At 35.9% G+C, this 144,179-nt stretch overlaps 1 protein-coding gene across 1 annotated transcript; it reads left to right on the plus strand.

Annotated features, from left to right (window-relative positions):
* Positions 1–9,566: 9,566 nt before the first annotated feature.
* LOC112053581 (uncharacterized) lies at positions 9,567–104,733 on the plus strand. Its single transcript, XM_024093043.2, has 6 exons — positions 9,567–9,886; positions 73,463–73,629; positions 77,085–77,268; positions 79,148–79,287; positions 93,398–93,617; positions 101,036–104,733. The coding sequence occupies exons 1-6, from the start codon at positions 9,856–9,858 to the stop codon at positions 101,110–101,112; spliced, it is 819 nt and encodes a 272-aa protein (XP_023948811.1). The 5' UTR covers positions 9,567–9,855; the 3' UTR covers positions 101,113–104,733.
* Positions 104,734–144,179: the final 39,446 nt, after the last annotated feature.

The raw sequence follows: 144,179 nt of genomic DNA on the forward strand, positions 1-144,179 counted from the left end.
TACTTTTTTATTTTAATATAAACGAAAGAGAAATCATGTGCAAACTAGCGGACTTGGATTTTGTAAATTGTTTTATACTTTTTGGTTACACAAGCTTTATGTCTAAGTTTCTAGTGTCAAGATTTTTATATCAAACAACTTCTAAATCAACATCTGTTTTTGAAGGTTTTTTTTATTTTTTACAAGTTAGCCCTTGACTACAATCTTACTTGACGGTAAGTGATGATGCAATGTAATAATATACGGCAATAATCAAAAGGGAGGAAATGAAACTTTAGATATTTCAGATTTGAGCCTGGTCACTTTACCATGGATTTGTTAAGGATTATTTGATAATATTTAAAAATTCTAAGGATGTGATTTTCAGCATTGTAAAATCATTAATATATTCTTAATGCATCATCAGTTTTCATTACGTTCATCATCATCATCACCCAAGAATGTACGTCACAGAATGAAAGGAGTTAGGCTTATAGTCCACCACGCTGGCCCAACGCGGACGAGGTTTTTCCTTTACCTGATATGCACATGACTTAAAAGTTGGAACTTACGCCCTCCGGAATCGGAGGCAGATGTTATATTCACTGGACTATCACGACTCTCAATTCATGTCATTACGTTCATTAAATTTTAAAATAGGGCCCATATATTATCAACCTAAATGAATTCGATTTATACCAAATTTCATGTGAAAGCCAAAGGCAAAGGTTAACATACCAACTAAAGGTTCTGTATAAAATAATTCCTGATTTACTGCCATATTTTATTGTAATGCCGGAAATATTATTCGCCAATTTAAAATAACTTAACTCGTACATTTACCGATAATTAGGTATTGAACCATAAAACATTTTCCGCATAAATTTTAAGTCAATTCATTCGAAACAATTGTACCGTATGATATGTAAAAATACATGATGTAATTTAATAATTTCCTTTTAAAAATACTCTGCTGTGTATGTTGTTCTCAGATAAGATTGCGTTTGTGTTTCTCGGTTTTATTTACTAGCTGTACCCGTTCTCTTAGTAATATGGGGATAATATATAGCCTATAGCCTTCCTCAATCAATGGGCTATCTAACACTGAAAGAATTTTTAAAATCGGACCTGTAGTTCCTGAGATTAGCGCGTTCAATCAAAAAAACCAACAAACAAGCTCTTCAGCTTTATAATATTAGTAGTAGTAGTAGTCTATTATTAGCAAGTATAGATGCTTATGAGAAACGCAAAACATTTCTTTCTTCCGAGAAATAAAAATTCACAGCCCGGTGTTAGGGATAGTGTTACACCGTAATTCAGAGTGGTCATAATAATGAATATCTAATGCAGCCGTGATAGCCCAATGGATATGACTCTGTATCAATCCGCATTGGCCCAGCGTGGTAGACTAACCCCTCTCAAGGAGACTCGAGCTCAGCAGTGAGCCGAATATGGGTTGACAATGATGATAAAAAAACAATTCCACGCGGAGCTGCTTGGTAGTATTAGGCATCAAAGAATGATGGAGTGGAAATAGTGGAAATAATGATTGAAGTAATAATAACATCACAGTATTATACACGTAAATCCCCTTCAACTTTTATAGCTAACTAGCGGACACCTGCGACTTCGTCCGCGTGGATTTTTCCGGGATGAAAAGTAGCATAAGTGTTAGTCCAGAGTAAAATCATTTTCCATTTAAAATTTCAACCAAATCGCTTCAGTAGCCGCAGCGTAAAGGACGAATAAACACACACTTACACACACAAACTTTCGCCTTTATAAAATTAGTATTTCAAAATACAAGACAAATGCTACCGTGAAGAAAATGCGTCTAGTAAATTTACTAGCACCCATTACCACTCGGCGTATGTAACTCCCTAGGGTGTTTGTTTTCTCCGGCGCAATATTTTTGTGTTCTGGTCGCTTGTGTTTACGACCGTACGGGTCATTTCTGTCTTGTACGAGTACTCGTATAAGCATCTGTTCATTTGCTGAGGGAGCGTTCGAGTGAGCTGCATAAACCGTGGGGCGATGGGTAGATATTATATCTACTGTAGAGTTATGGCCTTACTTATTTTATATTAGCTGATGTTTAGAGTTTAGTCCGCTTTATATGTGTGTGTTTTTTTATTTATTTATAACATACATACCTATATAAACATTACAGGGTAAACTTGTATGCGTTTATATAATTCTCGTTTTCGATCGAGTATTAGACCTGCATTACTTGATCGTAACTGCTAAAAGTTCTGCGAAATATTATGTGGCTTATACCTACGTATTGATCGAAGAGATTGAGGTTTTAAGTTTTTTAGAAATGTTATCATTGGAAGGAATTATTTAAAGTATATATCGTATCGTATCGATTTTGATTTGATTTGATTTGCATTGATCAGCAGTGGTGACGATAATGAGTCTCGTATTTTAAATTAAGTTTGTATAAATATAATGTTTAAAACTAAGAAGTTTGATTAAAACACTAAAATTGATATTTGAACATAATAAATAAATACAAACTATTAATATAAAAACTATTAATATATAAACTATTAATTGAATTCAACAGTTATTTAATAAGCTTTGCCTTCAGCATATTTCTGCTAGACTTTGAAACAATATCTATTAACAACAATTTTGTATAGAGGATAGAAATGGGGTCTTAATTCATCATACACAAAAGTGACAGTTACAATACTAATACTAATAACATAATTATTTACCTTCCTTTTTAGGGTTCCGAACGTACGTAGTACAAAAACGGAACCCTTATTAAAAATGAATATGGAATATGGACATGAAGAGGTAATATAAGAATGTAGGTATATTTGTAGTGCTGTGAGCTTCACCTTTAGATAGGAACTGACATCCGCTCATCCGTTCGGAAAATTTATAATATTACATTTCCAAAATCAATTTTCTCCGAAAGTGCTAGAGCGGGGCTTCGGAAAAAGCTTGTTCTACGTGAACTTGTATAAAGGTACGATTTTGTTCAATGATTTTACTTTGAAAAGCTGTTTTTTTCATCAAAATGCTCATAATAGTTTATTCGCTATTAAATGGGATGTAATAGAAATAGTCCTGGATGAACTATTACTAAATTATACGACGATATAATACGTTATAATACGACGTTTATAGACGAAATATGTAGATGAAGCTTTGAGATTCAAGTCTTTGATGATACGATGATGGTATTTATTTGTTAGGAAAAATCTTAATAAGTGTTAAATAGTTTTAATAACTGCATTAATTACTTCTTTCTTTAATAATAATTAACAATTCGAAGCTATCGCTTAACTGCTGGACCAAGGGTCGGTTACAGAAGGCAGTTATTCTTTAAACGGCGCATATTGTAAGGAGGTTCCTCACTCTGGAACCTTGACCATCGGTTGCTTGGGCACTCAAATTTTTCGCAGCTGGAGAGTTGATTTTTTTTTTCGCAATTTCTTAGTGTTCTGTATTATAGTAACATTGTTAAAAATTAAAAAAAGGTCAAATATATGAGAGAATACAAAACAATTCTAACTGTCACTTTCATTCCATTAATTATATGAGTACATACTTTAAAATTATTTTACAGGATTTCTTATAAGTATTCATAAATACAAGAAAAACACAATCATATCGAATTTCCGAAGTTTTTGAGTAGATATTTTTGTGAATTTAAATTTATTAGGCCTCTTACGAAACCAAATCTAAAGTTTCAGTCCTATTACAATGGAGGAATATAATCATTACTCACAAGAAAATACCATTTTATCGCATAATAACCGTGAAAATTATAGTATCTCAGCGAGGAGATGATAACGACTTTTGGACCGGTCGAAAAGTGTCATATAATTGGATTGTTTTCTCTACGAGCTGTTTGATGGCCAATAAAAAGGCAATGTATCTTGAGTGATATTGTATATGATATATAATGTAATATGGTTGGAAAAGAGAAGCACAGGAAATAAGGAAGAAAACACAAAATCCGAATTTATTTGTTGTTAGCGGACGCCCGCGTCTTCGTGCGCGTGGAAATCAATGTCAACTTTCAAGCCCTAATTCACCACTTTAAGGGTTGAATTCTAAAAATTTTGTGCTTTTACATATAAGGGGCCCCTGTAGTCCGGGGGCCTTACTTGAAACAAATGAATTTTTACCTTGCCTTTGACTTTGAAAGCTAGGTTTTAATGCAAATGTCGCGTGTATACGTACTACATTTTTAGAATAGGAAGACAAATAAATTAGCATTTCATCCATCCATCCAGCAGTGAGACAAGCTTTGAACAGTGCCCCGGACTTGTGACCAACGGTTGCAGGGTTAAGAAATTCATTTAAAACATGCTAACACCTTCATTCTCTGTTCCTGCTGTACCTTTTGCCCTAGACTATAGCAGCTTTGGGTACGCTTCTATCACAGAAATTGCTGCAGTTTGAGAGATCAAGGTCAACAGAACATAAAGTGCTTAGGTTGAACTTAAAGGTCTTTAAACAGGTTACAGAAATTTTGCTGTCATTCCTCTCTCACCCTCCCTATTCTTACAAAGAATGTAATATATATAGGTAACCATAAAATCAAACCTATCTTTTTCTGGCTAACGCGGCCTGATAAATATTTTGAAATTATCCTAAAGTTTAAGTAATACAACAATACAGTATAAGAATATTTCTACTGTGTAAAATGAACACTACACAGAAACCAATGACTAATTTGAGTACAGTTGAGAGCTAACTACTTGCCGACTACACAGCAAGCCAATGTTAGAAAGTTCGCTACTAAACCTCTACTATTAAGGTACGTGTAAGTTCTTGCTTAATGAATACCTTCACTCAGTGTATGTACTTAAGTCTAGACATCATAATTTATGTGACTAATCTATACTTCTATACTAATATATAAAGCTGAAGAGTTTGTCTGATTGAACGCGCTAATCTCAGGAACTACTGGTCCGATTTGAAAAATTATTTTAGTGTTAGATAGCCCATTTATACAGGAAGGCTATAAGCTATATATTATCTCCGTATTTTTACGGGAACGAGAACCATGCGGGTGGAACCACGCGGCGTCAGCTAGTGATATAATATTAATTTCTGTGACTAATGTTGAGTGAGACTTAAAATAGTTAAAAATATAAGTAATAATTATTACATTGAAACAAGTTTTACTCTACATAAGTTTTTTTAATTGTGTGTTATGAATGTATATAATTTTCCTATTTTTTATAAAAAATTGAGGAATTTGTGCAGCAACGCCTCAATGATTCGACTTAATACTCAATGATTAAATTCAAAGCACTCTGCAATCGGATAGTTTAACAGATGCTCCATCTTGAATATATTTATGAACTTTTTCTGAAATATTTTCTTGTTTCATCCTTTTAAGATCCCTTTTTACGTAGTCGGGTTATAGTTTGTAGTTTAAACTTTATTTTTATTTTGATAACTAAAAGCGAAATATATTATAATTATTACTATCGGGTTTATAAAGAGTTATCTCATCCTGTCCGGCTATCTAAATAGTTTGTCGTTTGCACATCCTGCGTAGGTAACAGATGAAGCTAAAGTGGAAAATAACCCCGGCTGAGTTTGTTGTGGGCTGTTGGAACCCTCATAACTTTAAATTTAAGTTTTCGACTTTACTCATAACATAACCTGAAGTTCCAAAAGTGCTTGTAAACTAAGCTTACCTAAATTGATGAATGGGCTTGACTTCAACTTTGTCAAATTTCAAATTATTATTGGAACTTTTACATACCAAAAAAAAGTCTAATTATTATTGGAATTTTCACATAATTCAAGAACATAATTTATGACAATAATTTTACCTAATAGCTATTTTTATATGATAAGAGTGTTGAAGCAGAATTCTGCCCATAGAGTCGATGGGACAGCGACATTTACTTCTCGAATAGCCAAACGCTGATAAAATAGTAATTATTACGAAATTTTTGTGATCGAAATCGAGAAAATATTCACGTAACTTCTTTTTATAATTCCCAGTTACTAAAAATTACACCGCGAACGAAAAAAGAAAATACACTTACACCAAGAAAACAGGAAAAATAATGCACACAACTTTATCTGCGATCAAAATTTACGTCACGCCTTCGCAAAAAATGTAAACTTCCAAACGGTTATTTTGCACGTCTGACTTTTTGTTAATACACAGGGCGCGGGCGTAGGCAAAGTTTACGAGGGTAGGCAAGTATGACGCATGAGGAATAAATTACTTTTACTCGATTGTCGGTGTTTGTCTCCCTATCAAAGTTCAATGCCCTCGATTGTGTAACTATTGTATCGTTTTTGGGGTGAGTAATATCAACAATAGCGTAAACACGTATGGAATTATAGTTTCACGAAAAATTGCCGCGACAATATGAACGAGTAAAACGGATCTATTTTTATTTTGTCGTCATCAACCCATATTCGGCTCACTACTGAGCTCGAGTCTACTCTCAGAATAAGAGGGGTAATGTTGTTGTTGATGTTTTTCCTTCACCGTTTACGTGACTTCAGACACGTGATATTTAATTTCTTAAAATGCACAAGACTAAAAAGTTGGAGGAAATAAAATCTATATAGCGTAAGACAGATCACACGCCGATCATTTTTGCTTGTAAATGCTGAACCCTTAATATTATGAATAACCCAGACACTACTATAGGTCTTTTATTTTATTATTTACTAGCCCGCGACTTCGTCCGCTTGAAACTCGATGTAAATTTTCTTTGCTATAAACCTCACGGAGCCCGAGACCTCCAACGAATGCAAAACCGTGGAAATCGGTTCGTGCGTTCTGGAGTTATAACGTCAGGAAGGAAAACCCGACTTATTTTTATATAGTAGACAAGTTAACCCTTGACTACAATCTCACCTGATGGTAAGTGATGATGTAATTTTAGATGGAAGCGGGCTAACTTATTAGGAGGAGGATGAAAATCCACACTCCTTTCGGTTTGTACACGACATCGTACCAAAATCGCTTGGCGGTACATCTTCTTGGACGTATTTCAATAGAGAGATACGAGTAAATCTTTAGGGCTCGTCTTCGTTTCTGTATTCCAGACTACTCACTCTGCATGTGAGTGCCCCCTCTATAAATTTTATCTTATTATTCTATGATCACAGAACTGTGTTAGAGGTATTTTGCATAAAAAGTTTTCGCCCTTTTCTGTTGTAAGAAGCATCAAGTACTTTTGTGAGAAGTTGCGATTTATTTGTTGTGTAGTGAGACACGAACGTTTACTTTCTTTCTATATTTATGTAAATGTTTTGTGCTCTTAGATTTTTGTCATTGCCAAAAATACTTCTAGATTCATGGCTTCAATTGATTTTGTGAGCTACGTTTAGTTCATAATTTATATTGCATTTTCTCATCTATACTAATACCATAGATCCGTAATAGCCCAGTGGATATGACATCTGCCTCCGATTCCGGAGGCTGTGGGTTGGAATACGGTCCGGGGCATGCACCTCCAACTTTTCAGTTGTGTGCATTTAAAAAAATTAAATATCACGTGTCTCAAACGGTGAAGGGAAACATCGTGAGGAAACCTGCATACCAGAGAATTTTCTTAATTCTCTGTGTGTGTGAAGTCTGCCAATCCGCATTGGGCCATCGTGGTGGGCTATATTGGCCTAACCCCTCTCATTCTGAGAGGAGACTCGAGCTCAGCAGTGAGCCGAATATGGGTGACATAGTGGCAATAGGCAGGCCACATAGTTCGAAGAGCCGATGGACGTTGAGGTCCCAAGGTGCTGGAATGGCGACCCCGCACCGGAAAGCGCAGTGTTGGTCGACCCCCACTAGGTGGACCGAAGACATCAAGCGGGTTGCAGGGAGCTGCTGGATGCTGGCGGCTCGAGACCATTTTGTTTGGAAGTCCATGCAAGAAGCCTATGTCCAGCAGGACGTCCATCGGCTGATAATGATGACGATGAAATTAGGTTGACGATGATGACTGATAACGGAGAACGTTGTAAGTACCAAACTTGGTTCAATTTTCACATTTTTGATTACGTTGGTATAATATATTTACTGGAACCGTCACAGGCAGTCTTCGGAAGCGACGCCTATTTTGTTAGAAAGCTTTATCAGCTACCGGATGCAGCCTCTACTGCGCAAACTAATTAATGTTCTCTATTCACTTACTCGTATAAGGCCTAAGTGTGTCACTGACGCCAGACTCTATTTTAGAAATGCAGTCTTTTGTATATCAAAATTTCGGTTGACTCCAAAGCGAAATGTATTTTGCGAATACCTATGCAGTTCTATGTGAAATGTAATGTTTCAGATGAACACTTTTAAGAAAAAAAATCGATTGTCTGTAAAGTCGGTTTACTGACGATAGTTAAACGTGACAACGTCATAAGAAAATACTGATTGAATGGTCGCATTTTTCAAAAGAGTTTGTTCGTTTTCTAAAATACTATTTAATAATTTTCATGGACCAGAATATACTTATTTCTTGTTAAAAAAGTTGGCAACCCTAGACTAGAGCGAGGGAATGTTTCATCGAATTATAAGACGTTGTCACGTCAAAAAAAAATGGGTCTTTGACTCAATCATTATCGTTATTAGATATTAATTGTAACTTTTCTTCAGTCGAGTTCTTCCGACTTCCTTCGTCAGGTTCCTTCAACATTGACATAGTAAAATTAGAATTAGTTTTTTATAGCAACTTTACAATCAGATGGCTAAACTCATGTTAAAGGCATTATTATCTCCCTATTTAAATGGGTCACTACAGGTTCTAGCCTACTTACCTTTGAGCTTAAATCCACTATGCTATTCCAATGCGGATATTATTTGATTGTTGTCAATGAAAATGAGCAACAGTTTAACGTGCTCTCTAAGGCACGGAATACCATACAATTTTTGGCGAGGACTGACAATTTATTATAAGAAAAAAAGCTTAACGGCCTCCGTGGCGCAATGGTATGCGCGGTGGATTTACAAATCGGAGGTCCTGGGTTCGATGCCCGGCTGGGCAGATTGGGATTTTCTTAATTGGTCCAGGTCTGGCTGGTGGGAGGCTTCGGCCGTGGTTAGTTACCACCCTACCGGTAAAGACGTATCGCCAAGCGATTTAGTTCCAATACGATGCCGTGTAGAAACCGAAAGGGGTGTGGATTTTCATCCTCCTCCTAACAAGTTAGCCCAATTCCATCTAAGACTACATGATCACTTACCATCAGGTGAGATTGTAGTCAAGGGCTAACTTGAATAGAATAAAAAAATAATAATAATAATTTAATGCGAAATAAACCCAGAACCTCGTCATCCGAAGCGACATCGGCAACCACTGGATCAACAAGGTAATTTATAGTACCTACATACGAAGTATACACATAAGAGTAGTAACATATTCAATATTATGTACAAAAATACGATAAATATTGAAACAAATAATAGAATAACCCGCATGTAAAAAATGGTTCACTTGCAACTTTTTGCTCACTGATCCTGTCTACTCGATTTCGTTTTATCAATTGTCAAAGTTTAAAAAACTTAATCCACTTAAGGACCCTTTTCGGAAGTCGTGCATTGCGCATGACGCTACCCTAGCGGGAAAACCAAGGACATTCAGAGACGAAGGCCGGCGCGGCTCGCACGCTCCGTACCAACATTCGATAATGGAATACGGACTCGAACGGTGACTTGTAAACAAAGTGACTGTCAACATTCGGTCGAAATTCGAACGAAAAGTTCGTAAAGTGAACGAAAAATTTGTGTTTATTAAAAAAGTTTTTTTTTTTTGCGTGTCAACGATGAAAATAAGAAAAAGACAAACAGTGATCTTACGTTTGTGACTGTTTTGTTAACTGAAGTGCTTGTGAAGTTGTAAACTATATTATGTAATGAGATAAGTGTTCCAAGACTTGACAATGAAGATTTTAACGCTGATAGCGTTGTGTGGTAAGTAATTGATGTAATATGCAGATGTAGGCAGCAGTGAGCTCTTAGTTAAATTAGAAATTCACGTTGGCGCCTGTAGTACAATATACTTATAATAAATCTGTAGAGAGGTCAGTCCTGTACATTAAATATATTTCCAAAATAACTATCAGTGGGTAATTAGTGATCGAAACTAATGCCAAAAATGTAATCAGTAAAATTATTGTCTGTCTGTATGTATGTAAACTTGGTACAAATTATTCTTCATACTCCTGGGCAGTTTCAAGTATACTTTTCATCAGGCTACGATCAATAGGAGCAGAGTAGCGAAGGGAAAGTTAAGAAAACGGGAGAAGTTACTCCATTTTACAGAGATATGTAAGGGCTGGATTAAAGAGGTCTAAGGGCGGTTGTATGGTTGATATGTTAATTGATGTATCTAAGTAAAAATAGTATTAATAGTAAACTGTAAAATAACTATAAAAGTATTGAATATTAAGCATAAAGTGTGTTGTAATAAACCTACATGTTATGTAATATTCAAATTAGGTAAAAATATAATTATTATGTTATTAAATATCCTGATACGATTTTGTCAGTAGTTAATATTACGACAGGAGCTGTAGTAACGATACAAAAGCTATATAACTGATTATCTGTATCAGAAACACAAAAATATTAATTTACTTTATTAGTAATATTGGCTGTTTTTGACGCATTTGTCTAAAATGTCATATTAGGGAAAACAGGCAAGGATGCAAATTCATATTCAGAAAGTGTTTTCACAGTGTGTTATAAAACGTCGTTGACATACGTGCGCTTTGATAATTACAGCCTCTGCTTCCTTACTATTGCTCTCACCTTTGGCTTGAGCAGCAAAATCGCCTCGGCTGTAATTTTCAACTTACCGCACTTATATCATAATGTACTATCCACCTGTCAGTCAATTCTCAGGAATAAGTAGGAATCAAGTTGACGTTAATGACCTACAAAAGTCTGTAATCCGTTGGAGCTGTGAATGAACCATATTGAATGAAAACTTCAAAGTCAAGCTGTTAAAAAAAATAGAGAAGAATGTGGCTGATTTTTCGAATTTAATAGAGGAATCAAAACGCCGGGTAACGAGTGCTTCCCATTCAACAAGATAATATCGATACACAATAGATATCGTCTATCACAAGTAAAACATGATATTCCGAAAAAAAAGTACATAAAACGAATATTTTTCGCTCTCATATACTTTATATTGGAAGACTATTAAACAATACCAATAAACTTTTATTCGTCAGGTGTTAGCAGAGCGGTTATTCGTTTGTGGAAATACGTCACCGCCAGATAAAACAATATTAAAGGCATTTATCGGCTTGAGATCGGCTTTTATTTGCGCCAGTGGATTCCTTAACCTGTACTTTCGTCGTTATCAACCCATATACGGCTCACTGCTGAGCTCGAGTCTCCTCTCAGAATGAGAGGGGTTAAGCCATTAGTCCACCACGCTGGCCCAATGCGGATTGGCAGACTTCACACACGCAGAGAATTAAGAAATTCTCTGGTATGCAGGTTTCCTCACGATGTTTTTCGTCACCGATTGAGACACGTGATATAAATTTTTCTTAAAATGCACACAACTGAAAAGTTGGAGGTGCATGCCCCGGACCGGATTCGAACCCACACCCTCCGGAATCGGAGGCAGAGGTCATATCCACTGGGCTATCACGGCTCGTTAACCTGTACTTTAATAATCAATATTATTCTATAACGATAAACTTGAAATGTCCTAACGAACGAAACGAAACGATAAACGAAAAAAAATGCTGTTTGTTGTAGGCTCTGTTCTCGGACCACGGCCCGTTTGGAACCCGTATTAGTTTAATTTTAAGTGTTCGAATAAATAACACCATTATTTAATAACTATACTTTTAAAACGTTATGTAATAGGTAATAGCCTGACGTTCCAAAGTGCTTGTAAACTAAGCCCAATTGAAATAGATAAATTTCGACTTTTGACTTTGACTTTGATGCTTATAAACTCGGCAGTGTGAACTTCGATTGTGTCTATCGCTCTCTATCTATTGTATAATGTTAGACCAAGAAAGATATTTACACGAAACTCATATTGTCGAGTTATAAAAAAAACATCGTTACAGAATTACGCTTCAGTTAATTGTTCTAGACTGTGTTAATTTTGTCCCTCAAACCAATTATATATTTATTAAATGTATTCATTACAATAATGTTTAGTATTTTCGTAGTATATGAAACCTTTTTTCATATTAATAAATTAATTATTTTTAAAGTAACCAACGAGAACAAGAACCATCGAATCGTATGCCCGGTTTATTTAGTTAAATTTCTCTAATAAACTTTTCATTTTCTATTCAACTAAAAGAAAAACTTTTCCTTTAGGTTAAATGAACAGGAATCAAACACACGTTCACTAGGATCTCAGCTCTGCTGAACCATTGAGTTATTATAGCTTTTAATTAAGACAAAATCACTGACGATGTTTTATTAACACCTTGTTCGTTTTTGATGTGCAAATCCCAAAATCCTCGTTTCATATACCGCTTCTCATCGCTATATAAAAAAGGCCTTTCACATTTAAATGTCAAACGTCCAACTTCCTTTTATATTGGACGGAGAGTCTACAATAGTCAGACATACCTATTTCATTTAATGAAGACTGAAGGTTTATTGGCCTATGCTCCTATCATAGCTAAGTACGGTAGCCAATTATTATGGAGTTTGGACCTTGATGTATTTGGAAGGTAGTAGTAGTAGTAGTACTAAAGGTACAGACCCGCCTAAGTATAAAGAGTATTTTTTTTAATATTCCCCGGCATTGTATGATAAATTATATCCCCAGTCATTTATAATTTTTTTAAAAAGAACTTTAAAGGTCTCCAGCCAAAGGTTACTACGAAGCTAACTGAGATACTGAATCATATAATACAAGTCTACGATATTCAAAATTCCCATGTTAATGTCCGACTCGGAAGTCAATTCAAACTGTCCAGTTAATTATTCTAAGGTCGCCATTATTACGATTTTTTATTACATGAACAACCTGCTTACTAAATTGCCTATACATCACACTATGAGTCCGTGGACTAAAGATGTAATTTCTCATGATATCCTGTAAAACATAACATAAAATTAAACCGGTCCAATCTCCATAATAGAACTACTGTATTTCCCAATGCTAGGAGCATACATACTTTACTTACCTATCTGTGCTAGGAGCATGGGCTTTCAAACTTTCTTTTATAAAATGAGGTAAGTATGACCATCGCAAGTATCGTTCTTTATAGAAAAAACGTTTACCGCAACGGCGACGCGTCGGAAAAACTCAATTTCGGTCGGTCCTGTTTTCATGTATTTATTTCCCACGCAGAGATTTGGCTACACGGTTTTTTCGATAGATAAATCAATTTTGCTTCAGTTTAGTAGGTATAGTACGCTTACGAGATAAAGAAACTTAATGATGTGTGAACATTGAGTACGACAGTATGTAAAAGTTTTCCCTTAGAATATTGCACAGGGAAAAGTTCGTGTAGGCTTGAAATATTGTTATGATTACCCAGTCCGGGTTTTCTCGAGTTGTGATTTCTCGATAGTGTGGACTTTAGACCACACTAAGAAAAAAATCCTGGATCGCCATACTTAAAAATACGTAGCAAACCCGACAAACCCTATTTACGCGTGTAGTGCTGTGTACCATGGTGTATACATTCTCCATATGTAACACTAGGACATGCCCCACGGTTTTGCCTGCGTAGTTCCCGTTCCCCTAATAATACAGGGATAAAATAACCTTTGACACTCACAAATAACGTGACTTTCTAGTGGTACAAGAATTTTTATAATAGTTTCAGTAGATCCAGAGAGATATTATAAAGAGGTACTTAGTACTTATATTAGTATAGATGATGTTACTTTTAAACGACACAGTAATTTGCACATTAACTAAGTATACGGCATCTATTTACGTATGCCGCACCAGTAGTAGGTAGTTAATTTAAAGTTATTGATAGCCTGTAAGTAGCTCATATAAAGTGTTTTTCAGATAGCATGGTGATATACGTGACAGTTCGTTTCACTCTTGTAAGTTTGCTGCAATTCACGATAATAGAACGTCACAAGGCAATTGTCACCGTGCCCATGTTATCTGAAAAACACTTTAATCAGCTTACTTTTCTCCAGAGTATATTTTGAAATTAGTACCTAGTAGTAGATTTATTCGTGGCAGAGACTAATTTACTCAATACTTATTTCTGCTATCAAGCATTATTGTGTTCCCGTCTGAAGAATATCCGATCGAGTTACCGCTGCAACAGACGCATGTGGCAAAAGTGTTATGTTGTTGTTAGTTATCACTTTAGCCGCTCATTCATATTTTTTACTCTCATTGATCTTTCTTTGACGCTGACATTTGCACGCAGTTGATTCATCAAAACCTCGTGCATATTAACAGGAAATCTTTAAAATTAAAATAAAAATAAATAAATTAATTAAACAAATAAAAAAACCCGACTGCATAAAGTATAAAAAAAATAAAAAGAAAAAAGCAAGCTCAGTCCAGAAGTGTAGAAAGCAATTAGAAAATAGTCGGGTAGTCGGGTAGAAGCAAATAGTCGGGACCTATTAAATAATGTAGAAGAAAATCATCCTCTCCAATATCTAAGGTCCCGACTGTTTTCTAATTGCTTTCTACACTTCTGGACTGAGCTTGTTTTTTTTCTTTTTAGTTTTTTTATACTTTATGCAGTCGGGTTTTTTTATTTGTTTAATTAATTAAATAAATTAATTTCACACTTTTTAGTTACGATAGATGGTTAATTTCGGATTTATTTATTACGTTTATTACAAAGTACGATAATTTATACGTCCAACCGAGGTTAAGCAAATATTCAAAAAAATCTACGGAACGCTCGGTGGGCGAATCCGACTCGCACTTAGCCGATTTTTATAATCAAAATATATAATTTAGTCTATTTTATAAATTCACTTCACAAACCTGCTCGCACCTATAGTCACCCTCCGCGTGTATTTTGTATAGACAACTAATAAATAACGTTTTTCTAATTGTAGTTTTTTTTAACATGGCCATGATATACCATTTTAGAATCGTCACAAAAAGCTCTTAAATTTGACACCCATATTGCAATATTAGAAAAAAAAGTTTTTTTTTCACCTCGAGTCTATAGCGTCTCACAGTCGTCTTGTTATTTTTTTTTAGTTTCACCTATCTAAGAACACTTGGGTTATTGAGACAAATATAACGATATCCTAATTACGTAAATCCGTTCAGTGGTTTGGAAGATATGTGGTAATAAAGAATATTACATACATACATACAAACATACATACAAACATACATACAAGATACGCGCGAAAAACATAACCCTTCTTGTAGTCGGGTAAAAATACTATAGGGTTGATGTTATGTTTACCAAAACAAAGTTTATTTGCCAATATTCGCTTATTGAGATATTTCAGTGAACTCGACTCTCTATCAACCGCATAAAAGAGTAGGTATGCCCATTTTTTGCATAGCGCCGCCGCCGATAGCTTGTTAAAGCGCTGTCAACAATACGTAACATGTCAAAAGTTATCGCTGCAACGATATTTCGATATATAAACTGGTACAAGAGCGGTGGAGTGTCAATAAATTGTATGGGGCTGTGTCAACAAAGCTTTTCCAGAGTGGAAAAATTATAAATATTGGTTTAGTTTTATTCAAATCTGTATACTATATTATATTTGTTTGTACTTGAATGTTTTTAGAGTTTACTTCATAAGAATCGATTTTTTAACCGACTTCCAAAAAGGAGGAGGTTCTACGTTCGGCTGTATGTATGTTTTTTTTTTTTTTTTTTATGTATGTCCAGCGATAATTCCGTCATTTGTGAACCGATTTTGAAAATTCTTTTTTTGTTTTGAAGGGTTCTATTCCAGGGTGGTCCCATTTTTTTCATGTCAGGATCTGATGCTGGCATCCTGGAGAAATCGAGGGGAACTTTCGAAAATTATAGGGACGGCAAGTGCGTTTGTTAGTGTTTCCATAAGGTATTTTAAACCACTACACTTTTATGAAGGTCTGGAGTTGGTCTGATGATGGAGCCGAAACACAGACGATGGAACTCGTCAACGATTTACAGCAGGTACCTTTTGTTTGGGCTTGATTTATTTGTATTGATGAGAACTTTCCACCTAGATGGGTTGTGGCTGTATTAAGGGTCTGATGATGAAGACGAAGGATAGTTAAGGGAACTCCTCAACGGTTCACAGTAGCTACCTTGTGTTTTGACTTGATAATTTTGTATTGATGAGAACTTTCCACCTAGATGGTTGTGACTGTATTAGGGGTCTGGTGACGAAGATTAAGGAGAGTTAAGGGAACTCATCGACGGTTCACAGTAGCTACCTTGTGTTTGGACTTGATAAATTTTATATTGATGAGAATGTGACTGCATAGGGGGTCTGGTGATGAAGACGGAGGACAGTCACCTTTCACGATTTTATGAATATTCATATTACGTGTGGATAAAGGGGGAGTGAAATTTTGTATATGAGTTAAGGTAGTATTTTTAAAATTGGGATTGTAGGACTTAGATACTTATCATAAGAAAATAACGTTTCAACTAATTGCTTATTAATTTTTGTTCACACTCAGTGGGTGTGCTAACACTAAAAATTAAAAAATAAAAATTTTAATAAAAAAAATGCAACCGACTTCCAACTAAAAAATTAACCTAAACTAAAAAGCAAAAAATAACATCTTACTTATGTGCTACCTTCTGATCAGTTTGAAGGCGGTGCCAATCCAGTGTCATGTTTTAATTAAAGCCGTTTCTGAAAGAACCACAGAAATTTTGTAATTTAAACGGCTTAAATTAAAACATCACTGGCTTGGCACCGCCTTCAAACTGATCAGAAGGTAGCACATAAGTAAGATGTTATTTTTTGCTTTTTAGTTTAGGTTAATTTTTTAGTTGGAAGTCGGTTGCATTTTTTTTATTAAAATTTTTATCATATATAGCCCCCGGTATAAAAAAAATAATAATGAGCCGTGATTGCCCAGTGGATATGACCTCTGCCTTCGATTCCGGAGGGTGTGGGTTCGAATCCGGTCCGGGGCATGCACCTCCAACTTTTTAGTTGTGTGCATTTTAGGAAATTAAATATATTTGTGCGGAACCTATTCTGCGCACCTTTCAACCTGCGAACTGAGCGCGCACGCCGCGGCCTGCTGCTCCTCGGTTGCGCATCTTTCATTTTTCAGGCGGAGACGTACATAGTGTACGGTACGGGGCAACATACACATATTTAGACAGTCGATCTGAAAGAGTAAACTCCATTCTTGCGTCGGAGCTAACACACGCTTTTTTTTCAAATTATTGCAATCACACACTGACACTATCTGCCTATTTTAACAAGGTTGTAACATCATTAATATAACATTCTTCTTATAATATGACTTTCATCATGAGTATTCTCTTTCATATCTACGAGTCTAGCATCAATACGTCAATCGTTGAGGCTTATGAATTGGTACGTCGGTATACTTAAACTATTAACTATAGTACGTAATATCTATACTAATATTATAAAGCTCAAGAGTTTGTTTGGTTCAACGCGCTAATCTCAGGAACTACTGGTCTGATTTTAAAAATTCTTTCAGTGTTAGATAGCTTATTTATCGAGAAATGCTATGGCTATATATTATTTCCGTATTCCTATGGAAACGGGAACCACGCGGGTAAAACCGTACGGCGTCAGCTAGTGAAACATAATATTGATTAAGGTATTACCAAGTTAGCCCCAACATAATGCGGTTTAATGATTCGTAACAGTAGATCCGCGCCGCTGACTTTGCAAACAGGAAATTTTCGTTATCCGTAAGGATGCTTTGAACACGATCCTATATTTCTATTACCGAATGTAATATCTATAATCATCATCATCAGTATATTTTTAATGGTCCACTATCAATTTTCCTTTAACAGGGGGGTCCAATTCCTACTACACCTACCTATCAGGGCGAAGATTTTTTAGTACTTAGAAGAACCAAAGTCGCCGACATAGGTCAACGAGTTGCGAAGCGGTAAGACCCCACACTAGTAAGCGCAGTGCTGGTCGACCCCCACCAAGTGGACTGATGACATCAAGCGAGTCGCAGGGATTCGCTGGATGACATGTTTGGAAGTCCCTAAAAAGGCCTATGTCCTGCAGCGGATGTCCATCGGCTGATATGATGATGATTTATGTAAAAGCGAAAACCGCTTTATACGTCTAAGATGAAATTTGGCAGGCAGTTCATAGTTAGTAGACGTCCACTAAGAATGTATTTTGTGACAGGGCTGGATTAACGAAGTCTAAGGGTGGACGAAGTCGCCTAGTGTTACTATGGATGTCACGGTATGTCGAAGTCGAATGCTTCTCAAATTTTTAAATATACGAGTATGTACCTATTTTGGTCCTTTGAAGTTTTTGTTCATTAAAAGTTACGTCTGGTTTTTTCAGTTAAATATGAGAACCGCAAATTACGTCGTAGTAGCGTAATGGTTTGTAATTTCTGTCCAAAGATAAAAGGAAATCCCTGCGTAAATATTATTTTTGAATTAGCTATAAATCTAAACGGGGCCGCGTTTTTAAATCTTGGTATTGCGAAAATCTCCCTCAATTCCTTTTTATGAATACGAAAATAGAATATTCCGTTAATGATTATTTCGGAATATACAATATATTGCCTGTTATATTTATCCAGTGGTTAGTTAGGATTGTGAAATACCTATTGAGCTTTTTTCCATTTACTGAGCATTATGAGGTGACAACGTCTTATAATTTGATGAAGCTAGATGCGAACTCGAAAAATGATGACGTCATGCGTCGTTCCCTCGCTCTGGGGTTGCCAACTTTTTTTACAAGAAATAAGTATATTCTGGTCTATGAAGATTATTAAACAGTATTTTAGAAAAACGAACGAGCTCTTCTGAAAAATGCGACCATTCCATGAGTATTTTCTTAAGACGTTGTCACGTTCAACTATCGTCAGTAAACCAATTTTTTTTTTATTTTGCTTAAAAGTGTGCATCTGAAACATTACAATTCACATAGAACTGCATAGGTATTCGTAATAAAAATTTGTTCAAAAATCCTAAAAAAAATACGAAATATAATGGGATAAAAAAAAATTAAAATAACTCAAAAGTGGTGAAATAGGGCTTGAAAGTTTACATTGATTTCTACGCGGTCGAAGTCGCGGGCGTCCGCTAGTAAATATAAGCTTTTGCGATAAAAAGTATTCGATTGAAAGTAAATACGCAAAGTTTTTACTCTAGGAAGCAGTAGGAAAGACTAACTTGCATTCGATTACCAAACGGAAAGAGAACTGCTTTTGTAACAGTTTGCCAGAAAGTTTCTTGTTGATTTTATTAAATGAGCTGAATTCATTTCGCTGGTCGAGAGAAATTTGAGTTTTATTGCAAACTTTTTACCGGATTAAACACAGAAAGACAAACACTAGTTTTGATTTTAGTTATCTACATAAATCATGGATTTAAAATATTATTATTAAGTTGTGGTAATATGTTTGGATGGTCTAATTCCAAATTCGGGATTTACTCTGTAAAAGGAATTTAAATATACTGATCCTAACTTTTTTAATTTCCGATACGGCTTAGTCTATTTAACGGAGTAAGAGATTTTAAACAATTCAAAATTATTTCATATAAAAAAACTCCCCATTCGGTATGAAATTTCGTGGACCCCCGCCCAGACGTCAACGTAGATCCCTGCCGAGTCTTTCTTGGGCCCCTGGAGGTCCACCTGGACTATTTTGGAAATTAATGCTCTATTCCATGGTGTGAGGTATCGTTATCGGTATTTTTGTGCATTACATAAGGGATTTAAACTTAACTACGGAACCGTACATTGCGCGGCCCGACACTCACTTGGCCGGATTTATTTAACAGACTTTTATGCAATTTTTCATAAGTAAACTTAGCAAAGTGCAACATATTATTATTATAGACTTTGTTCCATCAAGATCAGATTTAAGTAATCCGTAAAAGTAAAAAAGAATTTAAAGTGGACAGAGTCGGGGTTTTCCAATAGGGCCATTATTTACAATTAGGCTTTGTTAAGGTTTAATAAAACCTTATTATTTCTATTTATTATCCTTATTTCCTATTCATGGTTCAAAATGTTTGAAATTGTTTTTGCGTTTTGCGTGCAAATACATTTTACAAGGGTCACCTGTTCCATTAACTATTAGGGGCAGATTAAGCAGATGTTTCAAAGGGTGCCTACCCATTTTGTTCAATTATAAAGCGTATTCGATATAATTTTTAAAAGGTGGGAGTAAAATTATAAGTATTACTACGATTATAATAAAACTTATTATTATAAGTACTAGTTTTATACGTACGTATTAGTATTATACGTACGTAGCTATAATTGAAAAAAATGAGGACGACGGTACATAATTTTTTTTTGTTGTTTAGGAACTTGTCTTTAGGTCTAGACCGTAAATCTTGTCTTTTAAGGTCTGAGACTAGGGTTAATTAGACGCCTCTTACTGAAACGTTAACATATTTGTTTTAAACAGCTGTGCAGTATAATCAGCTGCTTACATCACTCCTAAAGATTTGACATTTCGAAAGTTCGAGTATTGAAGTCAAGACAGAAGTAAAGTGAACTGAACTTTATTTTACACTAAAAGACACTACAGGACTCCATCCGTGAAGTTTCCGAAAGAACTTGGCTTTCTATTTGTAAAATCAGTTTCAAAATCGGTTCAGTAGATCCAGAGGTAACCAACACCCCTACAGCCTAACAAACACACAGTTTTACCTCTTTATAAAATTCTGAGAGGACACTCGTGCTCTACAGTGAGCCGACTCATCATCATCATCATTATCAGCCGATGGACGTCCACTGCCTCTTGCATGAACCTCCAAACAAAGCGATCTCGAGCCGCCAGCGCACCGCATCCAGCGGGTCCCTGCAACCTGCTTGATGTCTTCGGTCCACCTACTGTGGGTTGACCAACACTGCGCTTTCCGGTGCGGGTCGCCATTCCAGCACCGACTGACTGATTGAGTGAGCCGACTATTGTTCATTAATATTGGTAAAGATAATATTATTCATGATATTTTACATTCAGTCCGTATGTTGTGATAAATACTCTTTCTTGAAGGCAATCAACTAAGTACACGTCTACTTAATATTCACTTTCACTACTCGCTATAAACATCTGAGTAGTATTAAATATTTATGTAAGAGGGTTACAGTAAATGTAATTAGAGAGGCGGCCATTTTAATCCCGTCAAAGCCCGGAATTTGAAACAACATTCGGGGAGAGTTTGTTAACGTCTTTAAATTAATTTTCGCGAAATTCGTCAATTGGGATGAAACAGGGCACCGTCTTTAGTACATACCTCTTTGGCAAAAGGCCAGTGTGTTTCCATTTATTCTATAATAATTTATTATTAATAACCGGAGCATCCTCAGGAGATGTTGACTCTACAACGTGCAATTGCAAAAAAAATGCACGTTGTAGAGTCAACATCTCCTGAGGATGCTCCGGTTTCGGGGTGAAACGTACGTAGAGAGTATTTTGTCGAACCTGGGTTACGTTGTATTTTCAAATAGTTTTAAGGGCAGCACAAGGGTGTTTGAATAGCAACCCGCACTGGAAAGCACATTCTTTGTTAACCTCTCATCAGGTGTGATGGTATGCTGATATGATGATGATGATTCTCAAGGGCTGTGGCTATACAATCTATAAGGCTCGTGACATATTCATTAAATGTGGCTTCTAAATTCAAAATTCATAATTCGTTTATTTCAAGTAGGCTAAGTTTACAAGCACTTTTGATACGTCAGTTGACTATTTGTAAAGATTCTACCACCGGTTGGGAAGGCACATTCTGCTGAAAAGATACCGGCAAAAAACTCAACAGTTGTTCTTTAAAAAAAAATAGCTTCACAAAAATCGTCAGGTTAATTTTATTTAATTACTTCTAAGCTCACAGATTAGGATTTCTTTGAATCGGGGGCCCGTGGTATTTTCCCAGGACTCTATAGGAGACTTCATAAGCCTGTTTTTAACGGCAGAGGCTATCTCCAACATCTTCATCATTATCAGCCGATGGACGTCCACTGCTGGACATAGGCCTCTTGCATGGACTTCCAAACAAAACGGTTGTTTTTGGCTGTAAAAGGTTGGTGCCCAAAGAATGACCACGCTGGGCATGCGGGTCTGTCATTCGCAGTTCTAGACTTCTCGCACCGGTGTCGCTGCTGCCCGACACCAGTCTGTCATATTTATGAAGTCTAGCTGAATTGAAATGGTTATACCGCCATTTATCGGTCGCTAGAGCCTCGTTGTTCCATCTGCAGGGTGCACCACGAGCAGGTGGCAGTTTGGGAGGCTGACTGGTACTAGCCTCGCTTTACACCCCACTAGCCTCCCCCTTACACCCATTAGAGGCTATCTCCGTTTTAATCTAATCATGAGATGTGATGAGTTTAGACTTTCTGCGCTGCTCCAATTCGAATGGGTTGGCTAGATAAAACCGGTGACATGATTTTATAGCAAGCGAAGTACGACTTTTCTTGGTCTTGTTGTTCTGTTCTCGGAGATACTAAAGTGCGTAAATAGGTGCACACAAAACATTGCATGCATGCTCTCGCAATCTCTTATTCCGATGAGACGGTAGTCCGATAAGACCGAAAGAGATCAGGCGCAGATCCAACGGCTTTACGTGCACTCTGAGGTGCGGGGTTGTACTAATACCGCCCTTAAGTAAGCTTCCCGTTTTCAGGCATCTTTTGAGATTTTTTTCTAAGAGCAGACATTCCAATCCATATTAATATTATAAATACGAAGTCTGTTTGTCAGTTTCTTACCTTTTCAGTTTCAAAACAAAGAACTGTTTTGGTTAAATTTGGTGTAGACATAAATCTTGGAGCAAAGCATACTTGTAATATTTTAGGGGATTTGTAATAAACAGAATTTAATACGAATGGTGTCGCTGGCGTCCGCTAGTATAGATATATCAATAGATTATACTTTATTTGAAATAAGTACAGAAAAGACGTTTATTTTAAAGTGGTGCCACACATCACAAGGTCTTAAACTAATTGTATTGTCTGATGCCTTAACCACCTGGACATGTCAAGACCATACTGACGCAGTGAAAGCATTAAACACCACTTTGTTATGTTTATCATAACCTTGAAAAAGGTTGTAAAAGGTGAGCTCAGCATTATGCTGCATGACGAAGCAAACAGATATATTTGCACACCACAATGACAAAAACAAGAGAAATTAAAACATATTAAGAAGAAGTATATTATATTTTAGTAGGCCTTACCAGAGACTCGAATCATATACCTTATCTACAGTTCGTCATCAACCCATATTCGGCTCACTGCTGAGTTCGAGTCTCCTCTCAGAATGAGAGGGGTAAGGCCAATAGTCCACCACGCTGGCCCAATGCGGATTGGCAGACTTCACACACGCAGAAAATTAAGATAATTTCTGGTATGCAGGTTTCCTCACGATGTTTTTCCTTCACCGATTAAGACACGGGATATTTAATTTCTTAAAATACAGTTAAGGTATATGATTAACTAGCGGACGCCCACGTCGCCTGTGTTCAAATCTATCTAAACTTTCAACCCCTATTTCACCACTATAGGGGATGAATTTTAAAAATTTTTGAATCACATTTTAATTTGAATTTTTTTATAATTTATGTTTTTATTTGTATTTTTTATGATATTTATGACAGACTGAGAGTCAGACAAAAAATCGAAAAAAAATGTTTTTAGCTTCAGTATCGATTATGTAATGCCCCCCAGCAAATTTTTTAAAAATATCTTCATTGTAAAGAATGTACAAAATATACTGAATTCGCTTTAGTGGTATAGATTCTAGATGGCGCTAGTAGTACTCTAAGCCACGGTGACGTTTGTTGTTACAAATGGTCTAAGTAAAATCTCAAATTTCGAATTAATATATGAAATTCGACCAGCTTTATTATAAGTATAGACTACAAGACTAGCTAATCACAGAACAAACGAAAGTTATTTAATGTAGGTTTGTCTTAGCAGAGAAAATGTGTGCCGTCGTAAGAAAACGCAATTAGGTACTGCGCGGTACGACAATGGTTAACATCGCTCCACATTATAGGATTAAAAAACACAATGAACACTTACTAGACGTTACATAGCGTCTCTTGTGGAACTAATTCCACTTGCTGGGAAACGTAGTGCGGACTTGAAATTTCGTGCGGTCGTATTTCTAGAGTAATCTTTTTAACTTCAGATTTTATACATGTGATTTACATACCTACTTCAAGACCTCGAGTTGTTCAAATCGTTTCGTTAATAAAATTTAGTAATTAGTCATTATCAACCCATATTCGGCTCACTGCTGAGCTCGAGTCTCCTCTCAGAATGAGGGGTTAGCCCAATAGTCCAGCTAATCCACATTTGGCCAGCAATCGCTGGCCCATACGAGTAGTGGGTACGTCGATGGACCAAAGAGGACTATCGAAGCATCACCCCTCAGTGATGAGTCTGACCGCTTTTACCGTTGAATTATTGAGGCTATAAATCTTTGGATCTACTGATCCCGATTTTGAAAACTCTTTCACCACTGGATATTTAATATAGATATTTGTGTGATAGGTTATATTTTTTCTTTGTATACTCACAAGAACAGAAACTACACAGATAAAACCGCGAGGCATCGGCTAGTTATAAAATAAAACTGATTGAATAACAATATCGAAATTAATTTAACATCGGTGGAAAATATTATTTCTCAATGCTTTATTCGAACATATTGCAACAAATTTAACAATAGCATAATTGTTTCAGTAACACAATACATGTCGGTAAGACGTTATAGTAGGGGAGCCGAAGAGGGGATTTTTGCAGTTACTCGAGCGCGGCAGATGAACATAAGGGACCTTTACCTTGCACGTTGTTCAGTACATCCACCAATTATAAACCCTTATTATGACCAATACGTTTAGGGCAATCAAAAAAAAACTTAATACTCAACCAGCACTTCAGATTAAGATAAGGTAGGTAAGTTAATAGCTAAAAGGTGTACATTTCAAAAATCTGACGATTTCAGCGTAATGTAATGGAATGGGATGGTTCCAAAATAAAACCCTTATATTTCTGTTATCGTGTCACGAGCGAGGTTATTTTTTTTAGATATTTTGAATAAAATAATCTTCTGTATAATTGCTTATATTAATAATTGTTCTCTGATGATTTCAGTAAGACAAAGTAATAAAAATTTTCCTTTAAAGTCTGTAGTTCTTTTTCGTTGAAAGCGAAAAAAATATATAACCATTTATTCTTTCTATCATCTATTTATTTATTTGTAGAAAAGCACGCCAACAATACCCATATTAAACATTAAAAAATAAAATAAAATATGTCACATGTAATAATTCTGATATCTATATAAACAATAGGCGCACATAACATTTATATAATTATATGTCAACACTTAACCAATTATATGTAACACTTGTTTTAGGGCTTTTATTAGAGCGATAACTTGATTTACAGATTTAATCTACCAAATCTAATCGATTCACATGACGCTTTGGTGACTACAAATTTAGCATCCCGGGCTCCCCTACTATTATTGGTAACTCAAGGCGCTGAAAGTTATACCGGTAATTCTATTGCACTGTTACACAGGGACATAGGGAGAACGTTAGAGCTGCCAAGGCTTGGCAGCCGGCCAGACGACGATTGTGCTTTACTGTACCGATTATTTTCACTGAATGGTTCAAAATGCTCGCGTATCCCACGTTTGAGTAGACATGAAAGAATATTCGTGTGCACAGACCGACTGTAACGGCTAACATTTAATAACTATCGGTGCTCTGTGTAGATTCCGTTTTTGGTTCCAGGAAATAAGTATGTAAGAATTTCAGACGATATGCTATTATTAAAATATCATAGTTTGGCAAGGTGCAAAACTTAGAGGGTTATGTTCATATCAGCCGATGGACGTCCACTGTAGGACATAGGTCTTTTGTAGGGACTTCCAAACATCACGATATTGAGCCACCTTCATCCAGCGAACCCCTGCAACTCGCTTGATGTCGTCAGTCCACCTGTTAGGGGGTCGACTAATACTGCGCTATCTGGTGCGGAGTCGCCAGTACTTTGGGACCCCAACGTCCATCGGCTCTTCGAATTATGTGACCCGCCCATTGCCACTTCAGCTTCGCAACTCGTTGAGCTATGTCAGCTTGAGCTTACACTATACCTATACTATATTAAAAAGGCAAGTTAGATATAATCACCACCTAAGTAATCTCCTGAAGCTACTTAAAACTACTTACTTAGAAATACGTGGCCATGCATATTTGCCGTAGGCCGTTGACGATGTTCTCTCGGGTGAATGTCGTCGCCAAGTATCGTCTAAGATTCTGACGTACGTACGACGACCTTTCCTCATTGAGTTTCTAATAAATAAGTTAACAATCTATACTAATATTATAAAGTTGAAGAGTTAGTTTGGTTTGTTTGATTGCTTGAACACGCTAATCTCAGGAACTACTGGTTCGATTTGAAAAATTCTTTCAGTGTTAGATAGCCCATTTATCGAGGAAGGCTATAAGCTAAATATTATACCCGTATACGTATACCGTATACACCGATACTGACTCTGATTGGTACACAAATAATGAAAAAAAAATATGATTCTTTTCTACGTATTTGTCAAATCAAAAAATATAATTCAGGTAACAAAACAGAAATAAATGGTTTTAAACTCGGTATTCAATGTAGAAAATAATAACTCCAATATCAATTTACGTTCCCGTAAGTAATTTATTGCCTGAAATCTCAACCACGGAAACTCTATATAAGGCTACGAGACTTACAGGAAAGCCAATATTGGGTGCCATAATTTTCAACTCAAACATAAATTTAACTCAACTCAATTATTAATTTCATTAAAGTGACTATTTACCTTACAAAACAAGTGATGTTAACTTTGTATGAGAGATTTAGTGTAATATCTACTTAAGAAATAATATATTAGGCCCTTACAAAATGAAATTGGCGTTTTGTAAGTGAGAAACGTAATTTTTTTTTTAATATTATATATTCATTAAATCAAAGTAAATATTATCGCTATCTTTGCACTTTTGCCATCATATAGGTTTGTTTATGCACACCAATGTTACTAATAATTTATAGACGCGAAAGTTTGTATAGATGTTTGGATGTATGTTTGTTTGGATGTTTGTTTGGATGTTTGTTACTCTTTAACGCCGCTACTACTGAAGAGATTTGGCTGAAATTTGGAATGGAAATAGATTTTACTCTGGAGTAACACAAAGGCTACTTTTTTGAATCTTTTGTCAGATTAGAACTATCTTAAATAGTTTTTGAGTTATAATTCGAAACCGAACCCCTTCTTTTATTTTTAGTTAATTATTTATAACGTGTGCAATTTTTGCGAGCGGTACTCCAATTTTTTCAAAAACTATCTACATTTAATTCCGAATTTAATGACACCTCAGCCATTTTTATTAGAGACGGAGAACTTTTTTTGACCTAAATGGCACATGTGAACGAGACTATGTTATGTATGTTATCATAATATATTCGACGTTTGTTCAAAATTATTTGTAAGTGGGTAGCTTTGTAGTAAATTGCTACAAAATTTTTTTGTTAAATTTAAAAATTTGACCGGTGCCCCGGTCCTTATTATATTATATACATATTTATTGAAATTATAAGGAATTGAATGCTTATGTTACGTGAACATTACTAGTACGAGTGGTGCATAATCAAACAAAAAGATAAGCAAACAAAGTATGTTTTGTTGTATATTTTTTATAATTTACCTTGCTTTCGAAAATCAATTTATTATGTAGATACGTATTATAAACATGAAGTTACTTATAGATATGAAAAATGTTGCAATAGAAAAGAACAGGTTTCGATTGCAAAACGGAAAACTAATTAGGTAACTGTCGGCAGCAAAGTTTACTGTTGATTTCATAAAATGAGATGCTTAATTAATTCCACTGCAAATTTAAACATTTTTCAACTTAACTCTACTGTATTTTTTCACGCTTTGCAGTTGAGAGCTTTTAGCGTTTTATAGATACTTATGAAATTATAATAATAGTTATAGATATTATTAATATTATATTTTGACGGCCTCCGTGGTGCAGTGGTTTGCGCGGTGGATTTACATAATGGAGGTTCTAGGTTCGTTCCCCGGCTGGGCAGATTGAGATTCTTAATTGGTCCAGGTCTGGCTGGTGGGAGGCTTCGGCCGTAGCTAGTTACCACCCTACCTTACCGAGGGCTAACTTGTACAGAATTCAATAAAAAGTTAGATCAGGGTTCCTTAAAATTTTGACTACCCCCATAAAATATAGGCTATAAGCCGTTCTCGATAATAGGGCTATCTAACACTAAAACAATTTTTTAAATCGGACCAGCAGTTCTAGATTATTAGCGCATTCAAGGAAACAAACAAACAAACTCTTCAGCTCTTTAATATTACTATAGATACGCGTCACACAAATAGAGTTCTGTGCAACTGCTTATAAGATAAAGGTGTATTTGTTTTTCATAAGCAAGATGTGAAAAAGTTAGTCACGTTAGGAGCTACAATTTTAAAACACTCGAGATTCCACATGAATATTCACTACTTGCATAAATGTGTACACTTCTTTACGATAGCATAGCATACAGATAGCAATTATTCAGGGTTTCTAAAACTTTTGCCTACCCCATAAAACTTTTTAGATGATAGTGCGGTTTCACCCGCGCGGTTCCTGTTCCCGTAGGAATATACCCCATAGCCTTTCTCGATAAATGGGCTATCTAACACTGAAAGATTTTATTTAATCGGACCAGTAGTTCTTGAGATTAGTGCGTTCAAGGAAACAAACAAACAAACTCTTCAGCTCTAGATACCCGTCACACAAATAGAGTTATGTGCAACTGCTTATAAGATAAAGGTGTATTTGTTTTTCATAAGCAAGATGTGAAAAAGTTAGTCACGTTAGGAGCTACAATTTTAAAACACTCGAGATTCCACATGAATATTCACTACTTGCATAAATGTGTACACTTCTTTACGATAGCATAGCATACAGATAGCAATTATTCAGGGTTTCTAAAACTTTTGCCTACCCCATAAAACTTTTTAGATGATAGTGCGGTTTCACCCGCGCGGTTCCTGTTCCCGTAGGAATATACCCCATAGCCTTTCTCGATAAATGGGCTATCTTTATTTAATCGGACCAGTAGTTCTTGAGATTAGTGCGTTCAAGGAAACAAACAAACAAACTCTTCAGCTCTAGATACCCGTCACACAAATAGAGTTATGTGCAACTGCTTATAAGATAAAGGTGTATTTGTTTTTCATAAGCAAGATGTGAAAAAGTTAGTCACGTTAGGAGCTACAATTTTAAAACACTCGAGATTCCACATGAATATTCACTACTTGCATAAATGTGCACGCTTCTTTACGATAGTAATAAAAATGCTAATGATTCTCCTTTTGCCACACCGACCGGCAGCGTATGCCCGTGCACTGTGTAATATTCGCTGGAATGAGATTTGAAGATTTCCTACGGTATCTCGCAAGGTTTCTTTACGTATCATAAAAGGAATTTTCTGCGTTTTTTCATCGCAATCGTCAATATCAGCTTTTTTGAAACTGTGCAAGTACCTTTTTTTTATTCTTTACAAGTTAGCCCTTAATTGCAATCTCACCTGATGATAAGTGACGATGCAATCTAAGATAGAAGCGGGCTAACTTGTTAAGAGGAGGATGAAAATCCACATACCTTTCGGTTTCTACATGACATCGTACCGGTATGCTAAATTGCTTGGCGGTATGTCTTTGTCGGATTGTTGAATTAAGAAAACCTCACCTTAGTCGTGTGGCATTTCGATTATCTTTCTACAAACGCTTACATTTCGAAAACCAACAAAATGTATGGAAATGACAGATACGATCAACAACTTGATCACGTGACCTGTCGATAATGAACGTCATTCCCATACATTTTTTTTAAAATTTTCAAAGCTTCCTTCTTACAGTTATAGAGCTTAGATGCACGACGCTACGCCAATGTGGGACGGCGGGCTTAGGATGATATTTTATATTTTTTTTTAATTGTTCATTAAAATTACTATGTGGCCTGCCCATTGCCACTTCAGCTTCGCGACTCGCTGAGCTATATCAGTGACATTAGTTCATCTGCGGATCTCCTCATTTCTGATTCGATCGCGCAGAGAAACCCTAATATTATAACTTTCAAAAGTTTATTTCTATGTGACATAAACTTTCACGTTGTTAGTATTATTATTTTTTTCTGATTGATTTAGTGCCGTAGGCTCCATATGGAACCTCAGCAGCGTCACCGGGCCCGAAGTCAGAAACAGAGTAGATGGGCGGAACGACTCTCTAAGGGCGTCTCCTCTGAGACTCGGACCTCGGCTTAGAAGGCCGTTCGGGAAGGGTGTTTTGGCCTGAGTGTATCAGTCCGGGCGCCCCTGAGATCGTGAGTTAAAAAGCCAGGGTGACGTCAGATATCGGGGACCTCGTCTTGTTAGTATTAAACTGATGAGCATATTTCTTGGTAGAGGTAAGTAAATAACTTATTAACCAGAAAGAGAACTGTCTCTGAAGAATATGCTACCCTCGAGAAGCTGCAGACAAAAGCTGGTTTGTAATAAAAGCTAAACGAAAATCATGGAAGATTTATTAGCTTTTCACGGAAAACCTCTTACTGCGTTACTTCTACAACAAATCCGTTACATTCATACAATATTCATTACACAATCACTGAAAGTGTAAATTGTAGCGTTCGATCCAAGAAGTGCTACGTTCTACGTCGTAGGCGTTTCTACTAAAATTTTATCATATATATATCAGCATAGAGTTGTATGTAACAACTCTATGCTGTTGTTTGTTTGAAAAATTTTACTACATAAACGAAAATATGTAAAAAAAAGCTAAACATAATGCCTAGAATGGTGACTAATTGGTTTACCTACAGCTATTATATTAACTACATAATATTATAAAAATATAAAAGGAATTATACTAAATTTAAACTTTATCTAAAGATTCAGGCGTCGTCCAATTCGTACTTTTACCTAAAAAAGTAATCTATTTGCAGACCAGGCGATTTTTTTTCAAATTTTAATAAACGATTTTTGATTCAATCACTGAACAGTGAACATGAACCCAGCATCCTTTTTGTTAGAACTCATTAAAACTTTTGATTACGATTCTGAGCTAAACAAATAAATCACAAATGTTTGAAATATACGCAAATTCATTCAATTTTGAGACATATCGTTTTATACATACGTTTTTTTTTTTAAATAACATTAGTCATAATATTTTTAATATGACCAATCCAAACTCTTACGAATGGTCGTAGTCACAGGAGTGGGTACGAGAATAGTCCAAATAGTCCAAATAGTGGGGATATAGTTTAGTATTTATTAATTTATAAATACATACTTTATATTTAAATGCTACTATGACCTTGTCTGTTGTTAAAATTAATTACCTATAGAAAGCTATATTATCAGCGACTATCAAAAGTGATGACGTGTACATGGGTAAATACTACGCGAGTAAAACTGCGAGCGGTAGCTAGTTTACTATAGAAAAAACCAATAGTTTTATCTCTGCGACTCGCTTGATGTCGTCAGTCCACCTGGTGGGGGGTCTACCAACACTGCGTTTTGTAGTGCGGGGTCGCCATTCCAGCACCTTGGGACCCCAACGCCCATCGGCTCTTCGGACTATGTGTCTCGCCCATTGCCACTTCACCTTCGCGTCTCGTTGAGCTATGTCGGTGACTTTGGTTCTTCTGCGGATCTCCTCCTTCTGATTCGATAACGCAGAGATACTCCGCGCATAGCTCGTTCCATCGCCCGCTGTGTGACTCTGAGTTTTCTTATGAGGCCTATAGTTAGCGACCAAGTCTTGGAACCATAGGTCATCACTGGCAACACGCAAGTCTTCGAACAGTGCGTGTTGTCACTGATAGTTGAAAAATAATACCTATTTATTATTGCAATCGGATATAAACGATACAATGGCAATTGATAAAATTCTATTGCGCCATAACGCATACGGAACCATGTTTGAGATGGCCTGGCTTGGCGTTGAGCCAGGCGACGATTGTACTTTACTGTGGCGATTATTTCCACAGAACGGTTCATACCCCAGAATCTACCATCTGAGTACACATGAAAGAATTTTAGTTTGCACGGACCGACTGGAACGACTCCCGTTTAAATTCCACAAGAATGCAATACGGTTGCAAAGAAAGTCCTGTATTTAAGCGTGGGCTTTGGAAAATGGTGCTTAAGTTCCCACTTATCTGAAATTTCCTTATAGTAAACATTGTTATTAATAAAAGAAAACCGAAAAATATTTGTTATCAAACCTTGATCCATAGAAACAGAAGGTACTACTAACAGAAGGTACTGCTGGACCAATTGAGACGTTCTTAATTGGTCCAATTCTGGCTGGTGGAATTCTTCAGCCGTGGCTAATTACCACCCTACCGGCAAAAACGTACCGCCAAGCTATTTAGCGTTCCGGTACGATGGCGTGTAGAAACCGAAAGGGGTGGATTTTCATCCCAATCCTGACAAGTTAACCCGCTTCTTAGATTGCATCATCACTTACCATCAGGTGAGATTGTAGTCAAGTGCTAACTTAAAGTAAAGGATAAAAAAATAAAAATATTTTAGTCTTCTAACAACTCGGAAGTTAATGGTGAATTATAACCGTGTGGGATCACCATTGACAAGAGCATGTTGGCAATCGGTATCGGTTATTGCCATCAACACAGTGTTCGTTTCAAATAAAAAAAAATCAAATAAACAATATTTTTTATTTTTTAGAACAGAGAAAAACTCAGTATATTTTACAGCACAACTCGAGTCCTGGACTCCATACCGAAACCCAATACTCCTTAATATTTTGCAATATGCACGCCTGCTATAGGCAAAAACATTATTCATATCATGTTTAAATATTGTCACTTTTATTCAAATAAATGGTTAATTGGATACTCAACGACAATTTATTATACTACAAAAATTAAATGCACCTAAACGAATAAACCATTTTCAACGTGCAGTGAAAAAAATATATAATTTTATTTGCATATAAAAAAACCTACTATCAGCGCAGTTAAACAACTTCGTTATTCCAACGTTGATTCCATTTTAATTGTCACACGTCAGAAAAGTGAAATTTTTGATACAAAAAAAAATATATATGAGCGTGGAGATTTTTCGCGTCCCGTTTTAATACAGGGTAAGCCGGTACTATGGGAAGCACGCACTAACGCGTATGTACAATATACAGTCATCCATCGTTCCACTTTCGTTGTGTAATATGAAACTTTCGCTCTATATGGGCGAAGTTATTTGTAGTGGAAGTGTAATGTAAATGTCTGCTTTGAATTACAATTCATCCGATCCATTACTTTTAAGGCTCTCAGACTATATCACACACAAAGAGCTTTACTACCGCTGGAGCATTGTAGTGTTCGAATTCTTTTAATATAGATATCCTTTTGAAACCGAAGAACGTATTTCAAATAAATATTGGTTAAGTTAGGTATTTTGAAATGAAATCGGCCTACTTATACCAGAAAAATACCTGATAGTTAGATAACGAAATCGTCTGTAATAGGTAAAAGGTTTAGCAGCCTTTTATGTTTCACCTAAACTTTTTCTCTGCTAAAAGTGTCACATATTATCTGCGTATTTCGAAAACAATACTAATATAATGTTCTACCCTCTATCCATTATGCCTACATGCCTTATTATGACGAGGTAAAGTTTGTGATGTTGTCCCTACAACAAAAATCGAAATTAAAATCGACGCAGTAGATACAAAATTTACCCCTCTTTGTATCTGAATCTTGTATCTTTGTATCTGACTGAATCGATTTTGAAAATTCTCTTACCACTAGAAAGCCACGTTCTTTGTGAATGTCATAGCCTAAATTTTATCCCCGTATTCTTACGAGAACGGGAACTACGCGGGTAAAATCGCGGGTCGTCTACTAGTAACAATAATAAAGGGGGTAACTTAATTTTGAATCGATTTTGAAAATTCTTTTACACTAGAAAGACACGTTATTTGTGAATGTCATAGGCTAAATTATATCCCCATATTCTCACGGGAACGGGAACTACATGGGTGAAACCGCGGGACGTCCACTAGTTACAATACTAAAGAGGATACCTTAATTTTCGTATGTCACGTAATATACTCATTAATTAACCCTCAATTATTACCAAACATATCGAACCACTGGAAACGTTGTATGTGGGTACTTACCGTAACATTAGGGGAAATTGACGATTCCTATACGACTCGGTGACCTCAATGAACGTAACAGACGTTCAAAGGCAGTTTGATAATGTAACCGATAGTGTAAAATGTGTTCGAGACTGCACATTCTAGTATTATGTTCGGTGCTATGTTCTATCTAAAATGTAGAAGTGAAGCTAGTTTTTATATTTATTTAGAGGACGGCCGCGACGCGTGAAACTCGATGTAAACACTCACTACCCTACCCTTACCATACCCTACTTCTACCTTATCCCTACCCTACCCCTAGCCTAGCCCTACCCTACTCTACCCCTACCCTAACTTTTCTGGTTGATTTTTTACACCTTGTGTCCGAAAAACCGATATATATTACGGAACCCTTTTTTTCCAAAATAAAATTTAGCCTATGTTACATGTGTATAATGTAGCTTTCGTATGGTGAAAGAATTTTTAAAATAGGTCCAGACGTTTTTGTGCCTACTCATTACAAACAAACAAACAAACAAACATATAAACAAAATTGTCCTCTTTATAATAATATATAGTACAGACTACCGGACGCCCGCGACTTCACCCGTTCTTAGACCTCTTTAATCCAGCCCTTACAGTAGTATCGTTGTAAAAATTTAGTAACTTCTCCCTTTTTTCAAACATTTCCCTTGCTCTGCTCCTATTGATCGTAGCATTATGAAGAGTAAATACTTCATCCTACCAAGGAGTTGCACCAACAATTGCATCAAGTTTTATTTAAATCCGTCGAATAGTTTTTGTTTCTATAACATACAGACAGACAAAAATTTTACTGATTGCATTTTTGGCATTCGTATCGATCACTAATCACCTGATGTTTGGTACTTATTTATGAATATATTAGTTGTTTTGGAAATATTATATTTCACGGAACGGTGAAGAAAAACATCGTGAGGAAACCTGCATACCAGAGAATTATCTTAATTCTCTGCGTGTGTGAAGTCTGCCAATCCGCATTGGGCCAGTGTGGTGGACTATTGGCCTAACCCCTCTCATTCTGAGAGGAGACTCGAGCTCAGCAGTGAGCCGAATATGGGTTGATGACGTATATTTCACGTACAGAATTGACTTCTTTACAAATTTATTAACTCCACTTAACGTGTGAAACATTATTACAATTTTTTTTATTTGAATTTATAATGATTATACTTTGTAATGTTTAATTTTCATTACGTGAGTATGTTACGAGGTCATAAATACATATAATTTTAATAATGTTCGGTGTCGTTGTGTCATAACTTACAAAACAAAGCCCCCAGACGCTTAACCTATTTCACGCTAATACCGGATATGTAGTATCAATTACATGTTAATTATTTTTACGTAAAATAGTACTTAAATCATATGATATTATAGAGTTAAGGATAAAACCTTAATTAATTAAAAATCATGTATTTTTAAAATTTTCCAAACGTCAAAACGCTGTCGTCCGTTTTGTGACGTCATTATGTTACTTGATGTAGATACTAAACGTCAAAATAATTGTTATTTTACTAGTGAAATGTCATTTTAGTGACAGTTGCATTTGTTATTTTACTGACTGGAATTAATCCTATCCTACATCCTACTAATATTATAAACGGGAAAGTTTGTTTTGGATGTTTGGATGTTTGTTACTCTTTAACGCTGCAACTTCTGAACCGATTTGGCTGAAATTTGGAATGAAAATAGATTTTACTCTGAATTAATACATAGGCTACTTTTTATCCCAAAAAAATGCACGGATTCCCGAGATTTGCCAAACCTGATAATTTTGATGGTATGAATGTTTGTTACTCTTTCACGCTTCAGCTACTAAACCGAATCACCTAAATTTTTAAGTAGAGATAGAATATAGTCTGAATTAACACATGGGCTACTTTTTACCCCGGAAAAATCCATGGTTCCCGAGGGATTGTGAATAACTAAATTACACGCGGACGAAGTCGCGGGCGTCCGCTAGTACCAAAATTTTTTTTTCAAACGCTCCGTTTGGTAAGAATCTGTGGGATCTACTTATATCTTATTATATTCCAAGATACTCGTAATCATTGTTTGTAATTAATCTGCTGATTCAGAAGATAGTTCCATAAGCAATAAATTAATTCAGAATATAGGTATACACTAAATCAAATTGACTTATCCATTAATTTACTGTGTACTTGTCTATAAATCCACGCATAATGCACGTATTCTGTAGCTTAGTCTAGGCACAGTATTAGAACGCGAGATTTACCTGGTTGGGTTATAATGTCCCATTAACGTGCGGGAAGGGTTAATTGGTACTATTAAACCCCAAAATTAATGTGGGTGTCATGTTTTGTTGAAAGTTATAATATGAGTAAATGTCATTTTAACTTTAAGGCTTCATGTTTTGTGTTCAAAGCGCCGAAATTCGGGTACAAAGGTAATATAACTTGTTTACGAAGACAAATAGTAAGTATAATGAAATTATTAATTGACTTGTGCTAGATTTATGTTTGAGTTATAAATTATGGCGCAGCATATTAGCTTTCTTGTAACTCTCGTGTCTCGTAGTCATTGTGTACTATATAATTTAGGTCGCAGAGATTTTGTGCCATAAATTATTTCGCAAGACGTAATTTGATATGATTTATTGTGTAGGTAAAAGAAGATCGGTTATTTTATTATGATGGCGGTAGTAAAGGGGCGCGGATTCATCCCTGAATGACGAAAATATGCAATAATGTTTTTATGCGAATATTCATCTAGATAACAAATACGACTGTTTATTTTTCTTGAAAACTAAAGAACACTAAACAATATTTACCTACCAAGCGATTTTAGAATTAATGTAAGCGTTTTTTGCTTTTGTTTTAAAAAATATTGTTTTTTTTTTATTTTAAAAATGTTTTCATAGACGATGTCTTAGTCAAAACCCATTACCATATAATACAAGTTCAACGCATATTTAGACATTCTACGACAATAAAGCTGAAAACAATGTTTGGATTGACAAGTTTTGGAAATATAAATTCCACCAATTTTAGCATCAAAACTTGTCAATCCCTGCATTTATTTTTATACATAATTCCAATGATGTTAAATGTTAACTGTTAGATGTGTTACTAGGTCATGAAAAATGAAGCGCTCAAAATAGAAAATTTCCACATCTCGTTAGTTGTAGTCAACAAAGAACGTTATTTAAACAAATAATACCTGAATATCATCTACAATGTCGAGTTCTGTGTTCAAGAAGTGTAAAAACTATATATAAGTTACGCTCAAAGATCGAAAACGCTCAATGAGCGGAAAAAGATTTTCAAAAGACGCAAAAATGTCGCTAAAAGACACCCCGCGGTTTCACCCACATAGTTCCTGTTTCTGAAAGAAAACAGAGTAAAAAAGTTGCCTATGACACTCGCAAATAACGTAGTTTTCTATCGGTGAAAGAAATTTCAAAATAAACTTCACCTCTTACAATATAAATAATAATTATATAAAATTCAAAGTAGACTGACTGACATAGTGATCTATCAACGCACAGCCTAAACCACGGATCGGATCGTGATTCAAGAATTTATAATATTCAACCCCTAAATTGGTGAAATAGGGCTTGAAAGTTTACATTTATTTCCACGCGGACAAAGTCGCGGGCGTCCGCTAGTATAGAATATAACTAACGAATAAAATTCTGAATACTCACGACAAAACAATATTACTTGCGAACGGTTCAAACAATGGGATGTGAAAAATACGTACAACCTGCGAGTAGTGACGCTGGCCCGATGCCAGCAGTGGCGACGATTTCACCTTTTTGCTGTTGACAACGCTTCGCGACGGAAAATATTTTTGTATTACAAGCTTTATTTCGAAAGTTAATGGTTTCAATTACGCAAAGAGCATCCGGCTTTTTCTGGGGCCGCTTTACTCCACTTTTAATCCATACAAATTGTTGTTGAGTGAATTTTTAGTTTTATTTAAATGCGCAATTAATTAAATGGGAGTTTTATTATGAGTGAAAAAGGGGAAGGTTTTAATGGTAATAATTGACGGTATAAACTAATGTTTTACGATGTTAAATAAGCATAACCTATAACGTAATCCAGGAGAGAAGAATTTGATCACTGGCAAAGTGGAAGGAAAGAGACTTCGAGGTCGTAACCTTTTGCAAAGTTTTGACAACACGCGATCCCTACAATAGTCAAAGCTTTTCGGCCATTGACTGAACAGAACAATAACGGTTGACTCAAATTACCACGTATTATTGCTGACTGGGGTAAAACATTTTCATCAAAGCCTCCAATTGGGCGATTATTCTTCGCTAACCACTCACTACATTACGGTTAACCAGTACGGTTTTCACTCAGCAGCTAAAATTAAAGCAATAACTTTCATAATAATAATATTTTGCGATCGTTAATCATACTGTATTTAAAACCAAAGCGTTCCACATGTTACTGCCACATTCAAAATAATATATAGGAGCCATGCAATGCATGTAAATGTTCTTCATTTCCTTCGAGACGCGGTTTTGTAAGATTTGAATTATCATATTCAACAAATTTGTTGTATTTTCAGTGGAAATTACTGAAACCATTGAACTGCAGCAGTTGTTACCTTGATTTAAAGCAGCAAACTAATTTTAGCCCTATCAGGGTAAAACAAATCTATAAACTCAATTCCAATATTTGACCTTGTAAGTTGAAGTTAAAATTTCAAAAATTCCCAAACAGTGGTGAAATTCTTTCCATCGTAACAAAAAAAGCCGATATTTTCATATTGGTTTATCTGATCTTTATTATTAAGGAATCATTCATTATCGGTCTATTCATTTAAAAGTTTCGAGGCCACAGACATACACAGAATATAAAGACATATAAGCTTAACTTATAACTCTTTATAACGTCAGAGGTAGTAAATTAAGTAATTAATAAAAATGAAACTTCATTTATATTTAATTTAAATATATTTCTTGTTGAACCTAGTTACCTTAATAAAATATATTGTTTAATGACAAATATAAATTAGACTTATCTGCATATTAAACTGCATAAGCAAGTAATCAATTATTACCGAGATTCGAAATCCAAGGTGAACAATCTATTACATGGCACAATATGACACAAGTGCTATAAATTAATCAAACGTCTAAGATATAAGTTATGACTATGTTCAAGACTATTTGAATCACAGAATATACAAAACGCTAAAGCTCCCTCGGATAGAAATAAAGTTAGTAGGAAACGTCATAAGGATATTCAAAATCGTTTCAGCCAAATCATTGTAAAATTTTGTCGGCCGAGAATTTTTAACTAACCTATTAGATGCAACTTTAGTTTAAGCTAATTTGTTGTAATTCATATTAATTCATATGCCATAAAAACAACACTTGTAAAATGTAGCACCTCTCGCAATCAGTTATTCTACCGCAAAAAGTTGTGAGATCCATGTAATACCAAGTCAATTACTTTATTCTGTACGTAATTAGGGGATCTTCTGTTTTTTAAATTATTACATAATTAGCTAACCTATCAACATCTTATAGTGATCATATCGATATTAAAAATCTTTTATATTTTAAATAAATAGATTGACTTGGCAAGCGCTATTGAATATAATAATAATAATTGTAACATACGACTATATTGTGTATTCATGCGATGGCCACCATTATATCATAATTATATATACAGAAAAACTTATTCGTCAAATGCAAACATAACTTTGTAATCCTATATATTTATATTGGATTACAAAGTTATTTATGCAGTTGCAGTTTTTTTTTTTTGCTCGACTTGCGGGGGCACTGCCGTGCCCCCAGATAACACCCAGCAGAGTAGAGTAGTAGTAGTAGGTTATAAAGCAATAATAAAATTTATGGGTTCAAAGATATTTTACTGTAGGACGTATTCTGTTTCATTCGGATACACCAATAGTACTTTATTATGTAAGTTGTTGCATTTTTCTAAACCTTATTTCTGTCCATAATGTCAAAAGTTTAATAGAATTATTTACAGAATATTCAAAGAATAATTTATTCAAACGGAATTTCCAGTCCATTTAGTCTACTCTAGCACTTTGGTTCGGTGGAGGGAAAGAAATGCTTTTAATAAAAGTAATTTCGGAACAAATTTACTCGATTTGCCCTGGATAAAGGTTGAATAATAATTATGGAGGGTTGCCAGAGTAATTTGTTTAAGTTTCTTCCTGACGATAAACCGGCACACCCCTAATGTATTCAAATATTTGGATGTCTACCATTATTTCATATTCATTGATATAATTGTTTTCTTTTTTTGTCGATCTTATATTTTTTGTTCACCAGCTTTAGAGACATTAAGGGATAGCAACGTTGGAACAGAATGTTAATGGTTAGTAGACGCTAGTACCGGGCCGGATTATGGAGGTTTAAGGGCGGTCGAAGTCTTGAGCGTCTGCTAGTTTACAATAATAGTTATTATCTTAAGTAGATAGATAACATCCGTATAGTGTATTGCGTCCCCTCTGCGCAATACCGATTATTGTATGTCTATTTAACTAACGCCTTGATAGGAATCAAGGAGGAGTTCTAGCTAATAAGCACTTCACCAGGTGCCTTGCATGAAATGGTGTGGTACACTCTCAAAATATACTTTTGTTGTCTGAGTATTCTGACATTTGCCTCCCTGTGGTGCGGTAGAAAGATTAATACTTCAATATTTTAAAAATCGTGATTAACTGCCGATAATTCGATATTTTTTATGAATTTGTTATTTTTTAATAATTGTCAGTGGTGTGCACACTGCACATCTAGGGTAGGCACTATACGTAAAATTTGTACAAAATAGAAAAATCTTCTCCAGTACAGGTATGTAATGATAAGTCCAGACAAGCAGTGTATGTTTGCACCTATGAAGTGCTCGTCACTGGTAATACGAAGTTCACTGGGTTAGCAGCTGGGTTAGTTGTAAATAAAATGCCACTGTCGCCATTGTGACATGAGCGCTAGTTTGTCCCATGAGGCACAATAGACACACGTCACGAGTGTTATAATGGCTAATTTCGTGCAGTGTATAACACACTGTATAAAATTAGCAAGGTCGCCGCGTTGCAACGACTTGCGGTACGGACGGCTTCAGTGTGCTCGTGGCGTTCGAGCCATCTACATCTTTTGTTGTGTAATTCTTTATGGGTTACTTGGGATAGGCGGGGAGAGTGACTTGAGTGGAAAAGGGGAGTGTTAGATATCTGTAAAAGGCGCCTTTAACCCTATACACTTCGTTCACAAGTGCGTGACTTCACTCAAGGTCATTTCCTGCCATTCTAGGGTCTTATATTGGTTACAGTTTGATTTGTTAATTAAGTTGTCCTGACAAATGTTGTGAAACCTTTGTTCGACATTAGTTTTCTTAATTTTGTAATCTTTTCTGAGTCAGCTAAAAGTGGCATACAATATTATTTTACAACGAATTATGTAGGTAAATAAGACTTCAAACGTAATACAGTTATATTTTTCTGTCTTGAACAAAGGCCAATTTTTTCCAACATTTTAATCATATTTACAAGTTCATTAAATGTTAATTTTGTTTCAAGTTAATTACCAAGCAATTGGACGAAAATTAGGAAAGATATAATGAAGTTTCACAAGAAAGAAAATGAATAAGTAATTGGATGTTAATTACAAATGAGAACGCAGAAAAAACACTGTCGAGGCTTGTAAATGCTCCATCACAATTTATGGCCTTGTAAAATTTTACTTTATTACTAACATAAAACAGGAACAACTTAATGGCATCAATTATGGTAAATGTATTCAGTTCGATTTTTTTTTATTTAGTATTAGCCTTCGCTTTGTGGGTAATGATACAATTTAAACAAGGCAAACGCACTATTTATTAATTTCTTGGACGGCCTCCGTGGCGCAGTGGTATGCGCGAAGGATTTTACAAAACGGAGGTCCTGGGTTCGATCCCCGGCTGGGCCGATTGAGATTTTTTTAATTGGTCCAGGTCTGGCTGGTGGGAGGCTTTTGCCGTGGCTAGTTATCACCTTATCGGCAAAGACGTACCGCCAAGCGACTTAGCGTTCCGGTACGATGTCGTGTAGAAATAAAAAGGGGTGTGGATTTTCATCCTCCTCCTAACAAGTTAGTCCGCTTCCATCTTAGACTACATTATCACTTACAATCAGGTGAAATTCTTTCCATCGTAACAAATTGTGGTCAAGTTCTACCTTGTATGGAATTAAAAAAAAAATTAAAGTGCAAGGATAGTTTATTATTATTGAACGAACGAATTAATCTTCGTTTATTTATTTGTCTAATAAAATTTACGCCACAAATATAGAAAAAAACTTAATATTAAATACAATAATTTTGGTATATCAAAAATAAAGAAAAAGTCATCTAACCAATTATTATGACATAGACTAAAAATTAAAACACGATGCTTTGATTCAAACTAACTAGGATTTTTGAAAACTAACTAGGACTTTCCTTTTGCTCTATTAGAAAGTCTGTTTTAAAGTTAAAAGGGTCAGAACTCGGAAGTTTCCACGCGGATAAAGATGCGAGCATCTGCTATTTATTAATATTAAACATTTCGTAGTAATATGATTCATATTTCAAAGAAATGTAAGCACATACCCATTGCTCGTAAAACCAATTTCATTTAGTGCTTTCGCTGTGGACTTAATACAGTATAAACTGTATACCTATACCTTTGCCACGGTTTTCAAGTATAACTAAAGGTGTGTCCATTTTCCCAAAGGGAAAACTAATACTTAATTTGTTAGCGTTTGCCTGAAATGTCACCTCATTCATTGTCATGGCAGTTTAGGTACTATATTACTGCCTCGTAGGTCCAACGGTTACTCCAATCTTAATTAACTTAGGCTTAAGTTAAGCTTAAGTTAATTATTTGATCCACCATACCACACACAGATCCACATATTGCAACGCCATCAAACTTTTCTGTTATGACAGACATAATTTCTGGCAAAAAAGTTATTCTAGTTAATATCATGATAGTCCAGGATCCTTGAAACATTTTTACAATTGATTACTATCAAGTTAATTTTTCGTGAGTAGCTTCATCTTGATGAGGCGCTCAACATTTTATTTACGAAAATTCTTGATTCTGGTAGCTAACTGGGTAATCAGGATATCAGGTAGTGTACCACGCAATTTGTTGGACATTGTGGCTGTTAAGTTATATAACTATTAATTAAGCAACAAACATCTTGGTTAGTAGCAACTTTTTTTAAACTCCCCTCCTCCCAACATGTTTCAATAACGAGGTATGACCTTCGAAGGGTTTTCATACGTTAACATATAATTACGTCACGGCTGCTAACTTCAATAAAACAGGGCCATTAAAACAAATCTGACGTCGATGGGGAAGTGAAGTTCCCTTCTAAACTTTTCTATTATATTTTGTACCTGCTTAATGTTGTCGACAGGAGTTTTAGTTAACTTTAACACTTTCCGACAGTAAATTACTGTAATATAAAGTTTGTTTTACTCCCGCCCGAGTTCCTTTTGAATTATAAAGTCCGTAGGTACATTGATATCGCTATTTGAACGGTCGAATTGTTTAAGAAGTTCCGCCTGATAGTACTAATTTATGTTTCTTTGGAAACTCTACTATATAATGAAGGCCATTATGACTAATGTTAGAGTATCTTAATAGTTATATTTTTTTTAACTATAAAATTAAACCGACTTCAAACTACCTACTACCTTCTGATCACTTTGGAGGCGATGTTAAGACAGTGACGTATTAATTAAAGCCGACGACGTTTTGCAATGCATTAGTCGATTTGACGTTTGCAGTCAATTATTGTCATGTCACAATTGCTTTATGGGCGCCATCTTGTTAGTACTCAAAAACTTGGGTTTTAATTTTATTTATATCTTTTTATTTCGTTAGATTTATTCACTTATTTAGGTTTTATTAAAGTTCTTGTTTTTTTTTAATTTTAATTAAACAGTGTACAAGAGTGGACCTGAAATGGACCATCTCCTTTACATCGTCAATTTGGACTCAATTACTATTATATTGTACGAGTACGTTCATTAATCATTTTGAAGTCAAGATTTCCAGATATAGCTAAGTTTTATTTAAGTAAAAAAGTCCAAGAAAATTAGCAAAGAAAGTAAAAAGGAGCTTTTAATTAATTAATGGATTGTTGATATTCGTAGAATCAACTCGAGCAAATGGTAATATTTTATCCTTCGGGTTATCAATGACGTACATTACTTTCTTTAAAAAAAAACTACTTCAGTATAACTAACGTATTTGCGCTATGCTCTTTCTAGAGTTATTTACATTTTACAGAAGGGTTATGCACACACACTCGCTGTTTTCTCTAAAAGGAAACTGTTAGGAAGGAAATTGTGTAACTTGATTTATTTTTATTTTATAACTGTTTCACTCGAGCCACATGCAAAATAAAAACATTTGAACAAATAGACGCTTTGCGTTGGGACTTAATTAATTTTTAAACAGTCATAGTAAGGCTAAAAATAGGGAACTGGCACTGCGTTGATAAATCTAGCTGTCAGTAGGTCAGTACAATTTATTATCATCATCATATTTTCATTATCCCATTTACGTCATCATCATCATCATAAGCAACCCATATTCGGCTCACTGTTGAGTCTTCTCTCAGAATTAGAGGGGTTAGATCTTAGTCCACCACACTGACCCAATGCGGATTGGCAGACCTCAGACGCGTAGAGAATTAAGAAAATTCTCAGGTACTCATGCAGGTTTCCACAAGACGTATTTCCTTCACCGTTTGAGACACATAATATTTAATTTCTTAATTAAAATACACATACTTTACTGAAAGTTGGCGTTGCATGCCCCAGACTGGATTCCTGCGACCTCCAAATCGAAGGCAGGGGTCATATCGACTGGGCTATCATAATGTTTACCACTTAGTGAAGTCAGCAAATTAACACACAAACCTTTCTTATTTGGCTTTCCTCTCCTGCTTCCACTAACAATTTCAATGAGTCTGATATCATAACTTTCATCCCTTCCCATCATAATTATATCCATAACTTATGTATCCTCTCTTACACACTCCAATCTTTCTTCTCTTTCCTCCTCCTTTTTTCTCCTTCCGCTAACAATTTCAACATTAGTTTGATAATATGACTTTTATCCCTTCCCATCATAATTATATTTATATCAAACTGACTTTTACCTACTCCTTAAAGGTTAAGTCTGAAATTGGGCTCACTTTACAGAATGATACAGAAATGAAAAATGTACTAAAAACCTTGTATTTATTACACCATTAGAATCTTAGCCGAAATGATAATCGCCAACAGGGAAAATAAACTGTTTTAATTATTTTCACACCGATCGCAGTGCTATAAATATCCTCTTTGATGCGTATTTCAATTCAATTCAATTTTTGATTTTATGGCGATGCGTATTTCACTGATTGACAGTTGTCTTGGCAAACGCGGGCTGTCAATGTCAAAGTCAATCAATGAAGTAGATGTCATTGTCAAATATCATTGTTTTATCATAGTTTGATTGAATGTGTAAAGATGTGCTCAACCCCATTCAGGTGATTCATGCCCTGTTACACAGGCTGAATCTACTTGTTTATATTGTTCTGGCAAACACTTTGCCACAGACAAGGACTGCCCTGAATTCTCTCGTCAGCAGTCCATAAAACTGGTAATGTCACAAAATAATATATCTTACATGGAAGCAGCGTCTCAGTTCCCCCCTGTGCGTACCTCGTATGCAGAGGTAGCAAAAGAAATGCCTTCCTCTTCCCCTAGGACTCCCTCCAGATCTCAACATCCCTCAACAACTTCATATCGCCAGACAATATTCCGCTCCCCTCGACCCCGTGCACCTCTGGGGAAAGGGTATGACAAAAGAGCTCATCAGAATATTGTTGGTGAATGTTCCTCATTCCAACCAAATGGTTGCGCTCTCAACAATAATAATGTTGATGTCCCTTCTCAGGGTCGAATTTTAGAAATATTATCAGAATTTTTAGTCAATATTATAGCTCCTTGTAGCGAAATCCCCCTACCGCCCAACGTTGCCCATAACTTATCCCAACTTTTCAAAATTCTCAATAATGGACCCAATAACCCTACTTCAATGGAACTGTAGAAGCCTACGTTCCAAAAAACACGAATTAATTTCCATCATAAATCTGCACAAACCTGTCATTGTTGCCGTCTCGGAAACATGGCTGATTCCAGGTTCTCGTATTCGGGTTCCAGGTTTCTCCTGCTTGCGGGACGACAGGGATGACGGTTGTGCTGGTAGTGCCATCCTTCTGAGGCACTCCCTTCCTTATTCCCAAATACCTCTCCCTCCGCACAGCCAACAGTTTAATGCTGTGGCTGTTCGTTCTTTAGATATTTCTTTTGTGTCTCTGTATATTCCTCACCCTTCTTCTTCTGTTTTTCCTGAAATCCAATCTATCCTATCTTCTCTTCCCAGTCCGGTCATAGTCATGGGTGACTTCAACACTCACCACACTATGTGGGGGTGTCATGCCACTGATGGGTTTGGTCCTCTACTTATAGATATACTGGACGATGTTAACCTTTGCATCCTCAATGATGGTTCTCCTACACGTCGAGTATATCCTGGTCAAAATCCAAAATCTGCAGTGGACCTTTCCCTCTGCTCCTCAAACCTGGCTTCCCAAATGAACTGGAGGGTGCTGCCGTCCACCCATGGCAGTGACCATTTTCCTATCATAATCTCATTAAATAATAGATCCCTTCCTATCCCCAACTATGACCCTCTTTTAAAATATAAACTTAAAAAAGCCAATTGGGCAGCATATGCCCAATCGGTTGACTGTACGATTGATTCCCTGCCAAGTCTTGAGGTGGATGAAAATACTTTGATTTGTTATGAATCTTTTCTAAATTGTCTTAAACGTTCGGCTGATTCACATATCCCAAGAAAACATCCTCCCAAAAAACACATGCTTTCACCTCCCTGGTGGGATGATGAATGCAGTGATTTATTTAGGGAAAGAACCTCTGCAGAGGAGGCATACTCGTCTTGTATGTCCCTAAGAAATTTTTTAGTCTACCAAAAACTCGATGCTAAAGCCAAAAGGGTTGTATCAAAAAAGAAAAAGTTAGGCTGGATGGGTTTCTGTGAATCCCTTAGTCCTCGTTCTCCTTCCTCTATTGTTTGGACAAATATTAGAAGATTCCGCCGTTCCCTTAACCACGTTGACCTAACTTCTAATAATCCCTCCGATTGGCTTGACAACTTTGCAAACAAACTGGCTCCACCCTCTGTCCCCAATGAGGACTTATTTCTGACTTCTACGCCAGCTCCAACCTCTGATGAAATGGATGCCCCCTTTTCACTCTCTGAGCTTCAAGTGGCTCTCAGTGGTCTAAAAGACACAACACCAGGGGAAGATGGCGTGCCTTACTCTTTCCTAACTAATCTAAATGACAAAGCTAAATCCTATTTTCTTAATATTATTAATAATTGTTTTGAATCTGGCTCTATCCCTGATTCCTGGAAATCCCAAATTGTTATTCCCTTACTCAAACCCGGTAAAGATCCTCTAAATTCAAATTCCTACAGACCCATAGCTTTGTCATCTACATTAGCTAAGGTGACAGAACACCTGCTTAAAAATAGATTGGAGTGGATAGTGGAAAGCAGAAATATTCTACCCTCTTCGCAGTTTGGATTTCGGAAGGGTATGAGTACTACAGACAGCCTCAGCATATTGACAACAGACATCCGTTTAGCCTTTACAAAAGGAGAGTACCTAGTGGGTGTCTTCCTTGATATTGCTTCTGCCTATGATAATGTCCTTCTTCCGGTACTCAGGCATAAACTGCTCAAGCTGAGTATTCCTCCGAGGATAGTACATCTCATATGTAATCTGCTATTTGGCAGATCCATTCTGGTTAAACACCAGTCTTCCTCTCTTCCCCCCCGGCTAGTCTGGAAAGGTCTTCCTCAAGGCTCTGTTCTCAGCCCTCTGCTATATAGCATATATACTCATGATCTGGAATTGTCTGTTAACAGTTTTTGTAACATTTTGCAATATGCTGACGATATAGTCCTCTATTACAGCTCAGGCAGTATAGAAGAAGTATCCTGTCGATTAAATTCTGCTTTGTATTATCTAAACCAGTGGCTGTCTGACCATGGTCTGTCTCTTTCAGTAGACAAATGTCAGGCAGTGAAATTTACCCGGAAAAGATCCCTCCCTGACTTCCAAATTTGTATTGAGGATCAACCAATCAACCTTAAAGATAATGTCAAATTCCTGGGCATTTATTTAGATAATCGACTGAACGGATTGGCTCATTGTGAATATGTGGTTAAAAAATGTGAAAAGGGCATTAATGTTTTAAGGGCAGTTGCCGGGGTCTGGTGGGGTGCTCACCCATATTCACTTAAATTATTATACAATGCCCTAGTTAGAAGTCATATGGATTACTGTTTGTTTGTTATGGATCCTTTTAACAAAGCAGGTAGCGAAAAATTAAATAAAATTCAATTTAAATGCCTTAGAATTATTCTAGGAGCAATGAAATCTTCCCCCACTAATGCCTTGCAGGTAGAATGTGTTGATCCTCCTCTATCTATCCGTCGCCAATATCTTTGTGACCGGTATGTTGGCAAAGTGTTACAGTTATCATCACATCCTCTTTGGGCCAAATTAACTCAATTGTCCCGCACTCCCCACTGTCGTTACTCCTCTTCCTATTTGCTAGATAGCTTCTTGAAATTTAATAGCCTCCCTCATCCTATATCAAAATTCCAATGTAACCCACTTTTTTCCACCTCATATAAAGCTCTATTATATAACCCTCCTATCATCACAGATCTTGGCCTAGTTAAAGGAGCCCCAGATACTAGCATTAAATTTCAAGCCTTTATTAATCAAAATTGGTCAAATCATCTGCATATTTATACTGATGCATCAAAGTTATCCCCAGATGGATGCGTTGGTGCTGCCTGCTGGGTTCCCAGGTATAAGATAATATTGAAATTCAAATGTCCTCCCGAGTCTTCTGTGTTCACAGGAGAAGCCACTGCTATATTGGAAGCAGTCCTGTTTGCACAGTCCCATAACATTCAACAGACGGTTATTTTTACAGACTCTTTAAGTTGTTTATTGTCCATTAAAGAAAACCCATTCAAAAGCAAATCAAGATTTCACATTATCTTAAAGATCAGGCAAGCTCTGCTGTCAAGTTATCAAAGAGGATTATCCATCTTGCTTGTTTGGATCCCAAGTCACTCCGGAATCCCTGGAAATGAGACTGCTGATTCATGTGCTAAAGCTGCTGTGCTAACTGGCTCCCTTGAACATTTTGAAAATTCTTCACAAGACTTGACTGCCCTTGCAAAAACTTATCTGGATAGATCCTGGGAGTCCTTCTGGAATGAATCAAAATTGGTGAAAGGCAAACATTATTCATCTATCCAGCCAAATATACCAAGACGTCCCTGGTTTTTCTTTCAAAAAATGACTGAACGTTGGGTTCTAACAACTATTTCCCGTTTGCGTCTTGGTCACTCATGTACACCTGTGCATCTAAACAAGCTCCGGATTAGGGATAACTCTATCTGTGAGTGTGGTTTGGATGAAGGCACTGTCACTCATCTCCTTTTTAACTGTCCCAGACTTCTTCATCCTCTCTATGACGTTCTTCCCCCAAAAGTTCCTCGTCCTTTAAGTGTTAAATGTTTGTTAATGTTTGTGTTTAGTCCATATTGTAGATTTTTATGTAAATATGTAGAATGTAATAAGATCAAATTGTAATATTGTTTATATATTTTGTTTATTAATATATGTTATTTGTGTTGTTTTAGGTTAAGAACTAACAAAATAATATCATTTAATATTAACTATTTAGTAGATTCTCAAAATTAAACTTGTCAGTCTTCACCGAACAATCTCCATCGTGCCTCCTCCATCTACTCGACACTGGCGAGATAAACAGTGCCCAGTTGGCACAAATGAAAGCCATGAAGAAGAATTGAATTGAAAGTAAATGTCAAATCCTTATTAAAACTGTCATCTGTCATTTAGATACAAATAATGCTATGAATTTTATGTCAAAGAGATTCGAATTATTGCCCACCTTTAACAGGCACCTGTAATAGGCAAATATTAATTTATTTCAAAATTTGCATCAGGAGTCCTTAAATTTCCTAATTCATGGCCAATTTTGAGCTCTATATCATTTGTATAATTAGGGGAGACTGGGTTTTTATTTTTGACACTATTTTCAGAGTTTTCTTTATTCATCTATTCCTTACTTTATCCACACTAATCACACCACACATCTATCACAACAAACGCATTCGTTCACATGCATCAACAATTAATAGCCTGCGAATGTTTTTAATGGTTTTCCAACAAAGATTGCAATAGCATGTGACAAACAAGGGCTGACTTCACTTATGTATATGTAGGGCACGAGTCTCATATTCCACAAAAAGTGGAGCGACGTATGAGGGCATATTGTGCATATTGTTCAGCCGCGTTAGCGAGTGCTTACAGTCTTACTTTGCGTTAAATGTACCTACCGACTGCAACAATAAAGCGATATGGAATATCTGTGTTACGACAATCGTTCTTTTTACCCGACTGCAAGAAGGGTTATGTTTTTCGCGCGTATCTTGTATGTATGTATGTAATATTCTTTATTATTACCCGACTGCAAGAAGGGTTATGTTTTTCGCGCGTATCTTGTATGTATGTATGTAATATTTTTTATTACCTCATATCTTCCAAACCACTAAACAGATTTACGTAATTAGGGTAACGTTAGATTTGTCTCAATAACCCAAGTGTTCTTAGATAGGTGGAACTAAAAAAAATGACAAGACGACTGTGAGACGCTATAGACTCGATGTGAAAAAAAAATATTTTTTTCTAATATTGCAATATGGGTATCAAATTCAAGAACTTTTTGTGAGAATTCTAAAATGGTATATCATGTCCATGTTTAAAAAAAACTACAATTAAAAAAACGTTATTTATTATACAAAATACGCGAGGCGGATGACTAGGTGCGAGCAGGTTTGTGAAGTAAAGTTATAAAATAGACTAAATTAAGGTCCCGACTGTTTTCTAATTGCTTTCTACGCTTCTGGACTGAGCTTGTTTTTTTTCTTTTCATTTTTTTTATACTTTATGCAGTCGGGTTTTTATATTTGTTTAATTAATTTATTTATTTATTCACTTTACTACCGAACGCCCGCGACTTCATCCGGCCTTCATCATCATCATTAAATTAAAAGCTCTTGGGTCTGTTAAAACTAGAAATATGAAATTTGGTATGGTTATGTATATTAATTACGTCTTTAAAGTAGTAAAAAGAAAATGAAAAAAAAAAATGGGGTTTCTTGCTCTACATGTAAATTAAGCGTGAATTTTTATCGTCTATCCCATGGTATCATTCGGAATTTTTGTGCATTACATAAGGGATTAAAGTGCTAACTTAATCTACGGAACTAGGCCGATTTTTCGGAAGTCATTAATTTCTTATAAAAGATATTAAAGTTTTTAAAAACGGGGCGTGGGGATTTAAGGGTAAAAAATACAAAACCTACTCAATAAACAAAAAAAAAATTGGTTGCCTGTAAAGTCGGTATACGGGCGAAAGTTTTACGTGACAACGACTTTGAGTGGTAAAATAATTTTAATGTGAATATTCATTCGTATAGTAGGAAGAAGGATGATATAATAGTAACAATTTAAAACATTAATTTATACAAAGAATCTCGCACTGAATTTCATATTAACAAAATTTTATTCACTCGCTCTCATTGTGAGCGCATAACGTGTGCGGAGCGTAACGCAGTTTCTTGAAGTGTCACCCGGCAAACCAATTTATAAGACGTTGTCACGTCAAAAACATTTTTTTTTTAGTCAAACACGACAATTATATAGGACACACACTATAAGTTAGCTACTAGCGGTGTCTAATTCTGCTAAGTTATCCACTTGAAAAGTGACTATACAGTCACGCTCGCTTCATATGGAACTAATATCGCTCTAACTTGGAAGACGTAAAGTTTCTTCAACTATCTACGTAACCACTGACAAGCTTTTACGCGGTTCTACATCGCGATATTGCTTGGCGATAGATACGTACCTACTAACCAATATTTTGATTTTTTTTTGCAAATCTATACTAATATTATAAAGCTGAAGAGTTTTTTGTTTGTTTGATTGAACGCGCTAATCTCAGGAACTACTGGTCCGATTTGAAAAATTCTTCCAATGTTAGATAGTCCATTTATCGAGGAAGGCTATAGGCTAATTGTTATCCCCGTATTCCTACGAGGACGGGCATAACGCGGGTGAAACCGTGCGGCGTCAGCTAGTTTGAAATTAAGATAAGTATAGGTGTTGTAAACTAAAGGAAAGTCTACAGAACAGTAATTCAATATTTACAGTGATTCAGGGGAAGGTTTAAGAAACCAAAACTTGTTTACGCAAAAACCGCAACGTAATAACCACTCACAAGCAATGTGCCTAGTGGGAGTTTTCAATATTTTCATACTGCTACTATCGCGTTGACGTAAACGCGAATTTACATGGAATTGAAACAGTTGTGCAGTAGTGACACAAGATGCCGCTGTTTCAATTCCTTATAAATTCGCGTTTACGTTAACGCGATAGTAACGCTGACGATCCTTCAATTTTCCATACTATTGTCTGTACATTTTGGATATTGCCATTGTCAGCGGGTAGTTTGAGAAAATACCATATGAAACTAGCTGTCACTGTCATGTCAAATGTTTTATCGGTTTGACAATCGAGTGGCGGCCATCTTAATACTCACATTCGCCGGTCACTGTGCATTTGTGTCTTCCTGAATAACGTTCTTCCAGGAAAACATCAGTTCATATAATATCTAGACTCGCTGACGTGATTCAAGGTTGGTACACACTTTGAAATACTTGTTTGGTCTGGTAGGAATCAGCAAACATAGGTACAAACACACATAAAGACCATTGAATTTTTTAAAAAAAAACCAGCGCAAAAATAAATTCCATTCAAATCATCCTACTTACTACCCAAAAATAGATTTTTATACAATATCCGCAATTTTCATTGTAATATTTTACTAAACATTACAATGAAAATTATGCCTATAAACGATCATTTTTTGGCGGTCAGGTTCCTACTTCTTGTTTTCGGCGGCATCAACCCATATTCGGCTCACCGCTAAGCTCGAGTCACCTCTAAGAATGAGAGGGGTTAGGCCAGTAGTCCACCACGCTGGCCCAATGCGGATTGGCAGACTTCACACACGCAGAGAGTTAAGATAATTCTGTAGGTTTCCTCACGATGTTTTCCTTCACCGATTGAGACACGTGATATTTAATTTCTTAAAATGCACACAACTGAAAAGTTGGAGGTGCATGCCCCGGACCGGATTCAAACCCACACCCTCCGGAATCGGAGGCAGAGGTCATATCCACTGGGCTATCACAGCTCTTGTTTTCATTTTCTACTTAACAGTTTTAATTTTTTTATTGTGGTGTACAAGTAATATGTATTTTAAATAAAATAGATAATTAAAAATCGAAAGAAAAAGAAGGAGAAAAGATAATTAACCTAATACGCGTATTTAGTCAATTGACAAGTTCTATGTCTAATCTATATAAATATCATTTAATAGATGACATATAATTAAAAGGAAATACATATATAGTTAAATAAATTTGTTCTATTTATTTTTTCTTCTAACACGAGTAGGTATATAATAACCGCTTGAATTTGGGTCCATGAATATTAGGTTGAAAAGCGGTTACCTACCTTTTGAATTGGCATCCCTGTAACAATTCTTCTTGATGAATAGTCATTTTCACGAACCGTTTTAATTGTTTGTTGCGAATACATTATTACGTTAAATGCCGCTTTCATTGCAATATTATTCAAGAAATTATTCGCTGTTGTACGTTTACGAAGAACAATTAACCCAAAACGATGATAAAGCATTTGTATTAAATATACTTAGATATCCTTTCAAATTAAACAATAAGAAAGGAAGTCGGTAAGTAGCATTAATCTTTAAAATACACTTAAATACCTATTTGATTCGATACAAAACGTAGTATTTTATATTATTTTTTTAACATAAATACACACAATACTTTTTGTAGAGGTTTCATTAGACGCTTAAAAGTTGTCTTTTAATTTTTGTTTAATATTTCCGTCGCAATTTAAACAATTTTTTTTAAGTTAATGATAATAAAGCTTTGAACATTATCGTCATTATCAGCCGATGGACGTCCACTACCAGCATCCAGTTATCAGTGTCATGTAATCGGACCAACTAACGTCAAAGACTGTGCTTTCTGCTGAGACCCTAAAGGCTCTTCGGACTATGTGCCCACATTTATTGCCATATAAACTTCACAACTCGTTAAGCTTTGTCGGTGACTTTAGATTCTGCAGATCACGCAAAGATATTTCTAGCATTCGAGCCTTCTGTATAAGTTCTTCTTTGAACACTCCTAGAGAAAAATGTACACAACTTTGACTAAACTAAAACTGAACATTATAATCTGTCAAGAAGCTTCGTCAACAGAATAAAGGCGAAATTGTCACCAATGCTGGCAAAGATCCAAAGCTTTATGTATGTTTTATCACTTCGTATTGTTTGAGTTGGTTTAGAATACGCACATAAAATATTATTCTACGATGATTAATTATTATTTCCATTTTTATGCATTCATTTTTTCTTTTGTGGAAATAAAAACAATTAGGCTGACATCCATTAATAAATTACCATGTCACTGTTTTTATTAAAAAACTTGTCTTTCACTACTAGGAAATTGCTTTATAAAAAAAAAACAAAATAATCGGCTTTTTCAATCATTCAGCCTTCGATTTCGTTAACAATTAACTGAAATGGATGGATAATTTTATACTCCCAAAAAAATGGTGTAATTAAACCATCATCATCCTATTTTAATGGCCCACTATAGAGCATAAAAGCCTCTCTTATCATAAAGGAGATTATCCATAGGAGATATGCAGCTTAAGCCCACCACGCTGCTTTTATCTAGTCTAAGCGTAAGCTATCAAAATATGGAATAATTTTTCATCTTTTGTCCGTGCCAGTAATTCACTTGCCATTTTTAAGTTTCGTTTGAAACGTGATTATTTGTCGTTGAATTAAAATTTTATTTTTGAGGTATTTATTTATAATTTGTAAGTAGTTTATATTATAAATGTTAAGTATTATAATATTAAGTATAATAAATTATGTAACACCTATGTAAATTTAATAATATATGTACCTATATATTTATGTAATTGGAATGTTTGATTTGAGCATGCTTATTCAGAAGCATACTTATAAATAGCATGCTTATTGCTAGCAAATGTGAACTGATGATAAGCATGCTGGCTCGTATAGAGCATACTTAATAGCACGTTTTTAGCATGCTATTTTACAGCATGTGTAACAGTACCTTAAGTAAAATTACACGCTGGCTGACTACCCAGCTTTGCGACAGTCCTTTCTAAATTGGTTTAGTTGTTTTTGAGTTGGAATAAAACGCGGGACCTTTTATTTGCTCGACAAATATTTGTTGTGCTACGTCATAGAGGACGCAGAACGTTCGTGTTGCAATATATTTTTTATTTAAAAAAGCAACTTCAGTTATTTTTATACTTCCTAGTAATTGACACAACTGTATATTGCTTGAAAAAGCTTTTTGGTTTTGCACAAGATACAAAGCTTCGCAAAGGCTTTTTCGATGGAATTTTGAGTAAATTTTTGGCTCTTCTCAATAACAGAATGAACTTTTTTAAAATTGATGTTTACGGCAACGAATTAAAAATGTGATGTGCGATGTAAATGATATTGAGCGGCATATCGCCTTGAACAGTGATGCCTCTGTATTCGATTCGGAGGGCGTAGGTTCGAATCCGGTCCGGGGTATGCACCTCCGCTTTTTAGTTATTTGCATTTTAAAAAATTTAATATCACGTGTCTCAAACGGTGGAGAAAACTTCGTGAGGAAACCTGCAGACATGAGAAAGTGAGTGAATGAGAGCCTTCTCATTCGGAGAGGAAAGTCGTGCTCAATAGTGAGCCAAATGTAGGTTGTTAATGATGATATCGCCTGGAACACCAAAAGATCCTCTATTTTGTACAATTCAATGATGGTGAGGGGGAGTTAATACTCCTTATACTTATGTCTATGGGAATAGAGCACAATTGGTATATTTTTTTTTTAGGAAAAATTTAAAAAGATGATGAAAAATACAGAAAAATTGTAAAAACTGGGGAACTCGTGTACTTTTAATAAAATTTAAAAGTATCGTTTTAAGTTGTTCACACAATCAATAGTAGTTGTAAAATATTATTTTACAATACAAAACCCATTTACAAAACTAGCACCCTTCTAACTTCAAATAACTCCGACACTTCCAGCGACAAGTATTTCAACCTATTTACATAAAATGTTAACAAACTATATACTTAAATCTTCCTCATAAATCACTCTATCTATTGATAAAAATTGTGTGAAAATCCGTTTAGCAGTTTTCGAGTTTATATCATATTTATCAAAAAGCATTTTCGCGCCGGTTCCCTTAACCCATAACTAAACTTCACAGATTACATCATGATTACAGAGGTAATCAATTACTAAACCTATTAGTCATTCACTTTGTAATCTATTAACCATAACGTGTTTAGATTGATTAAATTTGTAAGGTGTTTACAATTAGTATGGTATAATATTATTCAGATTAGCGAGATTGATTGCCTTAAATGTTCGTTGAAGCGTGACTAACTAACAGCTGATAGTGGGAAATTTAGCTAGTCTAAGGTAAAACGGGATACACATATCTTTTATTCATTAGGTAATTACATAGCATTCAGATCTATTAAATAATACCGTCATGATGATTAGTTTAATTAATACCACGTCAGGATATAGGCCTACACTATCTTAAGACCATTGATAAGAGTACTTTGTACTCTCATCAATGGTCTTAAGTATAATAGTATACTCGCGGACGCCCGTGACTTCGTCCGCCCTTAGGCCCACGACCTCTTTAATCCAGCCCTTAGTAGTATCGCTGTAAAAATGGAGTAACTTTTCCCGTTTTCTCAACATTTCCCTCTTGATCGTAGCGTGATGAAAAGTATATTACAAGCTGCCCAGAAGTATGAAGAATAATTGTAGGTACCATGTTTCGTTAAAATCTGTCAAGTAGTTTTTGTTTCTCTATAGATCATACAGACAGACAGATTGACAAAAATTATACTAATTGCATTTTTGGCATCAGTATCGATCACTAATCACCTCCTGATAGTTATTTTGGAAATATATTTCATGTACAAAATTGACCTCTCTACAGATTCATTATAAGTATAGATAGAAGATATATGTATATCAGGGACTTTGAATAGTATAATTTAAGCCTAATAAAGAGAGACCTCAAACCACACGAACTTTTCTATTATATCTATTATACATGCTACCTATTATTATAGATACTTACCTGTTAAATGTTGTCGACAGGGAGTTAACTTTAAGGGTTTCCAACAACCATTAACTGTAATATAAAGTTTATTTTACTCCATCTGAATAATTTTCTCGGATGATTTAGTACCACATTAATTATTATAATGGCAACCATCGGACTTGAAAATGCGTGATAAAATGTTTTTGAATAAGTAATTACTGCTATGTAGAAAAGTGTATTATATTCTTGAAAGTATGTAAATGTTACTAACAGTGCCCCGCAGTTTCTCTCGCATAAATATTCGTGTACCTAAATCTTAATAAATTTTGGTATTTCCAAGTTCATTTCTTCTCGACAGTTCACGTTTCTTTGAGTAACGATGGATCATGTGAAGATCAGGTCAAACCCTGGACCTGATCTTCACATGATCCATTGGCTAATTCATATTTCCGAACTTAGTGAATTATCATGCGGTTATCACAAGTAGATAAAGCGAAGTGTGCTTATACAAACTTTGAAGCATCGAGATCGGACTAATGAAAAAGTTATCTGCAAAAACTGAATCCAAATCAATGAAGGAATTTCACGGGCATCCACTAGTTTTATAAATATATCATTTCACGACAAAGCTAAACGAATTTTGCTTGATTGCTTGGGACGGAACCGTAATACGTAACCTGCGTTATTCGAAATTTCACAACAAAAGGGACTTTGGGACTTTCGGGTCCATTTATAGAATTATAAATTAGTTAGATGCGTGAGGAGTAATACTTTAAAGAATTAGCCACAAGCCTAGGTCCCATATAAACGTGCAAAAGTTAGGATGAATGATTTATAATATAGTTACTTTTGCTACACAGCGGGCGATGGAACGAGCTATGTTAGGAGTATCTCTGCGTGATCGAATCAGAAATGAGGAGATCCGCAGTAGAACCAAAATCACCGACATAGCTCAACGAGTTGCGAAGCTGATGTGGCAATGGGCGGGGCACATAGTTCGAAAAGCCGATGGACGCTGGGTCCCAAAGTGCTGTAATGACGACCCCGCACTAGTAAGCGCAGTGATGGTCGACCCCCCACCAGGTGGACGACATCAAGCCAGTCGCAGGGATTTGCTGCATGCAGGTGGCATGTTTGGAAGTCCCTACAAAAGGCCTATGTCCTGCAGTGGACGTCCATCGACTGATAAGATGATGATGATGATGATGATGATAGTTACTTATTTATGAAAAATGTCTGTGAGGAATTCGGTTTTTTCAGTTGAAAATAACTACGAACTATGTCGATAAAACAAATATTGCTTTAAGTTTAATCTCACTGTGAAAAACTGCATGAAAATCATGTATGTAATTTTGAAATTTTGTGGATAGAAGAAAGTCTGCATGGGATTAAAATAATCTGGACTGATGTAATGTACCTACATATTTGTAATGTACGAGTATATTTATATACTAGCTGACGCCGCGCGGTTTTACCCGCGTGGTTCCCGTTCCCGTAGGAATACTAGGATAATATTTAACCTACAGCCTTCCTCGATAACTGAGCTATCAAATTGTACCAATAGTTCCTGAGATTAGCTCGTTCAAACAAACATACCCTTCTCAAACGACCCTCTAAGATGAGATTCAAATTTCATAGAAGCGAAGAAGACATATGCTCATTTCTTCTCCGGCCCTAAAAATACAACTGCTCTAGAGAATTAGTAATAAACTAGACCTGACAAAAGAATAATGTCCACACATTTATTCACTTCATACGACAGTAACACTACTTTCATAGTGCTACGACGCTGAGACAAGACTAATGTAAGGTAATGCATAAGTTGCGCGGGAGTGATGACGTAATATCACACCAACGCAACGGCGAAATGAGGAAGTCTTCGTCTATTATTTAGATTGATAATACTCTTCAAACACTTTCGTATTACAGTGCACTGGACTAGAAGCATGCGATGGTTAGACTTGCCACTTTATATAAAAGCTGAAAGTTTGTTGTTTCATGCATTCCTATCTTGGGTACGTAAGGGCAACTATGGAGTTTGGACCGTGGTCGCCTTAGGAGCTAGCAGTGGCGCTAACATGCAACCAACGACATAACCTCGTGAAGAGAAATAGATAAAATTCAACCAATGGCGGCGCAACCGAAAATATCGCTATCTTTTTCATTGCGTTGGTACAAAAACGATGAGACAAAATTGGACGAAATTTTGTCTATAATTCTCTTAACTGGTCGCATGTAAGCACCTCTTATTTCAAGAGTACAGACAGTTTACCGTCGAAGTGTTAAGCATTTTTTCTCTACAGGATGTTTGTTTAACGTGCTATCCAAGCATGGGATGAGATACAACTAACTTACCAACTCTACGCTGAAAATCTCTTAGAATTGCCCATCTTAAGTCTCCAACCTTGAACCTCGCAATCCAAGTAAGTCGCCAGAAAATTAGCTTCGTGGCAACTCTTTGCTAGAAACTCTTTAAGTTTGAAATTGTAACAGAGTTAATCGAATCATCGCGACGAATCTATAAGTGACTAGTTATTGAGGATATTATTTATTTTTTTATTCCGTGGTACAGTTTGATATATAACTGTGTTATTTGACACGTTACCACGAATCTAAGTGACTGGTAAATGAAGATATGATTTATCATTTTATTCCTGGGGATATAATAAAAAAAGTCACCTTAAACTTGGACGGTTGATGGTCTGGATCTTGAAAACTGTTAGCCTGGTGACTTTCAAAGGTAGCAGTTATGACCATGTTCTGACAAACTTTCGACTTTAAATGAGGAATGTCAGGTTGTCACAGGCTCTCAATCTACACGTAGGTATATGCTCTTGTTCAAATAAACTGCTTGACCTCATCCATCTCCTGACACGAGTAATCAGTTTATTTATGCATTTAGTACATACATTTTTTTATAAAAAGCAGCAGCTGGTATACGGTCCAATTTAATTCGTTTATCTTATACTAGCCGATGCCCCGCGGTTTTACCCGCGTAGGTATCACACTCACTAATAACGTGGCTTTTAGTGGCAAAGGAATCTACTAAACAGATTTTGTAAATCTGTTAAGTAAATCCAGAGATCACCCCCTCAAATACCACAAAGGACATGTCCTAATTTTGTGAGGCTGGTCCTTTATTCCGTGTGTCAACTAAGCAGAACCAATTATTTTTATCTTAAAAGAACATAAAATATAGGGCTTAAAACCCAAAATAAAAAAAATTGGATCTTGCAATTTTTTTAATTAATTAAAAAAAATGTCTTTTTTCATTAGCTGACAACGTTAATTAAGAATTTTTATCATTGCAACATGCATGTAACTCACACCGTGACATATTGTCAGTGATCTTCGCATAGTAGCGTTCGTTTATGGCGTTTTTAAAGCAATTTATGGATTTTTTTATCTAATTAATGCGGGTTCCAAAAATTCTAAAAAATATTTTCTGAACAGCAATTTGTATCTTCTACCCGTAAAGAATACTACCTGCTTATAAATTATAAATAATAAAAGGCCCATTTTGGGACATGTCCTTTAGCTAATATTAGCATAGATTTATCTACACGCCTTACATTACATACATTCCTAAGCACATAACTGTCGTTAACTAATTATGAGACATTAGTGGTTGAAATCAAGACTAATGTGGTGGCATCGGTTTCGCTTTGAAGGGTGAAATTACAGGCCTCGAACGAACCTCATTACGTTCCTAGCTAAATACAACGCAAAGTGATGATATCTTGACATTAGTCAGCTAACTTAACAGCTTTGAAAAACAATGAAACATGGTCACTTAACGATTTTCCATTGGAACAATGCTGCGAAATATCAATGAAATGATATGTGAAATTATTATGTCAAACTGACTCTGTCTGAGATGGCAAATAACCCAATAGGTTGTCCATCCTATTACTAAAGTAACTGAAAAACGCTTTAAAAATACCTATACAATACCTATATTTTTGTAGTAGGTAATAATAGTTAATGGACCAAATAAGAAGAAGAAGGAGAAGAAATACTTAATTGCACATAATATAAAACAAATTGACCAAAAAATTAAAAACAAAAAATTAGCATGCATAGGCGGCCTTATTGCTTAAAGCAATCTCTAAAATGCAAAACCTGATGAAAGGATTGCGGACAAAGACAAATAAATGGTAAAATTCATGCAAGAGACACGTCCTACAATCTGCCGCCATGTGGCAAGAAATCCTACATATTGATCTAAGGCCGATTTATTAGATTTGAACCTCATTATATCGACATATGCACTTCTAACCGGACCACTGCAATGGCAGCAAAAATAAACATGGCGGTAACACTCCCTCCTTCTTCATCATCATCATTATCAGCTGATGCAAGAGGCATATGTCCAGCTGTGGACGTCAGCTGGACATAGCTTGATATTTCGGTCCACCTAATGGGGGGGGGGGGGTCGACTAATACTGCACTTTCCGGTGCAGGGTCGCCATTCCAGCACCTTGGGACCCCAACGTCCATCGACTCTTCGAACTATGTGGACTGCCCACAAAATAAAATCTACTACTATAAAATAAATACAAAACAACGAGTAAAGATGCAATAAACAGCTTGTTCTCAACAAAATACTTACTTAGCGTCTCACAAAGGCTTTTCAATAAATCAATGCCACCAATAAAGTGAACAGTCAATTCGCCGCGATCATCAGAGGCAAGTGATTTATTTAACTGTTCTAATCTTGAGTGACTCGCATTTCCACACAGAATGACTTATGCCTTCTCGCAAAAACGTTGTAATTTGACTAAAGTACGCACTTAGTATACGAGTACAAAAAAATCTCGTTCGTAAATCAAACTGTGGGATTAATTTATAACAGGAAACGGTATTTTTGTGACTTTTCATCAATTTTATTTAAAAATTTGTGAATGGCAACTTCTCATTAAGAAAAAAAATGTTGCGATTCATTAAAAAGTTTTATTGTCGCAAAAACAGAACAATAAATATTGTATTTGAATATTAATAAAGACTTCATTCACGGCGTTATTTTCCAACTTAATAAAGTTGCTTTCTGTGAATGAACAAATTGTTAGTAATATATCAAAAAAAGTGATCAGTTTTTATACGACTTTATTACTCTAGATGTCGGTATGTTTTAAGTCAGAGGTTCCCAAACCTTTTTTTCTCATAGACCATTTTAAAAATTTTACTGGTTCCGGTGGACCCTCTGCTACAATTTTGAGGACCCCCGTTTGCAAATCGCTTATATGTTACGCCAACGTGGACCCCCGTAGACTTTTGGGGGTCCACCTGGACCACTTTGGGAATAAATGTTTTAAGTTGTTATAATCGATTACTGTAACATCATGTACGTTTTCAATAAGCCCGTTATGACATCATATAACGTTAGGAACTAATTAGTTGATTCTTTGAACCGGAATAAGTTTGTTGTTGGAATATTTTTCGTCCAAATGTTCTGATAAATCATGTTATTTGTAAGCTTGTAATAAAATGATAATAATATTATACTTTTCTTAACTTCCACTTATGTATTAATTGCGAAAATGTGACCTAAAATGGGAAGATTAAAGTTTGGAGTGGTTAGTTAGAGTTGGTAAATGTAGGTGATACAGGTTTTACAAAGCAATTTAGCAAATGAAGGAGAAAAACTTACGCTCTGTTACATCCCTAAATTCCATATTTATACTGCAGAGCTGTGACACAGATAAAAATGTATAGTCAGCAATATTTTATTTGCTATATAACTCATGGCTCTGCCTCCAACAGCCAGTCGTTGTGGTAATTAGCCGAATTGCTGTCCAGCTACGGATCTGGTTTATGCCCGCTGGTCTGGACTAGTAATAATAAGACTAAGCCCCTGCAACATTAGCCGCCTATAGACCCTTTGCAGGTCCTAGCAAGTCGTGAGAGTCATCCTAAGTAATAGGGAGTTTACTGTCGTAGTGAAGAATTTAAGATATTTCAATAAAAACTTAGTTTCCGTTAATAAAGGTTTTTTGACGTGACGTCTTATAATTCGATGGAGCCGGCTGCATACTCGAAAAAAGATGACGTCAGGCGTCGTTCCCTCGCTCTAGGGTTGCCAACATTTTTACAAGAAATAAATAATCTCGTCAATGAAAATTATTAAACGGTATTTTAGAAAAAACGATCATTTTCCTTTGAAAAATCTAACCATTCCATCAGTATTTTCTCATGACGTTGTCACGTTCAACTATCGTCAGTAAACCAACTCTACAGACAACCAATTTTTTTTATAAACACCGAGAGGCCAAGACTAACAGCTCTTTCATCTTTTTCATTTGCTGAATTGCTTTATTCAAAAAAATATACGATATCGGTGGTCGAAAGTTCGAAGTCGTCCAATAAAGTGGGCAGTCAATTTGCCCGCGGCCGTCGGGGTGGATTGATTTATATCAATGGTCTAATCTCGAGCGTTTGACAGCTTCTTAGCGTTGCGGAATGGCTTCTTTGGAGAAAGGAAACTTTTACTTTGGCCTTTTCAATTTCAATAAAATGTATCTTCAGTGCCTAGTGATAGCCCAGTGGATATGACCTCTGCCTCCGATTCCGGAGGATGTGGGTTCGAATCCGGTCCGGGGCATGCACCTCCAACTTTTCAGTTGTGTGCATTTTAAGAAATTAAATATCACGTGTCTCAATCGGTGAAGGAAAACATCGTGAGGAAACCTGCATACCACAGAATTATCTTAATTCTATGCGTGTGTGAAGTCTGCCAATCCGCATTGGGCCAGCGTGGTGGACTATTGGCCTAACCCCTCTCATTCTGAGAGGAGACTCGAGCTCAGCAGTGAGCCGAATATGGGTTGATGACGTATCTTCAGTAGCCAGTGAAATGTTGTATGCCAACTTTACATTGGAATACCACCTATATCATTAATTGGATATTATTATATCATAATAAATTCTCGAATATATGCGGTTTCTGTACTCAGAAGCTAGATAACGATGATAATCCGACATGCACAATTATGTCTTTAATTCCATTATTTATTTATGTATATATAGTTTTTATACTTCCTGAACATACGACTTGACATTGTAGACGATATTTAGGTATTATTTGTTTAAATAACGTTCGCTGTTGACCACAACTAACATTGAGATGTGGAAATTTCCTCTTTTAAGCGCCTCATTTTTCGTGACCTAGCAACACATTTAACAGTGTTTAACATCATTGCTAGGTAAAGATTTTATATTATTGCTTAAGAAACAAAAATAAATTATTAAAACATTCACTTTATCCGTTAAGGTTCCGAGGTATAAATCCCATTTGACTCCACAATTTAGTAAGAAATAAAATCATTCGAATGATTTTATTGATTATTTATTTGTATTCAAAAGATGATTTATTTCCGATAAAAGTTATTCATCGTTTTATTAATTACATTCATACCGGGGGCAATAAAATATGTGCGTCAGAACTGCCTGGATTGCCGCCTCGCTAAAGATTTTCAATTAAGATAACTCTCAGTGTAAAATGGTTGCCGTTTTATTGCTGCAGCAATTATTGTTGCAAATAAATATTGTCCGGCTACGCGTAGTTTCACGTTTTGAGTCAGTAAGGCATGTATAATTATTACAGGTATTCGAAATTTGTTTATGTAATTTTAGCCGACTCAGGAGTGATTACAAAAATAAGAAAACTAATGTCGAACAAAGGTTATGATTCACAACATTTGTCAGGACAACTTAATTAACAAATCAAACTGTAACCAAAATAAGACCCTAGAATGGCAGAGAATGACCTTGAGTGAAGTCACGCACTTGTGAACGATGTGTGTAGGGTTAAAGGTACCTTTGACTGGTAACAAACACTCCCCTTTTCCACTCAAGTCACTCTTCCCACCTATCCCAAGTAACCCATAAAGAATTACACAACAAGGGATGTGGACGGCTTGAACGGCCACGAGCACACTGAAGCCGTCCGTACCGCAAGTCGTTGCAACGCGGCGATAACAATAAGTAGGCACAGTTTTCAGTAAAATGTCAACCAGGAAGTGGATGATTATACCCCCGTGTTACCCCCCACTAATAAGCATACCTTACCTTATGCTTATAAGTGGGGGGTAACACGGGGTTTCATTATTACCATTAACATCTAATAGTCATCGTTTAAGTGTTTAATATTAATACATTATCTTCGTAACCCACTCAGAAGCAGCGTTGTAGCTTTTTTTTTACAATTCCTTACAGGTTAGATTACGATCCCACCGAATGGTAAGTGATGATGCAACCTAAGATGGAAGCTAACTTGTTAGGAGAAGGATGAAAATCCACACCCCTTTCGGTTTCTACACGACATCGTACCGGAACCCTAAATCGTTTTCTATTTCTGTAGAGATATAAGGTATTTTAATGCAGAATATATGGTATTTTTTTCAGTGTTGTAAGTAAATAAAAATCATTTTATTTTCGCCAGTTTCACAATTTTAGTCGGAGAGACATAATATGTATAATTCAGGTATATTTTGTAATGGTAAATGACGGCTGTTTTCACAGCTACTGAATTTTTTGTTTTAAATAAATCTCGTGTGTTTTTTTCGGCACTTCCACAATTTAAAGCTCGCAGGATGGACTGATGTTTTTAAACTATTTTACAGTGTATTTTATAATTATATTCTGTACATAAGATTGTGATGACTTTTACAAAACTTGAATACTTACTAATATTAGATGATTTAGACATTGTAGAAAATAAGCTAAAAAGTAAGCTTATCAACCCATATTCGGCTCCCTGCTGAGCACGAGTCTCCGAATGAGAGAGGTTAGGCACCCACCACGCTGGTCCAATGTGGATTGGCAGACTTCACACAATATGTATACGATTAAGAAAATTCTCAAGTATGCAGGTTTCCTCACTATATCTTTCCTTCACCGTTTGTCTCAAACGGTGAAGGATATTTAATTTCTTAAAATGTACATAACTGAAAAGTTGGAGGTGCATCCTGGATTCGAACCTACGCCCTCCAAATCGATGGCGTAGATCATGTCCACTGGGCTATTACGTCTCAACACTTACCTAACTACCAGCGAATTTAACGCCAACTTTTTATTGTTTTTTTTTTTTTTTTTTTTTATCTTTATTTTAGGGAGCTGAGTCCATTTTGGACTATGCCGCTCCGTAAGGCCGCCTTTGAAACAATGCTAATAATTTAATTAATTACCTTAAACTTTTCCTATAAAGCTGTAACAGCGCCCTGGCCTCCTCTGATTGAGGATGTGCCAGTGCGCTATTACAGCCGCCCACCTCTCTTAGTGCAGGAAATCTAAACAGTACTTCCCGTCGCACTGCCTCGTTTCTGACACACTCCAACAACACGTGGTAGATGTCCTCTGGCCTGTCACAGTCTGGGCAATTCGGTGACGGAACTTTTCCCATCAGAAAACCAAACGTGTTAGTTGGAATGTGTGCAGATCGGAGTCGCAGGGTATCAACAACGTCCTTTCGGTTAAGAGAGCAGTTGTTAATCCAGCTACTAATTGGTACTTGTTGGATGGTACGAAACCATATACCTTTATATTTTGAGCGCAAGTCGAAGTATTCATGCCACATATCATTGCATTTGTTATTTACCAAACTTACACAGTCAGAATAACAAGGAGATACATACATTAAATCGCCATCATATGTAGCTTGATCTGCCAATTGATCTGCCCTGCTATTCCCGCTAATACCTATGTGTGATGGAATCCACTGAATTTTAATAGATTTATTTACAGATTTGAGGTATAAAATGACTTTAATAATTTCGTAAGCTACAGGTAGTCCTCGAAAATTCGAGGTGCATCTAGCTAGATGTTGAAGGGCACTTTTACAATCGGTTAGAATTACAAACTTATCAAAACTAATGGAACAAATATAAGACAATGCTTCAACAATGGCTAACAGTTCTACATGCATAATAGAAATATTAGACTGAATTTGAAATTTTGCCTCAACTCCTTGTTGTGGATCCAAGAATGCTGCACCTGAACTAATGGTGTTTTTAGAACCATCTGTGTAAATTTGGTAAAAATCATCGTACTTTCTCTCCAAATACTTAATACAGATTTCGTATAGATGTGTAATATTGTATTTATTTTTAGGTTGGTGAATATCCTCCACATTAAAATACAAAACATCATTAAGATCTATTTGGCTAACCCACAAATCCATACTATACATTTCTAATTTATTACTTGTGTGTAGTAAAGTATCTACCCAATCACCTTGAACCGAAGCGAGTAAAGGAATCTTTCTTCTCTTCCAAAAATTAGGGGTAGATCTAGATAACAATAGCTGTAAACAACTTATTAAGTCCTCTTTACTGGACAACGATTTGGATTTTAATAAAAATTTTCCTGCTAAGAAAATTCTACGAATGTTCAATGGCTGTAAATTTAACTCTGTCTCCATAACATGGATAGGTGTACTTTTTAAGAAGCCACCTATAACTCGCATAGCCGTGTTTTGTACTCTGTCTAATTTATTTAAATGAAAGTTACAGCTGTCGGAATATAGGAAACAACCATAATCTAATCGGCTCCTAATAATGGCTAAATATAGGCGTCGTAAATGACGAGGATGTATTCCCCAACCTGACCCTGCTAATACTTTAAAAACATTAAGAAATTTCAAGGCCTTTTCTTTAATTTCTGCAATATGTTTAGTCCATCTTAATGATCGATCTAACCACATTCCTAAATACTTTACGTTAGTTTCTGTTTTAAGAGTTTGACTATTAATTTTAATTATGGCTGGAGATCTATTTGTTCCCTTTTTAAATACGCATATATTACTTTTGGATGCAGATATTTCTAACCCTATCTCAGCTAATAAGACATATAATTTATTCAAAGCGTGTTGGACATGTTGAACACATTCATTAAGTTTTTTGTTAGAAGAGTATAAAGCAAAATCATCAGCGTACTGTAATACTTCAATATTGCAATTGGTAATTTGACTATATATATTAGATGTCACTATATTGAATAGTAAAGGTGATAAAGGGTCTCCTTGAGCTAAGCCTCGGCCAGTATTACGCGACGTAGAACAATGATTTGCTTTGATTTTCAAATTACGGTCTTTTAAAAATTCCCATAAATAATTACACACTTTAATACCTACACCTAAATTGTCTAACTTGCATAAAAGAGTACTTATATCAACATTATTGTAAGCGTTATCTATGTCGATAAAACATCCTACTGTAACTTCATTTTTTGTAAATCCTAATTGTATTTGTGATACTAGCTTAGCTAGTCCATCGAAACAGGAATGACAATGTCTAAAACCTACAGAATTATGTGAAAATACATTATTTCTTTCCATAAACCATTCTAATCGTTTATTAATTATAGAATGAAAGATTTTACAAACACAAGAGATGAGGGATATCGGCCTTAAAGACGAGTAATTATCTAAATTTCGGCCTGGCTTCGGAATGGGTAAAATACTGATTTCCCGCCATTGCAATGGTACAAAACTAGTTGATAAAAATAAATTGTAAAGATTAATCAACCATTGTTTAGCAACTAATGGCATGTTATAAATCATGGAATATGAAATATCGTCACATCCAGGAGCTGTATCCTTTGTTTTTATTGATTTATTCAGTTCATGAATGGTAATGGGTGTTTCTAAAAGAGTGTTGTCGTTTGTAAATAATGGTTTACGAGGAGAAACGTAATCCGGACACAAACTATGTAAAAGAGCGTTAGATTTATCAGCATCTACGTGATGGCGAGGGACTTTATGACCTTTCAGCCAACGCATACGATGCCACATATCGTTTGTCGATGTTACTTCATTAATTGATGAGCAAAATTTTTGATACGATTTATATTGTTCACGCCTAATATTTCTCTGTGTCTCTGCAACAGCACATTCTAAGTCCTTTAAATTTGTAGGCGTTGGATTACGTCTAAATTTACCTAATGCTAATCTTCTTTTGGCAACTGATTGAGACAGTTCAGGATTCCAATATTCTCTGGGTTTAAAATTACTTTGTGGATTTAAACAATATTTAATATAAGGGATATGTAGTTCAGCTGCTTTGTTAATATTATTAATAAATAAATTATATGCCATCTGAGGATCTTCTGGGAAAACTAAGTCTTTAAATAAGTTATCAAGGTCTGAGTGATAACTTTCCCACTTGGCCAATTTAAAATTTCGTTTCTTCTCTATTTTAAAATTAGAGATGTAAGACGTGTTTATTCTAATTACAAAATGATCGCTACCTAGCGATTCATTTAATACCAGCCATCTTATCCTTAGTGCAATGTCAGGAGAGATTAATGTAATATCTGGCGAAGTCTCGCGTAATTGACCATCAACAAGTTGAAAACGAGTAGTGGAACCATCGTTTAGTACAATAAAACTACTATCGCTTATTGCATCAAGAAGTTGGGCACCTCTATGATCAGATTTACTTGACCACAAAGAGTGGTGTGCATTAAAGTCCCCAAGTATAATAGTATTGGTCATATTGATGGAGAAAATTCTATCCCAATCAGCTTTCGTAGTTCTAATATTGGATGGGCAGTACACACAAATGACATTACGAATTATGTCACAATTACTTATTTTTACGTGTATTATTTCTATTCCAGGGTTGGGATGTTCTACTCTACACATGTATGACTGTAAAGATTTGTGAGTTAGTATAGCCACTCCGCCAAACGATTCGTCCCTATCGCAGCGAAATATGTTGTAATCTCTAACCTTGATACACCTTTCAATATCGAGCCAGGTTTCACATAACGCTGCAACATGAATCTTTTCTTGGATTAACAACTGCTCGAATGCTTGTAATTTTGGACGTATACTGCGGGCATTCCACTGTACTAAGTTTAAATTAATATGTTTTTGGGCGTATTGATCCATAACATTAAATTAACAAATTAACTACACTCTTAATCACTGGAATCTTTGTAATAATGTCATGAAATACAAATTTCACCCACTGCATAAAATATTTAAAACCTCTCTTTATCTTGTCCATCCAGGATTCATCTGTCTTACTAAATAATACTGTCTTGAGTTTTTCAAGTAAATACATTAGGTAAACTTGAAACTCGGGTATAGTTTCCTCTTCTTTATCATCTCCTCTTTCACCAATATTTTCATCTCTCATTTTCGAATTTTTACTAGTCTCTGATTCACATTCCGACTCCGACCATTCCATTTCCTGCTGCTGGTTATCAATAGTAAAGAATATTTTCCTCTTTCTCCTTTTCTTCTTATTCTTCTTCTTTTTGTCATGTTCTTCACTCTTCGTAGTCCATTCTTCTGTTGTAGTTTTTCTTTCTTCTGTTGTTTTCTTATCCTCCTTGGTCTCTGATGTAGATGGCATTGACGTGGTTTGATAATCCATATTATTCTGATACGATTTTTTAGATTGCGGTGGGGGGGAGGGCTGGACATATAGTAAACCTGCTTTCTGATATGTGCAATTAAACTCCGACATCAGTTGGCGGATTTTTTTCTCTTTCATGTAGACTGGGCAACTTTTTGATAACGAAATATGATTTCCACCGCAGTTACAGCATTTAAATGTGGTGCGGTCACAGTTTGCATGGTTCTCTCCACATTTCGGGCATCGAATTCTATTGGAAGGGCACATCTTGATGAGATGTCCAAATCGCCAGCACTTTGAACACTGGGTTACTGGAAACACAAATGGTTCCACTCGGATACGCATATGGTGCAGGTATATATAAGGAGGCAGTCTGGATCCTACAAAGCCAATTCTTAGCTTCTCGCTTGGAACCCACGTACCTTCATCTGTTCGGCGGTTTAAGCGTTTTACGGAAATTATAGCTTCATCAGATGAGACATTGTTTAACAGCTCTTCAACTGTTATTTCCAGTTCAATGTCTGAGACCATTCCATATGATACCCCTACCTCCCAGGTTTTTTGGATTCTCCAGTTCAACCTCTTAAATTCCCCGTGGCTAATTAATTTATCCGCATTTACGACTTTATCAAAGTCCACTAAAATTTTAAACGGGTTTATATATCTAACGCGCGTAATGCCATCTATATCGTGCACTCGAAAACTTTTTATTGTTAGTGAATCGGATAATGTGACAGCACTGGTCAATGGCCCTTGCTTTTTAAATAATTATTATTTAATGTACCTGCTATTTTTATGTGGAAATCTTATATTTTAATTATAAAAATATTTTCAGGTTTCCTTACAAAGTTTTTTAATCTCCGAGTGCGGGATAAATTATAAATGAAGCACTTTTAGTTTTAAGAACTCTGTATTACTTGACCTGGTTTAGATTTTAAAACATTTGCATTCAAATATTTTTATATGAAATTAAACAAATTATTTAAACTTTTTCCCTATTAAAATTTTGTTAACTTTAATTATTATTAAGGAAAATTTTATCTTACTCACCTAACTTGATGTCCAAAACTGTTTAAAAAATCGGTTGTCTGTAAAGTCGGTTTACTGACGATAGTTGAACGTGACAACGTCTGAAAATACTGATGGAATGATTGATGGTTACATTTTTCAAAAAAAAAATGTTCGTTTTTCGAAAATACTGTTTAATATACTTCATAGACCAGAATATGCCTTATTTCTTGTAAAAAAAGTTGGCAACCCTAGAGCGAGGGAACGATGCATGTCGTCATCTTTTTGCGAGTGTGCAGCCGGCTCCATCGAATTATAAGACGTTATGGCGTCAAAAATGTTAATCCGTTACCGAATCTGGCAAAAATGCCGGATTCGGTATTTTTGTCGGATCCGGGATAATGTGAATAGCTTCATATAAATCGTACAGCCTCTAGTCCTTCCGGCAGTTTTACCGGTCCGACAAATCTCCCGTTTCGGCGTAGTGGTTACCCGGCCTTATATTACCTACACGTGAAACCATTTGCTCTAAATCGCTTCATCTGACCACAGTCTAAGGCAAATTAGTTGCATGTTTGCCGAGCGAGCCAACGCGACCTCTGCAAATATTTGTCTCCTTCATTTATTATGTTTGTTTTGTACATATTTCGTGCTTAATTCGAGTGACAGGTAATTTTCTCCGGTTTCATTTATACGTTCTTATAGTTGACATTGACTGAGATAGTTTTTTATTATGCTCCGTAGAAGAGATATGGACTACACCGCTAGGATGTAGTTTTACGTAGGTATTTTATGATTAACTTGTGCTGCAATTTCAACTAGAGTTTTCTTGGACGCTGAACTTTCATGTAAACGTGAGACCGTGGGTTTGATTCTCGGGTACAGTCAGATTAGAAATAGGTAGTTCCAGAATGAGCCATTTTCCTCATTTTCCTAAAAAAATATAAAATTATTTTAAACTTACGATAAAGAAGTTTCAGAAAGTCGGTTAACATTATCGGTTTGTTATCGCTCGTAAAAATAATTTTAAAATTTTACCCTTTGAAAATGTTGCGAGTCCTTGAACCTATTAAAATTGACACATATGATAATTGTGTTTTTGCTTACTATAATTTTTGAGAAAATTATTTTATATACTTCTTATCAAACCTTTCATTTGATGTGTCGCACGATGAAGTTTCATGTGATCCTCTTATAAGGGCTCCGTTTTTGTACTACGTGCGTTCGGAACCCTAAAAAGTAAACCTTGGCTGAATTTGTTGTGGGCTCTTTTCAGACCAAGGCGCATTTGGAACCCTCGTAATTTTAGTTTAATATTTTCGACTTTAACTACAACCTTTTAAATCATGACCTAACTTGTTGCAGCAATAACAACGGCACACAAGATCACCGAGCTCAAGGTCCCGCTATACGCCGACCCGCGGCGCGCGGCGGAATTGAGCTGCCACTTCCAGATGGACGACCAGAAACTGCACTCGGTCAAGTGGTACAGAGACATGAACGAGATATTTAGATACAACCCATCACAGAAGGTTAGTAACTAGCTTATAGGGGGAATTTAAGAAGCGAATTTTTTGTAACAATGATCAGCAAGCAATGGCTGGTGGGAGGCTTTGGCCGTGGCTAGTTACCGGCAAAGACGTACCGCCAAGCGATTTAGCGTTCCGATTCGATGCCGTGTAGAAACCAAAAGGAGTGTGGATTTTCATCCTCCTCCTAACAAATTAGTCCGCTTCCATCTAAGATTGCATCATCTCTTACCATCCAGTGAGATTGTAGTCAAGGTTTAACTTGTAAAGAATTAAAAACTAAGCCTTGTTTTTAATTCTTTACAAGTTGAAATAAATGAATATGTATTCTTCAATTCTCTTGTAAGTTTAAAACTAAAGAACGGGTCTACAATTTCAACAAATGATTATTTGCAATTTCGAAAGGAGTCAAGTCAATGTATTTTATCCAAAAATCATTCTTCGCATAAAACCTCTAACGAATAACAAAGCGTCGGTATGATTCCATTTACATTTCATGAAACAATTTCCTAATTTGAAGGAAAATTATTATAAAGAAAACATTAACCTTGCATATCGCAAAAATAATACGACCTTCGAAAACAGACACGGCTTTCGCGTAAAAGAAAATTATTTTAATGGCCGCAACACAACCGAGGTCGTAGTAATCCTCGTGTTCGGAGAACTTTGGCTTTTGAAAAACGTGACCTAAAATTTATAATTTGCAATGGCCTATTTCACTTGTTGACTCACATGTGAGGTCATGTTGAGCACTGCGGACGTTTTAATCACTATTGTATGAGTTCAACCATTAATTGGTGGGTTTTGCGGTGCATATGTTTAATTGAAGAAAACTGCAAAACCAGTGGCGTAGCGTGCTTTTGTATCAAAATTAGTTGGGGGCCCAATATTTACAAATGAAGGGTAGAGATTTTTCACAAAGAAAATAAAAATGCTTGCTTAAAATAAATATATCAGTTCACTCATCAACCCATATTCGGCTCACTGCTGAGCTCGAGTCTCCTCTCAGAATGAGAGAGGTTAGGCCAATGCGAAGAATTAAGAAAATTCTCTGGTGTGCAGGTTTCTTCACGATGTTTTCCTTCACCATTTCAGACACGTGATATTTAATTTCTTAAAATGCACACAATCACATCATTAATACGGCTGATACGGCGGTAGCTACGCCCCTGTGCAAAACACTCGCACTAGTGCTGAAATATTTAAGAAATTACTTCATTTAAATCACAGAGTTTCACACACACACTACTGCCGAATAAGTCCAGTGCGTTTCACATTTTATCATCATTATCATCATCATCATCTTCATCAACATCATCATCATCATCAACATCATTATCATCATCATCATCATCATCATTATCATCATCATCATCATCATCATCATCATCATCATCATCATCATCATCATCATCATCATCATCATCATCATCATCAACATCATTATCATCATCATCATCATCATCATCATCATCTTCATCAACATCATCATCATCATCAACATCATTATCATCATCATCATCATCATCATCATCATCATCATCATCATCATCATCATCATCATCATCATCATCATGATCATATCATCCGATGGACGACTACTGGACTTGGGCCTTTTGTAAGGACTTTCAAACACAACGGTTCTTAGCCGCCTTCAACCAGCGACTCTCTGCGACATGTTTTATGTCGTCAATCCCTTGGCGGAGGCCAATTGCATCAGTGATATTATTTACTAGCTGACCCCGCGTGGTTTCAGCCGCGTGGTTCCCGTTCTCGTAGGAGTACAGGGATAAAATATAGCATATAGCCTTCCTCGAAAAATGGACTACCTAACGCTGAAAGAATTTTTGAAATCGGACTAGTAGTTCCTGAGATTAACGCAAAGTCTTCAGCTTTAAATTATATTAGTATATTAGTATGTATTTAGATTTGTTGCAACTACTAGGTTCCCTTCAAAACTTCGCTATCAACCTAAAATCTTTCAGCTGAAAGTATTATTCTACTATAATATATTGCTGTAATTCCATCCTCGGCAATACACTTTTACTATAGCTTGGCAACTTCGTTCCTAACACTCCAGATAGTCCGCGCGGGCGGGGGAGCGTGCAGCGATGAATGAAAAACTCGCTACTGATGCACCTCACTTCCCCGCACGCACGATTTCACACCCACGTAGTCTATCCCCTCGTCGCCCGCACAACATAGGAGTATCATCAACTTGCCAGACTATAATACTCCATAAATAGCTACACGTGACTCTGAGTTAGATCGCTTAAGTGTTAGCTTAAACGCTTTATGTTCTGCGGTCACATCAGAGGATCTACAAGTTAATAGTCCTGCAATAGCGTTCGAACTCCGTCGTTAGTCTATTGTTGTAAGTCCTAGTTAATCCTCTGCTTCAGTTAAAGGGAAATCATAATAGATTGGTCTAATCTTTATTTTATATTAGGTATAAAAGCAAATGTAAGTTTGTTTGTTAGGTTTCGCGTTCGAATTCCGTCGTTAGTCTATTGTTGTAAGTCCTAGTTAACCCTCTGCCTCAGTTGAATGGGAGGTTATAACAGTTATGTCTAATCTATATTTTATTTTGTAAATGCAAATGTAAATTTGTTTGATAGATATCAAAAATTTTTTACACCACGGGAAAGCTACAGTAACGATTTTTTTTATTCTTTACGAGTCCTTGTCTACCTGATAATGCAATCTAAGATGGAAGCGGGCTAACTTGTAAGGAGTAGGATGAACGTCCACACCCCTATCGGTTACTACACGACATCGTACCGGAACGCTAACTTGCTTGACGGTACGTCTTTGTCGGTAGGGTAACTAGCCAAGACTGAAACCTCCCACAAGCCAAAAACTATACAGAAGAGACCGCAGGTTCATCTATTAGTAGGCACTACACCGATTTTAAAAGTTATACCATTTGAAATCTTCATTATCACCTCATAAACTTTATACTCTACATTTTTATCCCCGTATTCCCACGGTAACGGGAACTATTTCGACGGCCTCCGTGGCGCAGTGGTATGCGCGGTAGATTTACAAGACAGAGGTCCTGGGTTTCGATCCCCGGCTGGGCTGATTGAGGTTTTCTTAATTGGTCCAGGTCTGACTGGTGGAAGGCTTCGGTCGTGGCTAGTTACCACCCTACCGACAAAGACGTACCGCCAAGCGATTTAGCGTTCCAGTACGATGTCGTGTAGAAACCGAAAGGGGTGTGGATTGTCATCCTACTCCTAACAAATCATCCCGCTTCCATCTTAGATTGCATTATCACTTACGATCAGGTGAGATTGTAGTCAAGGGCTAACTTGTTAAGAATAAAAAAAAAAAAAAAAACTATACGGAAGAAACCGCGGGTGCATTAGAAGGCTAATGTTTTGGAATCAGGAAACCGTGGGTGTAATAGAAGGCTAATATTTTAAAGTAAAACTGACTAGTTATTTTGTCTCCAGCCACCAATCCGCCTGTACAACATAACAGACATCATGGTGCAAGGCGGGGACTGTCAAGTGGACTCATGCATGGTGAGGGTCATGCCTCCTCCAGTCGCTACGAGAGCGGCATACAGTTGTGAAATCTCCACAGAAGGCCCCAAGTTCCAGATAGCAAGACAAACTAAACATATGACTGTAGTAGGTGAGTTTTATTTTTGTTTCTATAGGTAAGTGTAGTACGCGGCCTATGACTTGACATATGCCCAGTAATATAATAATTAATAGTCTAATTCATTTGATTTTCTTAAATATATTTTATTTAAGTTTTTAGTTTCTTTAATTTGAATTTGTATTTATAACCTAACTATGATAAATATTGTGAATATTGGTATTAAGTTTTAAATTGAACAATTTTCCTTATTCTTTAATTTTTCTTTTTATTTATCTTTGTTTCATGTTTTTTCTTCATTTTAAATTAATGCATCTTAATTTTTAATTGTTATTACGACCTATTCTTTGTGAACGATGTGGCTTCCCGTAAGTAAAATTACATGTTTTGTATTATCCTAGAGTATTTAAGACAATTTTGTTGCATTTACATATAATTTTGTTGGTTGGTTGAAGACGGCAGAATGAATCTACCTACATCAAATTGGCACAAAGGTAAAATTTGTGTCTAGAATAGCTCTTAGGCGAAAACCGTGGGCCAAAGCAAGCTATAGGTATCTATATCTCTATAACTCTGAAAGGACTCTGTCCCACATTTCACTGGAACTGTAATCTAGTGAAGTCTAATGGCGGTAACTTTTGGCTGTGACTAGAACACACCAAAGTACTTAGACCAAAGAGTCAGTTTAGATAGATAAACTAAACTGAAAACAATCCCATTGAATCCAAACTTTGTTCGCATTCAAAGCTAATATCTACTTAAAACTTAACTTAAGTAATTCTCTCGTATAATTTACATTACTACAAAGCGATTCATAATGAAACTTCTTGAGTGAGATTATCTGAATTTCTAAGTCTCCTTATTTAGGTAACATGCTCTTACCTAAATCTACCAACGGAGCTCTAATCACTATCAAAGTCTTAATCGGTACAATACTTGCATAATAATCTTGTTTGTATACGTATCATCATCATCATCATCATTATCAACCCATATTCGGCTCACTTCTGAGCTCGAGTCTCCTCTCAGAATGAGAGGGGTTAGGCTATATTCAATAGTCCACCACGCTGGCCCAATGCGGATTGGCTAGAATTAAGAAAATTAAATAAATAATTGTAAAAATAAATAATTGTAAACTTATGCTGGCTTTTATTATGGGATTTTTACCTTAAAGCCTTAATTGTGAGCTACGTATGTTACGTTACTTCGTTATAAATAATTCAAACTCAACAAGCAATAGATAAATATTTTATCAAAATACAAAATTTGCAGCTTCTAATAATATAATTGCAAACAAAATCATTAAGTAATGAAATTGACGATATTAATTAATTAGTACAAAACACTAGTACACGTCCCGCGGTTTCCATTTTCTTAAGGAATATATAAATATAATATACATTGGCTTTTTGTAGGTGAGGGTAGTCTATACAAAAGATGTATGTCCTGCATTGGACGTCCATTGGCTGATATAATGGTGATGATGATAGGTATAAAATATACCCTACTTGAAAGAATTTAAAAATCAGTCCAGTAGTTTGACTTAAAACGTAACAAAAACAAACATAAAATCAAATTTTACCTCTTTAATATAATGTTAGTCCACCACGCTGGCTGCGGATTGGCAGAGAATCAGGAAAATTCTTGGTATGCAGGTTTCCTTACGATGTTTTTCCTTCTCCGTTTGAGACACGTGATATTTAATTTCTTAAAATGCACACAACTGAAGAGTGTGAGGTGCATGCCCCGGACCGGAATCAAAGGCATATCCACTGGGCTTGAACCCTCTCATTCTTAACTCAGCTCAGCAGTGAGCCGAATATGGGTTGATAATGATGAATGATGATGAATTGATTAGATTGTAATATGTATGGATATGAAAATTTTTATTTACGCCAAGATTTCCTTCCAGCAATGCCAGACAAGGACCCCATAATAATTGGAGCGCCTAAATTAGTGAAGCCCGGAGAGCAAATACTCGTGAACTGTACTACAGACTACTCGCTGCCAGCATCGGACATTAATTGGTACATCGACAATGAGCCAGCAAAGGTACGTTTTGGTTTTTTTTCTTGTACCTTTGGTATACGAGTATTTCAGGTCAAGATTTTCATTCGAAGTTTTTTTTTTTTATTTTGGCATGAACATTTCTGAATCTTTTGTGCCACTGTAAAATCTATTGAGTATTTTTTTTATTTTTTACAAGTTAGCCCTTGACTACAATCTCACCTGATGGTAAGTGATGATGCAATCTTAGGTGGAAGCGGTCTAACTTGTTAGTAGGAAGATGAAAATCTACACTCCTTTCGTTTTCTACACGGCATCGTACCGGAACGATAAATCGCTTGGCGGTACGTCTTTGCCGGTAGAGTGGTAACTAGCCACGGCCGGAGCCTCCCACCAGACCTGGACCAATTAAGAAAATCTCAATCGGCCCAGCCGGGGATCGAACCTAGGAACTTCGCCTTGTAAGTCCTACGCGCATACCACTGCGCCACGACTCGAGCTCAGCAGTGAGCCGAATATGGGTTGATAACGATGAAAACCTCTCAATATTGCACATCTTCTAAATCGGTAACTCGTTGAATCTATGCATGTAACGTAATTATAACTTGTAAATCAAATTCACCTTCGCAACATATGCTAAGAACAGCGATAACACTAATTAATTAGTATATCACTACAGAATAATCTATTCATCATCCGTTATAATTACCATTTGCAAGACGATTGCATTCAAACGGTATTCAAACTAAGCCTTTAACCCTTCGTAATGTACAGTTGTGTTATATTAATACGCTTTTCGAGCGAACAATTTAAAAGACAAGCATGTTCTAAATTGAGAAGTATGTGTATTTCTTCACATGTGGATTAAAACTATGACCTAAGATCCCAAGATACTTATTTTAGCAGTAACTGCAGCTGTTAGCAGAAACTGTAACCAAAATAAGACCCTAAAATGGCAGAGAATGACCTTGAATGAAGTCACGCACTTGTGAACGTTGTGTGTAGGGTTTAAGGATCCTTTGACTGTTAACAAACACTCCTCTTTTCCACTCAAGTCACTCTCCCCGCCTATCCCAAGTAACCCATGAAGAATTACACAACAAGAGATGTGGACGGCACAAACACCACGAGCACACTGAAGCCGTACGTACCGCAAGTCGTTGCAACGCAGCGATAACACTTATGGAAGTACATTTTGGATTTCGACGAAATAAAGTCGTAACTAACGAATAGTTGATCATACGAGAACTCAACAAAATCAACGTGAAAAATGTAGAAAGACCCAGTTATTTTTTTAATAAAATCCGTACTTATCTAACCTTGTACCGTTGATTGGAGTCTCACGTCGAATACGTACGACCTTCTTATGTCGGTCCTCATTAGGAAATGCCAAGAGGGAAAAGAGTTACATATTCATAAATATTTCTATGTAGGTGGGCTTACCACACGTTTTATTCAAATAAACATCTGAATATTTTACGATGCGTAATTTCAGTGTTGTAGGTACCTACAATTTTATTGTTCTATCAAAGGCTTTTTACATGATTACACTCTCCATTGTTATTCTTTGACGGAATAAGCGTACTTATTGTCACAGAATACATAACAGTTCAAGGTTTCTACATGATAAGTAGAAAACTTCTTAGAAGATAGTACGGAATGCTGTTCTTATCATAATCATCAACAACAACCCATATTTTTTGCACTATTGAGCACGAGTCTCCTCTCAGAATGAGTCTATAGGCCTTAGTCCACCATGGCTAATGCGGATTGGCAGACTTCACTAGAGAATTAAGAAAATTCTCAGTTATGCAGATTTCCTCAGGATGTTTTTCGTTCACCATTAACGCTATACAGCATTCATCAATTTATGTTTAATTTATGTAATTAACCTTATATTTGTCTATAATTTCCACACCATCTATAATACCTTTTAGACCAGAATAACAAAGCTGATTACCGACAGAAATAACCATGGCGATTGGCTATCGATATATTGACATTTAGTAGTTCTTCGTATTCAACTAAACTTGGCTACAAGAAGGTCTTTTAAAACATTCCAGTAAAAATTTGGTACATTTCTCGGTGTTATGTCATTCGACTTACCCATTGTGACCTGGATTTGTAAAAAAAAATTGCCGAAACCCCGCGGTTTCATCAAACAGAATACGTACCCGTGAGAATGCGGGGATAAAATATAGCCTGTGACACTCACAAATAACGTGGCTTTCTAGTGATAAAAGATTTTGAAAATCACTGATAAAAGAATTTCATTACTACCTACAACACCACAAACTTGATCTCTTTATAATATTAGTAAAGTTTAATTTATCAAGAATTTTCACAACTGATCTTTTCTATTTGTCTCATTGGTCTACACCAATAATAGAAGAATGGTGCAGAAGAGTATTTGAACCTAAATCAATATCCGTAGTACATCAGTTATAGAGTTGAGTACTTATAGAAGTGCTCAATTCCATTATCCACGAATGCCATTTCAACCCACAGCGTCTTTGCAATAGACGATGCAGCCGAGAGATAGGCCAACTCGATTCCGTTGTTTGCCTTCTACCCTAATTGAATCAGGGAAGCTACCTGATTGAATTAGGTAGCACCTTGCTATCAATTACTTAGATTGGCATAAGGGCGAGAAAGGAAATTTATTTGTGATACATTGTTTGTCTGTAGAAGTGCCAATAACTCGACTGTTGAACATAGGTTATGTATTCGTAATACTTTCAGTCTAAAGCCAATAGTTTTTCTAATCTGTTTAATTAGTCGAAAAGTCTAATCTCTCGGAAACAGGAATTAAGCATTAAATTATTACACATCAAGTTATAATTCATCATCATCCTGATCAACAACGCATGTTCGGCTCACTGCTGAGCACGAGTCTCTTCTCAAAATGAGAGGGTTATGGTGAGTCCATCACGCTGGCCTACCGTACGCGTAGAAAATTAAGAAAATTAGGTGTGTAGTTACTTACGATTATTTACCTTCAACTTTGGAGACACGTGATATTTAATATCTTAGAATGCACATAACTGAAAAGTTGGAGGTGTATGTTCCGGGTCGGATTCGAACCTACGCCCTTCGCCCTTCGAATTGAAGAGTTAACATCCACTGGGCTATCACGGCTCAAGTTATAATTATCACTTGCTAAATTCACGAAATTTCACGTTGAATGTATCTTATCTATACTAATCTCTACTAATATAATAAAGAGGAAAGATTTAATTATTTGTTTGCATGTAATGAATAGGCTCCGAAACCAATTTGAAAAACTTTTAACTATTGTGAAGTTACTCTATTTTAGAGTAGAGGCTATATTTAAAAAAAAAAAATCTTTTTAAAACTTCAATAATAAAACCCAAGGTGTAAAAAATATCTTAAATATTGTTTACACCACGGGTAGAGATCGGGTTGGATAGCGGTAGGGTAGGAGTAGGCTAAGGGTAGGGTAAGGATAGGGTAGGGTAGAGGTAGAGGTAGGGGTAGAGTTACTAGGATACCAGGATAGGGTTAGAGAATGAGCTAAGCTTGACCGGGTCCGCTAGTGGTAAGTAAATTTAAAAATGTGTTAAATTTGTAAAAGCAGAAAAGATTGCACTTATAAATAAAGTAGGTTAAAATATATTCCCTATATAGATAAAATTGTTGTTGTTTGTTAGAGAAACAGCGGACCACGCAAACAACACTTTGCCGATAGGCGTTGCACTCGAGGGACAAGCTAACTCGATTTTGCTGTTTGCCTCTTACTATAATCGAATCAGCGAGCCAGCCCAATCGAATCAGGTACTTCCTATCTATTATTGCGATTAAAGTGAGGCTGCCCAATAGACTGGATGAATTTCGAAAAGCTAACGTTTCACTGTTCCCATAGAAAATATTTCTTGAGTGAATTTTATGAGATTGTACTACAGATAAAGTATACAAAAAGGAATTGTATATTTGAAATTAAATGTTGACGTGACAACGTCTTATAATACGATGGAGACGGCTGCACACTCGAAAAAAGATGACGTCATGCGTCGTTCCCTCTTTTAGGGTTGCCAACTTTTTTTATAAATAAAGTATATTCTGGTCTATGAAAATTATTAAACAGTATTTTAGAAAAACGAACATTTTCTTTTGGAAAATGCAGCCATTTCATCAGTATTTTCTCATGACGTTGTCACGTTCCACTATCGTCAGTAAACCGACTTTACAGACAACCAATTTTTTAATAGTTGGAATAAGTTTAAGTTTTGTATTGAGTTGATGAGAAATTGAAAAATAAATACTAATATGATGAGCACTTAGACCGCTAATACGAGTTGGCGAATTTAGGGTGATAATGTTAAACTCCTATACGATCACTATTAAATGTTAACAATTATCATCATCATCATATCAGCCGATGGATATCTACTGTCCTACAGTAGATATCCATCGGCCTTTTGGGAGGACTTCCAAACATCACTATCTTCAGTCGCTTGAATCCAGCGAATCCCTGCGACTCGCTTGATTTTGTCAGTCCACTTGGTGGAGCGATCGGCCAACACCCATTTTCTAGTGCGGGGTAGCCATGCCAGCACCTTGGGAGCCAAACGTCTATCGTCTCTTCGAACTTTCTGCCCCACCCCACTTCAGCTTCGCAACTCGTTGAGTTATGTTGTGTATGTATGTGTGTTAATGACTTTGTGGCAGCGTTGATTAATAAAAAGCAACTTTTGATTTGCAGCAGTTGTAATCCTTTTTTTTACATTTTTTGGTTAGTAGAGGCAGACATCTTGGTGAAAAAAATTGACAATGAATTAAGACGCGTGCACTGAAATGACGAGACAGAATCGCGCGGGCACAGATTAATACTTCACACCTTCACAGACCCATAATACATGTAATGTCAGTTAGACGGAGAATTTTGAGTGACACTAACACAGAGCGCGAGCGCGAACAATGTGTAGTAATACGTTAGCGATAATGATAAAAATGTAACACATCAATGGCACGTGCTCTCTGAGGCACAGGGTGTAACATTAGCAACATACCAATTCAGTGCCAAAAATTTTCATTTAAACATAGAAGAAATAAAAGTCAATACTTCATAACCAGAACTCAAAACCAGGACCCCTTGATCTGAAGATACATAGCCTAACCACTGGATAAATAAGACAGTTCAATTAAACACGAAACTAGTTCAATTTCACTACGCTACACTAATCTTTTACTCGTATCTACAAAATCTTTCCCGAACGTATCCAAAAATCTGGAAGTAATCAAATCGGAAATCAAAAGGCGGTTCAAACATGCTATCTATGCAGAAGCGCTGCACTCAAAAGATAGGCTAACTAGATTAAGCTGTTTGCCTTTTACTCTAATGGAATCAGCAATCCAATCAGATCTGACTGAACTATCAATTATTGTGATTAGGCTCAATCGGCATTCGGATTTGTAGATCAAAGCGATAATCCAGTGAACCGTGTCGCAAATTTCAATGGGATTTTCATTCTTGTGTTGAGATTACGTTTGTCTCATACTCTTGCGGACTGAATGCCTGCGATAGTTAGACACACCTCTTTTTTTTTATTCTTTACAAGTTAGCCCTACAATCTCACCTGATGGTAAATGATGATGCAATCTAAGATGGAAGCGGGATAACTTGTTAGGAGGAGGAAAATCCACACCCCTTTTGGTTTCTACACGACATCGTACCGGAACGCTAAATCGCTTGGCGGTAGGTCTTTGTCGGTAGGGTGGTAACTAGCCACGGCCGAAGCCTCCCACCAGCCAGACTAATACTAATTAAGGAAATCTCAATTAAATTAAATTCTAAAAAATTTAATTAAATTAAATTCTAAAAAATTAAATTTAATTAAATTAAATTCTAAAAAATAAATTTAATTAAATTAAATTTAATTAAATTAAATTCTAAAAATAAAATTTACCTAAATTAAATTCTAAAAAATTAAATTAAAGAAAATCTCAATCGGCCCAGCCGGGGATCGAACCCAGGACCTCCGTCAAGTAAATCCACCGCGCACACCACTGCAAACAAATAGAGACTGAAGGGATTAGAATGATGATAATGATGTTCTAACCACGAAAACAAACTCGAATGTAAAAGGTAATTTTGGATACATTTTTGTAATAATATACTAATATCCGTTAACCTTAGAAGTCTTTAGCTATAAAAAAGTTATGGCACCAAGTTTCAAGGAGATAAGAACCGTTGAAAACGTCTAAAATTAAAAGGTTGTAAAATTTCCAAATAAGTATCAAACTTTTACATGTTGTGTTGTGAATTATAAATAAGCGAAACATTTCAAACAAGATAACAAGTTTTATCTTTTATTTATTTAACTTGTTAAGATATTATGTACCTAGAAATAGGCTTAGTAGATCAAGAGATAACCTCCCTTACCACAAACTTTACCTTCTTTGATAAAAGAATATTTGCCAGATATTTTATAAGAATTGAGCTGGAATGGCGACCCGCACTAGTAAGCGAGTGTTGGCCGACCCCCCACCAGGTGGACTGATGACATCAAGCGAGTCGCAGGGATTCGCTGGATGCAGGTGGCTCAGTATCGTGATGATTGAAAGTCCCTACAAAAAGCCTATGTCCTGCAGTGGACGTCCATCGGCTGATATGATGATGATGATGATGATGATGATGATGATAATGATATTTTATAAATATGACCAATATTCTTATTCCCCTCCAAGTAGTCGGAAAATACTGTCTTAGGAGTGGGTTTTTTTTACTTTTTATTCTTTATAAGTTAGCCCTTGACTGCAATCTCAGTTGGTGGTAAGTGATGTTGCAATTTAACATAAAAGCGTGCTAACGTGTTAGTCGTAGGATGAAGAACCACACCAATTTCAGATTCTACACTACATCGTAACGGAACGCTAAATCGCTTGGCGGTACGTCTTTTCCTGTAGGGTGGTAACAAGCTACAGCCGAAGCCTCCCACCAGCCAGACCTGGACCAATTTAGAAAACCTCATTTGGCCCAGCCGGGGATTGAACCCAGGACCTCAGTCTTGTAAATCATAGTCTTATTTTCTCAACGGTAAAAGGACTGAAATCAATACCATGAAGTTATGAGGTCATTACTGTTGTCGTAGGTGTACTAACAGAAAAATTCTTTAAATAATGTCATTTAGGGTTATAAGTTTTTAAAAATAATACCCCGAAAGGGTTAAAAAGGGGTTGAAGTTTTTTTATTTTAAATCGTTTAAGTTTTGAGTAAGTCTCCTCTCAGAATTAGAGGGGTTAGGCTAATAGTCCACAACACTGGCCCAATGCGGATTGGCAGATTTCGCACCTAGAGAATTAAGAAAATTCTCAGGTTTCCTTCACCTATTTGAGACACGTGATATTTAATTTCCTAATATGCACAATTGCACATAATTGAAAAGTTTGAGGTGCATGTCCGGACCGAATTACGGCCTTCGAATCGAAGGCAGAGGTCATATCCACACGGCTCACAATAATCTCGTTTGTTCGGTGTATAATAAAATACACCTATTTTATTATCTATCCAAATCTTTTACCAGATCTTACGCACATAATAGACTGCTATAAATCTGCGACAAGTACGTATCTTAAATCATAGGAGTATTATTTCCTTTTCAAATCACAATTCATAATGTGCCGGTCTTAGTACAATACTCGTACTATCCGATTTATTCCAACAAAGACTTTGTTATTGAAGACCGGTTGATATATTATCTTGTCGCTTGTACCTATAATATTTTATTGATCTGAGTTGTATATCTGTGACTAGCGGACACCCGCGATTTCGTCCGCGTGGAACTCAATGTAAACTTTCAAGCTCTATTTCACCACTTTTCACACATTATATTTCGTATCTTTTTTATGATAAATGAATAATTTTTTTAAATTGTAAATCCAAAAATGAAAGACTTTTCATACAATCTTTCAACCCCCCTTCTTATTTTATTTTTGCAATAAAAAGTATCTTATAACCATCTCCGTATTATGATGGTCTTCAACCGTGCCAAGTTTTATTTGAATTCATTCAGTAGGTTCAGCGTGATGCCCGAATAACAAAAAAGAACACGGACAGACAGACAAAAAATTTTTAGCTTCAGTATTCATTATATAATTCTATAATGTAAAGAGGAAAACAATAAAAAAAACATTGACAGTCCAAACTCCGTTCACGTAAAATTCGGTTTTTCGCAAACCCTGCTGGAACCATGGATTTTCTGTCTGTAAAAAAACTGTGTTTTCTCAAGTGTTTATTTACACGATAATAAAACACGATCAAGTTTTTTTAAAATTTCAGTCAGTTTGCCTGTTTGTCCGGGCTAATCTTCGTAACGGCTGGACAAATTTTGAAAGGATTTTCACTGAAAGATAGAGGATTTAAATGAGCAACATATAGGCTACTTTTCCTTTCGGAAAAGTTCATGGTTCCTGCGGGATTTACGAAAAACTGAATTTTACGTTAATGAATTTATAACACGCTATTAATTAATAACAACAATCGAACGAAAAAACACTGTCGTGTGTGCTAGTAAAGTAAAAAAGTAAAAACCAAAACGTCAAACAATTTACTACAAAGAAAAGGGACATTCCACGAGATATATTAACCATTTTAAAAGGCCGTTAGTGAAGATATAAAGTGGCCCGACTAAGTCTTAACAATGAGCTCCGTAATGGCAAACAAAACAAACGCCCCAGCGATATAAAGGATCCCGGGTGTAAAACGTACCCGTAAATAATACGCCCAATCCTAATATATACGGTCTATATGCATAGCAAGTGGAAACTTCTATTAATGCCATCTATTGTTAGGATCTTGAATATGAGAGGAATGAAATGATTTTGGTATTGAAGAGAAACGAAATATCTATATTATTAAACAATATTCCCATTCCCCTCCAACTAGTCGGGAAAGACTGTGCTAGGAGTGGGTACGACAATAGACCAACAGGGTGAGGATTAAACCACCCCTCGGTGATGAATCCAACCGCTCTTTCCGTTGAGCTATTGAGGCTTTGCGATTTATTTAAAAATCAATGCCACTTTTCGTTGTAATTTTATTACTCAAGAACGGGCTCACCTATCCAAACCAAATGTTTAGGCTTTGTTCGGATTATTTTTCGTTCGTTCGTTCGATTAGTAGATGGTTTATGTAAACTTTGCACAAAATCGGTCGAGCGATTCTTCATTTATCACATTTTTTGTAACAAATGAATTTAGGGGCAGAGAAGGGGTAGGGTAGGGTAGGGATAGGGAAGAAATTCACATAATATATTATGTAACTATTGATTGACCGATAACTAATAAAGTGACCTAAATTTGCTGTAATTACTTTTTACCATACAAAATTTATAATTTCTTTAAAAAAATAAAGAAGACTGTATTTAAGAAATTTAATATCACGTGTCTTAAACGATGAAGGAAACCTGCATAACTGAGAATTTTCTTAATTCTGCTTATGGTGCCAAATCGTATTGAGCCAGCGTGGTGGACTATTAGCCTAAGGTGGCCTAAGCCTTCTCATTCTAAAAAGAGATTCATCCGTGCTCAGCAGTAAGCCGAATATGGGTTGTTAAAGATGAAAATGATGAATCTTATAATTATTAATACGTTTAGATATGGTATATAACATAATAAATGTAATATAACTATACCAAGTTCATACATATAGGTCTGAATTCAGACATTTATACGGGTCTTAATCAACCTGATATTTTACAAGATTAATAAACCTTTTACAATTTTACGTCGAGGAGTCCTCAGAGAAATCAGTTGTATAACAAATTCCGATTTTAGTCTCATTAGTCTGGACTTTTCAACTGAACATAATTCCTTTAAATTACAAATGTCAATCGATAGAATATACTTAGTAACCGGACCAATGAAATTTGATTTAGGTTTCCATTAGGGAGACAAACAGTAAAACCTAGTTATCGTTAGACTATCTTGAGTGCATTACCTATTGTCAAGACTACCTATACGTTGTACAAGTCTTGTTGCTTCTTTTAAAGGTTTTTTTTTTTTTTATTATTTATTATTATTTATTTCATAATCATTATCAACCCACATTCACTCACTGCTGAGCTTGAGTCTCCTCTCAGAATGAGAGGGGTTAGGCCAACAGCCCACCACGCTGGCCCAATGCGGATGGGCAGACTTCACACACGCAGATCATTGAGAAAATTCTCGGTATGCAGGTTTTCTCACGATGGTTTTTCTTCACCGTTTGAGACACGTGATATTTAAATTCTTGAAATGCACATATTTGAAAAGTTGGAGGTGCATGCCCTGGATTTGAACCCACACCCTCCGGGATTGGAGGCAGAGGTCATATCCATTGGACTATCACGGCTTATTATTATTTATTTATTGATATACCAACAGTGACAACAAGAAACATTTATAATCGATACATAGGTAAACTTAACGAATAAAGCTATAACCACTAATTCACGGTTACCGGACATGAATACAAGTCTATGGTATCTGATTTTAGCCCGTTGGAGTATTAAGTACATGCCTTGTACAAGCTAATCGTTTCGTCTACATTTTTGTTCTTAGTGTTTTTTTCTCATAATTTACTTTTATGCTTCTATTTATTAGAGAGACGAATATCTTAGCATTCCGTGGATTCACCGTGCGTGCCGGGTCCATCGCGTGGTAGAGAGAAAAACACCAAGCAAAGTCCGGGACTTGTGGTTACTGGATGTAGGGTTAAGGAATTCCTTGACGATCGATCAACACTCCTCTTCTCTGCTCGTGTTGTTCTCCTTACCTATCCAAATTTGGTAAGATCCTATTAGAGCAGCTTTGGATACTCGTTCTAATATAGAACTAATTGCACTTCTAGAGAAGAGAATACTTTTTCTTAAATTATGTAAATTGAAGCAAAAGGCAACTAATTTATGTAATTTTATAAAATAAGTTCGAAATTTCCTACCTTAATTAATATTTTAATAAAAACCACTTAATAAAACAGAGTAATCATTTGAACTTTAAAAAGCTCGTAAATTCATGCATATTAAAGCACTCTCAAACGCTTTTATTCAGTGCATACTAATGAATAATGTAATAATTACCTGGGGAATGGGGAGACTCATAGTGAAGTTTTTAATGTGATCGCATACATAAAGGATAGGTTTCAAATAGGCGGAACGGTTAAAAAAATCGGCAAAAACGAAAAATTATGAAATGAAATATTTTTAATCTCATTTTTAACTTTCATATTATTAAAGTTGGTTAAGTAAGGCTTTATGATATTAGTTAGTTGCATTCTGTAACAGCCAAGGAAATTGCACTATGACGTTACTATCGGAATCAGGGGGCCTATTTTGTAATGATGTTTTGTATGACTCGCAAGTGCGAGTTTCGAATTCTATCTGTCTGGCCTCCGTGGCGCAGTGGTATGCGCGGCGAATTTACAAAACGGATGTCCTGGGTTCGATCCCCGGCTGGGCCGATTAAGATTTTCTTAATTGGTCCAGGTCTGGCTGGTGGGAGGCTTCGGCAATGGCTAGTTACCACCCTACCGACAAAGACGTACTGCCAAGCGTTTTAGCGTTCCGGTACAATGTCGTCTAGAAACCGAAAAGGGGTGAGGATTTTCATCCTCCTCCTAACAAGTTAGCCCGCTTCAATCTTAGATTGCATCATCACTTACCATCAGGTGAGATTGTAGTCAAGGGCTAACTTGTAAAGAATAAAAAAAAAATACCTGCTTCATAATTATTATTAGTAGGTACTTCTACCCGGAAAAATTACATGAAATATATATTAAATTATTCAAAATATTCGTTTATAAAAGTTGCTGCATGAAATAGCGGTTAAAAATAAAGAGATAATGAATTTACGAATTTCAATATTAAATTCTTCCATGCATTCATACTGGAGTACCTACTTTTACCTGATCTGCTCTTGATCCGCTGTGCCTGTTACGAAATCCTCTGTCCAACATTCCTCCAGGATATCTATATCTATACTTATAATAAAACTGGTCGAATTCTATACGTTTAATCGCAATTTGAGATTTTACTTATACCATTTGTAACACCAAACGTTACCGTGGCATAGAGTACTACTAATGCCATCTAGAATCTATACTTATAATACGAATTCTGTACATTTTGTACATTCTGTACATTGAAGATATTTTGAAAATTTTTGTTGGAGGCAATTTTATAATCGACATTGAAGCTAATACTTTTTTTCGATTTTTTGCCTGTCTGTCTGTCTGTGTTTTTTTGTTATTAGGGCATCACGCTGAAACTACTGAATGAATTCAAATGAAGCTTGGCACGGTTTAAGATAATAGTACAGAAAAGGTTATAGAATACTTTTTATTACGAAAATAAAATGAGAAGGGGGTAAAATAGGGGATGAAAGTTTGTATGGAAAGTCCTTAATTTTTAGAGTTACAGTTTCAAAAATTTGTTTTAAAAATGCGTAATTCCAAAATTTTTAAAATTCAACCCCTAAAGTGGTGAAATATAGCTTGAAAGTTGACATTGATTTCCACGCGGACGAAGTCGCGGGCGCCCGCTAGTGTTCTTTATATTACAGTGCTGCTTTATAAATGAAGGTCCTGGCTCTGATACTGGATCTGCCCAAGTCTACTTAGCAATTCAACCTTACGAACATGTACGAGTATTGCTATTTGCTAGCTTTTTAACCGACTTCAAAAAGGAGGAGGTTCTCAATTCGGTCGGTATTTTTTTTTTTATATATGTATACCGATTAGTCAAAGTCGCCTGGACCGATTTCAAAAATTCTTTTTTTGTTTGAAATGGTATGGTCCCCATTTGATCCCATTGCCTAATACATCACCGGCTTAACACCGCCTTCATACTGATCAGCAGGTAGAACATATTATGATGTTACTTTTAGCTTTTTAGTTTAGTGGGTACGTTTTTAGGTTTTGAAGTCGGTTGTATTTTTTTAATTAAAATTTTTTTAACGTTGCTATTCTATGTACTTTCATAAGTCAGTCAGTCATGCTAAAACCTTTGTTGTAGTGGGATAGGTATAACGATACGATGCCGATACCTAGGTATCCTATTTGTAACTTTGTTATCAAGAAATCTCTGAGATACCTATCTTTGAAAAGATTTTTTCGCTACTCCTTTGTGAAGCATGAGCTTGAGGAACGGTAACAATGCTTCTACAAATTACTGTAGATACGATATTCTCTACAAAATTTACTTTATACGGCTCTTTGTACTTTATTTATGGAACAAAAAACGCGATATTGGCTTCCTTTGTCGAAATAATTATTTAGACATTATTTCTATATTATAACGATTCGAAATTTATTGTGCCGTGATAGCCCAGTGGATACGACCTCTGCCTCCGATTCCGGAGATTGTGGGTTCGAATCCGGCCCAGGGCATTCACCTCCAACTTTTCAGTTGTGTGCATTTTAAGAAATTAAATATCACCTGTCTCTAACGGTGAAGGAAAAACATCGTGAGGAAACCTGCATACCAAAGAATTTTCGTAATTTTCTGCGTATGTGAAGTCTGCAAATCCGCACGGGCCAGCGTGGTGGACTATTGGCCTAACCCCTCTAATTCTAAGAGGAGACTCGAGCTCAGCAGTGAGCCGATTATGGGTTGATCAAATGAAAAGCTTGATACCCTTTTATTTAGAAGTCCATGCAAGAGGCCTAAAAGATATAGCTTTCCATGAGGTTGTAGGGTACAAATGAATTATGTAATAATAATTATGAACTATTTAAAAATTTCAGAAAATCTAAATTAAAGTCTTATTGAAAGCTCTGACCTAAACCGCGGACAGGTGAACATACATCAATTACGGACAAACGGAAATTCCAAAAGTATAAGCCCTAATTTGCACGTGAGCTTTTTAACGGACGTTAAATAAGCGTTCAAATACAACAAAATGTATTCCCAAATATATGTACACACGACAGCGTTTTTAACACGGCGCTTGTTTTCGAGCAGAGCAGTTGGAAATAGACCTTCATTTAACTTTACTCTTTTTTAACGTCCGTAAAAAATCTCTGTGCGAATGAGGCCTTAAGGTAACTAGCAAACAGCATCGCTTACCATCAAGAAATTGTTGAGATGGTTACAGAGAAGCGCTAGCTAGCCTCTTACTACCATAACAAATGTGTCTAAATTTATTATTTGCTTCACAGACGGAACCCTGGCAACACAGAGAGTTGAGTGCGCCACAGCCCGGCGGTCTGCGTGCCTCGTGGCGCATTCTGCGAGTCGCCGTGCCGTCCACAGCGAGCGGTGCTCTGCGCGTACGATGCGAAGCGATCCTCCCTGTAGAACCCCCCGTAGTCAGAGACACGATGACTATCATCACTGTGTACTCGCGCACACAGCTGTCGAAGTACGTTTCTAATAGAGGTATGTGAGTTTGTCTTAGAATACGTAACGTTTAGATTGCGCCACAGTTCGACGGTTTGTGTACCTCTGGGGCCGCCGTGCCGTCCACTGTGAACGGAGCTCTGCGCATGCGATGCGAAACAATCCTCCGTGTAGAACCCCCGTAGTCGGAGAACACTATGACTATGACTAAGCCGAGGTCCGAGTCTCAGAGGAGAGAGAGTCCTTAGAGAGTCGTTCCGCCCATCTACTCTGCTTCTGCCTTTGGGTCACATTAGGCGAGACTTCTGCGCTCGCCCAAACCCCCAGTGACGCCGCTCAGGTCCCATTAAGTAGCTTACGGCACTTACATATTCAGACAAAAAAGAGTACGTTTAAAAAAGTACGTTTCTAATAGAAGTACCTACGTGTGTTTGTCCCGTAGTCAGAGACACGATTAGTATAATCACTGTGTACTCACGCACACAGTTGTAGAAGTACATTTCTAATAGAACTACGTGGGTTTGTTTTCCGGTACGTTGTTTCGTACCGGAAAACAATCCCACGTAGTTCTATGACGGTTCACGGTTTATCATAAACGACCAATATTCGGCTAACTGTTGAGTCCGAGTTTCCTTTCAAAAGGGAAGGTTAGGCTAATAGTCCATCAAGCTGGCCCAATATGGCACGCTTCACATATGTAGAGAATCAAGAAAATTCTCGGGTATGTCGCCTTCTTAATGATGTTTTTCCTTCAGCGTTTCTAAATTTTATTGGAAATATTTTAAACATCTCTCAAATAGAGCAGCTTTTTTAATCTATTGACAAATTAAATGATTGCTTTAATTTAAATAAAAAACTTGCATTGCACGTTATAAAATATCGTACAGTATTTAAAACATAGCAGTAAATTAATGTTCAAATAATAGCCGAACACAATAGATCGAAAGCTTTCGGCAAAATGGATTTGAAAAAAAAAATCTGGACAAAAATCATTTAAGAATGTCGAAATACTTATACATCTTGTAACATTTATACGTTGAAGTTTCATTATTTTCACTTATGGTTCTACGTTCAACTCGATATCTCCACGCTTCATTGAAATAAAGTCATGAAAGACTAGAGAAAGGACAGACAGACAGACCGACAGATATACAGACATAAAAACAAAACGACAGACAGACAGACGGACAACAAAATTATTGGTTCTGATTATTTCCGTGTGAGTTACTGAACCCTAAATACACATAGCAGATATTAACCCATTTGTATTTATTTACTTAATGATGAAATATGAAACACGTGAGCACATCCATTTGTCAGAACTTTGTGTAAACTGTATAATATACCAAAAAAAGGTTTTATTTACTCAAATAACAAACAGCACGTAATACCACAGCTCCCGGGATAACGGGGATCAACAAATATAAATTTATAAATATTGTTGGATTTTACTTTGTTTTATTTCGTATGTTTTCGCCACGTTTAGAACGTGGTCTGATGTAGTGGCTTATTTACGCAATACAATGTAAGATTGTTATTTTAATTATGGCATATAATTAATATTGAAACATAGAAAACTTTTATCTATAGGTACTTTTATTTTAATCGAAATTTTACTAATATTATAAACGCAAACGTTTGTATATTTGGATGTTTGTTACTCTTTAACGCCGCAACTACTGAACCTTTAATATGATAAAGTTTGTGTTGTTTACGGGGCTTTTGAAATAATTATACCAATGCCACGTTATTTGTAAAAGTCAGAGGCTATGGGTATTTTATTACTTAATTTAAATGTGATTTTAGTCCTGTTTGTGTAGTTATTGTAGGGGAAAAGGAATATTGTACTTGAATACAAATGAAAAATCAATATCAAAAGTCAAATAATAATACAACATGATATCATGACATTTGGCCATTCAAACAATGCCTCCACACTCCACACACACAACAATATATTCAAATCAAGACAATATCTATATAAATGTTGTGTATTTAGATTTTCGTGTTTAATTTATTATTTACGTGAATGTTGTGATGAGGCAGCCATTCATACAAAAAGGGATCCTCGTCCAATTTCGTAACAAAGAGATTAACTGAAGGGATATAATTTTAATACTGTCCCTTGTTTTTGTGAAATACCCTGCGGATAATTTTGTTATTATTATAAGATCAGCCCTCGTCGAGTTTATTTGGGGGACAAATAAGTTTCTACTTAATCGTTTTACTTAATATTGTACAAGCAATCTCACGAACGCAGTTCCTAGTTATATTCCATATTTGTCATTCCCTCCCATACTCTAATCTCGTCATCTGAGGCACGTCTATAAGCCACATATTACCATACTAATTAGAAATTCAGATAGCAACAAATACTTGGTTATTACATAACATGGTACACACGATTGCGCACAAATATTTTATAACATCAAGATGATACGTAATTATGTTTGCATTTAATAAATAGAGTTAACAATGGAATTGAACTTTATTAAAAGGTTTTATTTTTTACGTTTAACCCTAATTTTATTTAAAACTAACAATTACTTATAGCCATACTCCAGCGTGGTGGACTATTCGCCTATCCCCTCTAATTCCGTGAAGAGACTCGAGCTTAGCAGTGAGCCGAATATGGGTTGATAATGATGATGATTATTATAAAGAGGTAAATTTTGTGAGTTTATGAGTAATCTCTGAACTTAACCGATTTTGGAAAATGTAAAATTCTTTATAATAAAAGTATACCTAAGTATACCTTTATATTACAGTCTATTATTACACAAAATCTTTATATAGGTATATGCGAAAGGTCATTTATCACGAAATCTCAAAAACCGCTTGACGTACAAACATGAAATTTGGCAGGGAGGTAGTTTATTTAGGTAGTAGAGGTCTGCCAAGAACGGATTTTATGAGAGGGCCGGATTATGAGAGTCTAAGGGCGGACGAAGTCACGGGCGTCCGCTAGTACTGTCATAAAACATATTATAACGTTAGACGCTATCTCTGTACTTCGAAATATTTGTAGCCAAATTAAATTAAACTGTACGTGACAGTTGTTTTAATAAATGGTCATATTATTTAGAACTTAATATTTTAACAAAGAGTCCTACAATAATGTTGTTTCCAAATAGTATTGTAATTTGAATATCACAAAACTATTCACGAAAAACATAGTGAATATGTAACTTTGTGAATATGTAGCCAATTATACAAAAAAACAGTCTGACATTCCAAATGTTATTAATTTAGAATTTAATGTTAATGTTAAATAAAGAGAAAATATTTTCTGAAATAGTTTGCCATACATTTCTTTCATTAAAATGTTACACAATTTGATTTTTTATATCACGAATATACAGTTCAACTTTATTTATCTGTTTAGATCTATATATATGGAGGAAAACAAGTGATTTGTTTATGTACAAGATCCGTAATCCGTATCAGAATTTATAAAATAAAAAAATAATTATTAATTAATACGTAATTTATAGTACAAAATCCCCCAATGTCAAATTAATTTAGAACTTTATACCCACCTAAAATGGTATTTTAATGTTTAAATATAATTTCTATCACATTTCTATCATTTGAATCGTTTAAAAGCATTATTAACAAAACCACTTAACATAACACAGCTGCAGCAGCTCATGAAAATGATATCTTTACAAATTCGTGTACGGAAAATGTAGAGAAATAAAGGGAACCGTTAAAATTAGTAATGATTCACTATTAATTATGAATACTACGAACCAACATAATGGTGTTTTGCAAACAAAATCGCTTTTGTGTTAAGGTGCTACCGCGATTGTAGCCAGGTAAAATGTGCTTAAAAGCTGCCCAAGGGAAATTAGTGGTCCGGTAATATTTATAATAACAAATCGTCAAAAATTAGGTTGCAAGTTTACTCATAAAGTTATTCAGCTTTGTTGTTCTAATAACTGACCGTTTTTACGGATTTTGTAATTAGGTCAGTTGTATATTTGAACAAATATGAGTTTTCGTTTAATTTTGTTCTCTCCTGGGTTCAGTATTTTTCTACGTCCAAAATATGTGGGTACAGTTTGGTTGAGAAAACACAATACAATGTTGTTGTTTTTAAAACAAACCAAATTTAACTTGTAAAGCTATTGCAATTTATAATTATGTGTGCATTAAAAGCTATTAACAATGATACCAAACGAATTTGGAATTAATAAATTGCAAACAGATTTTACGATAAAATAATATAATATGCAGCATAATCTCATTATTGTTAAATCTAGATAAAGTTAGGACTACACGAGTTCAGGGGATCCAGTTTTGATTTCGAAACCAACCAAAAATGACAGCGCATTGATGCAGATAATCTCTAGTTAATACAACTAAACCGTTTATTGATGGGATTATGAATTTACAATTCTAGTATTCCGCTCATATATCGAGTAGGCATAGAAGAGTGAATAGGTATTTTTAGGCAAACGCGGTTTACAAATAGGCTGCTTATAGATGCATCTTTGCCTACAATTGCGAATTATTCCAATCATGAGCTGACTTTTTATGAGTAAAAAGTAATAATACCTACCATGTATATTGCTAGATTCAAACAAATCAGAGCTAGCTTTTTCTGGCGGCTATTGCTTGTAAGTTGATCACAAAAATACCAGCAGACTGAAATTAATTATTCAATCGCTCGGGTTTTTTTTTCTGGATAAATAGTACGATGACCTTATATGTGGAGGTAATTAAAAGTACTTAAATAAAATAATGAAATATTGTTAAATTAAGACATGAAAGCGAAATGAATAAAACCAATTTAAAGAAATTATTTGATCACAAAATATCAGTTAATTTATTCTGATGCCTATGAAGTACTTCCGTAACAATGAACGTGAAGAAAATACCTGGGAAATATGTTAGAATAGTGAAAGAAATGCACTAGAAGAGATGCATGCACGAGCGTATGGTCAGAAACTGGTGTCACTAACAAGTTCCAAGTGGAGGTGGGCTTACACCAAGGATCGGCTTTAAGCCCCTATTTGTTTCTCCGAGTAATGGATGCTCTGACATCAGACATACAGGAAGAAGCACCTTGGTGTATGCTGATCGCCGATTATATTGTACTTGTCGGAGAAAACGCATCTGAGGTACAGAGCAGACTGGGAAAATGGCAGAAGAAATTGGAAAGTGTTGGCCTACGAATCAGTCAAACGAAAACTGAATATTTATTCTTGGACTTGAAATGGCGACAGGTCTCAGGTGTACTGTCTAAAGAGAATTGACGTGCCATATGGGTACAGGCCCAAGTTGTATAATGAAAAAAATTGTTCTGTAAACAAATGATAAAACTTTGAACAAAAGTTAAAAAGAATGATTTCAATAACGCGTTAAATGAATAACGAATAAAAATAACGTCACATCACTAACGCACTGTGTTGTTTTAGAGACTTGGGACCAAAAAGTCGAAACCTGGTTGCGTCCCGAAACTGTGTAACCTTTGCTTTATAGTATAGTTTATTTTAATATAAGCTCGTTTAACAGAATGTTGTTTTAGCAAACATAATTACGTTTTGTTTTACGCAAATTTTATAATCGACACGGTCTGGTAATGTTTAACATACCCAAGGGAAATTAGTTGCCAATAAAACTTCGAATATAAAACAATATTTATGAAGTAAAATGAGCGCACTTCAATAATAATTACTTACATTTCTGTTGTAATTATGGATTGTTTTTGTTATTTGCAAAAATTATTTAGCTACACTAGCTATAGTCTATAGTATTTTTTATGCATCTACGATGAAATAAAAAAAAGGGTTAAATAAATAAATCGTATAAGTTAAAATTTTATTGGTAGCTTTTTTGATTCTAAAGCCAATTAGCCCTTGATTGAGATCTCACCTGATGGGCAGAGACGAAAGCGGGCTTACTTATAAGGAGTATAAGTTTATTCTAGCCTTAATAAGCTTTCACGGTTTGTACGCGTCATCGAACTGGAACTTTCGCTTGACGGTACGTCTCTGTTTAGACCTCTTTAATCCAGCCCTTACAGTATCACTATAAAAATGGAGTAACTTCTCCCGTTTTCTCAATGTTTCCCTACACTGCTCTGCTCCTATTAATTGTAGCGTGATGAAAAGTATACTATAACCTGCCCAGGAGTATGAAGAATAATTGTACCAAGTTTCGTTAAAATCCGCCGAGTAGGTTTTGTTTTTCTAATGAACAGACAGACAGAAAAAAAAATACGGTTGTATTTTTGGCATCTATATCGATCACTAATCGTTATCACCCCCTGATAGATATTTTGGAAATATATTTCATGTACAGAATTGAATATATTTTATCTACAGATTTATTATAAGTACCTATAGAAGAAGATGTTGCTTCATCTGCTTTTCTAAACTTGCCGTTTAATAACCATGTGCTGTGTAATACTTACGAAGTTATTTAGATTAGTAGATACATTTACAATCCCCATACAAAGTTATCTTGTCACCCCACAAGTTCTAATAGGTTAATAGAATACAATTCATAGTATGGCCATATTGGGCTCACGAACTTGTGAGGAGAAACTGGCATGGGTCCACTTAAGGCTCACTGGACTGTAAATGTGTTAAGAAGAAAATAAACATGAAGACCCTAAATGAGGGTTTACTTAATGATTAAAATAATGAATAAAATTTCTGACGCTGGATTACAAAGTAAATACGTACGGGTAGCCAAAACAATATTAATACACAAATTTATTGAAGTACCCTAAATAAATAAGCTTAGATAACATTATTAGAAAATACAGGAAAGTCATTGTATACCGTGATGGACGGATTGAGACCGTGGTTTTTAGAAGTCTTTACAAAAAAGTGTATGTCCAATTGTGACCAATCATCATCATCATCATTAACAACCTATATTCGGCTCACTGTTGAGCTCGAGTCTCTTCTCAGAATGACAGGGGTAGGCCAATAGTCCACTACGCTGGCCCACGCTGGCGAATTGGCAGACTTCACACACGCAGAGGATGAAGAAAATTCTTTGGTATGCAGGTTTCCTAACGATGTTTTTCCTTTACCGTTTGAGACCCGTGATATTTAATTTCTTAAAATGCACATAACTGCTAAGTTAGAGGTGCATGCCCCGGACCGGATTCGTACCCACACCCTCCGAAATCGGAGGTAGAGTTCATATCTACTGGGCTATCATGGCTCTTCAATATGATGATTTTGATGTTGCCCTATAGTGTCGATGATCCTATGGTGCTGGAATGGCATTGGAAAGTGAAATGGAATAGGTCTACTCATACTAGGGTGACCGTCGACATCTAGTGGGTTACAGGGAGTCGCTGGATGCTGGATGATCCTGGTATTTGGAAGTCCTTCAAAGAGGCCTTTGTTCTTTAGTGGATTTTCATCAACTGATAATGACGATGAAAATAATTAATGAAAATCTTAAATTAATTATTATTTTTTTTGTTTCAGGTATACAAATGGATTATAAATATAGTATTGTGTTAATCTGGACTTTTAAAGTAATATTGAAGTTTTTGAGCTTATGAGGCTTGGTATGAAGTACTTTCACAGTGATATTAGAATAAGTGTAGATAAATGTGATCGGCCTCCAAACATAACAAAGTAGTATAGGAGCCAGCGAATAATTTTAATATCGTCTGTTTTTTTAAGCAGAAACTAAAAATAATTGCCATAATAATTATATGCTTTAAATATTACCAATCTTCCCATTACCCTCTAATTAGTCGGAAAGGACTGTGTAAATAGTGGGTGCTTACATTAGTCCAACGAGCGAGGATCGAACCGCGACCTCTCAGTGATGTGTCGCACCCTTTATCGTTGAAAACAGGACTTTAAAATCGATACTAAGTATATACTGTGTACAATCATCTATACATTTTTGTATGTCCATTTTGAATCTAAAATTATTATTTGCTGGCTCTTCGACTACTGCTGTAACTATTAAATATACGATATTAGATCGTATGTAACCTACAAATAAAGATGAATTTAATTCAGCAGTCTATAGATATCCATAGATATAATTAATATGCAATACGGAGTTATTATTTTTTGTACATTCCCAAGTTGTTTTTTTTTTATAATATCGTCAAAGTGTATAATAATAAAATTATTATTAATTATATTATGTAAAATATAAAATTTGTTAGATAAATAAATAAATAAAACTGAAATATAAATATGTAATATTGTAGAATAAATGTTATTTGTTCATTATTACATTTTTAAAAAATTTCTTGAAGAAGTGTCACTTTCTCCGAGAAAAGGTTTCGTGTTAGAATAATGTTAAAGGCAATAAGGTTTGGACTATGAAAACAGAAACTCAAATATGGGATGAAAATATTTCGGTTTATTTATAGGAAAAAGATCAGGTAGTAGGTTTTCAAAGTCTGGCATTTCGCAATTCGAGCCACGTTTGTCCAGTAAAATCACCTATACTTATGAAAAAATAAAGTTTGCAATAGTCTATTATAGTTGGACAACCTTCTGAGACTTCCCTTCTACCTTTACATTCTCGTTTTACTACATGATTTTCGTTTAACTGGAGGTATAGTACCTACTTGTCAAAAAGAGCATGACGCAATAATGCACGCCATTGACGATCAATTATTCTCACGTTTCTGCAACACCCACGACTATAGTTGATCGTGTATTGGTCACTGCGTGCATGACGGCTCGACTTACGAAACGTCTTCGATGCCGTTTGCGCTGCAGAAACGTGAGAATAATTGACCGTCAATGGCTGACTTAAATTAAGTTACTATAGTATATTCTGGAAAGGCCTTTTGTATTTGGATCTAGTGGTAATATGATGGACTAATCGTGCGGCTAAAGAACTGCAGTTTTTACTATTCATTAAAACTGTTCAGATAAATTGTCTGTGTGTAGTGTACGTCAGTTGTAACTGTACAGTTTGTAACGATTTTTATTGAAATTACCATCAGATAAAACTATACAGTCAAACCTAAAACTGACGGTCTGTAGCGCCTGAGTTTCATACATCTCTCTGTCAACTTTTTACTGTCAAATGCTTATGTCTACACCTACCTTTATATCAAAACCCAAACAAGCAGACTTCTAAAAGTAGACAACTCCCACCCAGTCTCCACTGTAGGTTGGATGCTTGTATCGTGATACGTATATTGTATAGGTTCACTTGGTGGTTCAATTACACATACCTGGATCACCTATTTAATTACTGGCATATGAACATCTCAGGTTCATGGGCGCAAGATAGCGTATTACAGCATACTGTACGCTACGGCGTATTATTCCGTATATATACTTAGCCTTAGGCTTATACCCGTATAAGTCTAAGGCTTAGTCAAAGTCAAAGTCAAAGTCAAAATTCACTTATTTCAATTTGGCTTAGTACACAAGTCCTAAGCATGCTCTGCAAAAGGTTTCTATCAAAGACAATGGTAATTCCACATACGTTAAGATTACGTAGGCTTACTCCTAAAGTAATTTGTATTAAAAAATATGACGAATCCACGAACTAATAAAAACAGGACGTAAGGCTCCAATAAATGAAATATGGTCAGCCGACATGATATATGCAGCCGTAGGTCACTGCCATATATTTCGTTACTGAGTTCTGACACAGGCTGTCGTCATAACAGTCTATCATGCGATATTGCTGCCAGCGGAATGGGGTCACATTTTATAAACTAGAAAACGACTTTTAAAGTATTCTACTTACTCCTATAAACTCCATTTTGAATTTTCTTACAGAACCCTTATACATATTGCTTACTAGCAAACAAATACAAGGATAAATAAATAGCCTCGCTGATGTAACTTTCCATTGGTGAAAGAAATGTTAGAATCGTTCCAGTAGTTTTGTGACCTATTCGATTTTAGCGATTTCAAAAGTTACGAGGTCGATTGACCCCAAACCCCACAGAAAGTTTTAGTATGGGGTCGAAAGACCTCATACAGAAAAATAAGTGCCGCAACGAACGTGTTAATGAACTGAGTTCCTTGTGTTTGTTAATTCATATTTAGTAAATTTGCTTTGGTCTCTACTCTACCGAAGTACTCATTTTGATATTCTATTTTTTGAAGAAATTTGGTTTAGGCTGTAAGCCGGATGCCAAAATCGAACATTCTTCTTGAAATAGAATAAATACCTCTACTTGAATATATAGGACTCAGTGATTAAAAAGAAAAAGTTAAAAGAGAACTCTATCTAAGTCATTTTTTGAGTAGTACGAGTACCTCATGGTTCTCGGGATATCTGTGTTCAGGTGTTAGTCAGAGGCGTGCACAAGGTTTTTGATAACGGCGGGCACTATAATATGAGAAAGAAAGGACAACGCCTTACATACTTCATTTCAAAGATATTGTGTTCAATAAACTGAAACATGAATAAATTGGTCCATTGACAATTATTGTCGATTGTATCTTTTACAGGCAATTATTGTCTATCTGTTAAGATTTACCGAGAGCCAAGCGAGAGAGAGTGTACCAAATAAACTAAAAATACGTTATCTATGTACTTACACGTTTGAGGATCTGTAGCTTTAAAACCTACTACCTTCAAAAGATTCAGTCCAAACTCCTTATTAATTTGCTACTTATGATATAGACCAAGATCCCAGAGAGATTTGACACAGCTTACTTTTACAAAATGATAATGAAACCTTAGGTTTTCAGTAGCGTCTCATGTGCTTTGGGTCTGCATTTGTGGAGTCTTGCTCTGGGCAATAAGAATTTGAAAATAAGATGTGTCAGATCGCTCTTTTTTATTCTTTACAAGTTAGCCCTTCACCACAATATCACCTGATGGTAAGTGATGATGCAACTAAGATGGAAGCGGGCTAACTTGTTAGGAGTAGGATGAAAATCCACACACCTTTTTACTGTAATAGTAGCGATGGGTTGACAGACTTTCGGCCTACATAAATCGAGGTGTTTGGCTATCGCAGACTTTCGGACTTTCGGTCTAAAACTCTTTTGTGTCTACTGATTTGTAATTAATTATAAAATATTAAGCGTTAATCTATGGCTGTGTTTCACCTAAGGTAATGTCAATTCTTTGCACGAAATCGTCTTTTATCTTAAATGTACAGTTAAACGGTATCATTGTTTTATTTGATTTATTGTAAACTTGAATGGAATACGTAAATAAAACATGAAATAAATTTGTATTTTATTTAGCCCAAACCGTTCTGTAACATTATTACCAACAACACTTCTACCGACTCTGTTACTAACTGACAATTGAAGAAGTTTTTCAACACCACCACCATCATCATCATCATCATCATCATCATCATCATCATCATCATCATCATCACCATCATCATCATCATCATCATCATCATCATCATCATCATCATCATCATCATCATCATCATCATCATCATCATCATCATCATCATCATCATCATCATCATCATCATCATCATCATCACCACCATCATCATCATCATCATCATTATTCATCATCAGCTGATAGACGCCCACTGCTGGACAATGGGCTATTGTATCGACTACCAAGCAAACTGTGAAATTGTTTTAGTTGGAGTTTTTCTGTAGGTAAGTACTAAAGAGTTAAAGTTTGTGAGTTTGTTGAAGATAACCTCTGGATCTACTACACCGATTTTGGATTTTTTAACAATAGAAAGCTACATCTTTACCGAGTAACATAAGCTTAAGCTATAATTAATTCCCGTGTTCCCTCAAGAACGGGAAATACGGAAACCGCGGGGCGTCAGCTAATCTCAATTCGTATGTATAAATGCGAAAGGTCATCACAAAATCTCGAAAACCGCTTGACGTACAAAGACGAAATTTGGCAGGGAGGTACTCTATAAGTACTTAGTAGGTATCCGCTAAGAATGGATTTGATTGATAAACATAATCGCCCTAGTACAATGGACGTGTAGTCTTACTGAGGCTCCGATCAATATTTTGATGGTTTTTACTTACATGATATTCATCGGATTTCATTCGGAAGACGCAACCTCTTACCTTGTTGGTAGTTTTACAAAAACAAAAGCTACTGAGGCGCTCAATCGTGAGAAGCGCAGAGAATTAGGTAAACTAAGAAAACTAAAACATCGAGTAGCCTGTGAGACTTCACGTCCATACCTACAGGTTAATAAAATATTAATTAAACAGTTCGGTTCCTATAAGTGGTCTCGTTAATACCTTGAAAATATGAGAAATACTCCCGAGCAGCCTATATAATTTATTTATTTAAGCCTTTTACAATCTAAATTACATAATATTTATTACATGCTAAGTATATAGTTAAATTTCATCCCACTTCTGGGCAAAGGCCTCCCCCTTCCTCTTCCATTGTGTCCTTTCCATAGCTGATCGGGTCTAGTATGTACCTTCAAAGGCAATCAGATCGTCTTTCCATCTACTAATCGGTCGGCCTCTTTTTAACCGACTTCAAAAAGGAGGAGGTTCTCATTCTTTTTGCATTCCTTGGGCACCACGATGTTGTTACACTACTCCAATTGTCATTTGGTCTTCTTGTTATATGTCCTACCCAGTTCCATTTCAACCGCTTTGTTATTTTTCATACGTCTTTCACTTTACTTTTTAGTCGAATATGGATATTTGGCACCCTTTCAATCAATTTTATGTTAAAGAAGTTCACACCCTATATAATTAACATCTGATAATAATTATTATTATACAGAGTGAAAAATTATCACTCTAAGCCCGCCAATACGCATTAGAGATGCGTAACGAGTCTTACCTCCAGATACCGAACTCCGATACGAAAAGAGGTTTGCCCTGTAGCAGACCATTAAAAATAAGCTGATGATAATAATTTTCAAGAATCGTGTGCTAACATTGAGTCCCATAACTTTGTAGGATAGTTAAAACCCTATATTTTATATTGCGGCGTAGGAAGTTGGGGTCACATTTTATAAACTAGAAAACTACTTTAAAAGTGAAGCTAACATCCTACTCTGTTTAAAACTTTTAACGTAGTTAGTTCCACCGAAACTCAACGAGGTCGCCGAAAATATTACGCTAACATTTTATATGCTTGTTTTTGGTTATGTAGTGTATGAATTTGAAGCTTTTACTTTTTAGCTGTGATGATCGTATCGTAACAAATCTGTAGAAATTTTGTTTTCTTTTTTAATTATTCTTTACACGTTAGCCCTTGCCTACAATCTTACTTAATGGTAAGTCAAGAAATCTAACTTGAAAGAGGGTTAACTTGTTAGGCGTTGGATGAAAATTCACACGGCATCGTACGGGAATGCTAAATCGCTTGGCGGTTCATTTTTGCAGGTAAGGAGGTAACTAACCACAGCCGAAGCCTCCCACCAGCCAGACCTGGATCAAATACAGAAAACCTCAATCAACCTAGCCAAAATTCAAAATTCAAAATTCATTTATTTCAAGTAGGCTCAGTTTACAAGCACTTTTGACACGTCAGTTGACTATTTGTAAAGATTCTACCACCGGTTCGGAAGGCAGGTTCTGCTGAGAAGATACCGGCAAGAAACTCAACAGTTGCTCTTTTGAAAAAGTCATACAGTATTACAATTTACATTTGATAACAATTAAATTACAATTTCTTATAGTTTTATTTCCTGTGTGAAGGTGGAAGCTGATCCAATGGCCTCCAAGCACCTTTGTCGTTAAGGAACTCATCAATAGTGTAGTAACCTCGACTAAGTAAATGTTTTTTAACACATTGCTTAAAGTTGTGCATTGGCAAGTCCATCACAGTCTTGGGGATCTTGTTATAGAAGAGTACACCCAAACCCACAAAAGATTTTTTGACTCTTTGGAGACGATATGCAGAAATAACTAACTTATGCCCGTGTCTAGTAAGACGTGGGTTACGTAAGCCAAACCCAGAACCCCCATTTTGTAGATCTGCGGATACTTATGCACCACGGAGACCGTCAAATATAATAATGTTCTTTAATAAAAAATGTTCTTTAACTCATAATACTCCTCCATATTGTTTTTAATACATTATGGAGGTTGAGCCCCACTGTGTTATTAACGGGGAAAAGAGAATGAGAGGGGTTAGGCCAATAGTCCACCACGCTGGCCCAATGCGGATTGGTAGACTTCACACACGCAGAGAATCAAGAATAATCTTTGGTATGCAGGTTTCCTCACGATGTTTTTCCTTCACCGTATGAGCCACGTGATAATTAAAATCGGACCAAATTCGAACCCACACATTCCGGAATTGGAGGTAGTGGTCATATCAACTGGGCTATCACGGCTTTTTTTGATACTCACTAGCAATAAATTAACTTCGATAACTGTGCAGCAATCTCGGTTCTTTATTTAAAAAAAAGGACATCAAGCTTTGAACTCTACGTAAAAGGATTAACCCTACAATGGCTCAGTGTTATATTAGGACAAGCATTGACATTATGGGTATCTATATTCACTTTTAGCGCTGTGCGGTTGAGATAAAGCTTTGTTTACCTCATTGTATACAGCTAATAAAACTTGAGCGCAAAATGCGCAATAACCATTACTCATACGCAGTCGAGCACGTACGTACTAGTGATTGATGCATGGCGTATATTGCTTTAGTTTTATTAGACGATCAGACGCCTTGGAAGCCTGCAGCTGGATGCAATGGGGTGCTTTGGCACCCCTCTATCAATACAAATATTATAAAGAGGTAAAGTTTGTGGTACTGTAGGGGGTAATCTCTGGATCTACTAAAACGATTTTGAAAGTTATTTACCACTAGAAAGCCGCGTTATTATGAGTGTCCTAAGTTTTGACGGCCTACGTGGCGCAGTGGTATACAAGACGGGTTCGATCGTCGGCTGGACTGATTGAGGTTTTCTTAATTGGTCCAGGTCTGGCTGGTGGGAGGCTTCAGCCGTGGCTAGTTACCACCCTAGCGTCAAAAACGTAACGCCTAGGGATTTAGCGTATCGGTACGATGTCATGTAGAAGCCGGAAGGGGTGTGGATTTTCATCCTCCTTATAACAAGTTGCCCTCCTTCTATATTAGATAGCATGCATCATCACGTACCATCAATAGTAGTCAAAGGCTTACTTGTAATTAAAATAATTAAAAAAATAATAATTAAAATCCCCGTTCTCATGTGAACCGTATTTTTAGTAGTACCTGCTAGATTGTGACGAATTAATTAGATATTACTTGTAAATGGAAAGAAGTTAATTATCGTAGAGCTCATAGCAGTAGTAGTGCTAAAATACATTAGTTGTATCTGTAATTGCTTCACTTATCCAATAGTAATGTTGTCCGATTCTGTGAGCGTAGGTTCGAATCCGGTCCGAGGCATGCTCCTCCAACTTTTCAGTTATGTTTATTTGAGAAATTCAATACCATTTATCAAACGATGAAGGGAAAACATCATGAGGAAACCTGCATACCTGAGATTTTCTTAATTCTCTACGTTTGAAGTCTGCCAATACGCATTGGGCTAGCGTAGCTATTAGTCTAACCCCTCTCATTCTGAGAGGAGACTCGTGTTCAACAGTGAACCGAATATGGGTTGCTAGTTGTTTAGTGGCATAAACATGACAGTTATTTTTCAATATGCCTTCTAATCAAGATGACAAAGAGTCGTGCTCGTAGCTATTCACTAAAGGTGAAAAAAAAAAAAAAAAAAAATATTTTCGGCAAAGTTCATTTTGTATGCAAATAAAATTAACAGCTTCAAAAGCTTAATTTACTGGCGGGTTCCTACGGACCCTCGGCTCATTTTTTATGTAGATTGCGTAAAGAAAAGTTTCATAATATCAGTCGGTGACACCAGCGGGCCGTCAAACGTTCCTTAGGGATTTTGTCTATATTAAATTTGATTGTATTTTTCTTTGTACAATATAAAATTCTCTAATGCCCTGATAGGTCTGAAGATGAGTGCCGCTGCGCAAAATTAAATTTAAATCCAGATATCGAATGCAGGGTCACGAACGCTCATCCTGGTAAACTCTTTAAGATGATCCTTAAAACTAAAGATAAAATAAAACCTAGAATGGTTACAGTGTTAGCACATTTTTGCTATATTTATTTTGTAAATCCAAGGCACGGGGGTTAGCACCACCTACTTCCCAACTTAGGGCTTCGAATTTTTGCAGAAAATTTCTAGGAATAAAGAAAGCTCAGAGTCATCCTGACCATGCGTGACCCAGGAATCGATCCCAGGAGAGGAAATTTCTAAGCCCAAAGTCGGGAAGTTGGTGGTGCTAACCCCCGTGCCTAGGAGAGTACGTTAACCCGTCAGAGACGGACATTAACATCAGATAATCGTTAAATATTATCACCCTAACCCTCTAACTGCGTGATAATTAAAGATTTTTTATAGTACTAGAATTATTTTTATTAGGAGTTTACGAATAGTACGAGATCCGGCATATGAAGTATTAAACTCATCTGTTACTTATTTGGAAGAAACAAATTATATAAAATTTTCACATTGACACTATGCAAATCATGCCTAGTAAAATTAAATTAAATGGTTATTTTTTTTTCTACATCTCTCAGTGGTTAATTGAAAAAAAATGTTTACTATTTAAAATATGTTATACCCACTATTTATACACAACATAATTGAAATCGTAAAAGTTGTTTGCTTTTACTCTGCAACTGTGGGGTGGCCAGATATAAGCAATTGTGTAATGTTATTTATCTATACTCATCACTTATTTAGTTATCTGATATGTCAAACGAAAGCTTATTATATGCTTAATTTAACTGTATTAAGTTTCATTTCATCTAGTTCATGGTTTCCTAGATTTTGTATGAAAAAAGTGTCTGGGCACAATTTAACTATTTGCAATGTGTCAATGTAAAGAAGTTCTATCATTCATTTTTTTCAAATAAGTCATCATTTAATTCTCATCACTAATAAATAACAGATGTATACAGGGTATATATTTCTAATGCCGGATCTTAGACTAGTAGGAATATCCTCTATGTAACTGCAGTATGTAAATGGGTACATTAACACAGGAGTGGACAGTACGCATTGCGTCGGCGAAATTTTGAATTTCCATCTTATGCTGTTTCCGTGTTGCTTCGCATCGTTTGCATGCAAATATTCTAAGCTGCTGCAAGAGCTGGCATTTTATCTCGTTGCGCTATATTTCCTGCAATTTATTGTGACGTAACCGCTAAGGTTTATCTGAATATTTGGTCTTTTACCATTAAAATACTTAATCAAGTATTTTTATGGGATAAGTATTAAATTATAAAATTACTATTGTACAATCCCTACTGCAATCTGTACCGGTCATAATGCGCTGTCATCTGCGTCTATTGTTGGAGATATGAAAATTTCATAATTATATTCTTGAATTTTTAACTCATTAATTTTTTTGGCATTTACAACCTTTTTGAAGTATAAGTAAGAAAGTAAGTAAGTTTCATTTATCATTACCGACCCATATTCGGCTCACCATTGAGCACGGTTCTCCTCTTAGAATGACGGGTTAGGCTAATAGCCGCCACACTTACCCAATGCGGATTGGCGTCTACACACACGCAGAGTATTAGATAAATTCTTAGGTAGGCATGCAGATTTTCTCACTATGATTTTCCATCACCGTTTGGGATACGCGATATAAAATTTCCTAAATCATTCCAAAGAGTTAAATTACCTATGCATATGAAACCTCAAGGACGTAATAAAAATTGCAAAATTATCGGAACTGAAAATTTCTTGGAAGGAAGAAAACGAGATAGTTTTAGTCCTCAAAATACGTACCAGAAAGAATTAAAATAACCTTGTACTATTTTGCATTTTGTGCTAAAACTAAAGAAACCATCACATTAAACACAACATTAATTAAGTAATGGTTACTCCATTGTGTCTGTATAAAATTAAGTAACAAAATGGAGGACCATTACCTAATTTACAGTTTTAAAACCATATGCAAACATAAAGTTAGTTAATAACGTCAGTGAACATAATGCATTAGGTAGGTGCAACTCGTGAATTTTGCATTTATATAGTAGTGCGATTATTAACCTTGTTTGCATACAAATATTTCATAACTAAAGCTCGAGCGAGAGTTTCCGAATTTCTGTACCGCGTTTTGCTTTTTGCGTAATTTCGTAATTTTCGTGGCGTAGTCACCAAATTATTCACATACCCGTAACTGTAACTTTTAATAATACGAAAAATTTAACTTTTCCTAACGCAAAAGTCACAATATTCGTATTATTTAGCTTTCTGTATGAGCAAAATGCTCATACTCCAAACCTAATTGAAAATATCTTGTGCATGTTTGAACACTTTACGGTGCATACTTCTACAAAAGCTTTAAGCTCTAACTTGAACTTACAAATAGTAACTTTAATGTGGGCTAGATTTTTTTGTGAAGTAGGTAGTATTTTTCAATACAAAATAAGTGTAACGGCTATGTAATTAACAAAAGGTTAATGGAAAAAAATATAAAACGCTATAGCTGTCCTTACAATTTTTGAAAGTTTCCCTCGATTTCTCCTGGATTCCATCATCAGGTCCTATGGTGACAATGGGACCACTTTAGGAGTATACATTTTCAAATAAATAAAAAACAAAATTGGTTAAGAAATGACGAAGTTCTGAGGTAAAAAACATTAAAATCAATGATTACATGAATGAAAAACTTAAATAGGGACATTGACCATAAAAGTGACATTTATATTGACATTTTTTATTGACATTTATATTAACATTCATTAATTCGAACTTTGTTTTATTTTTATTGTTTGTAAATTTGTAATTTGTAAATTAATTTGTAAGATCTGTTAACTTTTGCACGCCAACTATGGCAGGATATGTGTTAAAATATAATATAAGACCTATGTAAATGTACCATATTCTAGCGAAATAAAATTGATTGATTGATTGATTGAAAAAAAAACATACGCGTCGAATTTAATATAAAGTATAAAAAAAATCCAAATAAAAGCCAGTTTAGTTTAGACAATATTCTATTGATAGATACATATTATTAATAATATTTTTTTAAAGGAAAAATAAATTAAATATTATACATTATACAAATATACAATAATCTGTAAAAAAATAGGTTTTTCTAGTTCTAAATAAAACGTGTTTAAACTAAACGTGCATCGAATCACGTAGAATTTTACGAGGAAATTATGTAAAGCGTTAGTTTGTGTAATATTAAAAATATAATTAACTTGTCCCGGACTCTAAAGCTGCAACCAAGCTGTACTGATTGCTTGTCCTTTTTATACTAGTTAAAATGTTCTGCTTAAACAATGTAAAATATACATGACTAACCGCCGCCCCGCGGTTTCACATGCGTAATTTTCGTTCCCGTGACAATAAGGGGATAAAATAAAAACTCCCAAATAGTGGTTTTTTAGAGGTAAAAGAATTTGAAATCGGTTCACTAAATCCAGAGATTACCCCCTACAACACCATAAACATCTATATATAATAATGAAACACGGCTAAAACTCAGGTGATATTAGGTTGGAGTATGCCCGACTAGTTTCGAACCCATACGGGGCCCTTAGTCTGCCTGGTTCTTGCAACGAGGCATGATCCCCACTTCCGCGTTGCAAGAACCGTATTTCATAATCAATTAATATGAATAACACTCACGATAGTTTAAATTCTAAAATCTCTTTATAATATTAGAACAGATTCAAAGATTGGTAACTAAAATCCAAGGTACAGTCTGATACAGTTTAAAATTTATGAAAGTATTCAGTACTTATACTGATTAGGTATATTATATTTTTGTTTCAAATAAATATTTTTTTTTTATTCTTTACAAGTTAACCCTCGATTACAATTTCACCTGATGGTAAGTAGATATATAGATATAGATGGTAAGTAGAAGTTGGGTAAATAAATTCTATAAATTAATAAAAAAAAGTATTTGCGAATTTATAGAACGATTAGTATATAATAGAGTATTATTTCCTACATCCTACCAAAAAATGCATAAATGGTCTTTACCAAAAAAAAAAAAAAACACATCGTAATGAAAATTAAGTGAGTCAAACCCCGTTGACTGGCCGCCATTTTGGAGGCAAGCCAGCCACTCGGTACATTGCGGCTCCCTATGAGCGCAACAAATTTGTTGTCGAAAAGTGTATTCCGTTTTAATTTAGCCATTTTGGCACGTACGCGACGGAATTGCAGATCATTTGTATAAGAAGGGCGATCTTATCACAAGTAAATTACTTGAACATGCAACAAGGAAGCTAACTTCCTAAAGTTCCATCCCACTTATAATAGACAGGCCATAGAAAAAATATCTTTCTAAATCGATGATGATTGGCTGGTCTATGAAGATTTCTCTCGTGTGTGTTTCGACTCCATCATGAGATCGACTCCAGACCTTTATAAAGTTGTAGTGCTTGCTATAAAAAGGTTAATGGAGAAAATATAAAACGCTTTATTTGTCCATACAATTTTTGAAAGTTTTCCTCGATTTCTCCAGGATCCCATCATCGGATCCTGATATGGTGACAATGGGACCACTTCAGGAGTTTCAAACAAAAAATAAATTCAAAATTGGTTAAGAAATGACGAAGTTGTGAGTGACGAAGTTCTTTGTGAGGTAAAAAACATACGCGTCGAATTGAGAACATCCTCCTTTTTTTGAAGTCGGTTAAAAATGTGATAGGGTTACCGTCTCAATTCCCCAATCAGTCAATTCCGCGCTGATTAAAAACTTTGTTTTTTAAATGGCTAAAATAAATCTTATTACAAAAAAAAAAAATTTTGACCAAAACATTCTAAGTAGTTAAAACTTTGAGCGTCGGTATACAGTGAATGCTTATGTACGTATAACATAAAGTGAGCATGTTCGCTTTATTTTTGCTTTTATTGCATGTCTAGCGAGCGTAACATTACTTTCAGCCATGAGATGTAGCGTGGAGCTATCAACGTATAACCGTAAATATTTGCAGCTTTTATATATTATGTATATAAATTCTATTGGAATCCGAAGAGTTTTGTAATTTTATGATGCGACCAGCTTAAGAGTAGGTACTCCATTCCATAGATTTTTATGACTTTGTATAAAAATTGTGTGGTGTGAATGTCAGACGATACATCTGAGATTTTTTGCTATAGTGAGAAGCTGTCCAGGAAAAATATTGATAAGAAAATAGGTTACATCTTAGTTTTATAGCAAATATAGATAATTAATAATAATAATAATAATAAATAATCTTTATTACCATACCAATTACTAGGCATACATAAAATCAATTGAATTTGAATTATTGTGCTTAAGCTTATAATACAAAAATGAAATAACAAAAAAAAGAAACTAATTATTATTACTCGCCTACCTAGAAACATAGCAACTGGCCGCAAACTAATTACAGATATAGATATTTTTCTTTTTTTCTTTACAAGTTAGCCCTTGACTACAATCTCACTTGATGGTAAGTGATGATGCAGTCTAAGATGGAAGCGGGCTAACTTGTTAGGAGGAGGATGAAAATCCACACCCCTTTTCGGTTTCTACACGACATCGTAGCGGAACGCTAAATCGCTTGACGGTACGTCTTTGTCGGTAGGGTGGTAACTAGCTACGGTCGAAGCCTCCCACCACCCAGACCTGGACCAATTAAGAAAATCTCAATCAGCCCAGCCGGGGATCGAACCCAGGACCTCCGTTTTGTAAATCCACCACTGCGCCACGGAGGCCGCAAATATTGACATCATTAAAAAAATAATAATCATAGCGATGTTTGTTGAGGATTGTGACTCATCATGCATGTAAAATGTATAGAGTATGGTAGAGTGAGTATGGTAAACTATTTACGGAAAAACATACCTACCTAGCCTACTAAACTACGTCATGAGCACCACCTTGACTACATTTACGCCTAGTATGAAGCATTAATGAGACAATAGTAGAGACGCGCAATCTAGTTTATGCATATTCACTTTTAGATATCTGAGTCGCCGTATCAAAAACTCACGTGATTTAGGTTAATAATTATAAAGCATAATTTATCAATTTTCCGATTTTAATTTACACCTTGAACGATTACCTATGTAATTACAATACATCGACATTTGCAATAAGCACCTAATCTCCATTTTGAAAAAAATATGTCTAGACTTGAAAAAAAAAATAAAAACACCTGACACATGCAGAAAGAGACTTCATTTTATTTAGATTTAAAAGATACTCTTGATACTTGAAAGGATGAAATGTTATTTTTTATCATATTAAATTGTAAACGGAAAATTTAATAAAAATTTCGCCCGGAGTTCATTGTTCTTTTTTCTCTTTTCACAAGGGAGCGTCTGCTCTCAGTAATTTATTACTTAACGTCACCAACGGAGACAAATTTTCCTCAATAAATGTACGTAGGTATAGGGGCTGTAAATAGAAAGTCTTATATGACATATTCCCCTTTTTATGAGCCCTTATTTATTTATATAACGCTGGGCATATGTCAATTTGCGTTAACTGTCTCCCACGAGTATATGCTTTTTTTATTTTTTTTTTTACAAGTTAGCCCTTGACTACAATCTCACTTGATGGTAAGTGGTGATGCAGTCTAACATGGTAGCGGTCTAACTTGTTAGGAGGAGGATGAACAACCACACTCCTTTTCAGTTTCTACACGACATCGTACCGGAACGCTAAATCGCTTGGCGGTACGTCTTTGTTGTAGGATGGTAACTATGCTTAGTGGTGCAGAACTGAAACCAACCTGAAGATTTATTAAGGTTTAATGATATTTTATTCTCACAAAGACTTTTGAAAACATAATTTAACTTCTAAAAGGAGTTTACTTTGCTATAATAGTTGATGGCAGAAGCAAAGCCTACCTGATAAGGGGCTTTGTTATAAGTAACAGAACAAAAATCGCTTATAAGTAACAGAACAAAAATTTACAGGACATGCTAGGAACACGTCGTATACTGTGATGTAACCTTAGGCATAAGAAAAATCCTCAATAGCTCAGTGGTAAAGGGTCCAGACTCATTACTGAGAGGTGGTGTTTCGATCCCCGCCCCCTGAACTATTGCCGTACCCGCTCCTAACACAGTCTTTTCCGACGACGATAGCGACCCCGCACTAGAAAGTGCAGTGTTGGTAGACCCCCCACCAGGTGGACTTACGACATCAAGCGAGTTGCAGGAATTCGCTGGGTGCAGGCGGCTCAGGGTCGTGATGTTTGGAAGTCCACAAAGGCCTATGTCCTGCAGCGGACGTTCTTCGGCTGATATGATGATGATGCATATTGGTCATATTTAAAAAATACGGCAAATATTACTTATTCTTAAAAAAAAAGGTAGGCAAAAATGCCTGTAACCGCCTCAGTAACCTAATTTACCCACTACTAATATATAGTCGTAGATTTATATTCACATTCGCACGTTCAGCTTACATAAAAGTTAAAAGCACTTTTTGAATTAAAAGTATGTGAAATTCTATAACTTTGTCTCATGACTTTATTCGTTATACAGATTATAATTAAACGTTCCAAATTCTCTCTTGTACGTACAGTCGGGCCACTACGGACCACTACCTCATTTTTTATGCAGATTACGTGAAGAAAAGTTTTACAATATCAGTCCAGGCGACGCCAGCGGGCCACTGAATAATCTCAAGGGACTTTTCTGTTACGTTTAGCTCTATTTGATTTTTATGCATTTCAAATGCCATGGTCATAGTAGCAAAGCTACAATACCTTCACGGAAAGAGGCCAGCCTCTGTAGCGAAGTGGCACGTCGATTCTTTTTCTACGATCGCAAACGCTTCAAAAAATAAAAATGTTTGGGAATGACAGATCTTGATCACGTGACTCATAGATTGTCGATAGCAAATGTCATTCCTACATGGGCAGGCTTACGAGTGTTACCGAGAAGTCGTGGTTCAAACTCTGCCTGTTGGACTACAGTCGTACCCGATCCTTGCACAGTTTTTCGAACTAATTGAATTTATGTAGTACCAACAAAAGTAGAAAGATAAACCGTGGACAAAGAAACACTAATCCCCACAAGAGTTATCAGCCAATGACCCTTGGCATTACATTTTGAAACGATATCATTCTATTTCTATACTAATATTATAAAAAAAAGTTTGTAGTGTTTAAATTTTTTTGCCACTAGAAAGTCACATTATTTGTGAATGTCATAGGCTATATTTTATCACCGTATTCAACACTTGTACATAGTAAACACTAATTGTAAAAAAAGGGTAAAACCAACCTTGAGGAAGTTTCAAATATCATAATTTTTTATAATCCCTATAATAGACCAATTGCAGCTGTAGGCACGACTTCTATTGAAGAAAAACTTTCCACAATCATTTGAACTTTTTAATCAGTTACCCACAACCAGTCGAGCGGCTATCAACGAATAGGGATGATGACAGTTTTTTAAATTGTATATAAATTAAGAGTATACTAATAGTAAAGCAATTTTGTAAAAGTAACAGGGTATCTGCGATCATTACTTTCGGAGCTACAGGGATTTAAAGGGTCAGATTTGCGGCGCTGCCGCGGATCCCTGAAAAACGCCCCATACAAAATGGCTCGAAAAAATGACGTCATTGGCAATGTAATGATCGTTAGATTTGTATGCGCGTTCAAACAAAATTACTAATATCTTTGTTATTTGTGCGTTTATCTTTATAGTTCACATATTAAAAAATGTCACATTTAATGTAAGGAAGCTAAAACTGTATGAATTTTCATCTAATTACGATAAAAAAATTTTAGTAGTTTTTGAAATTTTATAATCTCATTTATTTTGCAAATATCCAGACAATCTTTGCTTTTTATGTATAAATTAGTTAACATTGACCGTATTTACCCGAATGTATCATAAAAATCAATATATTCAAACCTAGTCATCATCCCCATTCCCGTTAAAATAACCATATCGCGATAAAAGGACATACTATTACTAATCTTTGTTGTGCTATCTACTTATCTATTGTGAGGTGACATATTGTGAAGAAAACCAACACACCAGCGGCCTTCCCATCGAGAAGACTACGGACCAGGCTTGGCTCCACGGGAAACTCAGTCGATTCAGGTCAGTGTTTGCAGCATATAGTCTTTTACGAAACACTAATTAACATAGTTTTCTGATACTTATTAACATCAGATGAGATCGCTTTCAAGGGCTAACATGTCATTAACATTGTATAAAAGTATACCAAGAGACATCTTTGAGGTATTGCTAAGAATATCAAATTAGTTACGTGATACGCGATGAATATGTTTTAAAAGGTAGCCCGCTGTATAAAATTTTATTATGCCGTGCCTAGCGGGACTTTTCTTTTACTTTGCTAAATATTTTATATGACAGGTATTAAACTTGCTAAAGGTAACTTTTCCATAACTAGTCCGAAAATTTTTGATAATATTTAAAGTATGTACATAAAAACTGGCAAAATGTAAGCCACGTGGGCTTTGCGGCTTTTTAAAAAAATAAAAGGACTTTTATTAGTGCTTGAAAGAAAGAATGCCCCACCACCAAGATATAACTCATTCATAGTTTTGTACGACTCAACAAGAGTATCTAGAGAGAGAATAAAACACAAAGTCTGAGCCTGACCTTCAAAACGGAGCAGTTACAAAAGATAAATGACATTTTCAAATATCAATACACATACACGGGATATCTATCTATATATTTATAATGATATTTTTTTTGGATTTTTTTATCTGTCTGTCTGTCCGTGTTTTTTTGTTATTCGGGCATCGAGCTGAAACTACTGAATGAATTCAAATGAAACTTCGCACGGTTTAAGACCATAATACGGAAAAGGTAAAGGATACTTTTTATTGCGAAAATAAAATGAGAAAGTTTGTATGGAAAGTCCTTCATTTTTAGAGTTACAGTTTTAAAAATTTGTTCATAAATCATAAAAAAATACGAAATATAATGTTAAAATTCAACTCCTACAGTGGTGAAATAGGGCGAACGAACGTTTACATTGATTTCCACGCGGACGAAGTCGCGGGCGTTCGCTAGTATTATAATAATTATCAGATGATTATTATTATTTTTTTTAAAAAAGAATATTTGCCATATGTTTTATAATATGACCAATATTCCCATTCCCCTCCAACTAGTCGGAAAAGACTGTGCTAGGAGTGGGTACGACAATAGACTAACGGGGCGGGGCTCAAACCACCACCCCTCGGTGATGAGTCCGACCGCTCTTACCGTTGAGGCTTGAGGCTCTAAATGTATAATATGTTTTGCTACCTGTCACAAAAGTTGTATTTTGCAATAAAAATAGACACAGAACTCTTTTAGAAAACATTTTAGCGATTTTTCACTCCAATTTCATAAAGCAGCACCACACCGTGGAAGACAAAGCAAACCCGGCATCAAATAGTGGCGCATGTGCATGAAATCCAATCTCCCGTTTGGGGGAAACGCGTTTGTAACAAAGCGTGTCGGTAACTGTAAGTACTGCAATAGAAGGTCTCTTTTCTCTCCGGTTTGTATTTACATAGAAGTCTGTTAAATTCTTCCTATGGTACAAAAAGTTACAGTAAATTTTTAGGTACATATTTTTTTTTCTTATTTATTTATTTGTCTTTTTTTTAATTTTTAACAATGTTGTTAATACAAAACACTATTAGTTTATAAAAAAACATCAACTCTTCCGCTGCGGGCCATTTGAGTGCCCAAGCAACCGGTGGTCAGGGCTCCAGAGTAAGGAACCTCCTTGCAATACGTGCCGTCTCAAGAATCACTGCCTCCTGTATCCGCCTCTTCATCTAACAGTAAAGCGAAAGCTTCTTAAGTTGTTGGTCGAAGCTTGTCGCTATTAGATCATTGACTGAAACAACTATCCGAACAATAATAGTTTATATAATATTATGCATATGATTGTTTTATATTTACATTAACCAATCACATCTAGCGCCATATAGCGTCAGCACAAGTCGACCGAATGATTCCGATAATAGTCGAGTGACGTCATATCGTTCTCAGACTACTCTTTCTTATCTATATAATAGTTTATGGTTGAGGGCGGATTGGAAATTTTGAGTAATTATCACCTACCCTCAGTTGGTTATTTTTTAAGGGAAATTATCGAACCGAAAATCTGTGATTTGTATGTTCAAGGAATTGAAAATAATATAAAAATATTCAAAATTTTCAGGTGAATCAAAATGTTAGCTAATTGCTTGCAAACTTAATAGAACTACCTGCCCAAAACGATTTTGAGACGCTTTAAGTAGATATAGTTAAAAATCTAAAAAACGGTGGATTTAGTATTGCATTTTACAATACCTTTAAAATTATATTATTATTTTTTTGCACCAAGACTGTGCTAATAAAATTTTAATTACTACTTTTTAATAAGAAAATAGTACCTTCCCTAACTTATTTCTTCTTCAAGGTAATTTTATAAACGAATATTAATTTAGGCGTCAAGGAATATTCCGATGAGACTACAAAGATGATTTATGTTGCTTTAAATAGACGCGGATGATATTACTCCGGAGGAAAGGGAAGACTAAATTAAGTGAAGTCTCCAGTGAGAAGCCGTATTCGTTACTTTCTGGTTACTTACCTAATTACTTTTGATGTGAATTTCGGAGGTAAAATACCTGCCTTGTTTATGTTTTTTTGCGGTACATGTATCTACATCTATATATATATATAAAAGAAAGTCGTGTTAGTTACTCCACTCATAACTCAAGAAAGGCTGAACCGATTTAGCTGAAAATTGGCAGGGAGGTAGTTTAGAGCCAGGAGAAGGACATAGGATACTTTTTACTTTTTTTTTCATACTTTTTTTTACGGGTAGGGTAGGGTAGGGTAGGGTAGGGGTAGGGTAGGGGTAGGGTAGAGATAGTTGAAAGTTTACATCGAGTTTCACGCGGCCGAAGTCGCGGGCGTCCGCTAGTAGATGATAATTGTTACTTTACTGTTAAGCACGACTCTCTTCTAAGAATGACAGGGGTTAAGCCTTAGTCCACCACGCTGGCCCATTGCAGAATGGCAGACTTCACACACGCAGAGATTAAAAAAAAATCTCAGGTATGCGGGTTTCCTCTTGATGTTTTTCCTTCACGGTTTGAGACTCGTGATATTTTATTTCTTAAAATGTACATAACTGAAAAGTTGAAAGTGCGTACCACTGACCTGATTCGAACCTATACCCTCCGGAAATGGAGGCAAAGGACATATCCATCGGACAATCACGGCTAAGTGTTATTTATACCTAGATCAATGCCTTAGGTACGAATTAGCCCCTCTCTTGGCACCTTTCATATATGATACAAATGCAATTTCCATTAGCATTGAATGCACTGTCTAATTAAAGAATTTGTTTTAAAACCTTATATCAAAATAGCTTTTGTAAGAGTTTTCGAAGTTTTGGGGATAATTGCACATTTAAGTAGTTATATAATTCAAAACGATTTGAAGTTTCTTGTGAAATTTAGTTTAGTTAGTTTTTCATAGCTTATTCCCACATTTATTGTCTCTAATGACTACCCCTAACATCTGGCCGCTCTAGACCCGGGCCTACTTGGCCTTCGGATAAATCCGCCACTGGTTACAGGGAGCTGCAGTATAAGCAAATCCCAACCGTATTTCAAAAATGGAACCTGCTATCCTGCTTCTATGTTCACAAAGCAAAACGAATTTTAACTCACCTGAAGCAGGTAAAATGTATTTTTATTAGGTGTGAATGTATTTTCAACATAACAATTTCAAAAGGAAACGGAAAAGCTTACCATTTTATCACTTTATATGGAATGGAAAATGGATTCCACTTTATTTGAGACATGAAAATTGTTTCTAATATTCGCCTAATTTTCGTTAGTGAAAAATGTTGTAACGAATACTTAATTCACTGTTGTTATATGCATTGGTTATATTATAAGATATTTATCTCAAATATGTTTGATTCAATAAATTAAATCAAAGGAACGTTGGATATTTCTTGAGTGATTCCGAGAATATAAATTTAAATTTATTCTACTATTGTGCAATTTAAATTCTTCATGCGGTTGGAAAAAAATTATTTATACCATCTATTTGTGAAACTTATTATATATTGTTCTTATTGTTCAGCTTACTTTTAGTAATGTAAATGCATAAGATAAACTAATTTAGAGTTCCATACATTGCTAGAGTAGAATAATTAAACTATGCCATATAATATGTAACGAACATAAACACAATTACGAAATTTTCAATTAAATTTTACTTTTGCAGTGCGTCTTTAAAATTTTCAGTTCAGAATCGCATCATGTCAAGGGTCGTTTGTTGTCAGGGTCTTTCAGTTCGTTAAGGTATCAGGTTTTAGGTAATATCAAGTCTGCATGTTGTCCTGCAACCTTGTTTAAGGAACTTTATGATGTCCTGATCTATCTGTTGTAAATTAATTGTTGTCGCATTTGGAATTACACGCGTGTGACATTTAGGCGTATTAAACGGGTATGGAGCCGTGATAGCCCCAGTGGATATGACCTCTGCCTCCGATTTCGGAGGGTGTGGGTTCGAATATGGTCCGGGGCATGCACCTCCAACTTTTCAGTTGTGTGCATTTTAAGAAATTAAATATCACGTGTCTCAATTTCTTAATTCTCTGCGTGTGTGAAGTCTGCCAATCCGCGTTGGGCCAGCGTGGTGAACTATTGGCCTAACTCCTCTCATTCTGAGAGGAAACTTGAGCTCAGCAGTGAGTCGTATATGGGTTGATAACGACGACGACGACGAAACGGGATGACGAATCGTATTAAGCGTTAGGAAATGTATGAAAACATATCTCAAGCAGGGACTGGCGTAAAATGACGTATTATGTGGGAAATCGTTTTAAGCGTGATTTTCTTAAGCGGATTCGACTGTATGTTTTGCCATATAGCAGGATCATAATCAAGAATGAAACGAAAATAAATTTATATCATTCCTAACAAGGTATACAAAATTTGTTTTCATTCTTTTATTTTGCAAATTTACTTTAATCAGAAGAACTCCGGTAGAACTTCGTCACTTTTGTAACTTTGATTGTGAGAAAAAATGTTTTACAATATCACTTAACGACGTCGAAGGGACTTTGGACATTTCTTCGGGGAGTTCTTTATATTACACTGGAATGTTCTCGTTTTTTTATAAACTTTAAAGGTCTGCGATTAAATAGCACATTTTGAAAATTAATTTTTTTATGTAATGACTAGCCCCGCTCCGCGGTTTCACCTGCGTAGTTCCCGTGAGAGTGCGGGGATAAGGTAACACACACAGGCTCAAATAACGTGTCTTAATATTGGTATAAGAATTTTCCAAATCAGTTATGTAAAGCCAGAGATTACCCCCTACAACTTTAGATATAGTAGTCTGAGATGGATATGACGTCGCTCGATCTCGTGTTAGCTTGTGCCGACGCTAGGTGGCGTAACTTGTTTCTGTAAAGAGTAGGGAGTTAGAGAGGGCTAGCGATCGGTTGGTGGGAACGACTTGCGATATAAGGAGCTCGTCGTACGGTCGACTTTAGTATGCTCGTGGCTACGGTTGACTTTAGTATGCTCGTGGCATTCGAGTCGTCCACATTTCTTGTTGTGTAATTCTTTATGGGTTACTTGTGACAGGCGGGGAGAGTGACTTGAGTGGAAAAGGGGGAGGGGGGGTGTTAGTTAGCTGTTAAAGGCGCCTTTAACTCTACATAGAATGATCACAAGTTCGTGACTCCACTTAAGGTCACCCTGCCTTTCTATGGTCTAATTTTGGTTACAGTTTGATTTGGTAATTAAGTTGTTCTGACGAATATTGTGAATCATAACCTTTGTTCAACACTGGTTTTCTTATTTTTTGAGTGTCTGCTAAAATATGATAATCTATAGAATTGTGACTTTAACTTTTTCAGTTTTATCCGAACTGACAGCCGCAATTTGTTTAGATGTATTTACATATACATAATTCATTAAAAAACATATTATGGTTTTTTTATGTAAAATGGTTTTTATTTCTATCGTATTTTTAGGATAACTGGCGCTGAAACAAATATACCTAATATTTGTTTCAGCGCCTTATTTTAATTTCACCTTATATGATATTTCATTTTCACATTAAATGTGAACTAAATATTAGTTTTAGTTCAGGTGGAACATATTATTAGCGCTCGGAAGAGATTAATATAATATGAGAGTGAACAGTAAGAGAGAAAACACATTAGCACATTACTCGTGGAGAGATTTTACATTTTAAAATACTCGTTGGTATTCATTTCACCATATTTACCAATGTCTCTGTTAACATAATCTGAGTTAATTAAGCAAATTGGATATTCCGATGTGTTGTAACAATAGAATCCCCGAAGTCCGTGTTTTCCTGAAAATAACCAGACCCTGCAATTTTAAACTTACAGCGTTCGTTACTACGGCTACATGTTAATGACAAAAAGCATATTTTCACATATTCAATTTCTAATAAGACCAGAGTGCTTTGTGGGAGTTTTCAATGTTTTCATACTGTGACGATCGCGTAAAAATAAACGCGAATTTGACTGGTGGTAGTCTTCGGCCGTGGCATGATTTAGCGTTCCGATACGATGTCGTGTAGAAACCGCAAGGGGTGTGGATTTCATCCTACTCCTAACAAGTTAGCCCGCTTCCATCTTAGATTGCGTCATCACTTACCATCAGGTGACATTGTAGTCAATTGTAGAAAATAAACAAAAAAACGAAATAAAAACGCGAACTTCCAAGAAATTTAAACAGTTGTGCAGTAGTGCCACTAGATGGCGCTGTTTCAATTCCTTAGGAATTCGCGTTTAGGTTCACGCGATCGTCACAGTATGAAAACATTGAAAACTCCCACTAGGCACTCTGTTATAGGGGAAAAGAAAATTCATCGACGAGGTTAAAATAGCGGAATCGTACCTCATGGGCATTTTAAGACAAGACAAGAGTGAATAGGCTCTTCCACGCAAACGTGTTTCACTTAGTACGTCCATTGCTAAGCGAAAATCTTGGATGGTCGATGTTCTATATCTCGCACAAGATTGTCAGGGACTACCACGCGATGTCGCGTTACCGGCCACAGCGTAAAATTCCGCTTCACGCGACGTCGCGTGGTGTGGCAAAGAACTTGTTAAGGCCACATCTATAGACTTAGGAGATAGTGATCAAAGCCTATTTCACGTTAAAAACACACAAATATCAAATCCTAACCTACCTCTGTTATTAATGCTACCATTTCTAATAGAACGTTGAAAATACACTACATTATAAATGTATCAACTTCATGCTCCTGAGTGCAGCGAACGTTAAAGTGTATGCGAAGGCATCTCATAACCTGAGAGTGTTCAGTTTATTCTATCTTTATTGCATGTCTAGCATAACATTACTCTTAGCTGCTATTACAATATAGTTCTATCATTTTTATGTCTGGTAGTATATAATGTACGTACACTTTATTACTTCACGTCAAAAATAATAGAACGAGGAACCGACATACCTTACTTTATGAAGAATAAACTTAGACGTTTGAGGGTCTGGACCCTTTTGTTTTTTTCTTTTATAAAAGAATATTTGCCAAAGTTTTTGAATACAATATGCGCATCTCCTCCCTTGTAGACACGTCCACTGAGTGAAACGAGCACGTCGAAATGTGAAAGTGCCTGTTTTTGCGGCTATTCTTTTACATCCCACATTTACATACATGTAAAATAAAAACTTTTAAAGTTAACCATATTCCCATTTCCCTCCAACTAGTCCGGAAAGACTGTATTAGGGGTGGGTACGAATGCGGGGATCGAACCACCAACCCTCACTGTGATGAGTCCAACCGCTTTACCGTTGAGCTTTAGCCTTGAAACCTGCTACCTTCAAAGTCTACCTAGCTATCGTACTGATGTGTTAAGAGCTTAGGCAGGCTAATTTTCAGCTTTCCTATAGTTAAGGTATTTCTATCGTAGGCTCATAGTTATTCTTGTTCATGCACCTAACGTATCAGCAGCTTAAACTAATTGATCGAAGTGCTTACATAAAAAGTGTTTCAATTTGAAGCCGCGAATGATTTTCATTGTTGTAATATTGTTCGTCTCAAGGGAGCCTCTCTCGGAGCAATCAATTACTGAACGTCACCGAAGGCGACGGAACCCCCTGAATATGTATGGGCTACGAATGAAAAATCGATTTCTATAGATTATTCAACAAGGAGACTTGTAACAGGAGAAACAGGAAGATTAAACGTCGGTCAACCAAAATGGTTGATTGTAATTCAAATGGTGCAGTAGAAGTTATGGAATAAATTATTTATTGTCTTCGTAACTGAATTGTAACGGATGATTAAGTAATAAATTCTCTTTTTTGTTTCTTTTTATTCTAAGTAATTCTTTAATTTGTTTATAGGAATGTTGTAAAAGTTACAGTTTGTGTGTTTGTGAAGTTGTAGGTGTAATCTCTAGAGTTACTGAACCGTTTTAAAACTATTCTCTAAGCAATAGAAAATCACGGTTTTCGTGACTGTCATGATCTTAATTTATTCCCATATTCCTATTCGTATATAGAAATGAGAATATTTTGAGAAAACCGCGAGGCCATCTACTATTATATATGGGTATTACTATTAGACGGAACAAGCCTATGGCTTCAGTGGAAAATTGCATGACAGACAACATCTATACTAATATTATAAAGCTGAAGGATTTGTTTGATTGAACGCGCTAATCTCAGGAACTACTGGTCCGATTTGAAAAAATATTTTAATGTTAGATAGCCCTTTTATCAGGGAAGGCATATATATCATCCCCGCATTCCTACGGGAACGGGAACAACGTGGGTAAAACCGCGCGGTGTCAGCTAGTAATGTATACAACCTGAGGCACAAGATTTAAGCCTCATACACCGGTTCTCAAATTAAAACATTGCAAAGCTGCATAAGTACAGAAATGATTTTACTGATAGTATCTACTTGTAACTCGGATAAGGTTTGTCACAAGATCCCTACTCACTAGAGCCAATAGCCCAACGGTTTAAGGTTAAACTGAAATTAGAAAGATTCATATGTTATATTATCCAATGTTATATTGCTTACTACGAAGAAGACACAGTACCTACATTATTTTTACCCGACTACGGCGAAGCCAAAAGGAAGGCTAATGATTTTGGCAGTCTATGTATGACCACGGCTCTACCGTGACCATTTTTGTTCCTAAGCATGTCTCTATTTATATCTAAAATATTTTCTTGTTTCGTTCTTTTTAGACCCCTTTTTACGTAGTCGGGTTATAGTTTCTGAACTTTATTTTTTATTTATTCGCTACTATAACATAACTCACATATAAAAAGCTAACAGATTCTGTCTATGCTTCTGCATAGATAATACTGGTTTTAAATGAAATCGGAAATGATTTTCATCATAAGATCGTTGACAAGCAGACAGCCTGGAGGCTCGCCAGCCGAACGGAGCATTGCGGCTTTTTATGTCCGCTACAAATTCACTGTCCAAAAGTGTACTCAATTTTAATTTAGCCATTTTGGCACGTCCCCACGGAACTGCGGATCATTTGTTGTATCAGAAGTACGGGCCGTATGATCCAAGAAACAACGATTAAATTACTCAGCGTACTTAGTGAATTAATTTTACGTAAAGAAATGTTACAACTGCCAAATTTTAATTATTTTTTGTTTAGTAGAAACATCGATCGTAGATCGTTAGATGGGCTTCAAAGCGTCGCGGAATTGTCATTGGTTTCGCACATTGAGTCATCACTTGTAACACATTTCTCTTATTCATGTTGTGGCTTGTGTTTTTACACTTCCAAAATGAACACTAAGGCATAATTTAGGGATTAAAATCAGAAAAAACAGTAAATATTTATTTAAGTCCACGTCCACTCACAGCATGCGCTTGTTACGTACTAAGATAAGAAATAAGATGTGCGTGCACGTCTTTGGGTAATGACATAAAATTGTGCGTTCTTTAATATGGGGTGGCCCATCTAACGATTTATATCGATGAGCAGATATATGAATCTCGCCAAACTTTAGTTCACTTTGAACAGGACAGGGATTATACTATCGCAATTGTTATGCCTAGTGGGAGTTTTCAATATTTTCATACTGTTACTATCGCGTTAACGTAAACGCGAATTTATATGAAATTTAAACAGTTGTGCAGTAGTGCCACTAGATGGTGCTGTTTCAATTCCTTAGAAATTCGCGTTTACGTTAACGCGATCGTCACAATCTCAAACTGCCACTAGGCCATCTGAGCGGACTAGAAGTTGTGGCAGGCTTTTTGACAGAGCACCGTAAAGAAAAGTACTATCGACATCCCATCACGTTCTTACTACGAAGCATCGCTTTAATTAAGTCTCAAAAGTTTAGTTGCCGAAAATAGAGGCATGTTACTCCAAGTGAGCCGTGATAGCCCAGTGGATATAAGTACCTCTGCCTCCAATTTTGGAGGGCGTAGGTTCGAATCCGGTCCGGGGCATGCACCTCAAACTTTTTAGATATGTGCATTTTAAGAAATTGTTCACGTGTGACAAACGGCGAAGGAAAAACATCGTGCTAAAACCTGCATACCTGAGAATTTTCCTAATTCTCTACGTGTGTGAAGTCTGCCAAACCGCATTTTGCCAGCGTGGTGGATTATTGGCCTTAAGACCTCCCTCATTCTGAGAAGAGACTCGTGCTCTGCAGTGAGCCTAATATGGGTTTATAATGATGATGATGATGACTCCAAGTGCTTGTAGTGCTTCCGCACCACGGAGTATCACTTGATACACTTTCGCTCATATCACCAACTGGAATGCAAATACGTGGCATGCTATAGCTTGGGAAATTCGTTCGTATCACTCCCGATGGTCCGCGCTGGCCGGGAGGGGGGTAGCGATGCCCTGCGCGCATGGCTTCATACCCGTGCAGTCCTTCCCTCTGCCCCGCGCGTTCGAGTTCACATCCGCGCAGTCTTTCCTCCCCCTGTCGCCTGCATATCAAGGGAATCTCATCAACGAATTTGTCAAGCTATAACATTGCAGGTAGTTCTACAAATACTTCATTACGATCTATAATATAAAGGTCTCCTATATATCATAAGTCAACCTCTAATTCAAACTAGTAGTAAATTAACTACTAATTGATGTTCACATTACTATGTATTTGAAAAAAAAAACGGAGATGGAGACCTACACATACTTTATCATTTCTTTTAGCTAATAAAATAATTTATGGGTGTTGAATAAAATTTTGTAACAAAATTTCGTTTCACACGCAAACATAATTAAGTATTTCAAAGGTCTCTTCACGCGAGGGTGACCGCGACCACATTTCCAATTTATTCAAATTGCTCTAAAGGAATGTTGTTATGAAAAAAAAACGGAGATTTTTAAACGGAACTGGCTGCGTCTTTTTGCCTTACCTACTTATAACATTTTCACTACTCTTGCTCAAAAACATTGTCATATTACCACTCCACATCGGAGCTAAACAAGCATTTCATCCTCTAGGGGCTAAAGTAATTTTGCTTTTTTAATTTTTGTCTGTTACGAGTACTAGCCAAGTATTAGCCTACTTTATATCGAAGGACGTTTTATTCGTAAATAGAATCATCGTAGGTAAGGCCCTTCTTCTTCTTCTTTTGGTTATATGGCTCCGCGCGTCGAGCGATTGAGCCAGAGGTAAGGTCCTGATTGTTTGAAAAAAATAAAACTTGGAATTGGAATAAAATGGAGGCATAAGGCATCCACACTGCTAATTCTTCGAGTTGCAGTGCAACTTTAGTAAGTAAAGGATCGAGTTATATTAGTAAGTAAAGGATTTGATTAAAGTCATCAACATCGTCATGTTCATGACTTTAATTAAAGTATCCCATGTCATACACGTAATGGAATACACGGAGCGAACCAGCGATGCATTGCTAGCTACGGAATTTTGCATTTCCATCTTATTACCGGAGCTCCGACCTCGTTTGGATGCTAATATTTTAATGTTCAAGCTTTAGATGCCAAACTGAATGACAGACAAATGTATAAAGTGATTGCTTTTGTGTTACGAATATAATACCTATTCGTATTTAATGCTGTTTTAAAATTGTCTTTATTGTTTGTTTGTCAATGTGGCTTGATTGACTGTTGACGGCCTCCGTGGCGCATTGGTATGCGCGGTGGATTTACTTGACGGAGGTTCTGGATTCGAGCCCCGGCTGGGCCGATTAAGGTTTTCTTAATCCAGATGTGGCTGGTGGGAGACTTTGGCCGTGGCTAGTTGCCACCCTACCGAAAAAGACGTACCGCCAAGCGATTTAGCGTTCCGGTACGATGACGTGTAGAAACCGAAAGGGATGTAGATGATGCAATCTAAGATGGAAGTCAAGGGTTAAGGAAATCAAGGGTCTTGAGTCAAGGGCTAACTTGTAGAAAAAATAAAAATTGTTTTTCACAAATCTCGGGAAACCATGGATTTTTTCGGAATAAAAAGTAGCCTATGTGTTATTCCAGAGTAAAATCTATTTCCACTCCAAATTTCAGCCAAATCGCTTCAATAATAGCGGCGGTAAAGGCTAACAAACATCCAAACAAACATCCATCTAAACATCCATACAAACTTTCGCGTTTATAATATTAATAGGATTTCTTGCGTGCAATGTAAGAATATCTTAGTAGGCACATATTTTATTAACTCAAAAAACTTAATTCCTATAATATAGTAGGTACCTACATTATAGGAATTGAGTTTTTTGAGTGAATTGAATAATGGAGGCAATGTGAAATACATGCCGTTGAAAGCAAAATCAATTAGACTATGAGTTGAATGTGCATAAAATTGTGTTCACAGGTTTAAACTCAGAAAAGTATGCAGATTATTGACTTTTATGTGTATTAAATCGTATGAAACAAGTGGATATTTTTAATAAAACTGTTGCAAAGCATGAATGCTTTGCAACAGTATTCGACTTATTGCTGAGCTCGGGTCTCCTCTCAGAATGAGAGGGGTTAGGCCAATAGTCCACCACGCGGGTCCACTGCGGATTGGCAGACTTCACACACGCAGAGACACGTGATATTTAATTTCTTAAAATGCACATAACTGAAAAGTTGGAGGTGCATTCGAACCCATACCCTCCAGAATCGCAGGCAGAGGTCATATCCACTAGGCTATCACGGCTTAATATGCAAAGCATTGGTTCAGTTCATTTATTCGATATTGAAGAGTAAAAAAATATAGTATCAACAAACCTCCTGGCAACATCCAGAATATCATAATCTGCAGGCTTTTCTGAGTATAAAACTGTAAACATAATGCGGGCTTCATATTACGCACACTCAACTCCTCACAGCGCCTGGTCTTAATGTGAAACGAACTTTTATTTTAGAGGCAAAGTGAAATGCATGTCATTGAGAACAGAGTCAATGTGAAACGGGCTTTATTTTTCAAGCCTGAGCTGGTCGTCCCACAATTCTCATTTAGCCCCTTTCATTTCCTTTAATTTGCATCCGTAGTGTTTTTCTCGGTTTTATTCTGCTTATTCTATTTTAAATTAAATATGCATTAAAACGGCAAACTGCTCCCGGGGCTGATGTTTACAAATAAGTAGTTTTTATCATACCCGGCGTTTTGAAATATGGCTAGGAAAATAAGTTTGCTGCCTCTTTTGTTTGCGGAAATAATTAATTAATCGTAATACTTATATGAAGCAAACGTGTACACATACAGTTTATATTTATATACTAACGAACGCCCGCGATATCTTCGGCGTGGAAATCAATGTAAACTTTCAACCCCTATTTCACCCCCTTCTTATATATTTTCGAAATAAAAAGTATCCTACAACCTTCTTTGTATTATGGTATTAAACCGTGCCAAGTTTATTTTGAATTCTTTCAGTAGTTTCAGCTTGATGCCTGAATAACAAAAAAAAACACGGACAGACAGACAAAAAATCGAAAAAAAATATTTTTAGCTTCAGTATCGATTATATAACGCCTAACAAAAATTTTCAAAATTTCTTCAACGTACAGAGTGTACAAAATGTACAGAATTATAAGTATAGATTCTAGATGGCGCTAGTAGTACTCCATGCCACGGTAACGTTTGTTGTTACATGATATAAGTAAATGTATAGCATTCGACCAGTTTTATTATAAGTATAGAATAGATATAGAAGATACTAGCGGACACCCGCGACTTCGTCCGCGCTTAGACCTTATCTGGCCCTCTCGCAAAATTCTTTCTTAGCAGACTGCTACTATTAACCTATGAAGAATGACCATTCCCATTAATATATGAAGATAATTTCTACAGCAATTTTGTAAACGGTGAAAGTGGGATTGTATTATTAGCTTAGCTTTAAAATAAGCTTCTAAACCAATTCTGAAAATAATGGTTTCAACTAAAACATTAAACTATAAGGGTAATTATAAAAGGTCTCAAGGGAGTAACAGCCATTTTATCAATAATATATTATTCACTAATTTGGTCTATAATATCAACCTATTAAAATAAACATAAAATCAACTAAGAAATGACGTCATGTACCTACTTTATTCACGAAGGTTGTCAATAGGCACCGGATGTTTGTTAAAAAGAATGTCAATTTCGTTTATGTCAACTAACATTTCTCAAAGTTGGTAAATTAGACAGCAGCAGAAGGGGATCGCAATGCTAACAATATGTCATTGAATTAAAAGAAAAAAAAACATAACTTCATGGTCGCTCTGGTCTGCCAAGTTTAAAATTGCTTAAAAACTTTATTCTTATTTAAATCATTTTGAAGTGACTTCGGAGCAATCAATTACGGGCCGTCACTAAAGTCGACGCAACTGCTTGAATATGTATGGACCGCGAATGAAAAATCGATTTCTGCCGATTATTCACTACAGAGACTCATTAGACTACAGATTGAGAAGTGCCAACATTAAGACTAAGGGTGCTTTTCCACCAGAGATGTTCTACGCTATGGATGCATTTGATATCCATCAATCATGTTCATTGGTGCAAATAGCTTAGCACTGGTGGAAACGGATTCAACTAAGATGTGTTATTTTATATGGAAGGATGATATTTTCCACCATAGCATATCTATCAGAGAAAAGTAGCTGCACGAGAAAGATGCACAGCTCGAGAAAACTGTAGGTACTCTTTTCTGCACATAGCTGACTAGTCGCGACGCCCCATAGCACACATCCAGAGCACGCATCCATAGCACACATCCATAGCATGCATCCATAGCACGCATGCATAGCACACATCCATAGCACACATCATTAGCACGCATCCATAGCACACATCCATGGCATGCATCCATAGAACGCATCCATAGCACACATCCATAGCATAGCACATCCTTTCATATAAAAAACATAATATCTTAGTTGAAATCGTTTCTACCCGAGCTAAGCTATGTGCACCAATAAATATGATTGGTGGATATCAAACGCATCCATAGCAACATAGCGTAGCACATCTCTGGTGGAAAAGCACCCTTAACCTTAATAAATTTAACTATAGATTTTTCAACCCTACGTACTTGCTCCTACATATTCTACTAGCACACTTCGTCCTCCCTTAGACCTCCTTAATCCGGCCCTCTCACAAAATCCGTTCTTAGCGGACCTCTACTATTTCTAAACTACCTCCCTGTCAAATTTCATATTTGTACGTCAAGCGGTTTTTGCAATTTCGTGATGAATGACCTTTAGCGTTTATAATTATATTATGATTGAAGAAAGAATATTCCATTTTGTACTATTTGTAGGTGTAGTCTTCCTACCCTTATCCTTGCGTAGGGACCCCACGGGTAGACATGAAATTATAATAATATCAACTTACATCCAATTAAAAATGAAACACGAACCAAAATTGGGGCCCTAATTGATATTTACTATTTAATCGGTCGCAACGACAAATCGGAAGTCATTAATATTTGATTTTCAATTGCAGCTTTGTTTGGTTTATCCGTGACTGTCAATAGCGGTCCCATCCGGCAAACAAATTATACCGATGCGATAATAATTGTAGGTACTTGTTATAGTTCAAAAGGTAGGTAGTACTATACATATTATGTAGGTAGGTATCTATGATAAAAATGAAATATGGACTATGAAGCCTCAATAGCTCAACGGTAAGACCAGTCAGACTCATCACCGAGGCGTGATGGCTCGATCCCCGCCCCATTGGTCTATTGTCGTTTCCCCTCGGGAAAGACTGTGCTAGTTGTTGTAGTTGGAGAGGAATAGGAATATTGATCATATAATAAAAAGTATGGCAAATATTCTTTTAAAAAAAAAATAATAATCCTGGATATTGTCAAGGCCAGGCCATATACCCTTAGCCGAAAATTCATTTTTATATACTCGTATAAAGGTTATAAATAGATAGGTATTTTTAAAATACGGTGGGTCTTTTAAAAACGCTATTTTTCAAATTTGGATTTGTGAAATATTGAAGTATTATTTGCTTTCTTTAAATCTCTTTAACTCTACAAGTTAGGCCTTGACTACAATCTCACCTGATGTTAAGTGAGGATGCAATCTAAGATGGAAGCGGGCTAACTTGTTAGGAGTTGGATGAAATCCACACTCCTATCGGTTTCTACATGACATCGTACCGGAACGCTAAATCGCTTGGCGGCACGTTTTTGTCGATAGGGTGGCAACTAGCCACGGCCGAAGCCTCCCACCAGCCAGACCTGGACGAATTAAGAAAACCTCAATCGATCCAGCGGGGAATCGAACCCAGGACCTCCGTCTTGTAAATCCACCGCGCGTATTATTGCGCCACGGAGGCCGTCAAAAAACGAACTTTTTCGGTTTACTGACGATAGTTGAACGTGACAACGTCATAAGAAAATACTGATGGAATTGTTATATTTTTCAAAAGAAAATGTTCGTTTTTTTTATAATATTGTTTAGTAATAGACCAGAATATACTTTATTTCTTGTAAAAAAAGTTGACAACCCTAAAAGAGGGAACGACGCATGACGTCATCTTTTTTCGAGTTGCAGCCGGCTCCATTGAATTATATGACGTTGTCACGTCAAAAAATGCCAATAAATAAACGAGACAAAAAGAATATAAAAAACTATAGCATATTTGCTGAAACAAAGTTCATTAGCCTACCTTAAATGTATTACACGAATTTTGAACGTTATCCCAACTACGTTTAAATTGTAAAGCAAATAGCGCCGAATTGGGTAGACAAACACACTGAATTCGAAAATTTAATGTGAACTGAACTAGTGACACAAATAGAACAAAACTGTTTATATTCCACTGTATGACATCATAGTATTTTATAGACTAGCTGACGCCTCACGGCTTCACCCCGTAGTTCACAGTCACAAATAAAGTGTCTGTCTAGTAAAAGAATTTTCAAAATTGGTTTAGTAGATACAGAAATTATCCATACAATGTCACACCTCTTCTCTAGGTCTAAGTTTTTCATAGCAAATTATTTCAAAGGAAATATGGGCCGTAGTCGAATCAGCCTCTGTTGTCTGCCAGAGGGTTAGTCCCTCTGGATCGGGAGATGCGGTCGTCCAAATGCCATAGTGAAGTTCATATAACCCCATTAGCAAACTTACAACAATTCTCATTAGAATAAATTAATATCAACATAAAACCTTTGATATATAATATCAAAGCCATTAACGTAATGTTCCCTTTGATTATGGAATATAGTAAAGCTATGACAAGTATAATGTTTACTACCGGCTTTCAGTACTTAATGTGTAGGTAAAATCTAAAGATGTATATTACAATACATCATATCGGCCTGTCTTGAATGATTTTCACCACACTGATCCGGCGGGTTGGCGGACTTAACGAGATAATGTTATTTTACGATCACTTTAAGATGATAATGATAATGATTGTTACCGAAGTCCCAACCTAGGAATGGACCTCGAAATCTGTAGCTAAAGTACAAACACAAACCTAATTAGTTATGTAGGTAAGTGTCTAAAAATAATGCTGGCAGCATCTATGTTCTATCTATGGACAAGAGACCAAAACTTAATCCTATCTGTCTGTCTATCGCGTTATACTACAAAATATGCGGTTTCATGCGGTTATCGCCAATATGTATATAAGGAGATTTGTAAATCTGTTAAAATAGGACGATTATTGTTAAAAGTGTCAAAATACTCATGTTTCCAAAGTGCTTTTTAATGAAATTGCTGCCTAATCTTTTTGAGATAAGTATAACAAAATATGGCCATGAGCGCTTATTGTACTCATTCGGTTCCGGTACGATGTCGCGTAGAAACTCAAAAAAATAAGTTGTTATTATATTTCTTTTAAACTTAATGTAATTTAATTATAATTCATATAATTTAAATTTTATTAATTAAACATTTGCATACCTGTTAATGGTGAAACATTGTTACCTAATATACAGCTCGGGAGTATTTTCCATAATTCTAGGGGTATATTCTTTTAACAAAAAAATATTTTCGGAGTAAATAATATTTTTTTTTTTTTGTAAATAAATCTTAAAATGTGTTCCCACGCATCCTTATAATAATGACGTATTTATATTTTAAAATGCCACGTTGTCATTGTTGTTACCTAAACGTGTGTGTTATGGGATAGTCGGTATTATTTGAATTACTTACTTTGTACTTATGAAACTTGTAATGTACTTTTTTTTTTGTTTTCGGAGGTAATAAAATATTAGTTATGCAGAACTGCATAGAAACCGAACGGTTTCTATATGTTGTCCCGTCAATACCTTGACTTGTGGGAAAAATACTCCCGAGCATCCTGTATAAGAACATCTTTGTTTAACTAAATTTAATGTTTCTTGCAAAATATTCTGACTCTGAAATGAAATGAAATGATTCTGATTCTGAAAAAAAGAGGTATGGATGTATATGCCAGAGTTATGTGTAAAATAAAGTTGCACTTCTTCCAAGTTAGCCCGCTTCCATCTTAGACTGCACCATAACTCAACACCAGCACCCCTAGCCAAGTGGCACGTCGATTCTCTTTTTACAATCGCTAACGCTTCGAAAACTAGAAAAATGTATGGGAAAGACAGATCTTGATCACGTGACCTGTCGATAGCAAATGTCATTCCCATTTACATCTTTCTAGTTTTCGAAGCGTTAGCGATCGTAGAAAGAGAATCGACGTGCCACTTGGCTAGAGGGGCAGGTGAGATTGCAGTCAAGACTACTTGACAAAGAATAAAAAAAAACATCGATTTTCTCAGGAACGGGCGTTCGCTAGTAGATATATTACAGAACTAAGTTTACAACTAACTGTTTTAAACTTTGTTTATGTTTTAGGTTTCACCAAAATAATTTATCCGATTGATTCCATCGACCTTTTGGAGAGAAAGATCGGTTTTCAAATCGCAATAAAGAGTTGTTGAATAACGTATGAAGCAAACCGTTTTCGATGTTCGAGACCATTCCCAATTCATGAACTAGGGCTGCGAAATAAAATTTTATACGTTATAATCCAGATCTCGGCGTAATAAATTTTATATGAATTTTTTTTGGCAACTGACAGTCATTTATGATTTGATTCGCATAGAATTCGATTTGTAAAGCGCTTGAATAGAAATTCATGATTGGAATAGAACTTTCTATTAATAACGGTATTTATGTACTTATTGTATTTTCTTTTATACCTACTTACACCTGGCCCAATGCGAATTGGCAGACTTCACACACGCAGAGAATCAAGAAGTTTCTCTGTAATTGATTGATAACTGATTGTCAGACGACAAGCAGAGCAAAGCACACTGTAAACACCGTATAAATACAAGCCTAGCTTCCACTAACATCTTTATGTCCAGCAGAACAAGGCTTCACTGTAAAACTAGTGTAATGCAGGTCTTAACTTTCAGAGTATCCATTACTCTCAAGAGAGTGTAATGCGTTCGAAAGAAATCTAAAAGATTTCACACCATAGGCCGCTCGGCCATGTGTATAATTAATAAGCCATCAGAAGGTAATTAGTATGTAAAGTTTCACATATATGCTCTTAAACATTAAGGAGTTCCTTCATGAGAAGAAACTCCTGGCTGCATCATCATTTTGACTTATAAGTCCAATTTCACACCATGGGCCGCTCGGCCCTGTGTATATTTAATATGCCATCAGAACTCCATGCTCCCAGTATAGTATGTAAAAGTTCACATATATGCTCTTAAGCATCAAGGAGTTCCTGAGACGGAAGACTCTCCTGGCTGAATCATCATTTTGCCATAAAAGTCCCTACTGGTCGCCCAAACAACCGACTTCGTACTATGTTTCCATCATACGATGGAAAGGCATGGGTAGTATACATCAAGCATTCAGTCAGCTGCTCGAGCTACTGCAAGCGTCACAGGCGCTCAGCCCGCATGCTCCCAGTATAGTATTAAACATGCTCTCGGCATCATCTGCCAATGAAGAAAAATTAAAGATTTCCAAATAATATTTTTTTCAGTGATTTATCATTAATCATTAATTAAGCTTATTTTGATAAAAATCTTTTTTTTTTCTAAGCTTATTGATTAATATGTATAAAGTATGTATAGTTTGTATTATACGTATATAGTATGTAAGACTTAGAGTCGTCACAATCCGATGCAAGAAAAATACTGATATAAGAGGTTTGGACATTAAGTTTTGTTGCAACGGCCGTTTTGGCCACCTTACGTTTTTTAAATTACTTTGATTTGTTGCCAAATCTATTGTATAGCTGACGATATATCTAATCAAACTCGAACAAATAGAGAAATGCCAAACAAAACGTGTTAGTTAAGTTGTTTATGTAGCACAGCATAGAAACTTGCAGACAATGTTGAAAATTATTATTATTTTTAAATTCAATGTTAGTGTTAGTGCTGCATTTTTATGTGTTAAGATTTTATGTACATAGATACTAGAATCATACTCTCTTTTATTATACCTATAGATACTAGCAGATGCCTGCGACTTCGACCGCGTAGAATTCAGTTTTTCACAAATCCCGCTGGAACCATCCATTTTTTCCGGGACGAAAGTAGCCTGTGTGTTGATCCAAGTTTATATATCTTCGTTTTAAATTTCAGCCAAATCGGTTCAGCAGTTGCGACGTTAAAGAGTAACAAACATCCATACAAACTTTCGCGTTTATAATATTAGTAGGATAAGGATAAATTTCGTATAGGCATATTAAATAATCACACTAATATTATTTGACGAAAGTTTGTGTGCGTGTGTGTGTAACTATATTTGTAAGAAAAGGATACATGGATGACAATAGCAATTTAACAATAAAGAGATACATTTAATTATCCAAGTAAAATAAGCTTGCACATTTTCCGTCAATGAGTATCTCCAACTGCGCTTAAGTAAGTTCCCAGTTAATTTCACAGCCGCATAGGGTTGTCAACAATGTGAAAATATTGAAGTATAATAGACCGTAGTAGCTTCTGGTGGTAGCAGGTTTCAAGGGCCCAGTCCTTCAATTTTTCAAATGTAAACGTATGATTTAATTTTTTACGGGATATTATAAAAAACCAAATTCCCAGTTACTTATTAGCTTTGTGGCTACCCTTCGATGAAGACCCTTAAAAAGTTTTATCTTTTAATTATTATTTTTGAATTATTGACAATTGATATATTGTTATAGATTTCACGGTTAGTTTTTTACTGGTATTTGCTATCTTATTCAAAGTTCACAAACGCCAAGTGCCTGGTTATACTATATATATACTTTTGCTGTATTCTGTATATATTCAGCGTATAGATGTGGTCTATGATATTGAGACCTTTTCAGAAGCTTATTCAGGAGACTGGAAGTCGTCAAACCTATACAAGCGAGTGCATAATTAACTGGTAGATGGAGCGAGCTATGCCTGGAGTTTCTTTACGTTATCGAATCAGATCAACCAAAGTCACTGACATAAGTCAGCGAGTCGCAAAGCTGCAATGGGAATAGGCAGGGCACACAGTTGGCGAGCCGATGGACGTTGGGGTCCTCAAGCGGTGGAATAGTGACCCAGCATCAGAAAGCGCAGTGTTGATCTGGAGTCGCTGGATACTGGTGGCTCGAGACCGCGATGTTTAGAAATAGGTCTATGTCAAGCTTGCGTCTGTCGGCTGATAATGATGATGATTACATTACAAAATTAAACATAAGTAATTATACATATCGAAGTATCTCTGCGTGATCGAATCAGATATGCGGATATCCACAGAAGCACAAGGTCACCGACACAGCTCAACGAGTCGTGAAGCTGAAGTAAAGGCGGGGCACATATGAGTACTTTGAAGAGCCAATGGACATTGGTGCTGGAATGGCGACCCCGCACTAGAAATCGTAGTGTTAGTCGACTCCCCTACCAGGTGGACTGACGACTGTCAAGCGAGTTGCAGACTTTCGCTGGATCCAGGAGGCTCAGGATCGTGATGTTCAGAAGTCCCTACAAAATGCCTATATCCTTCTGTAGACGTCCATTATATAACTAATATGATGATGAATTAAACATAAGGCTAACCCTGATAAAATTATCAGGGAATGGACAACCCTGAAACTGCAATACAACAATGCAATTTCGCAGCCAGTGGCTTATTAACTGGCAAAGAAGTGATCCACTAGTTTTAATTAATTGCTGCAAAGTCAGAACTTTGGTAAGTATTGAATAACAAAACAACCTAAACGAATGAAAAAAAGTAATGACCAATCGTAATATTGATCTTTGATTTGGAAGCACTATTAATAAAACACGTATTCTAATAAATATTCACATTTTGGGTTAACAAAAAATATTAGTTAGGCCCAATATATCCTAACCAAATATTTCCTTTTTGATATTAACAAAAGAAATTAAAGATAGAGTAAAAGCTCATTATTCGCGGGGGATACGTTCTCTAAATGTATCGCGAATACAGAAACCGTGAATATGGAATGGTATTTTCTAAGGGATTATAAGGCATACGTCCTTGAGTGACAAAATAAATAACAAATATATAAAGAAAAAACAATTAATTGAAGTTATTGATTAACTATTATCTTCAGTCTTAGACAATGGTTTGAAGAATTTTGATTTTTTTTCTTGCTTGCTTACATTTTTTAAAAGCTTCTATACAGAGTGATTTTAAGCAGTGGCATTCTTAAACCATCCATTCGCAATTTCGACAACAGGTATTTGCGAGTTAAAGATTAAATTTGCAGATTTTACGTCAGTTTCGTCATTCAGATCCGCGAATAACGAAATATTTAGCCGCGATTATAGGATTTGGGACGCAATTTTTTAATCCGCGAATACTGAAAACGTGAATAAAGTAAGCGTGAAGGAGCTTTTAGTAGTTCTTGTAAATTACCTAGTAATTTAACGCGGGAAGCCAATTTATTGTTCCTTTAACATGGAAAGCGTCTCTAAAAACCTGAAAAACGGTAACAGGTAAACCCAATTAGCCTTTTGGATTAAAGCGGTAAGAAATTACCTCGCGCGACAGCCCTGGGACAAACCGAGATGCACCCAACAATGCAGAGTCGTAGCTAGTTGCTCGTTAATTAGCAAGGAAATGCCGCGCCGGAGCTAACTTGTTCCTTCAAAGTGGAAACTTTAGTGCTAAGTATGCGAAAAGTGATAGAGCGTGGTATTGTCTGTAAGAGATGAAAGGGAAGTTTTGGGGAGAACGGCCTCGGACGAATATTTTGTATTGTTCATTCATATTCGTGTGGCGTGGAGTAGTGTTGCTATGTGTGCAGTTTGTGCGGGACGTCCTGATTATTGAGAAAAACCGTTTTTTCTACTCTAATGCTGGTCCTCTAGTAGGTTGAGAGTGAGAACGGTAGACTCTGTAACAATGTATCATAATTTTGCTAATGACTGAATGACTGTGATTGATGAAGGTGATACTATCACCTAGATATTTAAATTATTTAAACAAATAAAAAAAAGCCCGACTGCATAAAATATAAAACATTGAAAAGAAAAAGCAATTAGAAAACAGTCGGACCATAAGTACCTATTGGATGGAATGATTTTCGTCTACATTATTTAAGAGGTCACAACTGTTTTCTATTTGTTTTAGAAAACACAATTAGAAAAATATCACGCGTCATTGTGAGACGCGTTATATTTTTCTTCTTGTTGATTTTTATTTTATTTCAACTATCTAAGAACACTTAAGGCAAATATAACGATGTCTTAATTACGTAAATCCGTTCAGCGGTTTGGAAGATATGAGGTAATAAAGAATATTACATACATAGACATACATACATTTACATATATACATACATACATACATACATACATACATACATACAAGATACGCGCGAAAAACATAGCCCTTCTTGCAGTCGGGTAAACACTAAGCACCCGATTACTTTAAGCATTACGTTCTCTTGCATTCTGTAAAGTTACAGCGATGTGACATGTCTTATTTCCATGACACCTTCGTTGTTATATAGTGACATTTTAGTAAGTTAGTTAGTTAGCCTATTTAGGCGACACGTATACGATACATCAACGAATACTAAATAGCGGAATCACACCTGTGAAGTTTAACACATTAGATCTAACAACGCAACACTAAGCCTTCATTCGCACGAGAGTTTTTTAAACGGACATTTCACGCGACATTATTTTTAATTCACGACGCTTTTTTACGAGTAGTGTTCCATTTTCAATTTTGAGCGTTGGAAATAGACCTTCGTTTAAATGCATTCTATATTTGAACGCTTTCTTAACGCCCGTTAAAAAAACTCTCGTGCGAAATAGGTCTAACTGGACGATATGCTAGACGTGGAATGATCATATTTCTGCTAAAATACGGGAAAAGGAACCCTTCAAAGAGCATCTTCGATAATAATGATAATAGCTCCTAAGCTCATGTAAATGTATTCTCTAAGACACAATAGGTTATATCATTATGCCTTAAACCTTTAATCACCACGTAACGTGGCTTAACATTGCTTAATCTGTGTCAGGACTATTCGCAGTTCAACTGAAGCAACGCCACGGTATGTAGTATGTATGGCCTAATCTGAGCTTAGATCTATTGCTTATTCAGCGAGATTGTACCGTCGACATACTATTACGATGTCAGATGAATTTGCATAATATAGTTAGCCGCATTACCTAAAGATACTGCTAGATACCCTATGACTTATTATTGATATCTATACTAATATTATAATCTATACTAATATTATGAAGCTGAAGAGTTTGTTTGTTTGATTGAACGCGCTAATCTCAGGAACTACTGGTCCGATTTGAAAAATTCTTTCATTGTTAGATAGCCCATTTATCGTGGTAGGCTATAGGCTATATATTATCCCCGTATTCCTACGGGAACGGGAACCACGCGGGTGAAACCGCGCAGCGTCAGCTATAACAATATATACAAAACGTAATGGCAATCGGTCATCTATATATACTTATATTATTTGATTATGAAACACGGCTACAATTCACGTGATATAACGTCGGAGTATGCCCGACTAGTTTCGAACCCATACGACGCCCTTAGTCATGAGCGAGCGGTCGCTCTAATTTTATTCAGTAAAGGCCTTGGTATTATGTTTCTCAATGCACTATTATTATATGACCAGTTTTTAAATAACCTTCTGACATTTTTGACTTTAAAGAGTTTTCAGTTTTTTTAGTGGGGGATTCCTACCACACACCTACTACACTCCTAGAGAATTAAAAAAAAACTCAGCATATAGGTTTCCTCGCGATGTTTTCCTTCACCGTTTGAGACACGTGATATTTAATATCTAAAATGC

This window comes from Bicyclus anynana, chromosome 11 (assembly GCF_947172395.1).
Source record: "Bicyclus anynana chromosome 11, ilBicAnyn1.1, whole genome shotgun sequence".
NCBI classification, from domain to species: Eukaryota; Metazoa; Arthropoda; class Insecta; order Lepidoptera; family Nymphalidae; genus Bicyclus; species Bicyclus anynana.

Coding starts and splice junctions, on each gene's coding strand:
- LOC112053581 (XM_024093043.2), top strand. CDS start 9,856: ATGAAGATTTTAACGCTGATAGCGTTGTGTG. Junction 9,887..73,462: donor AACGCTGATAGCGTTGTGTG/GTAAGTAATTGA, acceptor AACTTGTTGCAG/CAATAACAACGGCACACAAG. Junction 79,288..93,397: donor TCGACAATGAGCCAGCAAAG/GTACGTTTTGGT, acceptor TTTGCTTCACAG/ACGGAACCCTGGCAACACAG.